At 36.3% G+C, this 134,948-nt stretch overlaps 8 protein-coding genes across 17 annotated transcripts in view; 3 read left to right on the forward strand and 5 right to left on the reverse strand.

Moving 5' to 3' along the window:
- Window positions 1–1,098: 1,098 nt before the first annotated feature.
- LOC107592068 (protein QNR-71-like) lies at window positions 1,099–9,315 on the reverse strand. Its single transcript, XM_016281428.1, has 11 exons — window positions 9,107–9,315; window positions 8,236–8,367; window positions 6,544–6,705; window positions 6,224–6,397; window positions 5,952–6,113; window positions 4,464–4,784; window positions 4,164–4,256; window positions 3,023–3,128; window positions 2,611–2,834; window positions 1,573–1,666; window positions 1,099–1,490 (listed from the first exon to the last, which is right to left on the reverse strand). Exons 1-11 carry the CDS (start codon window positions 9,171–9,173, stop codon window positions 1,343–1,345), a joined length of 1,683 nt encoding a protein of 560 aa, XP_016136914.1. The 5' UTR covers window positions 9,174–9,315; the 3' UTR covers window positions 1,099–1,342.
- A 2,071-nt stretch (window positions 9,316–11,386) lies between these two features.
- On the forward strand, window positions 11,387–18,087 carry oxnad1 (oxidoreductase NAD-binding domain containing 1). 2 transcript variants are annotated; one of them, XM_016281358.1, is made up of 8 exons: window positions 11,387–11,440; window positions 11,713–11,850; window positions 11,970–12,039; window positions 12,516–12,622; window positions 14,191–14,332; window positions 17,273–17,509; window positions 17,580–17,688; window positions 17,802–18,087. In XM_016281358.1, exons 2-8 carry the CDS (start codon window positions 11,747–11,749, stop codon window positions 17,957–17,959), a joined length of 927 nt encoding a protein of 308 aa, XP_016136844.1. In that variant the 5' UTR covers window positions 11,387–11,440; window positions 11,713–11,746; the 3' UTR covers window positions 17,960–18,087. The 2 variants fall into 2 exon arrangements, with proteins under 2 accessions (XP_016136844.1, XP_016136845.1); XM_016281359.1 differs by having other exon boundaries at window positions 11,976–12,039.
- A 992-nt stretch (window positions 18,088–19,079) lies between these two features.
- LOC107592099 (raftlin-like) lies at window positions 19,080–31,303 on the reverse strand. Its single transcript, XM_016281475.1, has 9 exons — window positions 31,162–31,303; window positions 25,276–25,459; window positions 24,494–24,605; window positions 23,285–23,852; window positions 22,105–22,308; window positions 21,692–21,801; window positions 21,409–21,512; window positions 20,646–20,721; window positions 19,080–20,496 (listed from the first exon to the last, which is right to left on the reverse strand). The coding sequence occupies exons 1-9, from the start codon at window positions 31,301–31,303 to the stop codon at window positions 20,122–20,124; spliced, it is 1,875 nt and encodes a 624-aa protein (XP_016136961.1). The 3' UTR covers window positions 19,080–20,121.
- An 8,978-nt stretch (window positions 31,304–40,281) lies between these two features.
- Window positions 40,282–47,174, reverse strand: LOC107592019 (deleted in azoospermia-like). 8 transcript variants are annotated; one of them, XM_016281368.1, is made up of 10 exons: window positions 47,062–47,174; window positions 46,373–46,489; window positions 43,939–44,030; window positions 43,405–43,456; window positions 43,224–43,290; window positions 42,854–42,993; window positions 42,635–42,715; window positions 42,468–42,518; window positions 40,840–40,915; window positions 40,282–40,766 (listed from the first exon to the last, which is right to left on the reverse strand). In XM_016281368.1, the coding sequence occupies exons 1-9, from the start codon at window positions 47,062–47,064 to the stop codon at window positions 40,871–40,873; spliced, it is 648 nt and encodes a 215-aa protein (XP_016136854.1). In that variant the 5' UTR covers window positions 47,065–47,174; the 3' UTR covers window positions 40,282–40,766; window positions 40,840–40,870. The 8 variants fall into 8 exon arrangements, with proteins under 8 accessions (XP_016136854.1, XP_016136856.1, XP_016136849.1 ...); XM_016281370.1 differs by lacking the exon at window positions 47,062–47,174 and adding an exon at window positions 46,882–47,043; XM_016281363.1 differs by lacking the exon at window positions 47,062–47,174 and adding an exon at window positions 46,625–46,851.
- A 2,432-nt stretch (window positions 47,175–49,606) lies between these two features.
- LOC107592018 (TBC1 domain family member 5-like) lies at window positions 49,607–60,885 on the reverse strand. Of its 2 annotated transcripts, none has more exons than XM_016281360.1 (18): window positions 60,764–60,885; window positions 56,355–56,425; window positions 56,139–56,241; window positions 54,759–54,804; window positions 54,526–54,634; window positions 54,291–54,380; window positions 54,141–54,215; window positions 53,971–54,038; window positions 52,530–52,632; window positions 52,280–52,368; window positions 52,086–52,136; window positions 51,893–51,962; window positions 51,591–51,763; window positions 51,211–51,353; window positions 50,789–50,895; window positions 50,414–50,499; window positions 49,927–50,216; window positions 49,607–49,731 (listed from the first exon to the last, which is right to left on the reverse strand). In XM_016281360.1, the coding sequence occupies exons 3-18, from the start codon at window positions 56,236–56,238 to the stop codon at window positions 49,613–49,615; spliced, it is 1,719 nt and encodes a 572-aa protein (XP_016136846.1). In that variant the 5' UTR covers window positions 56,239–56,241; window positions 56,355–56,425; window positions 60,764–60,885; the 3' UTR covers window positions 49,607–49,612. The 2 variants fall into 2 exon arrangements, with proteins under 2 accessions (XP_016136846.1, XP_016136847.1); XM_016281361.1 differs by having other exon boundaries at window positions 56,139–56,249.
- Window positions 60,886–63,560: 2,675 nt separating this feature from the next.
- On the reverse strand, window positions 63,561–73,975 carry LOC107592069 (DNA-binding protein SATB1-like). The gene is made up of 9 exons (XM_016281429.1): window positions 73,933–73,975; window positions 70,467–70,593; window positions 70,020–70,143; window positions 69,444–69,555; window positions 66,383–66,765; window positions 66,101–66,295; window positions 65,765–65,920; window positions 64,464–64,661; window positions 63,561–64,145 (listed from the first exon to the last, which is right to left on the reverse strand). Exons 1-9 carry the CDS (start codon window positions 73,973–73,975, stop codon window positions 63,591–63,593), a joined length of 1,893 nt encoding a protein of 630 aa, XP_016136915.1. The 3' UTR covers window positions 63,561–63,590.
- A 151-nt stretch (window positions 73,976–74,126) lies between these two features.
- LOC107592100 (potassium voltage-gated channel subfamily H member 8-like) lies at window positions 74,127–121,254 on the forward strand. Its single transcript, XM_016281476.1, has 18 exons — window positions 74,127–74,202; window positions 80,700–80,933; window positions 83,718–83,849; window positions 88,950–89,080; window positions 90,716–90,950; window positions 91,782–91,939; window positions 97,483–97,687; window positions 101,165–101,383; window positions 102,871–103,070; window positions 108,933–109,182; window positions 110,001–110,215; window positions 110,828–110,866; window positions 112,738–112,955; window positions 113,088–113,203; window positions 114,398–114,453; window positions 117,385–117,883; window positions 120,026–120,027; window positions 121,064–121,254. The coding sequence occupies exons 1-18, from the start codon at window positions 74,127–74,129 to the stop codon at window positions 121,157–121,159; spliced, it is 3,081 nt and encodes a 1,026-aa protein (XP_016136962.1). The 3' UTR covers window positions 121,160–121,254.
- A 10,422-nt stretch (window positions 121,255–131,676) lies between these two features.
- Window positions 131,677–134,948, forward strand: part of LOC107592022 (ras-related protein Rab-5A) — a 7,089-nt gene continuing 3,817 nt past the window's right edge. Inside the window, exon 1 of the mRNA XM_016281372.1 lies at window positions 131,677–131,839. The gene's annotated coding sequence lies outside the window, so the exon portion shown is untranslated. The remainder of the gene's footprint in view (window positions 131,840–134,948) is intronic.

Here is a 134,948-nt window from a genome sequence, read left to right on the forward strand (position 1 = left end):
CTCCCATCCCCAAATATTAGTTTCATTTCAGTTCAAATACAATAACACCTATCTTAAAAAATACTGCATCCTCACTGCTGTCTGTAGTTTGAAGAATCTTTAACATCCATTGAAACTTTCCATTGTTCAAAATATTCTTTGGTGGACAACAAAGATTCATTAGATTTTTTAAATGTTCTTCACACAAAAAAAAAAAGCGGTTTATGGCATCTCTGCAAAATAAAAATAGTGTGTGAAGATTGAGAAATATTTTAAATTGGCAGATGTTGTGTATCATTATAGCAAACAGTGGTTTAGAAATTTTATTAGAATATTTGTGTATATACAGCACTTACAGAAGTGAACAAGATTTGAAATCAGAATTTCCAAAAGTGCTGTCAAATGTTAATTTTTTTTTAATGCATAAGCATACTTATGTGATCACACATTTCCTGTTTAATTCATGCTTTATAAAAAGAAATGGTTAGTAAAGTGATTTCTTATGAAACTACAGCTTAATTACCATCAAACAGGTCTTTCTCAAAAATATTGTACCAATTTTAGTCTCCAGACATTCAAATATCTCCCTTAACTATGGTCAAAATAAAGTATAACTTCTCAGAACATTATAAAACATCCAACTTCTCTGTCAACTTTCTCATCCTGTCTGCAAATTAAGTATCTTGTCAAATCAATTGAGACAAAGTGTCACTCGAGTTTAATTCATGCTTTATAAAAAGAAATGGTTAGTAAAGTGATTTCTTATGAAACTACAGCTTAATTACCATCAAACAGGTCTTTCTCAAAAATATTGTACCAATTTTAGTCTCCAGACATTCAAATATCTCCCTTAACTATGGTCAAAATAAAGTATAACTTCTCTGAACATTATAAAACATCCAACTTCTCTGTCAACTTTCTCATCCTGTCTGCAAATTAAGTATCTTGTCAAATCAATTGAGACAAAGTGTCACTCGAAAAATGGGTAAAAGTAGTTATTTTCACCATTAAATCAAAAATATTTGAGTGATTTTGGTTTGGGAAAACCAAACTGTGATTTCTCATGCATTGGACTGTGATTGGTTGGTTAGTAGTAGTTTTAGTCATTTTAGGTGATGGAAACCCCTGTAGATCTGGCATGTCTGATCTCATTCATTTCAAATCTTTCATTAAAAATCTTTAAAGCTTGCATGTGATATAACTGAAATGCTATGATTACTTATTCTAGTCAAACTGATGCCAGTGTAATCTAATCTTGCTGAAAGCAAGCACCTATGAGATCTCTTGTTATTCTCATAGATAACCTACAGCCAAACTCGTGTATCAAATAAATAGCAACTTTGCTGCAACCACTCCGATCAGTCTATAGTGGCCTCTCTGTCAATAAACGGCTTCTCTCCTCGTCAGCAGGGAACAGAGCTGCTCTTAGTTTGCTTAAACTCCAGCTACCAGCATTTCTCTCAGTGTCATCCAACATAGAGCGTCTCACCGGACGATACACCTTATATCGCCTAAAAGGAAAAAAAAAAAAAAAAAAGATTAGGGTGCATACTGTTATGTTTTCAAGCTATCAGTTTGGTTAGTGGTACTCACTTGTAAACCATGATGGCAATGAATGCAAAGATGGAAATAAGCACAGCGCTGGAAGACAGAACCACCTCAGCTACATGGGAGGATTTAGGAGAGCCTAAGAAAAAGAGAAAAATTTAAATAATTATCAGCTAGTTATAATTTTTTATAATTATATGAATATTAAATGTTAGTCTGTACATTTATAAATTCATAAATCTTTGTCATATTTGTGGGGATCAAAAATTAGGCACTATTCTTTGCAAAGTGTTGTTGACTAATATTCATTTTTGTTTTAATTGAAATAAAATATTAGATGACAAATTCAAATGATAAATGTTGCCTTGGCAATTAACTGAAACTTTTAAAGTGAAATGCTAAAATGACAAACTGAAATGAAAACAAGCCTAAATAGATGTTTAAAAAAAAAAATCTAATAAAATGACAAGTTACAAAAAATTACAAGTTAAAATTAAAGCAAATTATAAAAATATAAGCCAATTCAAAATATTATAAAACAGACGGAAAAAAGCTTAACAATTAGATGAAAAACACTTAAAACTCAAAACATTTTAAAAATGACTAAAACTCAAATTAAAAAATCTAAATAGAAATGTTTAACAAACTAAAAAAATGACAATCACATAAAACTTACTAAAACAAACTAAAATTTTAACTAAAGAAAATTATAAATTAAATGCAATTTAAAATATTAATAAATACTATAATAAAATTAAAAATACTACAATAAAGCTAAAATAAAATAACTGATGAAAAACAAACTTAAGAGTTCAAAAACTATTCAAAATACTAAAACTGATAACAGAAATGTAAAAAAAGAAAAAGAAAGATTACAAAAGCACATAAAATGACTTAAACATACTAAAAATTACTACAATTAAAATGAAAGCAAATTATAAAAAATTAAATCTAATTTAAAACAAAAAATACTATAATAGTATCTAAATAAATACTAAATAGTATCTATATAATACTAAAATAACACTGCTGTGTAATGGCGCTTTAGAACAATATATATTGACTACAATTCTCAAAACTGACTTATGTTAGGGCTGTTGCCAATTGTAACTGAGGTGGTGGTGGCAAGAGCCAAGCCTCCAGGCAGACCCAACGTGATGTTAACACAGTAATTGCCCGGCGTTTGGAAAATGCGTGTCAAGCTGATCTTGCATCCTTCGCCGTAAGGAGCCACGTCCTCACACACGATATTCTTGACCTCCCGACAGGCGGAGTTGGCCACTATGGTGCAGGCCACTGAGGGAACACTGAGCAAAGGAGAGATGATGCTCAGTTAAATTTATTGTATGTGTGTGATCCAGCGGCCATCTGTTGTAAATGTGACTGAATGTTTTTATATGACGGTGACATGCTGTGAAAGGTCTCAGCTGCAGGGCTTCAAATGCTCACTGCACATCATTTGTACTGCATATATTTGTGTTTGTGTGAATCTTACCTGCCTGAGCAAGTCACCATGAAGTTTACAGATGTGTTGGTCACTTTGTCAGCTGACACCTTTAAAATCTGATTGGCTGGAAGGTTCTGCAGAGCTAGAGGAGGTTCTGTAGAAACAGACATAAAAATAGATATTATAATTTAATTACGGTACTTTTTGAAAAATGTAATAATTAAAAGCTTTTGTATACTGGAGTACAATACAAAGTACAAAGTGTTTTTTTAGTATAATTTATTAACTGTTACAGTTTTTGTTTATTTTTAAAATTATATTAAAATTATATTTATTTTTATATTTTAATTTTAGTAATTGTTTTGGCATTTTTATTATTTTATTAGTTCTTTGTTTTATTAAAAGATGCTTATATAGTTTGTTTTATTTATTTTAGTACTTAAAACAAAACTCGTTTTTTGTATTTAGTTTTATTTCAGTTCATTTTCAGTATTTAAGGTTTTTATTTTATATGGAATATAAACTTCATCTCACAATTCAAAAAACTTTTTTCCACAATTATGACTGTTTTGTGTTTGTTTTCATAAATGCAGAATTCTGGCTTTTTTTTCTTGTTATTCAAAGTTTACATCTCATAATTCTGAGTTTTCATAATTCTCAGAAGTGTGATTTTATCTCACAAGTTTTCTTTTTTTTGTTGTTTCCACCAGAGAATAAAACAAAAAAGGTCACTTTGTATCTCACAATTCCAACTTTTTTCTTGCAATCGTGAGTTTATCTTTCACACTTGTGATTTGTGAATTTTGAGTTAAAGGGGTCATATTGATGCTATTTTAAAGATCATTATTTTGTGTATTTAGTGTAACAGAATATGATGACATGCTTTAATGTTCAAAAAACACATTATTTTTCAAATACTGTACATTATTGTATGTCCTCTATGCCCGCCTCTCTCAAACGCGTCGTTTTCAACAAAGCCCGCTCCTTTGACAAGCGCAGTCTGCTCTGATTGGCCAGCTGACCCAGTGCATTGCGATTTGCCGAACACCACAAGCACGCGTCGGAAATGTAACGCCCCTTACCATAATCGCAGCTTCAGCTTTCAAAGTAAATATCAAGAGAGTTAATAATGTCGTTAGTTTTACCATCAGTTCAAGCCACCTTTAAGTGTTCTATTAGATATAATTATGATTTTTCTTGCTGTAAACACTACTCGTCTCACCCTTGGTAGTCTCCATTTTGCTAGTGAATGCGTGAGTGCCAGGCGGTAATGTAGGCATCGCTGCACACATGAAAGTGATTGAATTACTTTACAGAAAGACTGTTGGCTGGCCTTTAACATGACAGCAGTTTTAATAAGTTTGCTTTACTCCACGAGATAAATGGACACATTTTGTCCTGATGGATAATAATGTATATGATATGTCTGGCTTGGATAATAGGATATCTGTTGTCTGGGAGAGTAAAGTGCCTGTGTTTATGAGATTACCCGTGGTATGAGCTTGTGTAAAGTGCATTGGTGTTGGAGTCGATGGCGGGCAGGGCACACGGAACGATGCCTCCACGAGGAGCTTGACTGTAATATTTCCAAGAGTGTTGTACGCATGGGTTGCCACATTGCTGTGGGTGACCAACTGGTTGCCATCCCGAAAGTCCCAAATGAAGTCTACCGCATCAGCTGTCTTCAGATAGTTGCTTGGGTCGTGAATCTGGACGTTGAAAATCACATCTGACCCTCTGACAAAGACGTTTTTGTCAGTTATGCTGGCTGGATGCTTCTGGGAAATGTTCACGGAGAGTGGAATCTTATCTGGATGAATAAAAAACATGAAAAAAATTGATCAATAAATATGGAAGGGGTTTTTATGTATACATACATTATATATATATATATATATATCCAAAATAAAAGTTTTTGTTTGCATAATATATCTGTGTGTTCTGTGTATATTTATTATGTATATATAAATATAAATATATATATATAAATACACACACACACAGTATATATTTTGAAAATATTTACATGTATTTACGTCTATATTTATATTAATATAATTTATATTATAAATATATTTAATATATAAAGATAACATATTTTTCTGAAATATATGCATGCATAATAAATATACTCAGCACAAATACATATATTATGTAAACAAAACCTTTTATTTTGGATGCGATTAATCATTTGACACCACTAATATATACACACATTATCACCAGTCAAAAGTGTGGAATAATATGGATGATTTTTTTTTGTTTTTGTGAAAAAAAAGTCTCTAATGCTTACCAATTTATTTAATCAAAAATACAGTAATGACCGTAATGTTGTGAACTTATTACAATTTAAAATAAATTCTCTACTAGAATATATTAAAAAATTTAATATATTTGTGTCATGGCAAAACAGAATCTTCAGTTTATGTTTACATTTTTAAAAATGGTTCTCATTATATGTTGCTTTTATAGCAGCAGTTTTTGCTGCTTTATATTCTTTGTGGAAACTGTGATACTTTCTTTTCAAGATTCTTTGATGAATAGAAAGTTCAATAAACATAATTTATTTGAAATACAATTTAATTGTAGCATTATAAATGTCTTTACTGTCACTTTTAATAAATTTAATGCAATCCTTCCTGAATAAAAGTATTTCTTTCTTTTTTTAATCTCTTAAAATGATAGTGTATCATTCCAAAAAAACTGTTTTCCGCATTAATAAGAAGACATGTTTTTCATTTCAGCATATTAGAATGATTTCTGAAGGGTCATGTGACACTGCAGACTGGAGTAATAGCTGCTGAAAACTGAATTATATAATAAAATTATATATTGATTCACTGATATTGATATGTAAAATTTCATATATAAAATATATACATAAATAATAAAAATTTTGTGCATATAAAATATCATAGTATAGTTTTGATCCTGCACAATAAATATGATTAAAACAAGACAAAAGTAACTAGCAGACCTGTTATGAAGAATACGGTACTGTCCACAGAGAGTGGGCTGTACTTCCTGCGCTCACGTTTACGGTACATCATCACCTCCATCACACCAGCTCCAAACGTCATGTTAGTGGTGTTCAGGGTCAGATGGGAGGAGGAGCCATCACATGTCTCAAAATACTGGCCTGTGAGGGAAACCACAGGATGATGGTCCATTAGAGTGCTTACACTATATATGTAAAGTGAATTATTAAAACACTGATATGATTCAGATCAGTGAATGACTGACACTCACCCATGGTGTGCCACACATACACATAACCTCTACGTCTCCAGTCATTGCTCTGAGGAAAAGGCTTTCCATCAGGGAAAACATTGCACCTCTTCAGATCTGTACACTTTCCAAAGCCATAGTCATCCAACCAGGATGTCCAGTTAAACACGTATCCTGAAGGCACCTGTCCATTGGCTGAAAAATAAGTGAAGGTGTTAGGCACACAGATGAAAAAAAGCATTTTGTCCTTATTTGGGAATATAAATGCAACTTTTTAAAATACAGGTCATTTTTTTCCTTGCATTTGTACATTGTTTAGAGATTACAGGAGTATGAAGCACCTGAGGCCTCCATCATACCGTCGTCACAGTGCTCATCATACACCAAGTTGCCGCTGCTGTCCTCCTTCTGGCATGGTGGAAACTCCAGAGCTGCAGTGAACGAGATGCATGAGCCATTCATTGCTGGGCTGTCGCTCGTGAGGCGCACCCTCGGTGGTTTATCTGTGATGTTCATGAGAGAGCATCGAATGATTAGTGTGTATTAATATAATGGAGAAAATAAAATCAACCTCTCTTGCTAACACAAAACAGGGAACATTTAACAACGTAAGAAGGAACATAAGGTTTCAAACCGTTTATTTCATTTCCCCCCAAAATATTTGAAGCTCTGAAATATTTACACAAACTCAAATAGATAGATGAAAAGAGGGCTTACACAATTTTAATATTATGAAAGAAAAAAAAAGAAATATTCAAGCCTTTTCCCCCATAATTCCTCAAATCAAAATGTTTCAAACAAAACATGTTGTCTTTAAAATATTGTTTAAATTGGTAGTCTTTTTTTCCCTTCTGTGGCCTTAGTATGAATTTGAATCTTGTTGAACTTTTGTAATATCACTTCGGAGGAGGACGGAGGTGACATAATTTTGGTGGGAAAACAGAATCATAAATAACTCAGGGCTTGTCCAAATACCCACACTGCTGTCTTGGCCACTTGAGAGTGGTATTCAAGGCTAAGCTTGCATGAACAGTGTTCTGGAAATAAACTGAGGCTTTTTGCCGAGATCTTGTGAGAGTTTGTGGAAACCTTTCCTGTGTAATTTAAATATTATGAATAATTAGATATTACATATAATTTGGTAGTAAAACAAAGTGTTACACATTTTATTGATGCAAAGATGAGTATGTTTATTTTGTACAACATTTGCAACTGCTTTTTATCAATTAATTAGAAGCACCACTTTTACTTAATTGTGTCATCTCTGAACAGACATTTAGAAATGTATTTTAAAATGCAAAATATTGAAAATCAAAATAAAGCTCTGTGAACACTTGCATTTTTACAACACTAAGATAATGATAAGTTCTACACACAATTGTGGTCTTCATGCTCACTTGAACACTTGGACCAAATACAGGAAATACGTCATGAGACAAGTAAAGTGCAAAGATCTCAAGTGTGGATAGAACAAACAAAAAAACAAAAAAGCACTGAAAACATGTAATGCTCTGAAAGCATTGAACTTTATGTAATTTTCTTCCTTTTTTCTTTTTTCCCCTTCTTTTTCTCTGGCAGCTAATAATGTTAATTTGATCATGTGAATATGTAATACCTCATGTTCTTATGGCATTGAATTAATAAAGCATTAAAAAAAATATGAGTGCGACGCGTTCATTGGCCAATCAGTTTTTGAAAAAAAAAAAAAAGATCTCAAGTGTGGGTATTTGGACAAGCCCTAAGTATTTGCAATCTGATGAATTAATGTGTGGTATTAATTGGTTAGAGTTGCTCTAAAACGTTCCATTACGTTTGACAAAACTATCCAAATTGTTTTTGACCAATTATCTCGCTGTTGTGTAAATAATCACGCTAAAACATTTAATACATTATATTAATACCTTTTGAGAGCCCGAGTTTGCATGGTTCACACTTTTATAAAAAAATAATTTCCTATTAATCATTTAGTAATTTTGTGTAAGTTACGTAAATCAAACTTTACTGCATAGCAGGAATCTCTTACCAACTCTTACCATGTCTGCGATTCAGCTGCTGTTTGAGGGGGGGGTACAGAGATTCGTCCCAGGGGTTCGTGTCCGGTTCCCATCCAGGGATTGGGAATGAAATAGGGAGTTTGTGTTTGTGAGGGAACATGTCACCATAAGCTGCACGAATGACAGGGAACAACAAAACCTGTGAAAGCTGTCTGAAACTGAAATGCACATGAACTAAATGCACATGGATTAGTCATTTTAAATTTCGTAAAATATAACAGGTAAAGCTGGGCTTGTACTTTCTGCTGGGATAAGAAACAGGCATAACCCTAAAACAAATCAACCCACTCTGAGAAATATTCACTGCAGGAGCGAAAAATGTGACAACTACCCGCAGTTGTTCCCTACAAGAACTCATTAAACGTGCTTAATTTACGCACTTAAATATCTTATCTTATTTTGGATTATGCTTATTGATACTTCCCCCCCCCCCCGAGCTAAGATACTGAAAAAGAGTCTAAAATTATGGACTGTGGCATATTCTTACAATCTGGTGATGAACAAACGTATTTTCACAAGACTCTTGGCTACTCTCACTAACGCGGATTGCCTAATTAGTTTCATGAGACTGCAGCGCGCTTAATCCAACAGTGTTAAAACATTTCAAGTTAGCCTATGTGTATTGGTTTTATTAGCCTCTCGTCTATCTCGACTTTTTATGAATTTGGAAGTCTGTAACAATTTTTATAGCTTAGCTTACTCTATAAAATAGTTTATAAATGGCACGTTATTATCTTGATATAACAGTCGCTTGTGCAACAACGTCCAAATCTATTTTATTATTAAAAAAATAATAATTGCTGATTAAATATATTGCAATTATAATTATAAACATTCGGTTCCTACTTACTTTTTTTGCTGTTCGTTACAGGAACGAACAATGCCCAGGCCAGCACAAGCAACATTTCCAAATGCATCGTGACGATTTGTTGGATGAGAATGTAGATATAATTTATCCAAGGGCTTTTTTTCTTGTTTGTCCCCCTATGCCACTCCAGCTGCTAAATCTCATACCCCTCAACCCTCTTCTGCTCTCTCTCCCATCTCCCAGTCACCCGCACGAGCTCTAATTTAATACAGCAAGCATGTGACGTTCTGTAACAAGACTCATATGATTCTTAATTAGCATCTATGGGCGCGAGCGGGAAGGAGGGCTCGGAGTCTCATGTTGTGACTTCCCCCTTGTATTTCGAAACAGACCATTTCAAAATCATCTTATTTATCTCCGATTGTGGGCTTTTTATGTAATGTCTAAAACAAGTGGTAGCTATAGCCTACACTAGCCTATTTTTTTATATCTCATATGAGGTATCCTTGATCTGTCTCAGAATCCTTTTTGAGAAAAGTGAGTTTTTTGTTGATTATTAAATGTAGCTTTGAATTGTTCATTTCATGTATTTTTGAGAAACACGTACCATTGTCCTCAAAGTTTCTGACAATACACTTGAGTGTACAACTTCATCGTTATTGTTAAAAATGTAACGTTTCAATACATTTTCATGCTCGTATGTTTTTTTTAAATATGTTTTTGAGTTACAAACGTCACTTACTTTGATTTGTGGAGAAATGTGTTTGAGAAAAAAAAAGCTTTAAAAAAACTGATAAAACGACTTCACTGCTCCTAAACATTTATTATTTATTATTACTACCCCACAAAAAAAAGAGGTCTATTCAAGATATTGTCTGTTTTGCATTTGCATTCGAATACCTTATTAACACAAGGTGCACGGTAAAAAAGAGAAAAATATTATGGCTGCAGCATAAAACTAAAATGATCTATGCAGGTGAATAAACATCAAATATCAATTATTAATAATTAATCAGAATCTTAAAGAAGGTCTTTTGAAGTTTACTATTGCCTACATTACACTATAGGCTATTTATAAACAATAAATAGACTTTTTATTGTTTTATATTTATGACGCACACAATGTTAGTTGAAATTCGTATAACATGCTGCATATTTATAACCGCATAGCCTATATTCAAAGAAATGGGCATTTGCGTGAAAGCACTCTCAGTTGTGTATATAGGCTGCACTCAATTGTTTGTGCTGTCTTCAAATTAAAACTGCAAAGTTGTCATAAAAACTTGCCGTCTCATTGCAAAACGTTAAAAACTATTTAAAAATCCGGATGTCATAAGATGTTAAGCCGTCATATGCACAGATCCGCGCGCTTTCAGGTGACAAGTCATTGAGAAACAGCTAGCTGGAGGACAAACGGAGGAACGATTTGGGGAACATTTGTAAATTGATTCATTTTAAAAGAGTTCGCTAAAATACAGACATTTTAACATTAGAAAAAGAAATTAAGAGGGTATAGCTAACTGCAATATTGATTAGTCTAATCATAAACGAATGAAATCTCTCTATCAGCTCTGTTATCAGCTGCTGTGTTTACCCATAACGCAAACTGCCATCACATGCTTTGATGCGTCTCTCACGAGCTCCGTTTGAAAGTTCCTTACAGTTTTTAATGTAATCTGGCGTGACTTTCCATGACATTGCTGTGACAGCACAGCACTCCTGTCCACCAGAATCGAAAAACACAAAACACTTTAATAAAGAAAATAGCCTGTGTGTTAACTTCTATGCATGCTATTTCTAATTTTGTCCTCTGTTCAAGAACAGTCACATCGTGATGTTTCATTTAGCCACCAGGGGCTCCTCATTCTTCACATGGTTCAGGTGAAGTTCAGAAACGCTCATTTTGAGCAAAATAACCATCTGAGTAGTCTATGCCTAATCTTTATAAATTCGGCTCGTGCATTTTTTTAAACAAAAGCACGATTAAGAATTACGATAATGACTTGTTAGCAAATTGCCTTATTTCAGTCCAAAATGTGTTTGTATGCTGTTTACAAGCAAATTGCCTTATTTCAGTCAAAAGTAGGCTACTTTTATGCTGTTTACACACAGTAGTAGCCTAATATTTTAGTCATAAACATTCCCACCATTGTCTTGCTTGGGTAGCCTATATATTGATCATTTCATAGTTAGCACTGTATGCATCCTAAATAGATACAATAATACAATTGTATCAATGGAATTTTAATCTTTTTATATTATTTTTAAAAATGTTTTTCACTTGTTCCAAACTGAGGGAAGACCGCTGGGTGGCGCTACATAATCTGTTCACCCACCGAAAACAGACGAAGAAGAAACGTTACCGGAGTGACTGAGGTGAATTATTTTTACACACTTATTCTGCCTCGTGAGCTTATTAACTCTTTACTCTTTGTCCGCTTCATTTGTTTAGTATTGTTTATAATTAATTTTAAAGTCATACTGAACACAAAACGGATTATTTAGTTAATAACAGGGTTTAATTGTTTACTGCTCACGCGTGTGAATGTCACTTCACATCAGAAACTCTCATTTCAGATTTCAGTGTTGTTGGATATTATTATGTAATTTCAATAACTAATCTGCTTTCTGTCTCATATTATTATCAGGTGTTTGACAAGGGTCAGACCGTCATATCCGATCATGAGTGCCCCGTGTTTTGTGAGAACGGTGGCCAGAAGTTTCGCCGGTGGATCAGGACTGTTCAGACCAGCTGTTTGCTGCTCATGTAAAGACACAGTCACACGGTGAGTATCCAGAATCTGGAGCTCTTTCTAGAGGCTCTGGATGTAGTGGGTGTGTTTGAAAACCTAGTGAGCTGGCTACTAAGCAAAACTTTTGCTTAATTTAAACTTCTCTAAACTAGTTTCAGAAAAATGTCATCAAGGAGACAGACTGACCATCTAGAGAGAACTGCTAGCGTTCATAGACAAATGGTGAGTCGTCTTAGATTTCTGTATGAAACCCTTGACCTGTTGACCATAGATTCCTCTGTGACTGCTCATAAATGGTTAACAAATGGTGTAGCCAAGTAGGTGAAAGTTCAGCCAGTGTGTCATTTGATTTTTGTCATGAGGCTGAATTCAAGATGATGCTGTCTATCTAATTATTTATCTATCTATCTATCTATCTATCTATCTATCTATCTATCTATCTATCTATCTATCTATCTGTTCATGTATTAGTAGCAGTGTACTCTAGTGTTATTTCATTAACATCCTGTGCTGATTTTCTTGTCATGCTGTAGATTTTTTACACTTCAGTCAGTAAATGTGTGTACAGTGGTAAAAATGTATAATGGCTCCCATTTGTACATTCACATGGCATAATGCATTGCATTTAAAATGCTGAGAGGCTGAAATGTTATTGTAAATTCTCTACCAAGACATTATGTTGTTTTGTGTGTATCCAGGAGCTTTTCTCTGCACGTGTTAGTGACATTATGAATGAATCTGATACAGTAAAGAAACTGAGACTGGAGGTATCACATCCTGACTTCAGCGTCCGTGCTGGGCAGTGGTAAGAACTTTGTGAAATATGTATTGAAAGCATCTAATATTGATGATACTATACTAATACTAATATCTGATTATAATGGATTATACTGATATCCAGTATAATATGATGGGGCTCTGGGGGTTCACAAGACAATAAAAAGTTCCTAGGGAATACTGTTCGTAGATGTTACATTTTCACTTAATAATGCATCGATGCAAACTCCTCACCTTTAGGTGACAACTCAATTTTTTGAGATCAAAATAGGTCACTTATGAGATTTGCTTAGATCCAATGAGAAAGTGTTTTATGGGGGGGTCTTACAAGGGTACTTGTGATCTTACAAGGGTAAATGAAGAACTGGTGCCGGTTGCAGACTGGTCATATCTTTTTATATTCAGTTTTGAAAAGGTAGACTGGTCTTATTTGTATTGGAAAAGTAAGACTGATAACCACTTGGCAACTGCTAGTAAGTGTTGTATACTATTTTCTTTACTCTTTACTAAACTGTCTAAAAAGGGTAATATTTTATGTATTTGAGGTTTGCGATGTGGGAACAGGGAAGAGAGAGAGGGCAAACATTTTGCATTTTAGGTCTAATCAGCCAACATTGTCTTAAATAGCCTGTATAGCACTTCATCTTTTATATCATGGGATTTTGACCAAATATATTCAATCTTGATTTTTGTCAAATGTTGCAACAAGATGCATTTTTGTGTGTGTGAAAAATTACAGTTTATAAGGTAATAAAAATATTAAAAAAAATACCTTAAAGTAACTACAATTGAACATGTAAAACAACTATCTTTAAAAAAAAATTCCATGTGGAGCATGCCCCCGGATCTCACCTTTTTCCCCCCCTGACCTGTTTGCATCTCTGATAATGACTAATAGTTGGGAAGACATGCAGTTTGCAAAATGGACACGAGATGGCGCTTTCCTCTCAGACAAAATTCTCACTTCAGCGTGAGATCTGTTATCAGCAAACCATGCAAAATAATAAAAATGTATTCTTACATCTACCTCTCCTCACACTTTCTCTCTCACTTCTGCTCTCGTTCCCATTGTGCCTTATTGCATTTGTTGTGAATGTGTGTGAGTTTTGAGAGAGTCTGAGTGAGGTGAAAAAGTCAGGCGATGATTTATGCAGATGTATGCACAGAAACTCCTCCAAACCATATGATGTTGTGTTCCTGCTAAAGAACATGAGGAACATGAGTCAGGGAGAGCAGAGCGAGTGGGAGTGTGTGTGTGTTTATGTTTCCCGACATATGTGCTTATCACTTATTCATGCTCTGTGTACACATATGGTGACTCTCAAAGCGTATGTGTTGCTTTACTTTATTTTAATAAAGTATTATTGACATACGTAATACTGGACACATGGGTTTAGTTGTGCTGGCATGTTACTGTGTGGGAAGAATCTGCTTCTGTCGACGTTCTAAAAGTACTTTATGTAGTTGTGTTGTTAGATTTGAGTCATTAACATGTGGAGTCAATGCATAAGGTAAGCAGTTAAGTTCATATAATATATGCCAGCAGTGTTTCATATATTACATTATATAATATTTGAATCGCAACATTTTTCACAGGGTGGATTTCTTCATCCCAGGTGTGGATACAGTGGGCGGCTTCTCTATTTGCTCGAGTCCTGGTCTGCTGCAGAGAGAGGGAGTGATTGAACTGGCCGTCAAATACACATGCCATCCTCCAGCACACTGGATTCACACCAAGGTGAGTGAATGAATTAAAAAGTATATATATATATATATATATATATATATATATATATACTACAATTGAACATGTAAAACAACTATCTTTAAAAAAAAATTCCATGTGGAGCATGCCCCCGGATCTCACCTTTTTCCCCCCCTGACCTGTTTGCATCTCTGATAATGACTAATAGTTGGGAAGACATGCAGTTTGCAAAATGGACACGAGATGGCGCTTTCCTCTCAGACAAAATTCTCACTTCAGCGTGAGATCTGTTATCAGCAAACCATGCAAAATAATAAAAATGTATTCTTACATCTACCTCTCCTCACACTTTCTCTCTCACTTCTGCTCTCGTTCCCATTGTGCCTTATTGCATTTGTTGTGAATGTGTGTGAGTTTTGAGAGAGTCTGAGTGAGGTGAAAAAGTCAGGCGATGATTTATGCAGATGTATGCACAGAAACTCCTCCAAACCATATGATGTTGTGTTCCTGCTAAAGAACATGAGGAACATGAGTCAGGGAGAGCAGAGCGAGTGGGAGTGTGTGTGTGTTTATGTTTCCCGACATATGTGCTTATCACTTATTCATGCTCTGTGTACACATATGGTGACTCTCAAAGCGTATGTGTTGCTTTACTTTATTTTAATAAAGTATTATTGACATACGTAATACTGGACACATGGGTTTAGTTGTGCTGGCATGTTACTGTGTGGGAAGAATCTGCTTCTGTCGACGTTCTAAAAGTACTTTATGTAGTTGTGTTGTTAGATTTGAGTCATTAACATGTGGAGTCAATGCATAAGGTAAGCAGTTAAGTTCATATAATATATGCCAGCAGTGTTTCATATATTACATTATATAATATTTGAATCGCAACATTTTTCACAGGGTGGATTTCTTCATCCCAGGTGTGGATACAGTGGGCGGCTTCTCTATTTGCTCGAGTCCTGGTCTGCTGCAGAGAGAGGGAGTGATTGAACTGGCCGTCAAATACACATGCCATCCTCCAGCACACTGGATTCACACCAAGGTGAGTGAATGAATTAAAAAGTATATATATATATATATATATATATATATATATATATATATACACTACTATTCATTCACTCACCTTGGTGTGAATCCAGTGTGCTGGAGGATGGCATGTGTATTTGACGGCCAGTTCAATCACTCCCTCTCTCTGCAGCAGACCAGGACTCGAGCAAATAGAGAAGCCGCCCACTGTATCCACACCTGGGATGAAGAAATCCACCCTGTGAAAAATGTTGCGATTCAAATATTATATAATGTAATATATGAAACACTGCTGGCATATATTATATGAACTTAACTGCTTACCTTATGCATTGACTCCACATGTTAATGACTCAAATCTAACAACACAACTACATAAAGTACTTTTAGAACGTCGATATATATATATATATACACTACTATTCAAAGGTTTGGGGCTGGAAAGGATTTTTAATGTTTTTGAAAGAAGTCTCTTATGCTTATCAAGGTTGCATTTATTTGATCAAAATAAAGTCAAAACTGTAATATTGTGAAATGTTATTATAATTTTAAGTGTCTGTTTTCCATTTGAAATGTATTTTATTCCTGTAACGGCAAAGCTGAATTTTCAGCAACCATTACTGTGACATCAGTGTCACATGATGCTTCAGAAATAAGCTCATTTAGTGCTCAAGAAACATTTCTTAATATTATAAATGTTGCTGCGCTGATGCACTCCTTAATATCAGTGTGGAAACCATGAGACTTTTTTTTTAGGATTCCTTGACGAATAGAAAGTTCCGAAGAACAGCATTTATTTGATATAGAAATCTTTTGTATCATTATAAATGGTTACTAGGGCTGTGCGATATTGAAGAAAAATGCGATGTGATAACTCATTAAATAATGCGATAGTCGATATGCGATACGATAATGCTTAAAGTGCCACATGCTCAGATGAAACAGTTTTACTCAGCTGTTGCGGAGTCAATTCTGTGAACTTCCATAACTATCTTGTGTAATATATATATACTGTATATATATATATATGGTTATTTGTATGTATGTATGTATGCATGTATCAAGAGCTCCTGTAAAACCACAACAAATCCCTTGTGTTTGCGCACACTTAAGTGGTGAATAAAGCTCATTCTGATTCTAATATAACTAGCATACATGTTTCACTTTTTGTGAGAAGAAAGCACCCCTACAACAACTTCTGAAAGTGAACTGTAGTGTTTTACTCTAGCATTACATACAAATTTCATTTTAACATTAGTGTAATAATTTTAACATAAGTTTTGGAACTGAATAATGAAAAGGAAAAATACAACACTAAGTATTTATTCTATGAATTCAATATGCACTGATTCTTATTTAAGCTATAAAAGTTATTTAGGTAAGAGCAGTGAGTTATTTTCTCTTTGTGTTTTGTTCATGGCCCCATATATTGCAAGCCGTAGCGATATGCATACTGCGATATTTCGATATATTGCACAGCCCTAATTACTTTTCATAATTTTAGTGCGTCTTTGCTGACTAAAAGTATTCATTTCCCAAAAAAAACCTTAGAGACTCCAAACTATTAAGTGTAATGTGTAGTTAAGTTCAGTTTTTCATTCTATGTTTTTATTTTTAATGTTCCATTCCATGCTTTTATTGGAATGTTTAAGCAAATCGGTATATTTTTCATATTTTGAATATTCTGTTTCACTCATAAATATGTATCATTAAAAAAGTAAACTGTTTGCAAATCTTTGTTCTATTTTGACTTCGAGACATTGCTTATGCATGTGAAGTATGGAGAGTTTTTCATACAATTATTCTACTATGCAGAAGAAAACTTGTTTTATTTATAAACCTTTATTTTGAAGGTTTCTGTGTATACCCGAACTATAGGGATCTACATTACATATAAGCTGTTGTATGCCACTATTTTTTTAAATTGCTCTCTTTCAGTGCTCTGTGGACTCTCAGGTAGCTGTGAGGGTGGGAGGTAACTTCTACTTTGACCCTCAACCTTCTGACCCTGTAGTGGACTTGTTGCTGATAGCTGGTGGTGTTGGCATCAACCCTCTGTACTCCATCCTGCTGCATGCAGCTGATCTGCTCAGACAGACTCATGGTCACAGGTACACTCCAGGGCGCACACACCTGTGCTACAGCGCCAAGAACACCAAAGAGCTGCTCTTCAAGGTATGTCTATGTACCCTTGACTTGTGAGATTGAAGCTGCCAACTGACTTCTAAATATCTTCTGTCTTCAGAACACCATTATTGACATTTGTCACGAGCGACCAGATAAATTCTCATGCGATTTCCATGTTACCCAGCAGAGCTCTGACATAGAGCAGGAACTTCAGCCTTACACCATAAGTGAGTTCACATCTCCATTTATTTATTTGACCATCCATAACCTACAACCTTTTAATGAATTGAATTATTTTCAGACCTGATTTGTCACATGAGATATTCTTGTGTCTCTACAGATGGAAGGATATCAGAAAAGGAACTTCAGCGCTATGTAGATCCTGAGCACACATTGTGTTATCTCTGTGGCCCTCCTCCTATGATAGAGAAAGTGAGTTCAGACCTGAAGAGAGTCGGCCTGTCGGAGGACAAAATCCTTTTTGAGAAATGGTGGTAGCTCAGATATTCACAGCGATGGATGCATCTGCATCATCATAGAAACAGACTGTAATAGCAATGGACCAGTAATGCCTTTGAGATCAGTTGAAACGCACAACAAACACTGTGTCTGCGTTCTCCACATTTAAACAGACAATTATCCAGACTCTATGCCCTATTTTTGTTGTACCTCATTTTAAAGATACTCAACCAACTGACCGTAACCAGTGCTGGAATGCTCTACATTATAGTTCATTTGCTGGTTAATGGCATAGGCATCCTTCTTCAAGGGCATGATGAAAGATTGCACACTCAGATTGCACTGGGTTTTTAGAGATCTGTGTATAATTATGTATGTTGTTTGCATTTTAGAACACATTTATTCATTAAAAACATTTAGGGGCATAGAAATCAAAAGAGATGGTTCACCCCAAAATAAAAATTCTGTCATTAATTACTCAGCCTCATGTCGTTCCAAACCCGTAAGACCTTTGTTCATCTTCCAAACACAAATTAAGATTATTTGGATGAAATCCAAGAGCTTTCTGACCCTCCCATAGACGGTAAGGGAGCTACCACATTCAAGGCCCGAAACGAAGTAAGGACATTGTTAAAATCAGAAAACTCTCATATTTAATTTTAAAATATATTAATTTGTGTTCTGAAGATGAACGAAGGTCTTGCCGGTTTGGAACGACATGAGTACTTAATGACAGAATTTTCATTCTTTGGGTGAACTATCCCTTTAATTTCTACACCCATCTTTGCTCATCAATATAGTCCTAATTTGAGGAAAGGTGCTAAACATTGTCCCCTTTAAAGGGATGTTCCACTCAAAAATGAGAACTCTTATAACAAACTGAGATTTTTTTGAAAAATAATCCATCTCTGTGAGTCCATATGATGCAAGTGGTTTGAACCCTCAAAAGTTGATGCTACAAAAACCACACCAAGTGATCATGATGGTACTCATATGACCCCAGTGGATGAATCAATGTCTTCTGAAACAAAACGATAGGTGTGTGTGTGAGAAAAATACTAATATTTTAACTTTTTAAACTATAAAACAGTTTCTGGTCAACTGATGGTTCAATCCACTTGTATATTATGGACTCACTAAGATTTTTTTAAAAAAATCTATCTGTTTTTGTTCCACAGATGAAGGAAAGTTTTATACATAAAGCATGGCGTGAGGGTGAGAAACTGAGAATTTTCATTTTTAGGTGGAGTATCCCTTTAAGGCAATATGGCGGCCATATTTGTAGCATCCCATGGGCAGCTATTTCCAGCTTTGCAAGCATAGCCCCAATCTACCTAAATTATACTTAACAAAGAAAGACTCTTTGCTGAAACTCTTTCTATCATATTGTACAAATATGGAAATACAATGTGTCATATCTTGTGCATTAACATCAATCATGCAAAATCTATTTTTAGCCTGGTCCAGCCAAGTCATTGGCTTTTTTGACTGTAAGGCGGTATTACAACTGTCATTGTGAACTTTTTCAATCAAAAGCTCAAAAAATATAACTATCTCCCACGTCATGGGAAGGATGGTTCTTCAAAACTGGATTGATGAACAAGATCTTTACCTCTAATAGTGTAATAGTGAAAAACGACACTGAAAACCGCAAGCTGTTGCTGTAAATGAAGCCCATTATTGAGAGCTTTTATTTACACCATTAACTCTCACAGATGTTCACTATAACTGTTACTTTACAAATTTAGACATTAGTTACTGCCATCCTCACTGATATAAATAAATGAAATAACTGATGTAATACCTACTGATGAAATAAATTGAGCATCTTGTGGATTTTTTTGCATTTGAGCTAGTGCACGATATATTGCATATGCTAATACTGTATGTAATAAAATGAGTTAGCATCACAGATTCACACAGGTACAAGTCTCAACACATTGGTTGGCGTTTAGCATATTTAAAAGCTCCGAACAGATGTTTTCACATATTTGTTAGAATCTCTTGCCATTTGTTACAGCAATGCACCTTAAAAACCCAAATAATTAAGAGCGGCAAGATTCGAATACCTCTTTGCAATCTTACAGGACAATTACTCTGTCAGCAGATGTATATGCCCAGACACGGGCCTGACGAGAGTGTGTTCTGCCTGAATAAACATGAACATATTGTAATGTTTAAATATCCATAAATGAATACTGTCAGCACACTCCTGAGAATAAAGCCCTTTCTGTTACGACTGCTCGCACGTCCTTGTGTTTACCACACGTAATTGTGTGCTTTAATTCCTGATTGCCATTTGTAATTGCATCCTTTTTTGCTGGGCTGATGTTTGGGATGTCAATCCTCTGCGTGTGGAATTCCACCGTCCTTTCCGCTTGATCTCTCCTCTCTGGGCTTTCTGGCAAATTCTGCCCCTTTTCCTTCTGGATAATCTCACGTTGTCTCATCAGACTTGTGTTTTCTCTCTCCATTCGTTCCATTTCTCTCTCAATTGTTGCCAGTGGGGATATCTCCCTCTCTGGTGCCCTTTTATTATTTAAGTTCCTTTTGTTTTGACCTCTGAGGTGCAGTTTCTGGAAAACATGCACGCAAACTGTCAGACACTGAGCTGCTTTTGAGGATTTTAAAGTGAACTGACAACGCTATTACAATTTCACACAGTTCTGTAAGACAGCTCTAATCTAATTTTAGTAGAAATAAACTTTGTGCCATGTATACACACCGTCAAGTCTCTCCTCTTGCAAGGCAGCGTGGGTCTCTGGAGGAAGAGGATCTGTTTTGTGGCCAAACTTCCATCACTAAGACAAAAATAAATCAGAGGTATAAAATGTGTAAGAATGATTCTTTTTTCTTTTGATATGACTGAGAAGAGTTTTTTGCAGGTAATATTTATCCTATTATTAGCCCCTGAAGTGCAACAGTGAATGTAATGCTCTTGTTTAAAGGCATATTTCACCCAAAAATGAACATTTTCTGAAAATGTACTTGCGATGTAGATGAGTTTGTTTCTTTATTCACATTTGGAGGAATTTAGCCTTACTTCACTTGCTCACCAAGGGATCCAAACAGCTGATAAAAACCACATAATCCATGACTCAAATCCATCAGTTAACATCTTATGAAGTGAAAAGCTGTGTGTTTGTAAGAAACAAATCCATCGAGACATTTTTAACTTGAATCCCATGCTTCTGTCTAAAATAAGTGAGTATCTAATATTGCTGTCTCCAGTGAAATTGATGGACCGGAGTCATTTGGATTATTTGTGGATTATTGTGATGCTTTAATCAGATACTTGGACTCTCATTCTGACGGCACCCATTCACCACAGAGAATCCACTGGTGAGCAAGTGATGTAATGCTAAATTTCTCCAAATCTGTTCCGATGAAGAAACAAGCTCATCAACATCTTGGCTGGAGAGCACATTTTCAACATTTTTATTTTTGGCGAGCTATTCCTTTAAGGGTTTTTAGTATGGATTTGGAACCTTTTCATTTTGACGATGGGAGTGGGCAGAACACACATTAGTCTCCAGCCGTATGGAGCCAGAGACTGGAGCAGAGGGATGTAGTCTGTTTTCACCGCAACACCCTGCAAAACAGAAGAGTCATTTAAACAGCGTGTTGAAGCATTTCACTAATGTCCTGTTACCTTTAAATGTGCACATATGTCTACATTCATTTAAAGGCGGTTTGTTAGAAGAAAGGTGTAGAATTTCCACAGATAATAATGCAATGATTTGAATTTGGGATGTACCACTGCAGACTTACATCAATAACAGTCCATTGCTCAACTACAATGGCGTCATACACTGTGGTTGGCCCAGCATCACCTGAAGCACTTTGGAAGATAAAAACACTCTCCACGATGGAAGAAGATGCTGAAGATAGAGCAAGAAAACGATTGGAAAATGTTGATAAGAATGGTTGATAATTTGTTTGAGAGTTATCTGCTCAGCAGGTTAATAAAATATTTGAAAACTATTTTTCTATTTTTATTACATTTTTATTATATAATTGTATGCATTTGTATCATATTTGTTTGTTTATATATAATTTTATCCTTATTTTATTAAAACTCACTTAAGAATAAACGTAATGGATTAGTATAATATATGTTTTTACAATCAAAAACTTACTGATACCTCTCAGTCATTTGTAAAATGTCACAACATCTCCAGTACCTGCATCATCTTCAAGGTTAAAGTAGCCGTCAATGAGTTGCGCACCACTTCTGAAGTGCTGCGTCATGTGGTCCAGCCAATGGGAGTCAACCGAGCTAACAAGCCCCGCCTCCCTGTGTACCTGCAGTGGAACCCTCAGAGAAAACATCTTTGGCGATCCCGACAGAACTATGGCATGGTTGTACAGCGCGAACACCTGCACACCTACACATACAGAGACAAATATTTAGTAAGTGTTTTATGACTTATATGTTGCTGTTGCTACATGTTAATTCCAAAAGTCAGATAGGCTAATTATAAACCAACTCAGAGCGAAGCAATTTTACATTGCTAGGGATATTCACGTAGCATCACGATACTGATTTTATGCAACATCTGAAAAAGAACTTAATTTTGAGTAACTTTCATTTTAGACACAACATTGACAGTTACTTGGTCTATTTTGCTTCACAAAGGAAAATAATTCCAAACGAACAGCGCGTCTCCAGGAACAGACAGACACCAGTCGCGTTCCTGACTGAATCAGTGTGTTTGAAGGATTCGTTTGAGTAAATGATTCAATGACTCACTCAAAGAGGCAGTCACATGTTTCGTTCCTGAATGAATCAGTGTGTTTGAAGGAATCGTTTGAGTAAATGATTCAATGACTCACTCAAAGAGGCAGTCACATGTTTCGTTCCTGAATGAATCAGTGTGTTTGAAGGAATCGTTTGAGTAAATGATTCAATTACTCATTCAAAGAGGCAGTCATATGTTTCATTCCTGAATGAATCAGAGTGTTTGAACGAACAGGTTGAGTTAATGACTCATTTATAAAGACGTTTGGTTCCTGAGAGAATGATTTCCCGTAATGTATTTTGCCAATATTGATTTTCTGCTATGGTGTAAACTGTCTTTCCGGTAACATTTTAGTCTTCAGGTATTTTGAAGAAAACAATTATGAATTGTATCAACACAATGAAAGTGAACCGAACCAAATAATGACCAATACTGAGATTTGCATCACTAGTAATAAATAATTGTAATCAAATCAGATTATTTTCAGAGCAAATATTTACACACCTAGGATTTAAAAATTGCTTGTCTCGTTTGATACATTATTTATGATCTAGATATAATCTGATATAGTCTTTTTTTCCCCACCAACCCTTTCTCTGTATTCAACAGACTGCACACTTACGATTCAGCATCGGGGTGGTTCCGCTACACTTGCTGTGTTTGTCTTGGCTTTTGACCTGCTCTCTGTGCTCTCTTTTGTTGTTTTCTGCCAAATCACAGCCGGGCAAGTCCGGCTCCATTCTTGTGCTCTGGGTCTGATGTGGCTCTGGTGCACAAGAGCTTAATATAAACTCGTCGTTCTTCAAATCCCCAGCTTGCATACATTCCCCTTCAACATTTAAATACTGATAACCAGGACACTGATGGTTTTCAGCGAAAGGATTCTGATTATTCCAGCACTGGCTGCTCTCAGTGCTTTGTATTTGCAAGCCGTGGTTCATAAAGTCTTCATTGTCTGAATTAAAGTTTGTACGATTCTGGTTTCGTTGATCCCCATTGTCTCTATCCTGTTGGCTCTGCTCACTCACAGGGCTGAGGGTCGGAGGTTGGCTGCTGTGATGAACAGAACAGGGACTGGAGTGCAAGGAGGAAAGATCTTCTGGTTCCCAGTGACCAAGGAAATATGGACCTCCACCGGGCTGCGGCAAAAACCCCACAAACAGATCACCCTGATCAGCCAAATCCTGCACCTGCATCCCCAAGAACAACCAGGACCAATAGAAGAAGTGAAATATTCATCAATCTTGATACCACCTGTTCCAATCAAAGCTGACAATGAAAGTAAGTGGATTCCAATGTAATATGAATAATTTTACAGTGTTTTTAGAGGAGAAAGGTGGTGCGTTTTCCTGCAGATGCTTTTAAAATAAGCTCTGTGGAGCTGTGACAGGAAACGCTATTGAAAAACATTTTCCAATCATCATACTGTCACGCCACACACACGCACACGTCTAAATCATCAGTAAATGTCACATGGCTCAAACACTTCCACACACACACACACACACACACACACACACTCAGTCAAACAGTGCTTATCTCCAGATAAATGCAATTACTGAAAAGGCGAGGGGGTGACGACTAATGGAATGGCACATGAATGTGGGGTGTCAGTGTCTATGGAGCAGCCTGTCGGCTTATGTTTTCTGTTTTACAGTCGTATTGTAAGACCACGATAGATAGAGTTTGAAGTAAGTGGGTTTTCGGTGTCATCTTTAATGGAGTGATGACATTAAGTGTGCCACTAAAGTTTAGTAACTAAATGCCAAACAAATTGACCTGCTGCTCTCTGTTTGAATGAAAACAAATGCACTTTTAAAGAAGGTCTAACCTTTTTCACATAGCCCTGTATGACTTCTGGGTCAGGGTCCTGGTGACCGAGGTAACACACGTCTGTCATGAGATGAGGCTCAACCCAGTTCAGCAGGCCACTGTCAGAACCACTGTAACAAAAAACAAAACAAAGCCACATTTGAGCATCCAAAATTTACCTTAATGCACAATCTTGGTCTTATTTTAAATGATTCACATGCAAATCTTATTCCAGAAAATATTCTTAATAATTACACCTCCTTGGAAACTACTTTCCTCTTCCTGTCATGTGACTTGGATAATATCTGCTGCTGTGCAGTATATAGTATGTAAAAACTGTAATATTGTGAAATGTTAAAATTTAAATAGCTTTTTTCTGTTTTAATACATTTTAAAATGTAATTTATTCATGTGATGGAAAAGCTAAATTTTCAGCAGTCATTCCTCCAGTCTTCAGTGTCACATGATCCTACAGAATTCATCTAATATGCTGATTTGCTCAAGAAACCCTTCTTATTATTATCAATGTTGAAAACAGTTGTGCTGCTAAATATTGTTGTGAAAACTGTGATAAATTTTGTTTTCAGATTTCATCAATTCATTAATTGACCTGACAAACTAAAATGCAAAGTAATCCTTTTCATTTCTGACATGGTCACTGGACACCACTCACTGGTTAAATAATGCAACATAGTAATGTGTAATGCACAAAAATGTTACTGTTTGAAATGGTTACTGATGTGTACAGAACACGGTTTGTGTGCAATAATCAGTATGTAGTATTTGATTCCTAGTGTATACCTGTGTGTTTCTCTGATGAGCACAGCCCGGTGTAACTGCTTCTGAAGGTTAGCACTAGCAGGGCCGCAGGAGTGAACAAAGGGATGGACAGCAGCCAGTACAAACCCCTTCTGATACAACTCACACACCTGCACCGGAAGCTCTCTGACTGACGACAGACACAGCAATGAGGACACTGCCACCTCTGAAGAGACAGACAGAGAGAGAGAGTCAGAGAGGCACAGAGAGAGAAAATATATATAGAACATTTCAACTATCATCATTTGTCCGGACCAGTGTTGGGCTCATTACTCGAAAAATGTATTACTCGTTACTAGTTACTCCTTTTAAAAGTAATATTATAATATTACGTTACTTATTACTTTTTGGCAACAGTAATTAGTTACACTAGTTACATTACTTTTCTTTCACGCCCCACAGAAGTTGTAATTGCATATCTTCCTCCCCACAAAATTCTTCTAAAATGTTACTAACAATATATTTCTGCCTTATAATTTCACCAAAATGCACACTGGATCGCAGTCAGAAGTTATTACAAATGCTCAGTGGTGATTGATAGTGACGTTTAAGTGAAAGTGTTGTATTATTCTCATTAATTGTGTGGCTTGAAACTAAGTATAATTTTTCTGTTACCCATATCCGATTATATTTCATGATGTATTTTATCAAAAGAAATCACATGAAAATTTTTTGTTTTCTAATAGAATTTATATCGGGATCAGAGGGATGTGGGTGGGCAAGTCATGTAATGCCAGAGTAAATACCACAACTTAAAAATCGATGTTCAGATCATATTTTCTCCTGACAAAATCAATGTAAGGGCAATATTTCCATCCGTTGAATGTAAGGTTTTCCATATTCCAAGCTTCCCTGCTGCACTAGTGACTTCATGTGCCCACCTGTGCAATGAAAATTATGAAAATATATCTAGGAATTATTGAATTGTTGGATTTCAAATCAGAAGGGGTTGAGGCATCAATAGAAACTAAGTAACTAGCTGTTTTATGGATGGTAACTGTAATATTATTACAGAAATCTTATTAGTAATTAGTTGCACTACTAGTTACTAAATTTTTTTTAATATTATTACTGTAACCAGTTACTAACTTGTTACTGCCGAACACTGGTCCCGACACAGCTACTACTGCTCAAAAAGTGACAACTTACCTATTATAGTGTATATATTAAAACAATAACAATAATGAAACCAACAATTAAATATATATACAGTGGGTACGGAAAGTATTCAGACCCCCTTAAATTTTTCACTCTTTGTTATATCGCAGCCATTTGCTAAAATCATTTAAGTTAATTTTTTTTCCTCATTAATGTACACACAGCACCCCATATTGACAGAAAAACACAGACTTGTTGACATTTTTGCAGATTTATTAAAAAAGAAAAACTGAAATATCACATGGTCCTAAGTATTCAGACCCTTTGCTCAGGTCTCTCCAGAGATGCTCAATTGGGTTTAAGTCAGGGCTCTGGCTGGGCCATTCAAGTTCTATTCAAGGATTTCTGAAAAAAATGTATCAAGTTTTCCACAATAATATTAAACTGCACATCTGTTTTCAATAGTGAGAATAGAAAGAATTCTTAAATGCCATATCAGTATATTAGAACGATTTCTTAAGGATCACGTGACTGAAGCCTGGAATCATGATGCTGAATATTCAGCTTTGCAACACAGGAATAAATTACATTTGAAAATATATTAAAATTGAATACAGTTATTTTAAATTGTAATACTGTTTCACAATATTACTATTTTACTGTATTTTTAATTAAATAAATGCAGCCTTGGTGAGCACAAGTCAGTATGTATCACTATACCAAAACTGACGTAACTGATGACTAATGTAAGCACTTTCATACCACTGTATCAGCATGATTTAATATATACACCCCTACCACATACTCAACAAAATGAAGTAGAACTGGGGGGATGAATGATGTAAGAAAGAAATGAGACGAGATGTGTGAACCATTTCATTCACAGTCATCTCTACCAAATAAAGTGTTAATATGCTTGCTTTCTGACATGGTTTCTGACACACAAACTGAATCGCTGTAGAAATTGTTTGAAAGTATTTTGGTGAGACTGTTTCATAAGCTAATTGTTTCTGGAATCAATAATTAAACTTAATTTCCAGCACTCATTATTCAGAGCACTATTAAGGGCAGCAGCGAGCTGTAATCTGAGCACTGCTTGACTGCAATCATCTTTCAGAAGTGTGAGGAGCTTGTTTAAACAAAACTCTGACGGTCTGAACACGCTTTGACTCTGAGGGGGGTTTATTAGTGTTGCCACTGAATAAATAACTGCACAGTTCATAGCAAGATGAACGTATAGGTGAATTGAGTGCAAATGTGTGATTCAGTCTTCAGTGTCACATGATCCTTAGGAAATCATTCTAACATGCTAATTTAATTTGGACCAAAAATTGTATTATGTCACTCTCTCAAATATGAGATATAAGATCACATTTAAAAGCAAAATGAACAACATACAGAGTTAAATGTTCAGTATCCAGTATAACAGTACAAAGACATCTAACCCATGCATCTCTCATGACACACTTCCATTAAACTTCACCAAATAACAAAATCTGTTTGCAATCATCAGGTAGTGCTGAAACTGCGGAAGTGTCTTAGACTTTATGACGTCTATTAACTTACTCCAGTCTAGAGCAGGAACTATATTAACCAACGGATCACGCAAAAGGCCAGCGGCAAAGGACCCATGCAGTAACTATGCATGAGAGAATGAGAAAATATGTTTGTTTGTGTGAGACCAACAAACACAGAGAAGATTTCACTGCTCCTGAAAGACCAAGAATATGATAATCTGTCCCTATATTTACTACAGGGGAATTCCACCTTCATAAAGCAGAATTTACTCAGTCGGGGGTTAAACATTCGGGTAAACGGTCAATCTCAGCAACAAACTCCACCTCAAGAATGCAGCCCTCTAAACGAATATAACTCAGTCTCTGTGTAATGTACAAGCTCTAAAAATGAGTAGCAGAGACTTTGGCAAATCAATTAAACCCCACCTGCAGAGAAATGTGTTTTTATGCTAAAATATCAAGTGTCGTAGCACAATCACACTTTGGTTGCCTGGATCTAGCAGGATCTGTTCTGTCTAACAGGATTTGTACTTTATTTTTTTAAATCTATAATTGGACATAAGACAAAAATAATTATCAGCTTATCGACCAGAATTAATATCCATGCATCCTTTGAATTGGCCAATCAGCATCCATCTAGACCTAGAACTATCCATTTTTTAATAACACTTACTCATTTATTATTAAAACAAAGTTGTTCAGTGTGTTTTAAATGCCATAGTAATTCAATTTCTTTGAACCAATCTTCTAAATGATTCTTTGAACTGAACGTATTAGTAGCAAATCTATTAGATAGCCATCCCTTCTCCTGCTGTGCTGACCTATCAGAGCTGCTCTTTAAATATTGATATGACATAAATATTAAAGTAAGTGTTTATATGATTCATAAGTATAAGGGATTCTTGCTGCTTATGAGTGTGATGTTGGGTCCTTGGGAGTCTTATTTTATTTTGTAATAACCAGACAGAGAGTGGAATTGCATTATTTATAGACCAATTTAAATTAAAACAAGATTTTGGCTATAAATACAGTTGGGTGTCACTAGGACGACTGATTTTCTCTATTGCGCACACACAAACAGATAAATCCCAGATTTTAGTACTAAGCCCTCCCAGATCAGATAATCTTTAAAGGATGCCTAGAATTTTCGCTCTCTCTGTTTTTTCCCTCTGTTATTTCATTCATTAAGTCACTTATCGTTGCTGTCAATATTGATGCCCTGAAACAAACAAACATATTCGAACATCTCTGGCTCTCACTCGCACTGTTACAGCAGTTTGCAGTGAAACTCTTTTTTTGTCTCGGTGTCTCTGTAGGCATCAGTGAATTTTACATATAAATGACCTGCCTGCCTGTCTACCGATAAGCAGTTAAAACAGAAAGCCTGGAGTGTGTGTGTGTGTGCTTGTGTGTGTCCAGAACCTGAACGATTGCTGCTGTCCCAGTTCTCACATATTTCTATTTTTTATATAAATAAATATTTGATTCAGGTCTCACCTACACCCACACACACACACACACACTTTTGTGTTTGGATAATGTTGTAAGCATTAACTTTAAGTAGTAAATGCAATAGACTGATGTTCACAGAATAATGTTCATTGTTAGTTCATAATACAAAATGCATTAAAGTATCCAAGGTATAGAGAGACTTTCCATTGGCTTCTATTGTTATTATTCCATGTTATTTTCTATGCACTAACCACTAACATTTTTATTAAGACATTAGTATGTTTATTAGCATGTTTTCTTCTTGGAGAGTCAGACCACTGGACTGTGCCCGCAATGTAGGTAAATGGACCCCCCCCCCCCACACACACACAAAAATTAAACAACTAGTGATATGGTCATACTCTTGTAATTATGTTCATTAATGGCCCATATATTCATATGCTTTCAAGTCATTAAAATGAGCAGGTCTGTTCTTCCACTTCAATCTGTGTCTTATATTCTCTCATCCTGTCTCGTATCCTCTTTCTCTGAATTCTGCGGGATCCATTATTGCCTCTCTCGAAGCACACTAACAAAAGCGGCATTAGTATATTTAGAAACATAAGCCCTCAAAGAATATACACTGTTTGGTTGCTCTCTTGCTCTATTACTCTCTCTCTCTCTCATCTAATCTTACACTTTTTTTTCTTCCCAGTTTGAAGCTTTACACTTTATTACCTGAAGGTGGGTTTGTGCATTTGCGTATGAATATCATCAATATGGATGTTGCTTTGAATTCTGAAAAACAGGAATCATTTTTATGCTGTATGTCACTCTGTATATTAATCCTCTGATGCATGAATTATAAAGTCTTAAAGAACAAGAAAAAACTTTTTTTTTAAATAAATAAAAAATCAGAATAATTCCCAATCAGTGTTGCTTTAGTATTATTTATATATTATAGTATTTAACAATATATTTTAAAATTATATTTTTTATTTTCAAGTTTTGTATGTGCTTTTGTCATTTTTCTTGCTTTTTTAATTTTTCTGTTTACCTTTATTTTTATTTCAGTGTTAGTTTTGGTGATTTTAGTATTTCAACTTAAATGTTTATTTCAGTTAGTTGCCAGTGCAACATTTCTTATGGTTGTTTACATTTTTTCAGTTGACTTTTTCATGTAATATTTTATTTCAGCTTTATTTAAGGTAATAACAAAGATTTTTAATTGTTTTAGTTTTACAGTAGTTAACAATAACAACATTGTTCTGTATTTTTTTTTTTGGTTTATGGTCTGTTTTGAGTTATATATTGGTCTACTGCAATAATAAATAATGATATATATTCCAGAGGTACCACTTCCATAATGACATGTAAAGATGACAGTTATACAGAAATATGGGTAAAGCCCCATTCACAACAACAACGATAATTACACACCAATGGGTGATAATGTTTTTATTGTAAGTTTGCACTACAGTTTTGTTTCTGCCACAAATGTTCAAACTCGTTTAAATTGGATGGATTCTGATTGGCTGTCAATGTTTTTATTGCAAATTAGCTGGAAAAACAATTATCCTCAAAGTTATTCCAATGATATTGTTCCTCTTTATAAGCTGTTACGGTTGTGGTCAGGATGAATGATTATTAAAACTTTATAGTTATGATTATAGCTATTGTCCTTTGTGTGAATGTGCCTTAAGGGTCAAAGTTCATCACCCGTATGAAAATCTGGCCATATTAAATCCCAATTAAAAACAACAAGGACACCTACAAAGGGACTTTATATTATATAAAGTATGCAGGGAATGGGTATGCGTACCTTCTTTTCCTAACAGAAAGTCCAGGAAGTGGTATGTATAGGCCACTCCTGAGTGCGTCTCCACTTGCGCTCTTCTGAGGGTGGAGAAAATCTTCCCCGGAGCTTCATCTGAACCTCGAGGCTTCTGCAACTTACAGCCCATGTCTGCACACGTGGAGAAAAACAAAGAAAGAAAGAAAATGAGACAGATGAATATGGATAATTTGTCTGAAATATTCATGTATTCATAACTGCATTATTGATTTAACTGATTGCCTTGGCAGCAGTCCCTAATTGTCATGCTAATTAAGTCAGATTGACGTTGAAATAGGAAGTGAGCATGTGCGAAACTGGGGAGAGGGCATTTCGGCATGTCTTTAAACACCACCGCAAACATTCAGATACACGCACGTGTGCACACGCAAAGATTCGTCACACGGTAACATAACATGAAGGCTAATTTGAAAGCTAATCAACCTTCAAGCATCAACCTTTAACACAAACACACGTTCAACATGTCAAACACAATGCCCCCTTCAAAACTAACACACTGTCTCCCTGGTTACCAAAAGCAGCAATCAGATAACACTTCATATTTGATCTGTGTCTACACAACCAATCAAACAGTGGAATGTGTGGCCGATGAATTAGCGTGTGGCTAATGCTAATGAGTGTCACATCTATTGCACGCTAACTTGATGTGACAGCAAAGGCACACCACGTGGGCCCCGAGCTCCAGCGCTAACACACACCATCAGGAATGGGTGGTTAGCTGCCATCATTTCTGTGTCAGCGTCTGATGAGCCAGAACAGGTGAAACCGAGAGGAACCGGACAAGCCCAGTCACCGTGACAACAAGCATTAAGTGCGCAATGATGACATGATGGGGAATGAAGATGGGACAGGGGAGCGATGGATGGCTGGTTTTGTGGTTCGGGGATGGGGTGATCATTTTAGGGCTATGCCTGTATATGAGTAGATCAGGATAGACAATAAAAACCAGTACTGTGCTTTACCTTGGTACAGAATACCATGCAGGTCTGCTACTCGACCCAAGCGTCCCAAAATACTCTCTTTTTGGGGGGGGTTATGCATTTTTTTATAGATAGGACAGTAGAGAGAGACAACAGGAAAGGACTGGGAGGGAGCGGGTCTGGCAAAGATCCTCGAAACGGGAATCGAACTCAGGTCGCCGTGAGCGCAGTTGCGTTGTATGTCGACGCACTAACCACGAGGCTATTGGCGCCGACAGGTTCGGGTTTATTTTTAATGAATAGCTTTGGGTTTGGGTCGGGCTCGGGTTTGTAGCTATGCTGCTTTCACTGACGCATGTGCACACACACATCACTTGCAGATGGCGCAGCGCACACACAGAAACACTGTGGAGCACAGAAAACCTTTATTAATAAAATAGCTTTGATACACGCTACATTATATACCTCAGCAATGAGGGGGTAAAATCTCTGTTCTTAAGTAAATAAACTCATTGTTGATAAGCTTCATTGTTTGTAGACAGAGCCTTGATGAGCCTTTACATGTATTTGTTTACAGACTGTTGCATGCAGTTGTGAAATACAACACATTTCACATAGTTTGGCTATTCGGTGAAAAAACGACTTCGGGTTCAGGCTATAAATTTAACAATGGCAGTTGGGTCGGGTCAAACGATCTTGGGTACGGGCTGGGCTCAGGTTTCAGTTAGTACTGTATCATTATTGTTTTCAATGGTATGCACTAGTCGGTATTTCAAAAAGTATAAAGGCATTACCATTGTAGTAGTTTCCAAAGGACCATGGCTTTACTTACTATGGTATTATGTCCAAATACTACGATAATGGCAGTGAGATAGATGACTGAATGCTGTAAAATAATGCCACAACGATGTTTATTGGCTGCAAGAAAAAAAACATACAGCATGAATTAATGACTTGTATAAGCGGTTCTTGTAATGAATCACACAAAAAGACTTGGTTTGAATCAGTCTTAGGAATCATTCACAGCATGACCTATGAATCGGTAAAACAGCTACTGAATCAAAAACAATATGACTGAACCAAAAGGCTTTACTTTCATAAGTAAAAATGAAGCAAAAATGGAACATTTCGGGAAACTATTGAATGGAATGGAATAACATTATTTTGTGTGTGTGTTTCCAAGGCTGCATTTATTTGATCACAAATACAGTATAAACTGTAATATTGTGAAATATTATTGCGTTTCTATTTGAATAGATTTTAAAATGTAATTTATTCCTGTAATGGCTAAGCTGAATTTTCAGTAGTCATTACTCCAGTCTTCAGTGTCACATGATTATTACCATTACCATAAATGTTGAAAACAGTTGTGCTGCTTAATATTTGTGTAGAAAGTGTGATGTTATTTTTTCAGGATTCTTTGATGGATAGAAATGTCAAAAGAACAGCATTTTTAAAAATAGAAATCTGTTGTGACAGTATGAATGTCTTTATTCTTACTTTAGATCAATTTAATGTGTCCATGTGAAATAAATTATTATTTTTTTTTAAATAAATAAATACAAATCTTACAGGCCCCAAACTATTTAACGGTGTAACGTAGTGTATACTGTATATCAAATAATATTTATTAGACTATGCTACCAGGTTCCAGGCTGCAAAAAACAGCACTGACTCCAGGAAATCAATGGAAAACAGTAGGAGGTGGAAAACATAACCCGGCTTGTCTGCTCTGATGTAGAGCTTTATATCTACAGAGCATCTCTACATGGACACAGAAGTGGTTCTTCTTCATTTTAGGAGCTTTCTCACTTTGAATTTCCTTTGAAACATTGGAAATACTCCTGGTACAACACCATCACACATACAAAAACAATTATCTCTCCTTTGTTCTTTTAGAATGGGTTTTTTGATCAAACTATCGCCTGTGATAGTGGCTGGCTATCTGCTCAAATCACATACTTCTGTAATCTGTTTAATCTCTGTGCTATTTCTTTTATTCCACAAAATGGTGGACTACAGACTTCAAGTGAACAATTGAAATCATTGGAAACAATACGCTACTTTTAAGATGAGTTATTAAGAAGAAATGAAAGAGTAATTTATATTTAAACTGGGAATATACACAGGGAGGTGTTAACAATCATCTGTTACCTCAAGCATTATAGGTTTAAATTCCAAGTAGGAGTAAATCATAAGGATTTACTGAGACAATTTGCTTTTATTATGAATCCGACAGCTGGAATATAAATGACTAATTCACTGGAGATACACAGACCTTCACACCTGTGCTGAGTGAAGTTAATGCTGGCAGTCAAGCATCCGGTTCCACTCAGTTCCCTTCACTAGCCTGACAATCACATCATTACTGACGCTAATCGCTCGGCAGCAGACCGACAGATCATCAGTTTCCTCAAAGTTACTCAGACAACATTTGGGGAGCTATTAGAGCAGAAAAAAGAAGCCGCAGATTCTTAATCTCAGCTGAATTTGCAATATCATCAAGGGACCAGCAAACGCAGGCTTTGACAAACACAAATGCTGTTATGAGCGCATAAGCCTCATTGAGGGGATAGTTGCTCCCTCATTGAGCACAAAAATGACAGCTCAGCAATGTGTGCATCATACTTAGCCTTTGCCATTAGGGATGAATAGGTACCATTACTATGATCAGCCATATAGAATTGTTGTAATTTACTGGATATTGGATTTTTTTTGTGCATGTTCATTTTATTTTTACATTTAGATTATGTTTGTTGTCATCTAATGCACTAATAACTTAATAACAATGTTAAATAATCTTTAGCAAGTCTCAAAATAAATCCACTTGTATATGACTGATTACTTTTTTTTTCTTTCAAATTACTGTTTTTTAATAGTAAATGAAATACAAAATAAATAAATAAATAAAACAGAAATATCGGAAAGAGAAAAAAATATATGAAAATAAATCAACATTTCTACTACTAATATAAATAAATAAATAAAAATAAAGATACGATAAACAATATATTAGTGCTGTCCAACGATTAATCACGATTAAATGCATCCAAAATAAAAGTTTTTGTTTGCATAATATATGTGTGTGTCCTGTGTATATTTATTATGTATATATAAATACACACACATACAGTATATATTTTGAAAATATTTACGTCTATATTTATATTCATATAATTTATATTATAAATAAATATATTTAATATATAAACAGGAGACAAGAGATTGTCAATATGATGCAATAAAGAAATGCCTGATTTACTAATGTCTTGGTCTGACAAAGGATCTTAATACAATCATGTATTTGTGAACTATAAAGTATTACAAAATTGTGTAAAAACTAATTCTAAATTTTTACCTTTATCACATCATTTCTTATGTCAAAACAAAGTACCATACCATAGTTTAACTTGGTACATTGTTTGCTTTTTTATACATGTACCATGGTAGCAATATAGTATTCTTTAAATTCCATGTAAATAGCATATAGTATATAAATATGGTAATAATTCTTCAGTACCATGGTATATGTAGTGGGGTCCAAATTTTGGGACCACATTGAAAAACTGAGATTGCAAATATAAATATAAATATATATAATTTATATTTGCAAATATGCATACTGTATATGTATATAAAATATATTTAAATTATACATAAAATCAGATTTTCTGATGGCTGAATTGGTGATAAAAAATGTAAAAGTAAATACATTTGTAAAAATTTATATATATAATATATCAACACAACACACACACACACACACACACACACTCACTCACTCACAACTCTGTATAGCTATCTTTGTGAGGACATTCATTGACACAATGCAATCTCTAGCTCCTTACCCTAAAATAATCATATTTTCTGATTGATGACAGAATTTGAAAAAGTAAAAAAAAAAGGTTACAAAATTGTAAAAATGGATGGCAGAATTTGTGATAAAAAAAAATAGTAAAAAAGTAAATAAATTTGTAAAAATTTATATATAATATATATGATGGCAGAAAAAGTAAAAAAATTTGAAAAATATATATATATATTGTGAAATATTTTTACTAGTGGTCTCAGACTCATAGTAGGCTTACTATTGTGGTACCATGGAACAGTGATGATAATATGTTGTATTTTATTATCACTACCATGTTACCACCATAATACTTTTTTTTGTAAGAAACTGCAGCAAAATGTATTTGTTAAAACCGTTATCTGAAATTGTTTCTGTGAATGGGTGTGACAGTAAATTGGGGTCTCTGTAGGCATGCAACTGGCCAGTCCGGGCGTATGTATGTGCATGTGAGAAAGTTTGTGTGTGAGATGTTTGTAGGTCACTATCGCAAGAGCAGGTTGGCATGGCTGAATATGAAAGTTGATGATAGCACATTCCCCTCACATTTCACAGGTTCGTAATAATCTCTTACTTCACTCCTCTCACTTCCAATCTCTCACCCCGCAATATCTCTCTCTCTCAGAGTTTAACTGCTTAGCCTGTCACTCATATCAGCCTCGGAGCCCCACTGTGAGTGAGTGAGTGAGTGTGTATGTGTGTGTGAAATATTAACCGAAGGTCATCTTCTTCTGGCAGTCGTCTCACTTGATACCATCATGTGCGAATGAACAATATGTGCCTGTCCTGAACAGTTTTTTGCTTATAGTCAAGGTTGAAGCTGAATTCTCATATTTTTATATTCTTAATACACACAATACAAACACATATTTTTGTAGTGTAAATTCTCAATGAATGCACATATTGCATTAAGAAATATTAACATTGCTAAAGCACAATTTATCAAACTCCTGACTGTGTGTAGCACCTGCAGCTCTGCATCTGCAAAGGATCCCAGCATTAGGAAAGAGCCACAAAAGTTTAATTTTAGATCATTTCAGTCTGATTTTAACAGTTTGAGTGGCACAGTGAAGACTGTAAACATGGGCAGCAGCAAACTACTGTATATTTTAGCACATTTTTTTCTCATTTTGCATGCAAAGGCAGCATCTAAATTAAAGTCTTAAAGGAAAAGAAGTGAAAAAGTCCACACACACACAGAATTCCCTCTGTGGTCTATTAACAGTATAAAGTTAACCTCAAAAACTGTCCATTTAATTGTAAAGTCATAGGGAAAATGGTCTATTCTATTTGTTTTGTGTGCAAAAATGTGACTAACATTATAAGTAGACATAACGATTAAATAAAATATACATTAAAAAGTTTTTGATTCATTTCTTTAGGTTTTGTTTTAAAAAACACTACATATGAATGATACAAAACACCCTTTTTCATGCTTGCAAATAGAAGTGTTTTTTTATAGCTTGACTTACATGGAAGTGTGGCATTTTTTGATATTTATGCTGTTCTCTATTTGCACATGCATATTATACAAGCCCAAACTCGGTCTTTGAATTAGAAGTGAGCTTGAACTTTAAAGTGACTCATATCACATTCAATCGCAAACAAAAGCGTTTATTACAAGTATAATGAGAACATAGGAGGAAAGACGACGGTTAAAGGAAACAAGAGATGAATCAGGAGAAGAAAGCAGTGACTTGTGTGTAGAATCATTGAGTTGACATCGTGTTAGATTAGGGTTCAGTGACAGAAAGAAACTACAGAGTGAACATACCTGCTGTTGTTCTTTGATGATGTCTCTCTCGATTTGAGTCTCCTGTCGTTTCTTCCTCCCTTAATTATCTTTCGCTCCTCTCCGGTTTTCTTTAAGTTCCTCGCTTGTGTGTGTGAACTGGAGGCAGGTGAGTGGATGATGAGCTCAGTTCAGCTCCGCCGTGGCGACTCCTTCAGTCAATACAGCGCGCGTGCGAACGTCTCCTCCTCCTCCTCCTCCTCTTCCTCCTCCTCTCTCTCTCGTCTGAGACTGAAAGAGAACGATGCCCTCAGATGTTTCCAAATCGCTCTCATTTCGTCTCTAGTTTCATCAACATCGTACACTGCAAACTACAGCGAGTAGTTAATAATAAAAATCTAATAAATATCAGCATGTACCAAAACACAGAATTGTTTGACTAATGGCAGCATAATACACACCAAAACCAAAAATGCCATGTTGATTTGAAGGTTTAATGTTATACAATGATGGAAATCTATGGATATAATTACGTTTTTTTTCCATTCTGATTCTTTATTCATTAAATACAACCCTAAAATAAACTAAATAATTAAATTTAATAATTAATTTCATGTTTCTATTATTTTTCTTCTATGAATTCCATAATGATCCTGGGGGAAAAAAACAATAGTAGATTTCCACTGTACACAGATTATTGTTTAGACAATATAACAATGTTATGGAATACAGAGATAAAATGACAGAATTATTTTGGATCCAGAAATAAAATTTTTAATTCAGTTATTTTAAAGAGTGGGCTACTAAAATGATTACATGTCAAACAGTTGTCAGATTGAAGCATAGAGTAAACATGTGGTCGTTTGTTTCAAATGTTTCAATGTTAACACTTATGGCGTGATCTATGGTAAAGCACATTCACGCGTGTGAGAAGTGGTATTAAATTCATATTTAATGTGAATCAGCCATGACCAATTCATAAGTTTCATCCTTCAAGTTTCATTGAATTCCAATAACAATTAAAAAAAATGGAGCTCACAAACTAGTTATTAAATTTTAAAAAATGGATTAAACAATAAAAAGGCAACAAAAAAACAATAGTAGATTTCCACTGTACACATTATTGTTTAGACAATATAACAATGTTATGAAATACAGAGATAAAATGACAGAATTATTTTGGATCCAGAAATAAAATTTTTAATTCAGTTATTTTAAAGAGTGGGCTACTAAAATGATTACATGTCAAACAGTTGTCAGATTGAAGCATAGAGTAAACATGTGGTCGTTTGTTTCAAATGTTTCAATGTTAACACTTATGGCGTGATCTATGGTAAAGCACATTCACGCGTGTGAGAAGTGGTATTAAATTCATATTTAATGTGAATCAGCCATGACCAATTCATAAGTTTCATCCTTCAAGTTTCATTGAATTCCAATAACAATTAAAAAAAATGGAGCTCACAAACTAGTTATTAAATTTTAAAAAATGGATTAAACAATAAAAAGGCAACCTTAAAGCAAAAATAAGTTAATTCAACTTTCTTTTATTAATAACAAAAACAGCAAAACCGTACAATGCCAACATCAAAATCCAAAACATATACAAGGCAAACCCTGAGTACAGTGATTAGAAGCTCTCAAACTATGGTACAATACAGACCACAACTCCCATGAAGCCATGGGAAATGAGGAAATAAAACTGAGACATTTCAGTACAAGTCAGAGTTATTTTTTAATAGTATCTGATGAATAAGCTACAGCTAATAAATCAAAGCCCCCCTACAAGAAACGAACCTCTAAGAGCAGTGTTGTAACACTGGATAAAATGAGAGTGCTTTGTGTTCAGTACAACAGTACCCATAACTTTGCAAACCTATAAAACAAAACTCAATGAACTGGTGTGAGAAAGTGCTGGAAAAATAGAAAAAAAATGCAGCATGACTGTGTTCACAGTGATATCAATATTCCGTCATCGCTATAATTTCAAACAAGTCAAGCATCCTGTGACCTGCTGTGACTTACAGGGCTCAGTAAAATTTTATTGTCATTTTTGAATTAATGCAATGATCTTATTTACACCTCTTAGCTGCACCATCAACAATAATAAATAAAAAAAGCATTAATGAAGTAACGGAAGTACAGTGATAATGACCGATGAAAGCAGATTTAGCGTAAAAAAGGAGGGGGAAGCCACTGTACCCTGGTGCTCAATAACCAAACAGAGAAAATCCAAACATGTGCCCTGAATGTGAAAACCCCAAAATAAAACTAGTTTAACAGTGTGCAGCATGACTGTGTTCACAGTGATATCAATATTCCGTCAACGCTATAATTTCAAACAAGTCAAGCATCCTGTGACCTGCTGTGACTTACAGGGCTCAGTAAAATTTTATTGTCATTTTTGAATTAATGCAATGATCTTAATTTACACCTCTTAGCTGCACCATCAACAATAATAAATAAAAAAAGCATTAATGAAGTAACGGAAGTACAGTGATAATGACCGATGAAAGCAGATTTAGCGTAAAAAAGGAGGGGGAAGCCACTGTACCCTGGTGCTCAATAACCAAACAGAGAAAATCCAAACATGTGCCCTGAATGTGAAAACCCCAAAATAAAACTAGTTTAACAGTGAACACTCGCCAGCCTAAATAAAGTAATCAAATGAACATTGATTTAAAACACAGTCAGAACAGTTACCTAAATGCATACAGTGCATCACCAACAGTGAGTCAAACTTTAAAATAAGCAAACGTAAAATATAAATATGTATTTGTGAGCTTAAAAGTGTCTTTAAAGTTAGTTAGCCATGACAAAGAAAGAAAAACACAGACAATACAAATAAATGGGTGGAACAAGCCAAAGCGAAGAAAGCTCGTCAAATGTTTCAGTGTGTGGATGTGAGGAATTAGGTTACAGTATGATCGTATGATCATAAATGTCATTCCCTCAATATACACCTTCACATCACACCCAGGGTGACCCTATTTGCAAAGGTGTTTGAAAGTTTGGACAACGAAGTTCATTGCTTGATCTCCATCAAGTTGTTCTCCTCTGCTTCTATAGGATTCTACCCGAAGACAAAGGAACAAAGTGAGACTGTGAAAGTGACTGCATCTTCATTTTAGGTGCTCAAATCTTACCAAGAAAAGGAGTCTGTGCTAGTGCTGAAGGCTACAGAAGGGTTAGCAAAGTCTGGACTCCACAATCCACATAGTTCTGAAAGAGAATCACACATACACTCTTCTTATATTGATGAGCCTTTCAATTTGAGCACACTTTTTCCCTTCAGTTTGCAATTTTCATATTAAGCCAGCACTGCCATCTAAAGGCTTACCACAGCACAACAATCCAATGTAATATGGGTGCATTGCACTTCATTAACTATGATTAATAAAGACTGTATGGTTACGGTCTTGTGGCACATTGTGATTGACATGTATCATGACACAGATCATGTTCTGAGGTAGCTGCTCAGAGCTACCCTTCACACTTGTGGAAGTCATGAAAACAAACTATGATAGTGGATCTGGTTCACTACCTAGTGCCCTGACAGTTCACATCACTAATATCTCACGTTAGTCCTATTACTCACAAAGATACTCAAAAGGCTTTCACTACAACTTGCTAAAATACATTTGTTTTAACTTGAAATTGATAGAAATATTGCTATTGTATATTAAAATATGCTCAAAGTAATAATAAATATGAATAACAACAACAATTAAAACATTTAAGAAAAAACACAAATTAACTTTTCTGCCACAAATCATAAATATCAAAATCAAACAGAAAACACATAATTGGTAAAAAAAAATAAAAACTTCATAGGGCCATGATTGCGGAGTATTTTAGCAAATCTCTGACCTTAGGACCTTTAGCGCAGACTAAAATAAAGCCTGTGCTTATTGCTACACTGCACTGACATTATTAAAATGCTAGAGGCAGCTGTCTTGGACTAGCTTACACACACTCTTCTCAATTTAATTTAATGGGTAGGGCAAGAACACTGGGCTAACTAAAGTGGTTAACATCTTTGTTCAAATTACACTGCAAACAATTACAATATATTGGTGCATCTCCAAGGATAAAAGGACAGTAAGATTACTCAATGTTTTAAAAGAAATTTTATATTTGAACAAGGCAGCATTTTTTTATTAATAAATACATTTAAAACAGTTCTACTGTGCAATATTATTTTAGTTTAAAATAACTTTTATTTGAATATAAAACAATTTATTCCCATGATGGCAAAGCTGAATTTTTTAAGTCTTTACTACAGTCTTCGGTGTCACAAGATCCCTCAGAAATCATTCTAATAAGCCGATTTGGTGCTCAAGAAACATTTATTTCTATCAGTATTAAAAGCTTAATATTTGTGTGGAAACCATGATTCCTTGATAAATGGTTAAAAAGAATAGCATTTATTTGAAACTGAAATCTTTTGTAACATTAGAAATTCTTTACGGTCACTTTTGATCAATTTAGTTCAAAAGTCTTACTGGCTGCAAACTTTTGAATAGAATTTTTTTTTTTCTAGACATGGCATTTGGAGATGCAACTACAACAATCCAAGTTCAACCTATTACGCTCAGTTCCTTATTTACCAACCGAGAAAAAAGGGGAGTGGAGCTGACCTGATTGACAAGCCTCGTCCTCTGATTTTTTTTCTAGACATGGCATTTGGAGATGCAACTACAACAATCCAAGTTCAACCTATTACGCTCAGTTCCTTATTTACCAACCGAGAAAATAGGGGAGTGGAGCTGACCTGATTGACAAGCCTCGTCCTCTGCTCTCCACACCACTGTGGCAGGGGATACTAATACAGACACACACACAAACAAAAACTCCCACAATGGTCAAATTTATCTGACAGTTTTTAAAAAAAACCTAATACATCCAGAAAACAAAGTGTGCATGAATGTGTGACTGTACCTGGTATGCATATGTGGTCTGTGCATAGTTCATGGGCACCTGTGGGACAATAAATCCTGGAGGACTGGAGTACGTGTAAGGCTATGAAGAGACAGGCATGCAGGAAAAACCGATGAAAACACTGATATTCTACAATTTTTGGAATGTGCAAAATTTTAACTCCTTCACATGATGTTAATATGCAGTGTGTCAGGGTTTGTATGAACATTGTATAGTTACCTGCATGTATTGATTCCCTCCATTGAAGACAGGTGAGGGCGGGGCCAGGCCTGGGGGACAGCAGCTGCAGTACACATACGGGCTGGGGCTTATCCACTGTGATGGACCAATCATTGGAGATGACACGGAACCTGGAAATACGATTCCAACACATTTTAACTAATGAAATTGCATGACTTTTTACGTTGTTAAAATAACAAGTCATTTAAAAAGATCTGAGCATTTCCAAAAGTGCCCACTACAAATCCTTGAAATTAAAACAAATTAAAAGCACAACTGCCTCCAATAAGATCAAAAACTTGTTCAATATAGCAATTCCATGACTTCTGTACAAGACAGACCAAACAGACAGTGAAGTGCAAGGACTCACGAGAATTTCGCTCTTTCATGATGGCAGGTCCCAGTTTGAGTTTTTTCCCTTTAAAACTGATCGGCTGCTGTAGAAGAATTGAAGTAGTACAAGACGTTAAGATGCCCTCATAACATCAACACCAAGACAAAAAGAGAGAGAAGACTGTCACAGCACAGACAAGTAAAAATGACCTCCTTACATCAACGATAGTCTGGATATCAACGTCCTCGCTGAAATAAACAAAACCATACCTGTGAGAAAGAAGATGTACAACTAATCAGAGGCGGCAGGTAAAGACATTTTTTAAAGCGGTTTCCAAGAATTATCCTATAAAAGGATAGTTTACACCACAAATGACAAATCTGTAATCATTTACTCATCTACATGTTGTTTCAAAATTACTTTGGAATGGAATGACAGTAAATGACAAAAGAAGCATTTTCGGACACTTGATATATATATATATATATATACACACACACACAATAAAATACATACAACATGCTTTGAATAACCTATTAGAAAACAACTCTTAAACAACAGTTTAAGCTTGTTGGCTGGTCTTAGCTGGTATCCAAGCCTTGTCAGATGATTTAGCAGGCTGGTTTTTTAAGGATTTTAAACACTATGTAGTCAGGCTAACTACATCCAACTTAAACCAAGACCAGCATAGACTGATTTTAATTGATCATTTATTTTTTTCCCAGCAGGGCAAATTACAACTCTCACTCACCCTTTGCATATTCCTCCTCGATAAGTGATGATTTTCACTTCTTTTACAGACCCATACTTGGCAAAGAACTCTAGGATCTCGTTCTCATCCACCTGATGGAAAAAGTGCCAATTTGGAGAGTAGCTACACTATATGGACAAAAGTAATGGGACACCCCCTTCTAATGAACAGGTTTGACTACTTTAAGTCATTTTCATGAGTACAAATCTTAATGTTTAAGCATATAATGATCCTCATCACCAAACACCAATGACTTGTACATATGGGTACAGTCATTTTAGACACTTCCAAAACTGTTGCAACAGAGATGCATGTTCCAAAATGATGGAACATGCATGTTCCAAAATGCTGCTGCAAGAATCTTAACAAACACCAGAAAACGGGATCATATAACGGCTGTATTGATATCTCTTCACTGGTTACCTGTAAAATACAGAATACAATACAAGGTGTTAATGTTTGTCTATAAAGCATTACACGATCAGGCTCCTGAGTACATAATGGACATGTTAATTTCTTACCAGTCTCAACGCCATCTGCGCTCCTCTCAGAATATGCTCCTAACCGTCCCACGGTCTCAGTTGAGGCGTAGTGGAGACCACGCTTTTTCGGTTGCGGCTCCTACTCTCTGGAATGTGTTACCATTTTCTATCAAATCCTCGGGTAGCATGGACATTTTTAAAAAGGACTTGAAGACCTACTTATTTTATCAAGCTTTCGGCGTTTAATTAGGTCAGAGAATTGTGAGGGATTGGCTGCATGTTTTTCTTGATGTTATGTTGTTGTTATTTTATGTTTGCATGTATTTTAGTATTATTTTTTACTTATGGACAGCATTTTGGTCCATTTGAATGGTTTTGAAAGTGCTTTATAAATAAAAATTGAGTTGAGAGATGGAAATACAATTTTTATACATGAATTATGTTTTTTGTTGCCAGTTTTGAAAGTGCCTTTTTGTTCTAAAGAAGGGGGTGTCCCAATACTTTTGACTATATAGTATATGTACAAGTCATTGGTGTTTGGTGAGTTTTTAGCTCAAGGTCTGCATTTAAAGTCACACTAGAGGTGTTCAGCTGGGATCAGGACTTGGCTTTCTGCAGACCAGTTCTTCCACACTGACTGAATGATTTCTTTTTGAACCTTGCCTTATACACTTGCCATGTTAGAATAGAAAAGGGTCAGGTTCAAACTGTTGCTATAAAATTAGAAGCCCACAGTTCCCTAGAATATCATTATATGCTTAAACATCAAGATTTGTACTCATGGAAATGACTAAAGTAGTCAAACCTGTTAATTAGAAGGGGGTGACCCAATACTTTTGGCAATATAGTGTTGTAGGTAGAGTTTAGAATTGTACTGCAGCAGTTTGAACATGCAAGGCCACAAAAATGGTCAGCGACATTACCTTCATGTCAATCCCGCCGACGAACAGTGTGTTGGGCGTCATCTTGCCCTCAGGTAAAATATAACCATTAGACAACTTCAGAGAGGACGGAAAGCCCTGACGGTGCTTCTGGATATCCTGTATGTATTTCACAACATTTTCGGCTTTATATCAACACACATTATTAACAAGACAATGAACACGTAGCAAGTACAATATAGGCCCTCAAAAACCAACCAACAGCCACACATTTGAGGTTCAAAATACGATTACCTGTGAATATAACCCACATATGAGGCACAGGGGTAACTTAACGCCCTGATACATCTTAGATTTGAAGTAAGGCCACACGTTTTGTTACTTATTCCCTAAAAATACACCCCAAAGTCAGCCGAAATACTAAATGAAGACGTTTCAAATTGCTCAACACACTCAAGGCCGAAACCGGATCGATCTCCAACACGTGTTTGTTCATGTTTCTTCATTAAGCAATCTGGGCATTTACGCTAAAATGAGTTAATTGGACGAACATTTGTGCTATCCTGACAGATGTAAGTTAATCTAATGGCCGACGGTGGGATTTCCTCTGATGGCGAGTTTGCTGCGCGAACCTTTTTACAGCAATGAACTTGATATTAATAACAGCGAACTTTATAGATGGTGCCTGAGAGATTAAGTTATCACATACTATTACTACTTTTGTTACTTACCATATCTAAAACAATCAGGACTTGGCTTTCTGCAGACCAGTTCTTCCACACTGACTGAATGATTTCTTTTTGAACCTTGCCTTATACACTTGCCATGTTAGAATAGAAAAGGGTCAGGTTCAAACTGTTGCTATAAAATTAGAAGCCCACAGTTCCCTAGAATATCATTATATGCTTAAACATCAAGATTTGTACTCATGGAAATGACTAAAGTAGTCAAACCTGTTAATTAGAAGGGGGTGACCCAATACTTTTGGCAATATAGTGTTGTAGGTAGAGTTTAGAATTGTACTGCAGCAGTTTGAACATGCAAGGCCACAAAAATGGTCAGCGACATTACCTTCATGTCAATCCCGCCGACGAACAGTGTGTTGGGCGTCATCTTGCCCTCAGGTAAAATATAACCATTAGACAACTTCAGAGAGGACGGAAAGCCCTGACGGTGCTTCTGGATATCCTGTATGTATTTCACAACATTTTCGGCTTTATATCAACACACATTATTAACAAGACAATGAACACGTAGCAAGTACAATATAGGCCCTCAAAAACCAACCAACAGCCACACATTTGAGGTTCAAAATACGATTACCTGTGAATATAACCCACATATGAGGCACAGGGGTAACTTAACGCCCTGATACATCTTAGATTTGAAGTAAGGCCACACGTTTTGTTACTTATTCCCTAAAAATACACCCCAAAGTCAGCCGAAATACTAAATGAAGACGTTTCAAATTGCTCAACACACTCAAGGCCGAAACCGGATCGATCTCCAACACGTGTTTGTTCATGTTTCTTCATTAAGCAATCTGGGCATTTACGCTAAAATGAGTTAATTGGACGAACATTTGTGCTATCCTGACAGATGTAAGTTAATCTAATGGCCGACGGTGGGATTTCCTCTGATGGCGAGTTTGCTGCGCGAACCTTTTTACAGCAATGAACTTGATATTAATAACAGCGAACTTTATAGATGGTGCCTGAGAGATTAAGTTATCACATACTATTACTACTTTTGTTACTTACCATATCTAAAACAATTAAAATGCCAAAATAAGTTAATGAAGCGCGTGGCTCGTTGGGTCTGTGCCTCTGGCTGGAGGAGTTGCATTAAAGCGCCACACCCATTCTCAGCCTAATTGGAAAATAAATACCAAATAAGGCGAATTTTAAAGTTATTAATACTGTGAATAACATTCATGTTTTACTCGTGAATCGGTCAGAGCTCAAACATTATACATTGTAATTATTTCTAAAATAAGATGACAGATTTGGTAGAGTCTAGAAGTATCTATTTAACGTACCGCACGAAAGTTACACCAGGTACTCGATGACATTAAAAACATACTGCGAAATTTATGGGCCATCAATTTTTCTTAACTTTTTAAATGCAAAACAAATCAGATTAATTTAAATGAGGTAATGTAAAACAGTCTGAATTTGACGATCAATTGGATGAAATGCTAGTTAATTTAGTGTTAAGGAGACAATCTTGCTATAGCAATAACTGACCGCTAGATGTCGCGTTTGAAAATCACGAGCTACATATTTGGACTGAATTTTAGGTTATGTGCTTCAAAAACAACTCACCTACTGTCTACTGGTTGACTATTTAGGTAGTATGAGGAAAATGATCATCTCCACAGAAAAGGGAAATAATTGAGTAAAAATAACACCAGGGTATAAGGAAAGTGTAGTATGCACAAAGCTTTGGATTAGACAAGAGTAATGCTTTTTATTCATCCAGAGTTAATAGGATATCAGTATTAGAAACATCCCTCCTGTCATGTGAAAAATAATACACAGTTACCACGGGAACCAAGACAAAATGAGGCTACTGACACCAGAGAAATACTATAACATAAAAGTTTCACATATCATTGAATTAAAAATAATGACAAATATGAAAAAAAAAAAATCCATAATTTAACAAACGATTATGTTTTGGTCTATGAACTAAAATCTTAAAAAAAGAAAATACAGACAAAAATGAATAACTGTTCAGGCACTGGTTCATGGAAAATCAGTAAAGATGAGTGAGTGAATGAGAGCGACACAGTCCATATTAATACTAAAGCTCTCTACTTCTAGATTGAGCACCTGTCAATGTCCCGCATTTATCACACAACAATTAGTACTCCAAAAAAACTACAAAGACAGAGAGAGGGAGAACTGTAGCAAATATAGCTTTTATCTGAGGCAGAGTGTGTTAAATGTATTTCACAGGATATTGATTTAGGAGAAAACAAATATAGGTTTTCCACATAAACGTCAAGGTGATGTCCACAACTTTCAGCCGTAAGGGCATTTTCAAAGAAAATTACAGAATGGAGAATCTCATTTGAGTTGAGGCTGCTTTTTATGGCTTTGGCTACTACATTTAGGTAACGGAGGAAAGGATCCATGGTAAACATGGTATAGGGCCTTATATTTGGGGGAAAAAAAAAAAAAAAAGTTTGAATTAAGATGTACGTAAATACACAGCCAGAGGTCCAGGATTTAAGAAACAAGATGTGGTTTAGGGATTATATTCACAGAAAGTTCAGAGAATATTTACATTATCATCCAAAAGTCTGGGCTCAGTAAGATTTTTTTAAAGAAATTAATACTTTTAATGACTTTTACTTTTTTCAATGAGTATGGATTAATTTGATCAGAAAGTCTATTCATCAAAGAGAGCTGAATACAGTTGTAACACGATTTCCACAAAAATATTAATAGCACAACTGTTTTCAACACTGATAGTAATAATAATGGTTCTTGAGCACCAAATCAGAAAGATTTCTGAAGGACCATGTGACACTGAAGACTGGAGTAATGGCTGCTGAAAATTCAGCTTTGCCATTACAGAAATAAATGACATTTTCAAATATTTAAAATTCTAATACTATTTCACAATAGTACGGTTTTTACAGAATTTTTCAAACAAAGGCAGTCTTGGTGAACATAGACTTCTTTCAAAAACAAAAAAAATCCTACTGACCCCAAACTTTTAAACGGTAGTTAATTATTTTATTACATAATTAATTTAGAATAGCCTAATGTAATACAAATTCAGAATTTTTCTTTTTGGTTAAACTTACTGAAAAAAACCTGGTGACAAAAAGCAGCATAACTCATTATGAAATACACGATAAAGGCCCGTTCACACCAAGCACGATAACTATAAAGATATAGTTCTAAAAATCGTTCTCAATATTAAAGAATAGCATAGTTCACACCACAACTATAACGATAACGATACAGAGGAACGATATCGTTGTGATCACTTTCAAAACTATTTTTTTTCCAGCTGATGAACGATAAAACACTGACAGCCAATCAGAATCTATCCTGCTGTAACGAGCTCAAGAATTTAAAGCGGCAGACGCATGTGCGCTTAGAATAAACCGACCATATCGTTCGCTGGTGTGGACGCTAATATCGTTATCTTTATAGTTATCTTTATAGTTATCGTTCTTGGTGTGAACGGGGCTTTACACAAAGTTTATTTGAACACAGACACGCATGCATGGATTATACAGCAGACACGTCACAGTAAAAGCATAAAAAAAATACAGGATCAAATAAAATGCATTTATACAGCACACATGCACGCTCTGGTGCTGATGATGTTGTCATGGTAGCAGTTACCTGGGGTATCAGAGTGAATCTGGGCAGGGAGAGATATCTGGGAGGCTCCACCAGAACCTACATCTAACAGACAGCAGAGTAAGGCTACAGCACACACCTATTCTGTCACATGTACCTGTGCTTGAGCACATGCATGTACACATTCACATCATAATCCATGCACACTGAAGTATTAATAACTTCAGGAGGTATACGGGTAAAATTAACACAATCCATAAGCGTACAGGGTCGAAAAGGTGTGCGTATGCGAGTGCTCACCTTTGCTGAGGTGCACCGGCAGACTTTCAGACTTCAGCAACCGGTGCTGATGGTGCGTTTGCGGGAACGGCTGCGATTTCATCTGCGTGTTTGAGGGGGCGGTGCATGATGGAGGCTCGGCCAATGGGCGTGGCACAGGAGCTTGAGGGGGAGGAGCTGAAATCACCTCATTGTTAATTGGCGAGATGCCGCTGGAGCCGCCTCCCATTGGTGCGATGAGCTTCCGGCCGAAATTAAGAAGAGAACTGGATACTTTATTAATGTTGAGAGGTGCTGCTTTAGTGCTGGCCCTGGAGAAAAATAAAAAAATATTATATTATAAATGTACAGCGCATATATGTTTAATACATTTTTAATAATTATATTATTAATCCTTAGATTAATGCTTAATTTCTACTTTAAACAAGAGTGGCATCAAATGTGTGTGTATATATATATATATATATATATATATATATAAAAGGTAATGCACAAAAATACAAGATACCGAGTCTTGTTGACCAAGTCGGCCCCACGGGTTTTGTAGTAATCAAGGTTTTGCTGGAACTGGTAGTTTACCGGTCTTGGATTATTCTAAAGTTATATAAAAAGACAAATGACAAAAATAGCAAATAGTAAGTACATAATCAATTCCAGAATAACTAATAATAATAATAATAATAATAATCTTATATATAGATTATAACAATTATATTATTATGACTCCAATTACATTACTAAATACTACATTTAATAAATATTCTTATATTATAATTATAAATATACATTTTTAAAAATACATTTCATAAAATAAATTATATTTGTATTTTTAGTATATTTACTTTTTTAATAATATTAAAAGTGAAAATGTGCATGACAGTACCTTAGGGTCTCTGAGAAAGAGTGCTTTCAGCAGCAGAGAGTGGATGTCTCCGATAGGAGGATAGTGCATCAGGAGCCCGAGACACGTCTGGAAGTTACTAGCGATCACTATGATATGAAAAACACAGGAACGATAGATACTGCATATTCAAATAAACTGATAAAGTTCTTTTAGAGCTCTTTGTAAAGGTACATGTTCAGTGCCAGCAGGCATAAGCCAACTAATCTGCATACCATTACTTGCTGTGTTTGGATTGGTTATGTAGGTGTGATTTGACTAGACACACTATTGACATACTGTTTGTGGGTTTATATTGCTTGATATATATAGAGCTACAAGGTGAACACTCAAAGTGCATTTACCCCTTAAGAAGTCTATATCTTGTGTTGTGAATGAAGCATAGATGAGAGAATTGAACTCACATGCATCTCTGATGTACAGAAGCATAGCGACAAACACGTAATCCACCAGGTCCAAAGTGATGCTGTCTGTGAAAAGAGCATCCCAGACCACCAACAGATCCTGCAGGGGAAACTCCCGACCAAACAGCAGTCGAACCCAGCGACTGCCCACAAACACAAAGAGAATTCATGAATGATGGGGGGAAAAGTGACAAATAAAAAACAAAAACACAAAAAAAACACTTATGTTTTAACATATCTTTAATCCTACATGGTTGGTTTATATTCAACACGTAGAAATGACAAGAAAATATGCTTAAATAATAATATATATTTAAAAATATACCATAATATTATATTAAATTAGTATAAAAATAGTAATATAGTTCATTCATACTCACATGCCATAAATCTGGGGAGCTATTTCTAGCCTGTTGAGGTGCATGTACAGCTCAATGTCATGCTTCTTTACTAGCTGGTCCTGAATTCGGTTGACTTTGGTCACAATGGCCACAGAAGGGCCCGAGTCCTGTGGTCTCGCAAAGGGGATGCTGGTTAACATCTCTTCTTTGCCCTGAAAGATTTAAACATAAGTAATCTTGACAAGATTGAAGTTTGAATTTGACACTAACAAAATATCAATGCAGTAGATATATCAAGATACATAACAATATCAAGTTTTACATAAAATCCTTCCTGGTACCTTTCTGACCTCCCGTTCAAAACTGCTGAACCAGGGTTCTGCTGTCTCCATGAGCAGTGAAAACATGGCACTAAGGGAGAATTGACGAACAAAAAGACAGACTGAGCAAAGTGTGTTTAGCAACTATATGCATTTAAATAGAGACACGACGATTTGGTTTAAGATTTGTTATGATAACGTGACAATTACTCACTAAGCGTCATGCTCATGGAATTTAGGATCCAGAAGGACTTTCATCTCTTCACTGCAAATGATAAAAGACATAAAAATATAAAGAAAAACGGAAAATTCCATTAATAATGATTCAAAACACTACACAGAACAAATATAAACTTTAATTTGAGCAAGTCTTCAGACGGTCTTGTCTGTGTGGTAAATAGGTCAGACCTGGGATTGGCCGTCTCACTGGCATGTTGAAACGCCTGGTGATCACAGTGGAGAACAAACACTATAGGAGCCAGTAACTCATGCATGCCCTGTAGAAAGATTGAGAGGGAGGGATGAAGAGGCAAAAAAACAAGGATAATGTAGAGAGATGAATGCTTTTGGGAAATTATTATTAGATACATCTGAGCCAGTCTGACAGGTTATGTTGTGGTGTGGCAGTATTTGTCACAATCATTAAGTGTTTATAAACCTGCTTATAGAGTAGCCGTTCGTTCTCTCGTGCATAGCAGAAGAGAATATCAGTCAGCTTTGTCCTGACATCCTCTTCCTGGAAGTACAGCATCTCTGGAAACCTGCAGCCAATCAAGGAGTAACAGACGTATAATATAATATAATAATATTATATAATATAATACAACAGTATCCAAATTAAATTCTATTATGTATGAAAAAAACAAAAAACAAATAAAAAGATATACTACCATTCAAAAGTTTGGGGTCAGTAAGATGTTTTATTATTTTTTAAATAAATTAACCCTTTTATTCAGCAAAGACACATTCAATTTATTAAAAGTGATAGTAAGGACATCGACATTGTTGCAAAAAAAAAAAAAATCTATTTAAAATAAATGCTGTTCTTTTGTACTTTCTATTCATCAAAGAATCCTGAAAAGATGTATCACAGTTTCTGCAAAAATATTAAGGAGCACAGCTGTTTTCAACATTGATTAGAGTTTCTTGAGCACCGAATCAGCATATTAGACTGATTTCTTAAGGATCATGTGAAACCGAAGACTGAATGGATGGTAGTGTATAGGGCTGTCAAAATTACTGAAAAACTAAATTTGAATTTTCCACTTAAATATTATCAAAATTCGAATTATATTCGAATTTAAAAGGAATAATTTCAGTTAGGGGGAAAAAAGCTTTTGGCTTCTCTCCTGAGGCCACAAGAGGGCGCATCGAGCAAAATATTATGCACATTTCTTCAAAGCGTAATAAAATAACAGGACCATCTTTGGAAAAAAATTGCATAATGTTTAATTAAAATAATGTTTATAAATCATATATAATTAATAAAGTTGCTTAAACAACTGGAAAAAAAACAGCACCATGCATTTATGTATAGTTTAATACAAAGGACCGAAAACCAATCACAAAGAGTAGGCTACTTTCTTCATTTAAAATCATGAGATACAGTGGCATGGGGGAAAACCGCCATAAAGTCTTGAGACATGTTTTTTAAAAGTTGAACTTACATTAATTTTACATGGCTTTCTAAACATGCTGCTCTCTTGTGCGAGACGCGAGTGCAACACTGATAGATGCCCCACTAGAAAATGTGATAAATTCTGTGTGAACAGTTTGGTTTCGGTGTAAACAACATATTCGCCACACTAATGCTCTCGTTTTCCGCTATATATTGAATGAACAACATAGCAGCGCCGAATCTAGTGGGTTCAACTGGATAGGCTAACAAAAGCATTAAAATGCAATGACACTTACATTGTCATCGCATTTCGTGCGGCCCTGATAAGGCTGCCTGACGGCTGACGCAGACCTTTAATTCAAATGCAACATTTTTGGATTCGAATGTGGATTTTTTTTTTTTAAATTCGACGAATATTCGAAATTCAAATTTTTTTTGACAGCCCTAGTTGTGTATCTGTACAGGTAGTTCACACACTTACGTTCGTAAAACATCTTGTTTGATCATGCCCCTGAGCTCCTTATCCTGAAAGAACTTATTCCATAGACTCTAAAGAGAGACACAGAGGAAAAAAAAGAAAAGATGTCAATCAAACAGTAATAGACGGATCCAGCCATTCTTATGGTTTTACTGCATTGGCTGTTCTCTCACCCCCTCATCCTGTGACAGTGGGTTGTTCACCACCAGGTCATGCTGGCCAGCAGCTTTGCGAGGGTTTGTAATATGCTGCAGTTCAAAACAAACGATCATGATTTAGTGTCACAACCTACTGAAGACACATAAATGTGTGCACGCACATACCGTCTCTTTGATCTTCTCATACTGTGCTCTGTGCTCCTTAGTTCGACTGATCCATTGAGTCTTATCTTCTGACAGGACGTCCAGATAAAGCTGGAACCAACGAAAACAAAGCTCATAATTTTTTCTGCCCCGTTTGGCACAGAAATCACACACTTAATCTTTCATCCCCAATAACAACAAGAAGACGGTTTTCATGCAGTAAACCTGTCATCTGCCACTGTCAGGTAGCCATTACCTTCCAGCATACGCTGCGGAATCGGCTGCTCCGTAATCGTCCGTTAATACCAGCCTGCCTGGTCCGCGCCAGATAGTTACTGTTCTGGAACAAATCATCCCACTCCTTCCTGTAAAGAGCATGTCAAACAGAAAGTTAGAGGATAGAGATACACCTTCATCACAGCAGTGGGTTTCATATGAGAACCAGAGTAGATTTCTGATGCTTTGTTACATTAGGGACAAATGAATGACCTGTATGATTGAAACGTGGACTCAACAGCACTATCCAATGATCCTCCTGAAATTAAAGAAACAAAATTACGAAAACAGTTCAGAGTCTTAAGACATCATAGTTTGTGACCTAAACATGGAAACGACTGAATTCGGAATAAATATTTTTTAGATAACAAGTTCATCTTTTTCATAGTGCAGTTTAGCACTAGGCACTATATTGTGTATTAATAATACAATCATAGTAATTTTTCTAACAATGTGAAATTACAAATCAAATACAAAATGCCTCCTTGTCTTGTTACTTTTAATGACGGCAGAGATGTTTCAATAGTGTTACTGATTTAAACATACCATAAACATTAGATTTCACAAGAATTCTGAATCAGTTCAAGCAGTCCATGCAAGTGAATCAATTCAAAACTCAAGTTTCTGGCATTTTTCATACTTTCAAATATTTTAGTAAAAATAAACATAATATGTATATATGTAAATATACACTATTGTTTAAAAGCTTGGGTTCAGTAAGATGTTTGTTTAGAGAAATTCATATTTTCATTCAGCAAGGATGCATTATATTGATCAAAAGTGACAGTAAAGACATTTACAGTATAATGTGACGACAGGGTGTCTATTTAAAATTTTAAATGCGGTTCTTTTCAATTTTCTATTCATCAAAGAATCCCAAAGAGCACCAAATCAGTAAATTAGAATGATTTCTGAAGGATCATTTGAAATAGAATTTGAAAACATATTAAAATGAAAAACGGCCGTTTTAAATTGTAGTAATATTTTACAGTATAACTGTTTTTATCTGTAATTTTGATCAAATAAATGCAGCCTTGCTGAGCATAAGATACTTTTTTCAAAAACGTACCCTACTCTTTTGAACAGTAGTGTAAGTAAAATAAGTCTGGTAATTACTGTGTATTTATATTATATTAGTTCACAAATGATTAATTAAATATTCCTGACTTCATTTAGAGAAAACATGCCTTGATCATTTTCAGCTAGATTACCATGTTTTAGTACTCTCTTTAAAAATGAATGCCAGGTGAAAGTGAAGAAAATACAACAGAATATAACAGAAGAATAATGATTCACAATCAAGTACAGGTTAACAGTGAGTGCTAACTTTGATTCTGTGTGAACGACATTAGTTTCTACTGGCAGAAGAGCTTTTAGGAAAATAGAACTAAATTACTTACAAGTCTAGTTTTTTTTGCATAATTTTGATCATGAGAGCTTTTTTTTGTTCTAACAATATACTGTATATGAGTTAATAGCAATAGTCAAAATACAATCACAGTACTTAGCAAAATAATGCAATACAAAATATGCAGTCCTATTCTTCACATTGTTAGGTCTCAAATTTGAATGTAGATCTATTAGTGATCTTACGGTCTCTGTTCCTGTTGTAGTAGTTCTGTAGAGGGTCGTAACCCGTCTCCTGCTCATCCTGCTGCAGCGGGTGTTGTGTTTCGAAGTTTGGGTGCTGCATGTCCTGCAAAACCAAAGGAAGAGCTAAAGACTGTGATATCAACATTCACCACTGAAGCCACGATCAACACTACAGTACAAAACGGGAACTACATCAGGTATTGTGTGGATACTCACTGTTAGACTCGCCTGGTTCTCCTCATAGGCCTGATCACAGTGGAGACCACAGTCCAGCACTAACCATTAATCTGACAAACAGCAGAGCAAAACAAATTAATAAACCGACAGAGCCTAAACTGACAATACTAATGGCTTACTTATAGTTGACTTTGCATATTAAACCATTGGATAGCATGAAGTATTTAAAGGGACAGTCCACCCAAAAATTCTGTCATCATTTACTCCCCCTCATATCAATCCAAACTGCATGAATTTTTTTCTTCTATGGAACATAAATAATGTATTTTGAAGAATGTTTATAACCAAACTGTTTCAGGTTCTATTGATTTCTATAGTATGGACAAAAATATAACGGAAATCAATGGCAACAGAAACGGTTTGCTTACCAACATTTCTCAAAATATCTTCATTTATGTTCCACAGAAGAAAGAAATGCATACAGGTTTGGAAACACGTGAGGATGAACAAATGATGACAGAATTTTCCTTTTTGGGTGAGCTATCCCTTTAACATTGAAAACGAACAAATGTAGAATAGTACAATGGAAAAAAAGTAGAAATAGCAAGATGTCTTCATCATCAACTTTTCTGAACTGGTTAGGACAAAACCCAAATCAATATACGCCAGAGACACAGCAGCTTGTATCATGTCTGGTTAGTATACACTGAACAGATTGTGTTTGTTTGGATTCATTACATTGTTTCATTTTAGTCAAAACCATTTGGAATTAAATCCAAGTTTAGCTGCTAGTTCTGGCACAGAATGTAAATGTATTTCACAGCCAAACTGTGAATTTCTAAATTCATGACAGCAACATGAATGAAGAGTGCCAGCAACTCAGTTCTTTAAATAATGTTTAATTGGACTGTGTATACAACTGTACCATCACCTCAGGATCATTATACCAGCAACGCTTGTATTCATTTACCAGAATAACCAGCCGTGCTAACATTTGACCGATGTGCAGTGAATTAAAACACAGTCTTGACTCAAACAAAGAGGCAAACAAATGGCGCTCATTTGATCTGTTGTATATGTGGTATAATTGTTCTTCAGCACTGAGGGCGCGTGAGCAAACACACTGGTGGTGCCAAGCGCTGTTTGAAAGTGACTCCCAGACATTTAAAAACCAAAAATATCCCAGCTCCAACAATCCAGAGCCAGACAGCGCTGATGTGACAGTATTAGGCTCTAAAAAGAGGAAAAACAGGCTTGTCTGGATTTCTTTCTTCTATTTTTAAACCTAAATCCATTCTGTTGTTTTTAACGAGGTTGCATTTGGTTCTGAACACACACAACCTCCAGCAAACGTCCTTTATCAATTATGCAGATGAACTAATAAACACTGATCTAACATCTCAGTACACCAAAAGACAGCCTGTGCAACTCATGCATTATATATAACTGTGTTATATTAGATGATATATGAAGAAAAGCTGCCAAGGAAATTGCCGTTGTGGGGGTGGGATGGTACAAAGAAACAAAATCAAATAAAGTTATTATTTAATTATATAAATTACATAAACAATTAAATAATATAAAAACAACTGTATTATTATTATTAATCAAAATAAAATATAGGCTAATAAAGTAATAACAATTGCATAAATATAAATACATAATATAAAAATAACTATTATTATTATCATTAAATAATCAAATAAAATCAAATAAAAAGTAACAATTATATAACATAATATAAAATAACTATATAATTATTATTATTAATAGTAATAATAGCATCCCTCTCCACTGATTCAAACGTTTGTTTTCTAAATAAAATAAAAATGTTAATAAATCATAAGTGGCAGATTTCAAATGGCATAAGCTAACAGATAGCTTTCTCCGTGTATTATAGACCTCCTCGGCCCAGCTCAATTAGATTTATGCATTAGCTGTGGTACAGTGGGAAATCCCAGGATCCTCTGCAGTGAAGTACAGTGCTGGAAATTAGCATAAAGCCTCAGGGACCACTAGAGGTATGATTAAGTCAAGCCAGACACATGGATAATAATTAAAATATGCTAAACACAACAATAATAATGAACTGGACCTGCAAGATACCTCAGCAGCCTCACACAAAGGAATTCAACTAAGACATTCACCAAAAAGATTATTAAGTAAAACGAGTAAAAATAGAAATAAAAATACAGTAGCTCTCTGTAATTAGATGTTGGGTTGGTGTGGCATAAAAATATTGCCTTAATGTTCAGTTTGTTTCTAACATTGCAACTACAGCATTTACTGGCACAGCTGCAGGCTAAAGGCAGCGCTGATGCAATCACTCCACAAATGAATCTTTGCATATTTCATTAGATATTCACATATGCGCACGCACGCACACACACAACATGCATAAATATTTATCACTGCATGTGTGTCTGTATGTGGTTATATACATGCATAGTCAAGGAGAAAAGCTCGATTAGAATTAGGGCTGAATATATTTTTGTATATAATTTTGATTTAGCTAAGATAAACATGGCATTGTCTCCATTTTAATACATTAGGATTGAAAAAGACTAAGACTACATGCAATCCTTAAATACTGTGTGTGTATTTGAGATAAAGTAATGAGGAACCGAAAAAACACTACTGTGAGAAACCTGTGCTAAACCAAATTAAGAAACGAAACAAACACAACTCACTACAGGAACTGTAACTAGGAAAAAAAGTAATTTGCATACATAGAAACGCTAAAGGGAAGTTACTGTAGACTAGTAAATACAAAATTATTTTGAACAGTATTTTGTGAATTTTAGGATCACAAAATAATCCACCAAACGTTTAAGGAGTTCCATCAGACAAAACCCAGCTCATTACATCAAAACGCCCGTGGGTGCAGCACACACCAATAAGGAGGGTCACAGAAGCAAACCAGGCTTAAACCTGTTTAAACACACTCGCATGCCTTCACTTCATCAGCCCTTTACAGAACAGAGCTCCTGCACCAATCACATGACAGTAGCTTGTAGGAATTCTACGAGGAACTGGGTGAACTCAAAAACCCTACGTTATCATTAGTGCAGAATATGCTTGGTCATAATATTAGGGCAGAACTAAATTAAGAAAAGAATGTGAACATGTTCTGGTTCTGTAATATGCATGTATTCACAAACAATGATAACCTGAAACCTTTCAAATATTACAGGACTAAGAGTTCAAATTTATTCAAACAATAATTAACCAAATGCTGTGAGCTAATTGTAATCTGACATGGTTTGTATGCATTAGATATTGCAGCATGACAGGTGTTTAACTCAAACGTCACCAAGTGTGTGTGCGAGTGTGTGTGTGTGTGCGTGCAAGTGTGAAAACAGTCAGCAAGCTGGTCTTGTGATGCCATGGTAAGTCTTTTTCTGTTGTTCAGACTATGTGGCCTCAGGTCCAAAGAGAATCATATACGCCTCCTAAGATCATGCTGTCCTACTTCACAACTACATTATAATGTTACATAAAACTTATTAAGCAAAAATATGAAAGGAAAAAAAGAGGAATCATGAAATATCAAATCCTCAATAGATTCTCAGAAAGGGCATCACTAAAATTCCCATTTTAGTTACTTGTTAAATTACATAACTTTTATTTAAAAATAATAATAATTATAAATATATTTCATTCAGTTTATATAAAATGTCAATTATCAGCATCTGATTTGCCCAATATTTAAAATGGATCATATCAAAGCTTAATATCAGGAGTTTGAAAATACTTTTATCTATGTTCTCTATTATAAGTTACAAATGTTTGGTGCATTAGATTTGTTTGAACAGACATTACAGTATAGATATAGATTTATAATAAAAGCCATCATATTGGTTACAAGTCACTGCATAATAATCATCGCCTATCAGCAAAGCTGTAACCATTTTTTTAAGAACTGGAGACCAAACAAAAATTTAAGAACCAACCATTGAAAACCAATATCAGGCACACATTATTCTGAATTTTAGGGGGAATGTCTCATACTCTATGCATATTATTCTACAGCTTTCAGATATGAGAACCAAGATGTAAGAATCCCTAACTAGAAGTGAAAATAAAAATGGGACAATGATCTCATAATGTGGAAAGACATCAACTGCATAACCAAATTAAATAGTTTGAAACTTACAGGCATCCGAACAGCCCAAATATCAAAGGCAGATTTCAAAGTGATAGATATCATTTCTCATATGCATGTCCCTGACGCCTACTGTTTGTGTAAAAGCGGTCAATAAAGTTGGATTTATTGATGGAGATGTTGAGTCTAAAGGCCTTACGGGGCTGGCAGCTCCACACTTCCGATATGAATCATTGCACAACACTTCACACTCTTCACGTCGCTGCATTCATTTTTGACAAGCACTCCGACTATCGCGAACGGCAGTTTCAATGCAGTAAGGGGAAATGAGTTGATATTTTACCTGCAATGCTTCACGCGGGTCTGCCCACTCTGCCCCGTGCCGTCTGCATGTAAACACTCCAGCGCGAGTCAGGCGGATGTGCCGCAGAACAGCTGATCAGACACGTGACTCCGGAGACGGGAAGCCTGAGCGCGACTTCTAATATCACAGGCTTGAAACGCGCGCGCTATTTTATCCTCGTTTGTCTCGAAAGTCAGAAATAATAACTAATCTAATATAAGAGCTGAGGGTGGATTACGGAGAAGTATTTCTTTATATGACCCAAAAGTCACCATTTGACACCATATACCACATTTAAAAGTGAATTTCGAGACCTGGCAAAGCACTTGTCCTACTTTACAAGCCATTAGTTTTTCAAATAGCAGATTAATGAAGCAGAGATGTTTGCTACAAATCTTCGTAACATAAATGTACCATTTCATTTTATTATCTCGTAATCACAAATTGACAGTCTGTACTCCTAAAAGCAACTTTCCTCAGATAATAACTCATATGTGACCATGGACCACAAAACCAGTCATAAGGGTCTTTTTTTTTAAATTTATTTTTAAAAAATGCTGAATGAATAAGCTTACCATTGGCGTATGGGTTGTTAGGATAGGACAATATTTGGCCAAGATACAACTATTTGAAAATCTGGAATCTGCGGGTGCAAAAAAAAAAAAAGTGAGAAAATCGCCTTTAAATGAGGTTCTTAGCAATGCATATGATATTACTAATTACAATTTTAGTTTTTATATATTTACGGTAGGAAATGTACAAAATATCTTCATGGAACATCAACATGATCTTTAGTTAATACCCTAATGACTTTTGAAAACATTTATGATATTGGACTATCAAAGTCAGTGGGATTTTGAGATATTTTCCCACATTTTAGGTAGACTGTGTTAGTATCTAGTAAAACAAAGTGACTCCTGCATTTAATACGTGTGAGAAATGAAAAATATGGTTATTATGTCGTACTGCAAGATTTTCTGACTGACATGAGCTGAAATTCAGGTGAATGCTTGATTTGTCAATATTAATATGAAATATTTGACATTTCTTTTGTATCTGACAGTGTTGACCCCATATACAGTGATATATATGTGGAGAAAATGGAAGTACGATAATAATGTCTGAATAATAATAATAATAACACTAAACAAACTCAACTTAAGATGGTAAGAAAAATGTGACCATGGACCACAAAACCAGTCATAAGGGTACATTTTTCAAAATTTGTTAGGATAGGACAATATTTGGCAGAGATCCAACTATTTGAAAATCTGGAATCTGAGGGTTCAAAAAAATCGAAATATCGAGAAAATCGCCTTTAAAGCTGTCCAAAAGTCCTTAGCAATGCATATTACTAATCAAAAATTGCGCTTTGATATATTTACGGTAGGAAATGTACAAAATATCTTCATGGAAGATCTTTACTTAATATCCTAATGATTTTTGGCATAAAAGAAAAATCGATGGTTTGGACCCATAGAATGTATTTTTGGCTATTTCTACAAATATACTCGTGCTACTTATGACTGGTTTTGTGGTCCAGGTTCACATATTGACAGGATTGTCAATCCTGACACTAACTAGCAGAGAAATAACGTTCTATAATCAAGAATGCCTTCACAGTTAACAAACATATAAAGCCCATTTTCTAGTTCTCGAATAAAATGGATTTAAATATAATGAACAATAACAAACGGTACAGATTTATTGTAATTCATTAGAGAGAGAGAACTATTCACTGTAATTTTGTTCTATTGACAATAATACAGTAATGTGCTGTTTGCTTCTAACATATAATATATCACGGTTTCAGGGTCTCTGGCAACAGTTCTTGTAAAAGACAACACTGTCTGGCTGAAAATGCCACCATTAACACTGATTGACGTTGCCCGCCACCTGCAAAGATTCAATTGTGGATTTGAGCAGAAAACGAGAGATAAACAATAAATAATACTACTATAAAATTGCAAATCACATTAATTTAGGGGTGTAAATATTTGCTCTAACAACAATTTAAATTAGTGATTCTTCTTTAAATGCTGTGATACATTATGATAATGGTGGCTTAATTAGGTTTGAATATTATAATCGCTCCATTTAATTTTCATAGTCAGACATGAGCGTTTTTACACCCATAATATTAATAAAAAAAAATTGAGAAATTAGAACATTGATTTTTAATGAATTCTTTCCGTGGCATTTTCATTAGTGAAATTTTCAAGTCCATCCAAAGTATGAGGTATCAGTAAAACACCTTGTGCATGAAGGCACAACCGTAAATATATACGCTACATGGTATTGTCAAATCACCCAGTATTCATTGCTGTTTGTTTGTTAATTTAATACACTACGATTCAAAAGTTTGAGGTTGGTATGAGTAAAAAAAAAAAAAATGTTTTTGAAGTCTCTTATGCTCATTCAGGTTGTATTTATTTAATCAAATATACAGTATAAACAGTAATGTGAAATATTATTACAATTTAAAATAACTTTTCTATTTTAAATATTTTGAAATGTAATTAATCCTTCAGATACTTCAAGAAATCATTCTAGTCTGCTGATTTGCTCCTCAAATAAAAAAAAAATTGTATTATCAATGTTGAAAACAGTAATGCTGCTTAATATTTTTGTGGAAACCGTGACACGTTATTTTTCAGTATTCTAAAATGAATAGAAAGTTCAAAAGAACTGTTTATTTCAAATAGAAGCCTTTTGTCATATTATAAATGTCTCTTTTGATCAGTTTAATGCATCCTTGCTGAATTGAAGTATTAAGTTCATTCAAACAAAATAGCCCCAAACTTTTGAATGGTAGTGTATGCCGTTTTTAGGAGTTTATGAATTGGCAGTAGGCGGGACTATCATCACGCTCCTCCTTACATGGAACCTCCTCTTCTTTTTTAATAGTAATGATAAAGCGAGTTTGTGTAGATGCATTTTGCTCCACCACACCATCTTGTTTCCCTGTCATCATGTTTGCATTTGTCTCCTCATCGTTTTCCATTGTATCCCTGCATTCCTCCTCTGCCTCCATGTAATCGTCTTCCCTTTCCTCAATCTCTCTTTCTCCTCTGTTGTCCTGCTCTTCCTGTCTAAGCCAGTTGTGACCATTGAAAAAGCTGAGAACAGCCTCTTTGGCTACTCCTAGTTGAGCAGATAGTGTATGAATGGCCTCTTGATCTGGATGTAGTCCCACTTCCTGAATGAAACTCTGCAGGATTGCATGGGCTTCTGGTGGTAAAGACCTGCCTCCAATATTTGGGCCCATGTGAGTGTCTTTGAGACGTCCAGAGATGAGATGCTGCTGGAGGAAGTGTTGATGATGCTGAGGTGGAATTTTATGCAGTTGTTGGTGCTGATTCAGAGGCACCATATGCATGACCTTTGGGGGGAAAAAATCAATAAAACCATTAAAAAATAAATTATCAGCATAACAATTTGAAAATCTTACATTTTGAACAAAGGAATTCACATGGTTAATGCCATAATATGTGAGTTATAATAAATGGTTTTAAAATTGGATATGGTTAATAAATAATTATGAGATCTAACACATCAAAACATGTTTGATTTTATATATTAGGGCCCATATTAGCAAAATAAATGTAAACAATAATTTACAGTCAGTAATCGGATATACATAATGTATTGTAATTGTTAACTAAAATTATAATTACAGAAGTTTGTGTGAGAAACTCACTTGTAGTTGTTCTGTCAGTGGTCTTGTGTGCTTTTCTGAGTAGAAAGTCTGCCCGGTATTGCTCTCTTGGTCATATATAACATCTCGCTCTGATTGGCTGAGATTTAGGAACTGGCGAATCAGAGACAGATTTTCCCACAGTGTACGATTCTGAGGCGATGGCTCCTCCTTCCAGCGCAGGAGCTCACACAGCCAGCCCTAAAACACAGACACAAATACAGCAGGTTTCAAACATCTGAGACAATGTTGTAAATTTGTTTCAAAATCTAATTTAAACCTAGACGTTAATGTAATGTTTTAGGATTTTTTCGCCCATTTGAAAATGTTCTAATTTAAAATGAATATGAAATATTTTATTTATGCTTTCCATGACATAAATATTTAAATATGTAATAAATATTTATATGTAGGAGATAAATATTTAATTTTCAACAAATATTTAAAATTCTGCAGTATTTCTAGGTCACCAGTCAAATAAGCAAAATTGTGACCTTAACCATGTGAATTCCTTTCTTCAAAATGTAAGATTTTCAAATTGTTATGCTGATAATTTAATTTGTAATGGATAAAATGCAAAATAAATAAATAAATGCATTAAAAAAGCCACAATTCCACTAGTGTTTTAGACATTTTGACCCTACATATTGTCTCATAAAACTGGGAGTGGATTAATACTAATCATACTACAGTACTTAATACTAATCATATTACAGTCAGTGCATTCAAGGTATAGGCTATAAATTGGATATACATTTATTGTATTTCAATATGCATTAAATGTGTATACCTTGAATGCACTGTTAGTGTTTTTAGACGACTGTCTACCAAATATTAAAATAGAAAACAGTTATTTTAAAGTGTAATAATATTTCACAATATTACTGTTTTTGCAGGATTTTTGATCAAAGAAAAGCAGCCTTCTTTTAATAACATTAGATTTCTATTTAAATAAATTTATTTCTTCTAGTAATTTAGACTTTCGGACCCTACTGTACATATCTTCTCATAAAACTGGGAGTGGATTAATACTAATTATTTTCATAATCACTATATTACAGTATATGAATTGTAGGTACAGTATATACTGCACATATCCTTGCATTCCCTGCTTTCATATAAATATTTATTATATGTTTAATCATGTATGAAATGTATATACCTCAAATGCAATGAAAGCTGCTTTGGATAAAATCTGTAAATGTACTGTCTTGTAAGGTGTACCTCTTTCCCCTTTTTTATTAGAGATTTCTTGTGCAATCTGTACCAATGTATTCCTTTTGTACACATGCACACACACGTACCTGACTCTTGGCTGCAGACACTTTTGCAAACAAGGCCTGCGACACTTTTGCTCGTCTCATTTCCTGCTGTATGTCATCATAGATGCCGTAGTTTATTCCAGAATCATCGCATTCCACTTTGACTACAGTGTCATTGGAAACAGGTGAAAGTTTTGCCTGTTTTGAGAGATATTTTTCATGACAACACTTAATTAACAAATGGCACTTTAATATTACCTGTATTGAGAGACACTATGGTTAACTATGAGTTTACTTGTCTAAAATAAGATGCATGTGCTATCCATAGAGATTATAGCACATGCTAATTTGCATCTCAGGTTCTAAGTGTCAGTAAACCTGAATGGGCAGAGGTGAGCTTGTATTGGTGTTGTAGGTAGAGTTGAGGTTACGCTCTCTTTCCTCCAGATAAATTGAGTCTCTCTGGCTCTGTGGCAGTTGCAGGAAGTTCTGCATGGCCCTAAGGTTTACTAAAAGAGACTGAGACGCACACCGTGGGTCTTCTTCCTTGCGCAAGATCTCCGATAGCAGGCCCTGTTGCAAGTAATATCACGGACAGACACATTAATATGTATACAGATACATAATATTTGAGAGATATGCACATTTCTATCATGTTACCTGAGTCCTGTTAATGGCCACTCGTGCAAACACGGCTTGGGAAATCCCCGCCCTCTTTAGTTCCTCACGCACCCAATGGTAAATTTCAGGTGACACGTCGGTGACAGGTGAGGGACATTGAGCTACTGTGGGTGGGGACACATTGCATTTGGGAGGAGTCCTTAGTGGTGCAGGATGAGGCCTGTGTGAGTGCGTGTGAGCGTGTGTGAGGAGCTGAGACATGGCGTGCTGCTGTGACAAGAGCTGAGCCATCACCAGACCAGGCATTCCAGCCTGCATCTGGACAACGCCACGTGACTCCGCCCCACTGTCTTCCATTGGTTGCTGGTACATGGTGGGCTGGCTGGAGGATGATGTTTGGCTGCAATGTCTGCTCATGTCACCTGAAGGGAGATAAAAACCTTTAGTAGCTCCATATTCATATGAAATCACTGGAGTCTATTTAAAATTTACAGCCAAAATCATCTTATTTTCAGTATATGCTGTGACAGCACTTCATATATGTGACCCTGGACCACTTAAGTCGCTGGGGTATATTTGTAGCAATAGCCAAAAATACATTGTATGGGTCAAAATGATAGATTTTTCTTTTATGCCAAAAATAATTAGGATATTAAGTAAAGATCATGCTCCATGAAGATATTTTGTACATTTCCTACCGTAAATATATCGAAACTTCAGTTTTGATTGGTAATATGCATTGCTAAGGACTTTATTAGGACAACTTTAAAGGCAATTTTCTCAATATTTAGATTTTTTTGCACCCTCAGATTCCAGATATTCAAATAGTTGTATCTCGACCAAATATTGTCCTAAGCTTATTTATTCAGATGATGTATAAATCGCAATTTCGAAAAATTGACACTTAAGACTGGTTTTGTGGTCCAGGGTCACATATACCGTTATTTTACTTTACTACAGTTTTAGTATTTAAAATCTATATTTTTACATACACTACCATTCAAAAAATTTGGAGTCAGTAAGATTTTTTAAATTTAAAATAAATGCTTTCTATTTATCAAAGAATCATGCAAAAATGCAGCACAGTTTTCACAAAAATATTAAGCAGCACAACTGTTTTTAACATTACTAATAAGAAGAAAATGTTTCTTGAGCACCAAATCAGCATATTAGAATGATTTCTGAATGATAATGTTACACTAAAACCTGGAGTAATGGCTGCTGAAAATTCAGCTTTGCCATCACAAGAATAAATACAAATTTTAAATGTATTAAAATGGAAAACAGTTATTTTAAATTGTAATATTTCACAATATTACTGTTTTTCTGTATTTTTGATTTTAAAAATTCAGTCTTTGGTGAGCATTATAGACTTCCTTCAAAAAGACTGCAAACTTTGATTGTAGCGTAGTCTTAATCTTTTTGCTTTTTATTAAAATAGGTTAATAAATGATGTATCATGAAATAACAATGAACAATTTTAAAGCATAACCTATCATTTATTAAAGGAGTCATATGATGTTGCTAAAAAAGAACATTATTTGGTGTATTTGGTGTAATGAAATGTTTATGCGGTTTAAGGTTCAAAAAACACATTATTTTCCACATACTGTACATTATTGTTTCTCCTCTATGCCCTGCCTTTCTGAAACGCATCGATTTTTACAAAGCTCATTGGTCTGAAAAGCGAGGTGTGCTGTGATTGGCCAGCTATCCAGTGCGTTGTGATTGGCCGAATACCTCAAGCGTGTGACGGAATTGTTACGCCCCTCACCATACTGTGATGCCTTGTCTGGCTGGAGCGACAAGACAAAAACATTAAAACCCATTACAAACGAGGCATTTGTTGCATCCAGTGGGGACATAATTACAGATTATAATGACTTATACTGTCTTTTTACGCATTGCATCGCGCCGCGTAAACATAAAACCATGTCTGCATTTATGATCGGAGAAATGACAAACAACAAGTGCTACTCTACACTGCTCAAAACTCGCGTTTGAATCGTCAGTGGCAAATTCTTTAAATATGAAAACGTACTTACAGTCTGTGAGTCAGAACAGCCGGCATTGTAGTCTACTCTACCAGGATCAGTAAACAGTCCTCCATAAAATGTGCTGCACACATCTGAATATTTGGGTTGAACTTTTCTGGAACAGTGTTGTAAATACAACTTACTCCTGCTCCAGGTGTGTGTTCACGGTGTGTGTGTGTTCACTGATGTGTGTGTGCATTTTGGATGCAAACAAAGTAGTTTCGCTTTCACAACGAAACACACAGCGTCACACACGGCGGGCTAGAGTGAGTGGTGGTGGGCGAGCTTGCGGCAACCACATGTGACGACCCCGGGCTGAACTCGGCTTCGTCCACGGTGAAAGCCGATCCAACGATCCACAGCGCGAAGTTGATGTATTTCCTCAGCGACCATAACAGATCAGCTCCAGGCATGACGAAGCGGATATCATCCTCTTTTGGAAGACCAAACAAAGTAGTTTTGCTTTCACAACGAAACACACAGCGTCTTCACGACATGGCGGCGGCGGCATTAAAAGTAATACAGCGAGAATAAAAGTTACGCCTTCTTTCTTTGCGTGAACATTTGGGCGGTGTTATGCAAATCTTCCCACACAGTGACGTAGACATGTGAGGGCGTGTTAGAACGAGCCATTTTAGGTAGGCGTGGTTGACTCTTAACTTTTATAAAGAATATCTCTTTGGATTTGAGACTTTAGTCTTTGCAACTTTACAGATCTTCTTTATGCACCAAGAGCTTGTAACACTCCAAAGAGAAAGGAAAAATTTAAATCGCATCATCATATGACCCCCTTTAATGTACTTATATACTATTATATTTTTAATTCATGTTTGTTCATAATACATTTATTGTTAGTTAATACCACTTGAAATGTTAAAAAATTTATATTTAGAAATTTTAAATCTTAAATTAATAAATGCTGTAAATGATTGTTCTTTGTTTGTTCATGGATTAAGCTTTAATGTAAAGTGTTACCAAAAACACAAGATGACTACATAAAGAAAGCTATAAATGTTTGAATATAACAGCTATTCTTGGAGAACATACAGTGGACTGCTACTCACCCATCATAGATTTTGCCCTCTTGTAGTGTTTGTACCACTGGCCAAACTCCTGACATCTCGCAGCAGAGATGCTGGCATAGTAAGTGCCGTTCACTACTGATGAAATCATGCTCTTTCAAAAAAACAAAACAAAAACATACAAGTTAATGTGTTTGTGATTTACACAAATATATGATTTTGCCTCTCATTTCCTTTTTATGTGACCTTAACAGGAATTCGGTAATTAACAGACAGAGCATACTAAATTAAGTTTAGAGGAGTGCCTTGGAACCGACTAAATGTATCCAGAAAGGATGTGCTAAAGGTTTTTGTCTCCTTGCTAAATAGATTTAATAGCTGGTTCTCAACCTAGGGATGGATCTTAATAGTAGGCTGTATTCTTCAATGGAGAGCATTTCTTCGATCATAGTTCTGCTCTTTAACCATGAGATATGAGACAATTAACCCTATTTTATTCTATAGCTACATGCAATTAAGTTATGGTTGATAAAAAGTATGTTTAAGTTAGTATAAGGTTACATGGATAGTGCCTTGCAAAAATAGTACATTTACAGTGTTTTTTTTGTGAACATGTACCTGAGATAGTGGACACTCTTTAGCCAGTGTGCTCTGATTCATTTCTTTTAGCAGCTCCTTCAGGGCATTTCTGACGGTAGAATGAGTCCATTGCTCAGCAGGCAAGTCCTCTAATTTAGAAACACTAAGAGAGTGAGAGAACGTGCGTGAGTCAGTGAGAAAAATGATGTACTGCAATAATTAATTACACTATTAGACATTATCCACAAATAATTATTATTTCACAAATAGCTATATTATTAAGTGTTTATCCTCAAAACTTTAATAACTATAATAACTTTTAATAATTTTAAAATTAGTTTTAATACTAAATTACCTGTGAAAAATTATCCTTATTCATGAATCAGAACAGCTTTAATTTTCAGTGTAGTGTAGTTCACCATTCTGATAAGCCTGTTTGCTGAAACCCAGAGACAGATGTGATGCAAGTGTGTGTGCCAGTTGTACCTGTGTAGCTTTATTCTTAAGGTGATGACATGGTAAAGATCTTGAAGCATGTCTCCTACTGTTGCATCAGAGGTGTCTGTCACAGTTGACAGGGGCACAGGGTTCCAATGGCCAACTTGAACCTGACCTAAAGTAGAAATTCATATTTATTACAATATGACCACTCTATATGATCCTTATATAGTTCCTGCCCCCTTAACTCCTTTTTTTGACTGTATTTTGGAGTTGTTGCTTTTACTTTGCTACTTATTTTTCTCTTCTGGCAACCTTAATAGTTTTCTGATCTTGAGCAAGTTTACATTCTCTTGTGTCCCATCAGCTTTCTGCACTTCCTTTTCTATTTCTCGTTAAGTGTCTTGTACCTCCATCTTGTTTTTCACTAATTAATTGTTGATTCAAATAGGCAAAATATGTATCATATTTGTAACCATTAGCATTAAAAATGAAAAAAAAAAATCCATATATGAGAGATATATGTTACGTTAAAAAAAATACATTAAGTACAGCTTAACTTAACATTCGACTATCTAAACATTTTTGCAATGTTTTTGTTTTTTCATTTATTGTGTAATTTAATTGTCTAGACTTCAATGTTTAAATAGAAATTTAAAATGAATCAAAGTACAGTTAAATTTGATATCAATTAGGTATAATTACTGGAAATAGTTTGTATTATTTGTGTGCTGCAGTTCAAAGGTTTGGGGTCAGTATGTTTTTTTTTCCTTCAGAAAATATGTGCTAAATTGATCAAAAATTACATGTTAAAAAGATTTCTATTTTTTCCTATGCTGGTTTTTAAAACTTTCTATCCATCAGAGAATCCTGGAAAATGTCCACAAAAATATTAAGTAGTAACTGTTTTCAACATTGATGATAATAAGAAATGTTTCTTGAGCACCAAATCAGCATATTAAAAAGCATCTTTGCCATCACAGGAGTACATTACATTTAAAATATATTAAAATAGAAAATGGTTATTTAAAATTATATTAATATTTCACAGTATTACTATTTAATCAGTATAGCCTTGGTGAGCATATGGGACTTTTTACATTTTTGAACATGGTTTACAGTAAGTGTGATGCATATACAAAAAGATAAGATGCAGGCTATATGATGGTGCGGACTGGAACTAAAAGAAACAGCCCCATAAATTGTATTAAGTAAATGCAACCTTGGTGAGCATAAGTGTCTTCTTTCAAAAACAAACAAAAAAATCTGGTATTTTTCTTGGGGTGTACTTAACATTTCTCTATAACCTTTTATAGTTTAAAAACATGTAATAGAGGCTTGCCAATGTGTGTATAAATGCTGTAAGTACTGGTGGGAGGCAATACAATGATTGTTTCAGTTGACAAAAAAAAAAAATTTAATCAGCCTCATCAAGTGATCTCTGTGATTAACGCTTGTTTGCACCTGTACACATGACAGTCACTGTATGTGGCAATCATTCTTTTCCGTAAGCTTAATTATAATGAACAGAGCTTCATTTGTGTCTTTATTTGCATGAGCTTGCATATTTATTTACAACCAAATGAAACGTATTCAGTACATATGATTATAATACAAAATCATTATTTTCATCATATAAAAGCATTCTGCAGCAGAATGATTACAGTTTTCACTACTGTGATAAGCATACATCAGTACACAAGAAATAGAGACAGACACATGATTGGATTATATTATTTATGTCAATTTGTCAAGTCAGCTCTCCAGTGACTCATCATATCTCAACGATTACCCCACAGCAACAACAGCAGTAATGATGAGAATATTACCATAATAATATAAGAAAATTATTAATTAATGCTCTGTTATGTAATATTACTGTACAACAAATTGCTACTTATTTGAATCATGTTTTTAACACTGCCAGAGCACTTTGTGGCAATTTGTATTGTGGCTGTAGAAGGTGAAAGTGTGGTATTGTGAGTATAAACAGTAGAGGGCGACATAGCCTGCTGCGTGTAATATTTTTTACAAAAGAATACTTTAGTACTTTTGACTCTTGCCAAGCAGACATCGTCTCATTTCTCTTTGGTCTACTTTTTGTCCTGCTGTTTTCATTTTAGTACTATTCTATTTACAGTAATCCACCATTTAATATTATCCAAGTATAGTTCAAATGGGCAGCACCAATGGAAATTGCAAAGAAAATAAATCCCACTCCTTTGTTCAAATGGGCCCCACATTGATAATATATTTTCTTTTTAACAAACAGGCTAATAATGTTGTTCTCAAAATACATTAGCAGCCCTACAATTTTTCTCAAATCTATTCCTGAAGGCCTCCCAACCTACACATTTTGGATGTTTCTCTAATCAAACACACCTGATTAAACTCATGCAGGTTTGTAGCAGGTTATAACGTTCTCAGACGTATTACATCAGCCATGCCATTACCTTTTGATTAATTTAATATCTACACTGTGACTTACAATTACCAACAGTACATTTGGATCTTCTGCTTATTTGATGTACTGGTTTTTGCATAGTAAATAGTAGGTAAGTATGCATATGTAAATGCAGGATGTGTCAGATATCCAGTTTTAAGGGGCTTCCAGGACCTGCTTAGACCTTAAATGCTTTCTCTGTATGCAAACAGCTGAAACCAGCTGTGTTAACGTGAGATGAAACCGACACACTGCATGGTGCTCAACACTGACTGAACTAGGCCGTACTGTGAGAATGATTAATTACCTTTATGATAACAATGCACAACAGTGGGTAAGCTACCTTCTAAACTTTAAACCAAAAAGCCTACTGTACCATATTTGATATGCATATTTCTAAGGCCTCGTTAGTAATATGTGACCCTGGACCACAAAACCAGTCATAATAGCACAGGTATATTTGTAGCAATAGCCAACAATACATTGTATGGGACAAAATGATCGATTTTTTTTAATGCCAAAAAACATTAGGATATTAAGTAAAGATCATGTTCCATGAAGATATTTTGTAAATTTCCTACCGTAAATATATCAAAACTTAATTTTTGAATAAGCATTGCTAAGGACTTAATTTGGACAACTTTAAAGGCGATTTTCTCAATATTTAGATTTTTCTGCACCCTCAGATTCCAGATTTTCAAATAGTTGTATCTCGGCCTAATATTGTCCTATCCTAACAAACCATACATCAATGGAAAGCTGATGTATAAATCTCAATTTTAAAAAAATGGACCCTTATGACTGGTTTTGTGGTCCAGGGTCACATATAATGAACATGTATTGGGCTGAAGCAACTTAAAAATAATATGTATGAAAAATCATGTTAAAATTTGAGGATCAAATATGATTCATCATGCTTTTAAGGACTGTTTATTGTTTATATGTTGATTCAGCTCTCAATGATCACTATTGCAAGAGTGAAGAGCATAAAATATTGTTATCTTTAGGTTTACCTCCAACCTCGCGCGCCACTTGTATAGAATGCTCGCGCGCCATTTACCTGACGCGCACCTGCGGGCGTCACTCCCAGTGACACGGGCGCGCGCATCCCCATCCAGCCTGCTCGCGCGCCGGTGAGGGAACGGGGTCCTCCGTTCCTCAGTCAGCTGAAAGCTCAGTTTCACCGGAGTGCTTAAACTGTCTCTACCTTTGTCTCTGACAACGCCGCGTCACTTTGATGGGGAATTCCATATCAGGGCGGGAAAATGCCTGTTATGAAGGGATTGCTCGCGCCACAGAACACATTTTTGGATACTATAGCGACGCGTTTTGACGGCACACGTGAGTTACCGCGATGGCATTTTCCCCTATTTGTGTGCAAAAACTAGTTTGGTGTTTCTAATGAGACTGTTTTTCCTTAAGCAGGACAGACAGTAATAAGTTTGGTCGTCTGAGTAGAGTAGACAAATGTTTGTCACAGCAAGTGCACTGTGAAATTGACAGTATATTTACTATGACAACACATTAAAAGCACGATTCATTAAATAATATTAGGGTTAGAAATGAGCATGTAATAGTGAAATAGCTTCTTAAATGTGAATAATACAAAATGAGTAAATGCAAATAAATCATGAAAAAAAACTTGAGATAAATAGGAATAAAAACACCATGCTTATAACTAGTACTAAATAACACTTTAAAAGCTTCTCTGTTTGTTTTATATGTTTACATGGTTTTTGTTCAGTGTTCAAGTTCAGTATTGTGTGCATAATTGCGTATTTTTTTTTGCTTGTTTTCTGTGAGAAATGTGCATTTTATGGTGTGCAAAGTACTTGTCCTAAGTAGAGGAACAAACTCATCCTGGCCTCTCTCTCTCTCTCTCTCTCTCTCTCTATATATATATGCTAAAGATTTTTTCTGAATTTGGATAATGTGCAAAGTACTTGTCCTAAGTAGAGGAAAAAAACTCACCCTGGCCTCTGCATATATATATGTGTGTATATATATATATATATATATATATATATGTTTGTTTGTTCACTGGAACAGATTTGGAGAAATTTATCATTACATCACTTGCTCAGCAATGGATTCTTTGAAGTAAATGGGTGCCGTCGGAATGAGAGTCCAAACAGCTGATAAAACATGAAAATATGGATTATTGTGATGTTTTTTTATCAGCTGTTTGGGCTCTCATTCTGGCAAGTAATCTACAACACTCCAGTCCATCAGGTCTTGTGAAGTAAAAAGCTGAATGTTTGGAATAAACAAATCCATCATGGCATTTTAACTTTAAACTGTCGTTCTGGCCAAAATATCCATAATCCACAACTAGAGTCATGTGGATTGATGTTTTTATCAGCTGTTTGGATTCTGACGGTACCCATTCACTGCAGAGGGTCCACTGGTGAGCAAGTGATTATGTAATGCTAAATGTCTCCAAATCTGTTTGGATGAAGACAAACTCATCTACATCTTGAATGGCCTGAGGGTGAACTATTCCTTTACCTTTCATTGTATGGACAAACAAATTTTTTTGTTGCTCAAAAAAAGAAAGTCATGCATGTTTGGAATGACACAAGGGTGAATAAATGATGACAGAATTTTCTTCTTTTTTTGATTAAACTATCCCTTTAATAATTGGGTTCAGATTTTTTTAAAATCGCTAACCTTACGTATGATAAATAGAAAAGTGATGCTTTCCTTAGCGAGCACCACTAATTACACCCTTTACTTTATAATCTTGTGCAACATCCAAGTTACATAAAAAAACCTGCTGATTTGTTATTGTCAAGAGAAGCTATACATGTATTAAACTCCCCTCTGAAGCATCCTAATGTGTGTGCTTGCTGTTATGCGTTAATATTCCATCAAGACGAAAGACTTCAAAATACTCTTTTCACACAGGTACCTGTCAGGACAGCATATGGTGGGTAATTACAGTAAAGCAGTGTGTGTGCCAGTTGCGTGTGTTTGCAGTTGTGTGTTACCCAAAGAAAAGGAGAGAGTGTGGTTAACTGTGAAAGAGCAATTTAGAGTAATTTTGGATGAGTCCTTTTAAAAGAACACTTCAAGTAGATGCTTCCGTTGCTAAAATTACGAAGCGCAGGGTTAGACACCCAAGTCAGGTAATGGAGATATTTCAAGCGGTGCACTCTTGCATGTGATGCATAATCACACTACCAGCGAACTCAACACATATCAGGCTCAAAATAAGGAAATTGGCATGTCTGCTGCACCTCTTCCAGTTTGGAACAGATCTATAGGTCTGAAAGACGGTAAAATTGAGGCTCTAGACTGGGAGAACAATGCGTGTCTGTTGTTTGAACTTGGGATAGAGATGTCAGTGTGCTGTTCTTCTGTTGTTCACTGAACTTCACACAGAGCTGAAACTGAGCTCATCAGTCATCATTAGGGAAGAGAGAGAGGGACTGGATGCCTAAGAGGGAAAGCAAAAAAAGATGGACGGGCTAAAGAAAGCATGCAGGGAAATGAAGCAGCAGAACATGGTCTAAAGAGAACGAAGAAAGAAGAACCTTTGCGTATTACATGTTGACATTATTGGATGGTGGAAACAGGACACTGTGAGGATGCACTCTGCAATTTCAGAAGGGTTATCCACACGGATCAGACCAGAATACAGATAGAACTCTTGCTTACTGTTCCAAAGTCTCCGAGAATGGAATTCTGGAATCGTGCCAGTCTAGACTTTCAGACCTTGCCATCTTCCTTTGTCTTATTAACATTCAGAGAATACATTTGTGTGCTCTGGCACGAAGCATGAATTGAAACTAAATTTGAAGGACCCTGCTGAGACTGTTACAAAAGATTATGTAACCACAACAGATTAGTGAAATAAAAAGGTTGAAATGATTATATGTGATGGAGCCATTTTAGACTCTTCCTATTGCTGCTTTGCTTATTGCTGAAAGGATTTTAGCACCATATGCAGATGGTTTTAAATGAGTGCGCTTAGTATCTTGTCAGCTCCATGCCAGTAGAGCTCATTAGCCTGGAGTATTTAAAACGGTAGTTTTTACTGAGATTCAGGAGTCTATTATACATAAAAACATACTTAGGTCATATCAGTGAAGAATTTAAATGTTTTCTCCTTTATCTGTGCTCAAACCTGTTCTCAGATGTCAGTGCAAGACATTATACATGATGCATTAATGCATTCTTTCAAGGAAATAAGATTCAGAACAAAAAGACAGTCAAGATCTCAAGCCAGCAAAATCAAGGCTGAGCTAAAAACACACTTAATCATAAGCTCTCTATACCTTAAAAGTTTGAAGGATGTGTCCTACACTTAGAATACTAGTGTACAGCTTATTGTGTACAGTATACTGTACGCCATCTGTTGTTTTTTACAAATAGTATGTGAAGCAGTATGAAAACAATGCATAGTTGTCATCACATTTAATTCAGAGAGATATGTCTAGTTATGACTTTGGAAAATGAAAATGGTAATTTTGTACTTATTTTCTTTTAAATTGAAGTTCTATAAGTGATTTTTTGATTGTACTAAAGCACACAATTACCAAAATTGCACACAATCTCTGAAAAACAATGCTACAGCCAGTTATTCTACTTTGAAATGTCTAATTTAAATTGACTTTCATTGTACAGACAAAACCCACTGAAATCTTCATTTATTTTTGTCGTTTTGACACAGTGTTTGACGACAGACAGGTTTGGAATGATGTGAGGTTGAGTAAATAATGACATAATTTCCATTTTTAGGGTGGAATGTCCCTTTAAGTCATCATTTTTGCTATTCTGTTTTGTGCCAGTAGTGACGCAGAAATTACAGCTTCAACTATTGATGTTAACGATGTTTTGATTGTTTCAAAAAAAGTATTGAGTCCACGAAAGGTCAGGTTTAGCACATTGCATCGTAGGGTACAATATTTCATGCAGTGTGATACTGCACATTGAGACATAGTAGAATTGCATGCTGAAAAAACATATTATTTACTGCAGGAAAAATTAAAGTATTATAGTAACAGTGTTCAGATCGTGTTTCTCATAGACTAGAGTATTCGTCATTCATGTAAAGCTCACATCCAGTGTCCGTTCTAACCATGCTCGGTCCACCTTGAGTCTCTATTTAATGCAAAAAGAGGCTTCAAATGCAAGACTGCATTGCAATAGAAGGTTCCAGCATCTGTCTTGCCATTCCCTCCCTCAAACATCTCTCCCTCTATCTCAACCAGTTGTTCTCATCATTCCTCTTTTCCTTGCATTCTTCCTCCCCTCACTAATCATACTGCCTCTTTAAATAGCTCTCAGGTGTTCCTGTTTGGGACATAGACTCACAAGAGGGGGACAGAGGGAGGAAGTGTGTGTGTGTTTTATACAACAATCTGGGGCAGACAAGAAATGTGGACATTCCCCCTCTCTCTCCTGCCTCACCCCTTTGTTCCCCCTCCATCTTTCTACATGTTTTTCAGAGTAGATATGCAGTTTCTTGGATAAACACACACACACACACACACACACACACACCCTGTTTTTACAGTCTGGATTCAATCTGTCCAATTAAACATAAACTGACAGAGTAAACCACATGAGGTCTGGTATGGAAATGAGAGACGATATTTTATTTTTTATTTTTTTTGCTTGTACACGCTGTCTGTGATGGTGCACACATGAAAACATGTCTGAGGATAGGATAAGGATGCATTTTGCACAGCAAACATATACACTGTATGCATATATTTAGATTAAAAACAAATATGCTTAGAAATAGACAAACACTCAGCTCCAGTTTTGAATGAACAAGTAGGTATTTTCAGCTGTTGTCATATTGCTGGCCGAAAGGTTATGACCTGGGAGTGAGTAGATGGACAGTAAGATTTCTCTTCTGGGATGTGCTGTCATCTTTAGACTGCAGAACAAGTATGGTTAGTAGAGCCACTTTGGCATGCATCAATGCCAGTCATTGTGAAAATATTCTTAGCAACTGTTTTCAGTCATTATTTTTGTATGTTATTGCTCTGTTGATTCTGTCACAGTGCTTAATCAAAGCCACATCAGATGGGCGAACACATAATAGGCTATGCAGGATATCAGAAGGAAATTCCTCTGTTTTGAGCCAGGGTTATTATAGTTAACTAAAATTTAAATCATAGAAAAAAAAACATTTTTGTTGCCTAAAATAATATAAATATTAACTGAAAAATTTTTTTTGAGCTAGTTGCCAAGGTGACATTTATTATTTTCAGTGTAACTTGATGTACTAAAATAACTAAAGCTAGTCATACAGATTTGGAACAACATGTGGGTGAGTTAATGATGACAGAATTTTCATTTTTGTGTGGAGTAAATGTCTTTAAAGGGAATGTGCCCTTTAAGAAAATCCCATTAATTTAGTGCTTGATTGTTACCATTTTTGGTCAATGACTGTTTGGTGCCGATAAAGAACCTTTCACAGTTCATTCTGCTGTCTAAATGGTGCTTGTCAGCCAAACAGCACTTATGAATTGTTACTCTCTTTTCTTTACTTCTCTGTATTCTTTCACCTTTTCTCATTCTGTCTCTCTCAGCAGCTTTCTTTTCCCTGCCATTTATATTTTCTTTTTTTGCTATTATTTCTCTCTCATCGTCCCTCTTCTCATATCTCTCTGGGTCTGACCCCCCAACACGTACGATATTATAAATGAGTGCCTAACTTTACTTTTGCTTATGCGAGCAGAACAAGTCTCAGTAAAGTTGTTCAGTCCCAAATGTCTGTCTCCTCGCCACGTGAACGCTTCTCATAAATGCCAGTGTTTAATAATGCTTGTGCGTGTTAGTCTGGGGATTCAGGGATGAGGCTCGCGAAGGCTGTCCTTCGAGAAACGTTTACAAGGCAGCGTTGTTGTATTCATTTATAATGCATGGATGCTATTAATCTGTTTTGACACAATGACACAAGTCGGAATACCAAAAAATTATCCAGGCAGGAAATTGGTTATGTAATGAAATCATAACAAAGCCTTTCACATGAAGCGCAGCTGAAGCTTTCTGTCAAAGACATGTCATGCAAGGTCATGTGACTTACAATGCTTTTGAGACATATGATCCAGTGAAGTCATAAAACATAACTGATTTAACCAATTAAATTAGGTAAAAGAAAAGCATGTTCAAGCATTAAAACTAAACCAAACCAAACTAACTTATACTAACAGTTTACTTAACTCAATTGCTCAATTGTAAATTACAAAAACTGTACACTTTTTAAAAATTTCAAAAAATGTTTTATCAAAGAATCCTGAAATAATAAGCAAAACAACTGTTTTCAACATTGATAATAATTCTTTGAGTACTAAATCAATGTATTAGATTCCTGATTTTACACACACACACAGATATGAACTGTATATATTCAACATAAAAGTGCCTGTGCTGCTGTATTTTAGATTATTTGTAGTCTACAAAGCACTTTTTTGGGTATGGAAATTGATGGATGGATTCATTACAGCATTCTTGTATATTCAGCATCAATTTCAAGCATTCAGTTGTTTGTGCTCTGATGATTCAACCAAGCTGCATCAACTTCAGCTTTCTTGAAAAGGTTTAGACTTCACAAGTTTTGTTTCAAGAGATTTAAAGGTACTGTAAAAGAGTGTAACTGAACAGATAACAGACAACTGTGGTTTAGTGAACATAACAGGGCATCTTTGCACTTGATTTGTCCCTATGCTGTAACAAGAAATTTATGCCAACATGGCCTGTAGTAAAACAGCAAACTAAAATCCTATGGGAGCATCTGGTTAAAATTTAATAAGGAATAACCAGTAACAATAAACATTAGTAAGCTACATTTATTTTGCTTGATGTTATGTTCCTAACAGACAGCAACTTCATCCTGGCCAATGCACAAGTGTCCAAAGGCTTCCCGATCGTGTACTGCTCGGATGGATTCTGTGAGCTTACTGGATTTGCCCGAACTGAGGTCATGCAGCAGAGCTGCGCATGCAAGTTTCTGTATGGGCCGGAGACCAGCGAGCACATCATTCTTCACGTGGATTCTGCGCTTGAGGAACGTAGCGAGCTCAAGGAGGAGATAATGTTCTACAAAAAGAATGGTGAGAAGAAAAAAGTCCTTGGTGATGTTGCTGCAAAGCTTGTTGTACATGTAAAAACACATGTAATGCATTTTGACAAATGCTAGATGTGTCAGGTTGAGTTTCATTTGCATTGATCTTGGGAATTTTGCTATCACTGTAAAACTATTAGCAGCAGTTCCACCGTTAAAAGGAGACCAGTAATAATACATGGAAAGTTGTGTGATCCATCACTAGTAATAGCACATGGAGATATTGCAGCACACCTTAACAAAGTGAAATCTCTAGCCAGTGTTAGAAGCAGATGGTTTTATTAGAGTTGGTTGGCCAAAAGCACCAGAGAGACTCTAAAGTCGGATTACAAACTAAAGTCCAGCAGGTGTGCAAGTTTATTTGTGGAATTTACGACGACATTGAAATGGATGTCATACACCCAGGGCCGGATTTACCTCTTTTCGTGACATAGGCAAAACTAATTTTTGGGCCCCCCTTCCCTATTAATATAATAGGCCTAATATTACCACCCAAGCAAACAAAAATATTTCTTAATCAGTGGAAACCGTTACAGTGTTTTCTATCGCAGTAAGCGCTTGCGTTCAGTCAATAAAAATTGAATGTAGGTTCTTAATTTGTTTGAGAATTCAAACAAATTGCATTTCATTCCATTAATAGCCGCGGCGACGTGGTCACATAACCACTTTGGGAGTGCATTATTTCTCTAATAATTTTAACGGTCTGGAGTCACAATCACACATCAATTGTTCAGATGATTTGTTTCAAGACATTTTACATGTTTCCATCCTGAAATCTCGTGGGTGTTGAACTAGCTAATTTTTTACGCACCTCATCCCAAACCTTCCGTTGCAAATTCCAAAACGTCATTTTAGAGCTAATAACAGAGGCTTGAGCCATTGATATGCAGGCTGACGCAGTTATTAATGCAGTCTAACGCAGTTATTATAGAGTGAGAGTGAAAGAGAGAGGGAGAGATTAAGTGCGTGTGAATACTTGCATCTGTGCGTCTCTCAGAAGTATTCAGCAGCGGCGTCTACTAATAGCGAATCTTTAAGTTGAACTGCTTCAAGAACCTCGCTACTGAGAAATGTCTTGGAGCTTTTCAGCTGCAAAACTCTTTTATTGATAAATTCGCGGGGCAGTGCTGATGACAATGCGTGTCTATGTGTGTGCGTGTGTGAGAGAGAACGGGAGAAAGAAAGCGTGATTTCCGTACATAAAAAAGGTTGAAGACATGGAAATAGTTTGTAATTTTTACCCTATTGTTTGTTATATTTATTTGCTCAATGTCTTCTGGGGTTTTGGTTCTTTAACTGTTGTAGATATCCCATAGTATAACAAATATTATTTATCCCTTCATTGTGTTTGGGCCCTCCCTAGACGATAGGGAGGAATGCCTAGAATGCCTATGCGTAAATCCGGCCCTGCATACACCACACTTTCAACCCTTCAAATGCAAATTTTAAGAATAATTTTCCTTAATATGTTATATCTCACTCCCTTCCACACTTTATTTTTCTCTGAAATGGTAAATTTTGAGATTTGAGATAAGTCAAAATTAATGTTCTTTTCCTTTTGCTGGATTAGTAACTAAAAAGTACCATAGTACTATTTTTGAGTGGGTACCATAGTGGTACAATGGTGTCCAATGAAGTACTGTACATTTAAGTAATATGTACACACAATGGTTTATAAATATGGTATTCATTATGGTACCACTGACTGCAGTACATGTCTGTGTATTATATTATATTCACGTACATCTTCAAACGAAGCTGTGGTGTTTTAGCACTTTGTTGTACCGCTTTCCTCTTGTTCATTATAATACATTGCAATATGTATTACATTATATTATATTTTATTATATTACATTACATTATATTTGACAAATATTTGTACTTCGTTTGCTAAGGTCTTACATCTTCAAACGATGGTGTGGCGTTTTAACACCTCCCTGTACCTTTTCCTCGTGCTCATTCTCCTCTCCCCCTTTGTTCTATATTGAATGGAACATCTCCAGCACACTTGTTCTAGAGAGCGTTATTATTTCATCCCCTTTTTCTTCTCCATAATGGTGAGGCTTTTTCGTGAGGAAATGAGAGATTTGACAAAGACTACTCCAGCTGTGAGCAATCAGACGGAATTCCCCTAGAGGCTTCCAGTAACAGCTACTGGTGGAGAGAGAAACACACACACACACACACAGACGCACACATAGCTAAACACACATATAAATGCCCTGTCGCACACTAACACCCACACCGCTCAATACTCACAGACAAACAAGCATTCACGCACACACCTACATGGGAATTGGATACCATAATGGTGCTGCTCTTTTTGGATGTACTGGTCTCTTTTGTTTCAGGTTTTTTAACACTTTAAATAGACTGGAAGTAATGTTTTGCCAAGTAAGCTAAAAATGTGCTTCCCGTGTTAACAACTAAATAAACTAGTTTTATTCAGTGCAGAAATTCTATTTAAAGCCAGTGTGAATTGCAACCCATTTTACTTCTATAATGCAACATATTTAAGGACACAGTGTATCCAACTAAAAAAGGGCAGGGAAGTGGATCAGGATTTGATGCATATTTGCTAAAACAGTGCTTAAGTAGATATTGGTTGACATTGTCAAATAGCCGGAGTGGCCTTAGTGACATCCGGGTCAAGTCAGGTAGCAGTAGCTCTTCAGTGTGACTTTGCTCATTGTCATGTTTTACAGTGTGAATGTCTCTTACTGTCTGTATATGTATATGTTTATGTATTTTGCCTCTCTCAATTCCACTGCAGGTAGTGTGTTCTGGTGTCTGCTGGATATTGTGTCTATCAAGAATGAGAAGGGAGATGTGGTCCTCTTCCTTGCCTCTTTTAAAGACGTCACTGATACCAAAGCCAAATCTATACTTGAGGAGAAGAAAGAAGGTTTGTACATGATGAATGAGTTTATGTGTGTGAGCATTAATTTCTGGATGCCAAGATATTCGTGACTTTTTTTTTCTCTGAAATAATATTCATGGATGTTTCTTCCACTACATCCAACTTAATGTACTAGGGGTCGATTTTTATTAAATGATTTTAACTTTTTTTTTTACCATGACTTTTTTTTTAATGCCTTATATAGGTTTTGTTGTTGTTTTTTATATCATTTTATTGTTCCCAGACATGTCCTAAAAACTAAAAACTTAAAAGAAAACCAAAACTAAAAAAAAAAAAGACTAAAGACTTAAAGACTAAATTTTAAAATATGAAATCAAAATATGAATGATCAAAATTAATTTACTGTTTACCATGGAAACAGCAGTGTACCCGTGTAATCATGAACCATATGATGTGCAGAACAATAAGGTAAATATTTTTTATTATGCTTCAATTTCAGTTAAGCTGTATTTTTGATCAAATTATGCAAAAAAATTGATAATTTCTACTACAGAATGCTGTTAAATACAACCCACAATTTAAGTTGTGGAGAAAATGGCTTTCAAAAATGACAGTTCATGTATATAGATGGCTGAAGATTGTTGCTAGACAAATTAAACTAGTGAGAGTAAAAAAATGTGTTTTAATGGATTTTATTTCACAGTCCACAGGGCCAAATGTGTCAGTCGTGTAAGAAAAACCCTCATATGATCCCATTTTGTGCTCATCTCGTTAAGGTGAGGCGGGATAAAAAACTGTCTGTTTATTGTGTGACTGAGAATCCAGATCAGATATTGGCCTCAAGCACCAAAGGGAATCCCAGTGCAACTGTGTCTGTCCTCCTCTTTTTTTTTCTTTTCACACTTTTGCCTTTTGTTCCTTTCTCTCTCTCCCTCCTTCTCTGTTTCACGTGACCTGTGCTGCTAGTAAATTGGCAGTACATTTATTAGGATCTATAATAAGTGTTATGCCGCTGGTCTCCCTGCTGACTGCAGCCTTTTATGGATGAGTTTCTGTCGCCCCTCTCCTCCTCAGGCCCTGCAGGCTGAAGTGATCTCTATCCCTCTCTAATAACCAGCTTCCCAGCTTTCTCTCTCACTTCCTAGCCCTTCACCTCTCTTTCTCGATCCATGTTTCTCTCTGTCTGTCTATCACTCCATCCCTTCAGTCCTTTTCCTACTCCTGCTTTGGTTTCCCTTGGTACCTTGTTCGGCAGGGTTGCAATGAGTGACATTTTTCCCCTGTTGCCCTCGGCAATCGAGACTGGCAGCCTGGCTGTCTGCTTGTTTCCTCAGCTGGCTGATTTAAAAATGCTACATACTACACATTCGTACACACACACATACATTACTGGTCAATATCCACAGAGACTCCACACATTTCATATGTTTTTGTCTCTGTCTCTAACAGTGTAACCATTGCACTACAGTACTCCTGCTGGCACTTTTTGTCTTTCATTTTTATTTTTGCTACCAACAATTACTAACACAGTCAAAACAAATTCTGTATGTTGATTATGCAGTGAATTTGCTTTCGCCAGCCTAGGGAGGCGAAATAGTGTAGTGATGGGTACTCACATCACCAATGACGTTATGATATTTGGATCACATGTCACTTAAGGTGTGGTTATGAGTACATCCCATGAGAAAGATTGGTGGGATCTCTAACTTGTAGAACCTCTTTCTGTATCATCAACACAAGGAAGACACAAGTGTAATAAAATTGATTTTGTTAACAAAAGATAGACAAGAGTAATCAACAACTTCTAAATGAATACCATAAACAAAAAAGGAATAAAATGCATAAGATGCATAAAATGCAAGTGATTATGTTGGGTGTTGCTATGTCAGAGCTACATTATCTGGAAGATAGACTGTTGACTGTTGCTACTCTGAAACAAATAAGGTGAACAACCTTATTATGCATCAAACAAATCTGTGAGAGATTATTTGTTATCAACTGCAATCAGCTATATAACATCTAATGCAAATTAGAATAATCATATACTGATAATACACAACAATGCCAAGGTCTCTGGAAGAGGTTGTATAAGTGATAGTTACGTTCTCTGTGGTTGAGTGAGCAGTCCTGTGACAGTGACTTCATCCACTGGTTGTGCTAGTAACAATGCAGTGGGGAAAGGAGCAGGAATCCGATTCAACAGTCTTGAGCATGAAGCACTGTAGGATGCTGATCTCATGGAGCACCAAAGGGTCCTAAAATCTGGAACACACAGATGTGGCCCTGAAGGCCCTTGCCTGGAACACGCAAGCAAAAGTACCTTAAAGGGAAGGTTTGCTCGCCGGAGCTTAACCTTGTTGCAAATGTCTTCTCTTTTGCCTCTCTGGGCTAGAGACTCAGAACTTGGTCAATCCACTTTGTCTCTCTAGGATGGAGACTCAGGATGTGCTGCATCTGTTGTTGTCTCGCTAGGCGAAGGCTCTAAATGTAGAATATCTCTCTTCGCACAGGCTGGAGGCTCAGAATGTGGTCGTATCTGTTGATGCCTCACAAGTAGTGGGCCGCAGGCTCCGAACCGGTATCTGTTACAGTCTCTCTGGATGAAAGACTCAGAATGGAGGTTGATCTGTTATTGTCTCACTGCGGGGCTCAGACTCAGAACTTCGGTTTTTCTGTTAGTGTCTTTCCCTTTCGGGAATCAGACTCAGAACTTGTTGATCTGTTAGTGTCCCTTCCTTTGCAGGGCTCAGACTCAGAATTTGGTCTGTTGGTGTCCTTTCCGTGACAGGACTCAGACTCATAACTTGTTGATCTGTTAATGTCCTGTTAACTTCCATCGCAGGACTCAGAATCAGAACGGAGGTATCGGTTGCCGTCCCCTGTAGTGGGCCGCAGGCTCCGAACGGTTGTGTCGTTTTTCTGTTAGTGTCTTTCCCTTTCGGGAATCAGACTCAGAACTTGTTGATCTGTTAGTGTCCCTTCCTTTGCAGGGCTCAGACTCAGAATTTGGTCTGTTGGTGTCCTTTCCGTGACAGGACTCAGACTCATAACTTGTTGATCTGTTAATGTCCCTTCCATCGCAAGACTCAGAATCAGAACGGAGGTATCGGTTGCCGTCCCCTGTAGTGGGCCGCAGGCTCCGAACGGTTGTGTCTGTTGCTGCCTTCCCTGAAACAGGCCGGAGACTCAGAACAAGGAGTGTCTTTTGGGAATGTACCTTTATCCCTTTCCGATGAGGAGAAGATTGCAATCTGGCACTTCTCCATTTTCGTCCTGTGATTGGCTATTTCCATCGGAGTGGGGGGACACAGTGTGGCCCACCCTTCTTGCCTCCTGTTGAACTTATTTGCATAGTCCAAACACACATTTAAAAAAGTGTCACTAAAGCTTTACCAATGCATTATTTACTTACCAAACCACAACCAGAATATATTTGGCAATGTTACAAACACATTAAGTCCAAACATGATGGAAGAAGATTGAACTGTCACGCATGCATTCATTTGTCCATTAACAGCTGAGTTTGTGTAAGATGTTGCACTACACGTCGCTGTCACTGAGAATACTTATTTCTCTGAATAAGTATAAGATGTGTTGTAGTTTGCATCAGTTTAAGGTTTGAGAACATAGTTATGAATGTATTTGGATGGACCTCTGTGATCTCTCTTTGTTTCACCCACTGCTGCTGTGTACAGAGGTCCTAAGGAATTTTTATGGCAGTCACAGGCCAAAACTTGATGTTTTATAGGAATCAGTCTGTTGGTGGGTGAAGGGCAGAAACTGCGTTTTGACCAATGAGAAGTCCTGTCCTTCCCAGGCTTTGTATCAAAGGTCTTCTTCTTGCCCTCTAAGAGGTGTCTGGCTGTTGTCCTGGCATCTTTATCTGATGGACAGTTTGCTTATGTTAGTCCACCAAGGTCCAATCAAAATGTAGCAAACCTTTATCCACTATTGTGGTCAGAGAGGGGCCCCACCATAAACTGGGCCCTGGAATGTGCTGTCCACTACAATTAGAAAAGAAAATGCATGCAAAATATAAACATTTATTAATTCTTATTTCCTCCAAAGTGTTTTTAGTGGAGATTGAAGTATTGTTCATTGAGCTCTCCATACTTTTAGCTACTTTATTTTCAGCAATTTGGCAGCAAAAGTTTCAGGTTTTCTGTTTGAAGGTTGGGTTGTTCAGGTTATAGTAATCCATAGTGGTTTTTGTTTTGTTTTAATATGTTTTGTTATTTTCAGCAGCAAAGTTTTAGATTTTCAGATTAGGTTTGGCTTCTTAAAACAATCTATGCTAAAACACTTCTGTACTTTGGAAATGCATCAACACAGGAAAGAAACCTGCATTTGTTAAACCATTTCATGTGGAATTACATCTCCAGTCTAGGATGTCCTCTTATCTAACTGGTTTAGTTCAAGACCTCAAAGACTAAATCAAATGAACCTACTGCAGTATTTAGCAGTCACTTTATCAGCTGAAACAGATGTGTTCAACATGGGAATGAGAACATTCTGGCAGCAGAGCCCCAACTAGCGGAAAGCACTGGTGTAAAGCAGGTCACCAGCAGAAAGGAAGTTATTCTTGTGTCACATCAGCTTTTGTGTAACAGCAGTATGGAGGGCAATAGAAGAAAAACAGGCCACTTTGAATAAAACCGCCCTCAATGCATGGAACTATTGATGAAAAGGCTTTTTCTTCGCAAAGCAACAAAAACCACTCTCTGAATTATACACTTTCATCCAAACCAATGCAATTATTTTTCTGTGTACATAACATTTTTGGAGCAGGAATTCAAGATGTTAGGGGATGATGGCTTAGAAGTTTTCATAGTTACTTGGCCATGTATCTTGCTTGTTATTTCAAGTATCGTACCAATACCAGCTCTAGTCAATATAATGCTGCAAAGCTTGAGTTATTCCGGTGTTTTTTTATTTAATTCATTTTGCTTATTTTATTTTAAAATAAGTAAAAAGAAATGCAAAAACATGATCTACAACAACCTCAGTACCACAGGAATTAGCTTACTGTGTCCTCTGGTGTTGGTGTCTTTATGAATTAATGGAATTTATTTTGTTTTTGTTTCTTGATGGATTGTATCCAACATTGCCCTTGACTTTCATAACAACAGTCCAACCTTTCCTCAGAGTGCCGCCGCGAGAAGGTCAAGGGCGGGTCTCCGTTTGGCTCCACGCGGCTGCGATCTAGCACAGTTCTCTACCATATATCAGGACACCTGCATAACCGTCAAAAACAAAGTAAAATCAAACTTAACAAGGTGAGACCATTCAAATACTAAGGGAAGAGAAAAGGGCAGAAACTGCGTTTTGACCAATGAGAAGTCCTGTCCTTCCCAGGCTTTGTATCAAAGGTCTTCTTCTTGCCCTCTAAGAGGTGTCTGGCTGTTGTCCTGGCATCTTTATCTGATGGACAGTTTGCTTATGTTAGTCCACCAAGGTCCAATCAAAATGTAGCAAACCTTTATCCACTATTGTGGTCAGAGAGGGGCCCCACCATAAACTGGGCCCTGGAATGTGCTGTCCACTACAATTAGAAAAGAAAATGCATGCAAAATATAAACATTTATTAATTCTTATTTCCTCCAAAGTGTTTTTAGTGGAGATTGAAGTATTGTTCATTGAGCTCTCCATACTTTTAGCTACTTTATTTTCAGCAATTTGGCAGCAAAAGTTTCAGGTTTTCTGTTTGAAGGTTGGGTTGTTCAGGTTATAGTAATCCATAGTGGTTTTTGTTTTGTTTTAATATGTTTTGTTATTTTCAGCAGCAAAGTTTTAGATTTTCAGATTAGGTTTGGCTTCTTAAAACAATCTATGCTAAAACACTTCTGTACTTTGGAAATGCATCAACACAGGAAAGAAACCTGCATTTGTTAAACCATTTCATGTGGAATTACATCTCCAGTCTAGGATGTCCTCTTATCTAACTGGTTTAGTTCAAGACCTCAAAGACTAAATCAAATGAACCTACTGCAGTATTTAGCAGTCACTTTATCAGCTGAAACAGATGTGTTCAACATGGGAATGAGAACATTCTGGCAGCAGAGCCCCAACTAGCGGAAAGCACTGGTGTAAAGCAGGTCACCAGCAGAAAGGAAGTTATTCTTGTGTCACATCAGCTTTTGTGTAACAGCAGTATGGAGGGCAATAGAAGAAAAACAGGCCACTTTGAATAAAACCGCCCTCAATGCATGGAACTATTGATGAAAAGGCTTTTTCTTCGCAAAGCAACAAAAACCACTCTCTGAATTATACACTTTCATCCAAACCAATGCAATTATTTTTCTGTGTACATAACATTTTTGGAGCAGGAATTCAAGATGTTAGGGGATGATGGCTTAGAAGTTTTCATAGTTACTTGGCCATGTATCTTGCTTGTTATTTCAAGTATCGTACCAATACCAGCTCTAGTCAATATAATGCTGCAAAGCTTGAGTTATTCCGGTGTTTTTTTATTTAATTCATTTTGCTTATTTTATTTTAAAATAAGTAAAAAGAAATGCAAAAACATGATCTACAACAACCTCAGTACCACAGGAATTAGCTTACTGTGTCCTCTGGTGTTGGTGTCTTTATGAATTAATGGAATTTATTTTGTTTTTGTTTCTTGATGGATTGTATCCAACATTGCCCTTGACTTTCATAACAACAGTCCAACCTTTCCTCAGAGTGCCGCCGCGAGAAGGTCAAGGGCGGGTCTCCGTTTGGCTCCACGCGGCTGCGATCTAGCACAGTTCTCTACCATATATCAGGACACCTGCATAACCGTCAAAAACAAAGTAAAATCAAACTTAACAAGGTGAGACCATTCAAATACTAAGGGAAGAGAAAAATACAGAAACTGAAAGACAAAACAGAACCAGTGACTTTACCAGAATTGTTCTCGCTCTTTCTAGAATGTTTTTGGTGATCCACCCGCTCTTCCTGAATATAAAGTCGCTGATGCCAAGAAGTCCAAATTCATTCTTCTCCACTTCAGCACCTTCAAGGCAGGCTGGGATTGGCTGATCCTTCTGGCTACATTCTATGTCGCTGTGACGGTGCCGTATAACGTTTGTTTTATTGGTGATCAGGACTTGACACGTAGCACCACTGTCACTGACATTGCCGTCGAGATTCTTTTCATCATTGGTAAGAGAATCCAATTTTGATCTTTGACATTATATTTAATCGGTCAATTACGTAGTATGTTTCTCACTGTGAGCCTGATTATGATTTATGACATTATCTTTGTTCTATCACATGTATGTCTTTACACATGATTATAATCAGGTCTTTAAATTGATTTCAGGCTCTTTGACATCTTCCATTAACCCTCTGTGGTACAGCGCTGCCACAGGGCAACATATCATTCTCCTTTAGTTTCCTGCTATTTAGAAAAAAATTTAATTGCATTGCAGGAATTAAAAGGGCAATTTTTACAGAAACAAATAATATTCTTTAAGACGTTTGACATTTGAGTTTCTCTCCATGACTGATCCTGAACTCTTTCAAGAAACACATGCTGTGCTCCTCAAATTGTGCTTTTATTTATATTGTCTGCATCTTTGATTTTTGATCTTAAATAGATGTTTCTGTTGACAGATCGTTCACAATTTAAGAGTAAAGGATGTTGATCCCATGTGATTTAAAAATGAATGAAGCATATGTTACTGATTTCAGTTTAGACATAGCAGGATGACCTATAATGTATTTTAACACTGTTCCTGAACTCTGGTTTGGCTTTGTGACCCTGATAATGCCTCTATTTAGAACGCCCGGTGTTCAGATTTGGTGACAGCGCATGAATTTTTCATTTTCCAAATGTTAGTCTGCGATAACAGCTCACTCGAAATATATAGCTAGGAGAAAAGCATTTTTGCTGTTATAAATGCTTCAGCGGACACACTGTCATTCATTGAGATTATGCTGATGGAGTACTTTGTAAAGACGCTGACTCTACTCTGTTTGTTGCTTCACCAGATATCGTGTTCAGTTTCCGCACAACGTACGTGAGTAAGTCGGGGCAGGTGATCTTCGATGCGCGGCTGATCTGCATCCATTACATGACCACCTGGTTCATCATCGACCTGGTTGCCGCTCTGCCCTTTGATCTCCTTTACGCTTTCAAAGTCAGCGTGGTGAGTAAAATTAAAAAATATGTAATGAATGTATCAGGAAAAAAAATCTGTGTGAAGTTCTGGGAACATGTTTTCACAGCTTTCAAATGCATTTTGAATTTATTACATTTGCATGATTTTGCAGAAAAAGCAGATCCACACAGAATCTGTGACTGCAGAATATATATATATATATATAATTAATGTTTTTAAGATTACTTTTGTTGCCATCTAACACTTACTTAAAGTTTATCTAAATTAAAAATAGTAAAAATTAGCAAGAACAATTAAATATATAAAATGTCAGCCAATATATACCCATATATACACTTACTTGAAGTTTATCTAAATTAAAAATAGTAAAAATGAGCACAAACAATTAAATATATAAAACATCAGCCAATATACAGTGGTGGCCAAAATTATTAGAACACTAGTATTTTCACCAGCTAAAAATTGTTTTAAGTCAGATATTTCTATCTTTTGCTGTAGTGTGTCAATAGGAAATATCAGTTTACATGTCCAAACATCAATTTTGCCATTAATTGTAATAATCCAGTGAGATTTTTGTTTGCACAAGTCTGAAAACAGCCAGTGCTCCACACAGAGATCTGATCTCATCATCATCCAGTCTGTCTGGAATGACGTGAAGAAACAGAACAAATTAAGAAGAACTGTGGCAACGTCTCCAAGATGCTTCAAGAAACCTACCTGCAAAGCTACAGTACTGTTAAAAGTTTTAGGCACTTGTGTAAAAATGCTGTAAAATGAGGATGCTGTCAAAAATAATGTCATGATGAATAGATTTTTTTATCAATTAACTTCTATTAACTAAATTAAATCAACATTTGGTGTGACCATCCATTGCGTTTAAAGCAGCTTTTTCCCTAGGTGCACTTGCGCATTGTTTTTCAGGTAGCATTGCAGGTAGGTCTCTTGAAGCATCCTGGAGACGTTGTCACAGTTCTTCTTAGTTTGTTCTGTTTCTTCATGTCATTCCATCTAGACAGACTGGATGATGAAGAGATCAGATCTCTGTGTGGAGCACTGGCTGTTGTCAGACTCCTTGTGCAAACAAAAATCTCACTGGATAATTACAATTAATTGCAAAATTAATGTTTGGAAATGTAGCAAAAGAAAGAAATAACTGACTTGAAACAATTTTTAGCTGGTGAAAATACTAGTCTTCTAATAATTTTGGCCACCACTGTATACCCAGTGTCAGGTTTTTTTTTTTTTTGCATATTTTTGCAACATTATAATGTTTTATTTGTTATATGGAATTATGATGTATTTGCAACCAAGTTTTTTTCAAAGGTACAATTTGCTGAATGATCAGTTTTGGTAATCTGATCTGTAAACTTCATGTCATGTTATGGTTATGTTTTTTTTTTATAGATTATTGTGGTTTTAAAACATTGGTACTGTAAAGTAGCCTAACTTCTACCTAAATGCAATGCTGTGAAAGCATCTTGCTAGATGCACTTGCTAGAAAGAGTGAATCTGTAACACAAACAGTAGGTCATGGTTTTCTATAGGCTTAGATCTCTGCCACAATTCTGCGCGTGATAGATCATATGAAAGATCATATTTTGTGCGTACAAAGGTGCATTTTGCACGCGCACGATCTGAGTTTTGTGGAGAAAATGTTCGTTTTACAAAGAAAAAAGTATTTAGAGCGCACGAAAATCAATTTTGCATTTAAAAAGGCAGGCATCAAGGGATCAAGCTAGTGAAACATTGCACGCGCAAAAGAGAAGGTCTGCACAAATCCAAAAACGTATTTTAAATGCAAAATTGATTTTCGTGCGCTCAAAATACTTTTTCAAAACATTTTCTCCACAAAACTCAGTTCGCGTGCGTGCAAAGCGCACTTTTGCGCGCTCAAAATATGATCTTTCGTGCGCAGAATTGTGGCAGAGATGCAATCCCATAGTTTTCAGGAATGCATGAACTGATAAAATGTATGCCTTGAATGCAATGCAAGATGAAAGTGTCTGCCAAATATGTAAATGTATAATAATAAATTACTTTCAGTGCATTTTACCATGTTGAAATCCATTTATTGTAGAAGAGCTTCCTCTGATTAACAGCAGAAAATGCAAAAAACCTGGGCCTGCTTGGACAGACATACCTAGTCTCTGACTTTCTGACATTTATTTTTTAGCCCCTCCAGCACTGTATTTAGCTCAGTGATTTGTTTTGCACTTCCTTCCTTAATTGTAAAACTAAATATTGAGCAGCAGCTGGGTGACCCTGAGTGGGTGGACCGTGAAGTCCTTTTGATGACATCATGGATGTAGAACTTTTAATGAGTGATCCTGGGTTCAGGTACAAATAAAGATGTATAACAGGCTCTAAAATTGGCTGACACTGCCTCTGACGACTCCTCTACAAAAGCAAGGGTCACGGGCACCTGGTTTTAATTCACATTAAAAGACAGTCAGCTTTTCTGGCCAATCCAGACTGGCGGAATCGATCAGTGCCACTTGGACACACACACACTTACAGTGATGACACATGCAGTAATGAAACCCTGCATCCCTCTGTACGGCAACACACAATGAAAGAGCGGTTGAAATCCACTGAGGCTTATTAAGAGGAAGAGTGAAATGCAGTGGACTCTACTTGAGTGTTTCTGTAATACAGACCTTGTTGTCTCTGAGATGTTCCCTTAAATCTGCTCCAATTACAGATTGCACCTCTGCTCCTCTGGTATCCCTTCACAACTGCCCTTCAGCTGCACTACACACACACACACACACACACACACACACACATAGAAACATCAAAAGTGAAGAATGATGTTTCTTTTATTTTACTCTCCTCTGTTTTCCTCTCGATTTCCTTTTCGTGTTTGATTCCTGTTGCTTTCCCCTGTCCTTTCCTCTTTGATTTTTTTTCCTGACAAATTTCCATTCCTTTTCATTTCCTCTTCCAATTTTCTTTTTCTTTCCTCTCATTTCCTCTTTCTATTTCCTTTACCTATCATACCCAATTTCCAATCTTTTACTTTTAATTTTTGTTTACACTCATTTCTTCTTCTTTATTTTTGCATATAATGGCCAATTTCCTTTCTTTTCCTTGCTTATTTTTTTCCTAGCCAATTTCCATTCCTTTTCCTTCCTCGTTCTATTTTTTTTCTTCCCTCTCCTTTCTTCTTTCGATTTCCTTTTTCTATCATGGCTAATTCCTTTCCTTTTAATTTTCCTTTCCTCTTCTATCCTCTTTTTTCCCTTTCCCTTTCCTTTCCCACATCCATTCCCTTACTTTTCCTCTTTTTTTTTTTACTTTTCCTTTCCTGGCCATTTGCCACTGAGTTTCCTTTTCCTCTTATTTACTTTTCCTTGCCAATTTCTATTCATTTACTTTTCTTTTCCTGTCATTTTCTTCTCTTTCACTTTCCCTGTCCTCGTCCAATTCCATTTCGGTTGTTTTCCTTTCTTTTTATTCTTTCCTCTCTTTATCCTTTCCTCCCCTTTCCTATCTTTTTTATTCCTTTCAATTCTGTTCCTTTTACTCTCTGTCATTACCCTTTCCCTCTTCAGCCGCCTACACATTGTGAGCAGTATGAGTGTATTAGCTGGTAATACACATTGACACATTAGCACATAAAGCTCAATATATGAACCCCTGCTGTGGCCTTACCCTATCCACCTCCATTTTCACCCTCCTTATCTAATTTTCAACCAGCTGTTAAGTTCAGCCTTTTTGTTTCTCCAGTGACATTAATGTTCATTGGGTTTGCTTCTGAGACCATGATCTCCTGATGTTTATTAATATTTGATTGTCAAGTGAAAGATTGTGGCCATTACAACGTGGATTATTATTTAATGCTGCAGGGACGTGAAAGGCTTGGTTCTCATAGGGTTTGTCTGTCTGATTATAATAAGAGAGGCTGTGATGAATATTGCTGACTAGTTACTGCCTGAAGGTCTAGACAAACTGATCTAATAGCAGTGTGTGCGCATCTGTTACTGACCTGGTAGTGTGCATGTGTGAAAGTTCGTGTTCCGGTTAATACAAAGTGTTATTTTTATGTATGTAGTCATAATGAGTCTACAGTTATGGAATATATATGGGCTATTTAAAACTCTCTCACTTGCTCATTTACTTTAAACCTGCTTTAATACATAAAACATTTTCATAAAAGGAATTTATTCCTTCACCCTGCTGAATATATAGAATAACATGTCTGCAGGGTCTACATTAACTTTCTGAATATATATTTTGGTTTTACACTTTTTATGTTACTGTGAATTTACTGATAAATTAATAAGAAATACTGATGAACTGCATGCACTTACAGTACTGCATAAATTGAGTTCCTAGTACTTACATGTCACTATTATTGATGATGTATTGATTATTATTAGTAAGGTAATGTAATGTAAACATGGGCACGGACAAATAAAATGTTTAATATATTTAGCTAATCATGAAATTCTATTTTACATTATCTTTAGAAAAATGTTTTGTCCATATAAAATTCGGATATTTTTTCTTGCTTTGTGACAAATTCGGTTGTATTTCAGAGCCATTAGCTTTGTGCAGCACTCACCAAAATGTGAAGATGTGATTTTGCTCCCCATATTTTCATTTTGGTGTCACTGCAATGAGTCCTAGGAGAAAATAAACCTCTGATGGTAAATTTTGTATTGATGTAAACGTTGTTAAAATTATGCACGTTTTGACACATGTAAGCATTTTATATATATTTGAATTGTTTGCATAATTTACATTATCAGCAGTCAGACTATTGTTTTTAGAATTTAAATTAAACCATGGAATGTTTTGGCTGGTATCTCAGTTTTATTTATGTCTGTTTTAAACCCTGAATGATACATTTTACTGTTCTTTGCCAGTTTGACAGTGATGGAGAACACAGTCCTCCAGACCTCCAGAAAAGAGGAAGATAATGATTGTTATACTGAAAAACACATGTACTTAGGCATTCTGCTTTGTTCTCTGTTGTTTGTATGTTTTTATTATTCATATCCATCAGCTGCAGTCAATTTCTTTGTGGTTTATTATCTTGTTTATTAGTGGGCGGTTTATTTCCTTTCACCTGAGAAAATGTGGTTCTGCATGACTGAGACGGAGAGAAGAAGAGAGAAAAGATGTTTTATACCACCATAATTGGCCCAAATGTTTCTCAGTCTAATGATGATCTCTTAAATATTTGAATCCCAGTTGTTTCAGAGCTTGTACCTGCATGCTACACCATTATTCAAGAAATCCGTGACCTCTAAACATCTGCTAAGAAATGTTTTTGTTTGTTTTATTGTACATTTTCCCTCTGTATTCACTTGCTAAAAGTACAATTATATGAATATGGTTTTGACTTGATGGTTCTACTGTACAGTACCATAGCAGTACTTTAGCAAAGATTTATTGATGGAATCTAAGGACTTCCATCCTGTTGTGATAATTAGGTTTTAACTGATTTGGATTTACTGCACTCATTTAACATGACAGGCATGTGCCCTTCACAAACCTCAAATGCACTTGCATACAGAGCAAATCCTCGACCGTTAATGTGTTTCCCCTTTCCCCTCTGCCAGGTGTCAGTGGTCCATCTGCTAAAGACCGTACGCCTGCTGAGGCTCCTGCGTCTGCTGCAGAAGATGGACCGCTACTCCCAGCACAGTACGGTGGTGCTGACCCTGCTCATGTCCATGTTTGCACTGCTGGCTCACTGGATGGCCTGCATCTGGTACATCATTGGCAAGAAGGAGGTGGAGAGCAACGCAGACACCTGGGATATTGGTGAGACGAGCACACAAAATTGACTCATTGACTCACAGACAGAATGTGAGATAAAACCTAGGCTTGTAGAAAAACATGCTTCTACCTGCATTTTAGCAAAACCTCCTATATATACAATTCCCTGCAGTTTCCAGCTGAAATGAACACTAGTAGCAGTAAAACACCAACATAGGCTCCTTGTGCAGTACTGTTTTAACACTTTTACCATGGAACATGTTTTATAAACAAAAGCACATTTTATTTTTGCATGACACAACAGGTGCAATATGTACAGTATGTCTTTTCTGACATAGAAAACTTGCTCGGTAGCTCACCTGATACAGCACTGCACTTGCGCTCAGGTATGTGTCCTGTGAAACACTAGTCACAATGTTAAATAAAAGAGCACAGAGACTTGCAGAAGCAAGCTAAAATGGCGTTGATGATTCAGCCAATGTGCTTTTAACTTACATTTTGTGTTGTTAATATTGTCGGTTAGGTTTAAGGTAGGTTTTATTGTCGGTGTTATGTTATTTTTAATCACGATAGAGCAATAACCTTTTAGCACTACTCACAGAACATTTCCGAAGTGTACAACATCTAGCATTTCCAGATTTATTCAAAAACATTCATGTGTTTGATCTAAAACATAACATACTTTTAGCATCACTCACTGTACATTTTAATTTGAAAGCATCGCAAAACGTGCAGTAAGCAACGTAATAATATTTTACAGAAATGTCGCCACAGGAAAGTTTTTTCAGTTTCCATTATCACGCCCTGTTTCAAACTATAGCCAAGAAATGGCTTCATTTACCCTCAAGTCCGAACCTGTATGACTTTATTTCTTCTGTGGAACACAAAAGAAGATAATTTGAAGAATGTTTCAACTGTTTTTGTCCATACAATAGAAGTCTTGTTCAGGTTATTTTGGACCCTATTGACTCTTATTGTATGGCCAAAAAAACACTGAAACATTTTTAAAAATCTTCTTTGTTTTTGTTTTTGGTTTACACAGAAGAAAGAAAGTCAACCAGGTTTGGAATGACATGAAAATGAACGACATTCATTTTGAGATGAACTATCCCTTTAATTTTTTAATTATTAAACTGAAGCAGTATTGAACAGTGTTTTAATTGATTCTGTGAAAGTCTGGGTCTCTTAACTGTAATCAAAGTGGTATTGAATCTGATTGAAATACTTCATTTCGGCTTTGAATGGATTTGTTAAAGTTGAATTATGGACATCATATGAATTGATTTAATCTGATGTGTTCGGAATGAGACGGAGAGAGAGAGCGATGAAGACATCAAGCGATAATGGAAGGCAGAATTTATAGAAGAAAAGCGATAAGCCTGACACTGTTAGATGGTGTTATGGACAGTGATAGTGGAGGAGAAGGAAGATGGGATGAATGCACCAGGGACAGCAAGCAGCCAAGTGAGTGAAAGAGTGAGCGAATGGCAAACAAAGCAGTCACCCAGACGTCGTGCCGCGGGCCTCTCTCTCCATCTTGACTGCAGGAGGGGCTGTAATTAGGCCCAGTGTGCTGCTCTATGGTCCGTAATGACGGATTGCTGTGAAAGTACCAGCGTTCCCACGGCCCGGTCCCCGATCAGTATTGATGGAAAGCTGCTGCTTCCCCTCGGCATCCGACTACTGACCCCCGGCCTGCTCTGATGGGCAGTTACTATAGCAACACTGAGCTGGAATCTCCTCTCTGGTACCCTGTTTTAGATAGTGTAGAATGTGGCAACTGATGGATCCCTCCTTATCAGCAAACACAAAGATTGTTTCATGAAGAAAGTGATGTGTTTGATGAACTGCTTTCCAAACAATTGCTGTTAGTGAAGAACTGTTTTCATGAAACTTTGTCCTTGCAAAAATTTACAAATTTGGCAGTACCGTGTTACATCAATGATTTGGACTGAAATACTATGGTGAAGAATGAATGTTATTCATAGTGTTTACATAGTTTACATAGTACTTTTTTGTTAATGCAGTGCTGTGAACAACTGTTGTTTCGGTATGGAAACTTGGGTCAGAATGGTATAAATTCTGTCATCATTTACTCACCCTCATGTTGTTCTAAATTCATATGATTTTCTTTCTTAGGTGGAATATAACAGATAACAGATAATGTAACAAAGGGAATTACTTTCCAAATTCACAAAAAAGACAAACTACTGTTCAAAAGTCTCTCGTGCTCACCAAGGCTGCATGTAATATTTATTTACCAAAAACATGGTAAATAAAAATAATATAGATAACTATTATTAGTATTTAAAATGACTGTTTTCTATATTAATATATTTTAAAGTGTAAATTATTCCTATGATAACAAAGCTACATTTTCAGCAGCCATTACTTTAGTATTCAGTGTCACATTATCTTTTAGAAATTATTCTAATATGTCGATTTGGTGCTCCAGATACATTACCTATTATTTTCAATGCTAGAAACAGTTGTGCTGCTCAATATTTTTCTATAAACTGTGACATTTTTTGAGAATTCCTCGATGAATATAAAGTTCAAAAGAACAGCATTTATATGAAACAGAAATCTTTGGTAACATTATAAATGTCTTCACAGTCACTTCTGATCAATTTAATGCATCATTTAATGCATTTTTTAGTCATATAAAAAAGTCTTACTGACCCTAAACTTTTTAACAAACTTGCATGTAAAATTTTATATTACATTTTTGTTTAAAATATAAAATTATTGAAATGTGATTAATTTGAACACGCCCAAAACCTTAACCAATAAACATAACCAATAACCAAAACATAACCAAATTTGCAGAAAGGTTGTATTTAAAGGGGTCATATGATGCGATTTCAAGTTTTCCTTTCTGGGGGAGAATATTATATATTTAATATATAATAAATATAATTTTTTATCTAAGGAATTGTATACTAAGCTTTGGCAATATTGTATCATTTACAGTCATGCCAATAAAGCAATTTTGAATTGAATTGAATTGAATTGAACGAGGGGGGGGGCGGGGACAAAACAAAAGGGAACCCCCTTAGAGGACCTACAATAATGTACAGTATTTGAAAAATAATGTGTTTTTTGAACATTAAAGCATGTCAACATATTCTGTTACACCAAATACACAAAATAATGATCTTTAAAAAAGCATCATATGACCCCTTTAAAAAAAAAAAGTTTCTCTATGATCCTGTTGCAGAGGTTAACAGCTCACTGGAGGGCCACTTAACAGCCCTGAAACAGGTCATTGTATTCAAAGGAGTAGTGTGAACACATTGTAAAAAAGCTATTTTTGTGTTCCACAAAAGAAAGAGAGTCTTACGGTTGAGTAAATAATGACAGAAATGTCTTTTTTAGATGAACAATTCCTTTAACCGTTGTGTCACTGCAGTGCATTCTAATTTTCCACCATATGGACACATATGAAACTGATACATAAACAGATTTCAGTGTGAGATTTTAATTAGAGCTCTCATTTTCTTCTTTGTCTTGCTCTCTTAGGTTGGCTGCATGAGCTCGGGAAGCGGTTGGAGTCTCCATACGAGGAGGTGAGCACGAGAGCGGTCAACAGAACGCTGAGCAGTGGACCGTCTTTGCGGAGTATCTACATCGCAGCGCTGTACTTCACCCTCAGCAGCCTGACCAGCGTGGGCTTCGGAAATGTCTCTGCCAACACAGACGCAGAGAAGATCTTCTCCATCTGCACCATGCTCATTGGAGGTGTGTGTGTGTGTGTGTGTTTGCTGAACGGTTGAAGTTTAGGAGATATTTTTAGAGGTAGAACAAATTCGGATTATCATTAGGATCCAAAAACTGGAGGCTGTATGTGTCTGCTGCTTATTTAGAAAACAAAAACAAGGCTGAATCCCTTTTAGTTTGTACAAGAAAAAAAAAAAAAAAGTATGATTTAGACATTTGTAGAAAATACATGTGTATACAGTATATACTCAAAAACTTCACATAATAGATACATACATACACTTTTTTTAGATAGTGAATTGATGGGTTTTTGTTGGCCAAAATCATCACAATTAAAAGAACTAAAGACTTAAACTACTTCAGTCTGTGTGCATTGAATTTATTTAATACACGAGTTTCACAATTTGAGTTGAATTGCTGAAATAAATGAACTTTTCCACGACATTCTAATTTATTGAGATGCACCTGTATATATATTATGTTTTTGTGTTTAACCCCTTTTAGTCCTGTGTTTTTTCCTGCATTGTGTAATTTATAGATTGTATCCTCCCAAAAATGCTCAGTACGTATATATTTTTTGTATTTTTATTTATTTATTTAGGTTTATTTTGCTATTATGGGGGTCTTTTTTGGGTGCTTACAGAACGTTTTTAGGACCATTTAAAAAAGATATAATTTTAAAATTACTTAACAGTACCAGTATATGGAGATTTTCTTTATTCAAATTCTCTGTTCAAATTTAGATTTTCATTATGATCCAAAAACTACAATTGAAGTTGAATCCCTGTTAGTTTGTAAAAGACAATACTGGAAAATACATACATATGTATGTATATATATATATATATATATATATATATATATATATATATATATATATATATAGTCTAAAAAGTAATAATCAATATCTATGTAACCGCATATGTTTATGTATGTTTGTCTGTCATTAAATGGGATGATATGAGGTCACACCATCTGTTCGTATTTAGAATCCATGGCCTTTATTTTGTGAAATGTCACCCTTCGCCATGGGGCAGTCCTGCTCCCTTCCCAAACATGCAATAATACCCAATTACACACTCCAACACGTATGTACACATTCAATCACCACCTGTGTATTACCAGAGATCTTACAGAGAACAAGTGCCTCTAAAATAAATACACAGGTTGGATTGTTACAGAAACAGAAAGGATCCATAATGAGATTTGTCAGTTATGATTGATGACTCTTTTCTTACTTACACTTATCACTTACAGCTCTCCATAACAAAAATAATTTTTAAAAACTTTTTTTGTAAGCATTTTCTTTTAAATCAAACTAAATTTAATATTTTTTATGCTATTTATCAGGGACAATAGACATTTTTTAAAAGCTGCATGTAAAAAAGTCCTGTTGATGATTTTGAAATGACGTTAATTTTCAACTTTCAAGAGAACTTCCATGACTTGTTAGGTCATTCAGGCTTAATGTACATTTATGCATGTGTGTGTCATTGTGTCTTTGGCAGCGCTGATGCACGCTCTGGTCTTTGGCAACGTGACGGCCATCATCCAACGCATGTACTCGCGCTGGTCCTCTTACCACACACGCACTAAAGACCTGAAGGACTTCATCCGTGTGCACCACCTGCCCCAGAGCCTCAAACAGCGCATGCTGGAGTACTTCCAGACCACCTGGTCTGTCAACAACGGTATCGACTCCAATGAGGTAAACCCCACGCTTCAGAGAGTATTACACAGCACAGCTGAATCATTTGACGTTGCGGAATTCCTTACAGCTGGACTGGTGAAGATTATGTGCCAACTTTACAAGCATACGGTGTGCTTCCCCACTGCACTCCGATGTTTCATATAGTGTTACATATTGGTGCAGAATAAGTGAGTTACATTAAACCTTTAAAGTCACCTCTAAAATCAACTCGCAGAGAGTTTAGCATGGTAATGTACATGACATTTACATTTACATTTAATCGTTTAGCAGACGCTTTTATCCAGAGCGACTTACAAATGAGAACAATAGAAGCAATCAGACCAACGAGAGAACAACAACAGTATACAAGTGCCATGACAAGTCTCAGTTAGTCTAGCACAGTACTCGTAGCTAGGGTGTTGTTGTTGTTTTGTTTGTTTTATAATAATAAAACAGAACAGAATAGAATAGGTAAGTGAGTCCTTAGTTGGTCAGGTGCTGGCGAAAAAGATGTGTCTTTAGATGTTTTTTTAAAAATGGCTAAAGACAGCTGTTCGAATTGAGATCGGGAGGTCATTCCACTAGCTGGGCACAGTCCAGGAAAAGGTCAGTGAGAGTGATTTTGAGCCTCTTTGGGATGGCCCCACAAGGTGCCGTTCACTTGCTGAACGCAAGCTTCTGGAGGGCGCATAAGTTTGAACTAGCGAGTTTAGGTATATTGGTGCAGCGCCAGTGGTTGTCTTGTAGGCAAGCATCAGTACCTTGAATTTGATGCAAGCGGCTACTGGTATACAAGACACCCTGAAGGACCTACCTGAGAGGTAGGACTTGAACCACAGGAGTGCGGATCCTGAGATGCCCATCTTTCTGAGGGTGGACAGGAGAATCTGGTGGTTCCTGTGTCAAAGCAGACAGATCCAGCAAGATGAGTACTGAGGATTTAGAAGCTGCTTTTGCTAGTCTCAGGGCTTAAGTGACCGAGAGCAGGGCAGTCTCAGTTGAGTGGCCACTTTTGAAGCCAGATTGGTTGCTGTCCAGGAGGTTGTTCTGTGCAAGAAACATAGAAAGTTAGTTGAACACAACTCGCTCAAGTGTCTTTGCAATGAATGGAAGATGGGATTCTGGTCTGTAGTTTTCTAAAAGTGCTGGATTTAGAGAGGGGTTTTTAAGCAGTGGGCTTACCCGAGCCTGCTTAAATGCTGTGGGAAATGTACCAGTGTGAAGAGAGATGTTGATAATGTGAGTAAGCGAAGGTATGACTGAAGAAGAAATGGCCTGAAGGAGGTGAGTGGGGATAGGATCAAGTGGACAAGTAGTAGGATGATTGGAAAGGATAAGTTTGGAAACATCCATCTCTGAGAGTGGAGAGAAGGAGGAGAGAGGGTGTGTATTAGTCGTTATGAAGTTATCATCAGTTTGTGGTGTGGGGAATTGGTCACTGAAAATTGCAAAGTCATCAGCTGTAAGAGTTGATGAAGGAGGAGGGGGAGGGGGACAGAGAAGAGAAGATACATTTTTGAAAAGTGTGCGAGAGTCAGAACAGTTGTTAATTTTGTTGTGGTAGTATGTTGTTTTAGCAGTGAAAACATTTGCAGACTGATACACACTAAGGTCGGTAGAGTTTTTTGATTTGTGCCATTTCCTCTCTGCAGCAGAGTTTAGAGCGATGTTCACAGAGAACATCGGACAGCCAGGGGCAGAGGGGGTAATGTGTGCTGGTCTGGATGAAAGGGGACAAAAGTTGTCTAAGCAAGACATTAGAGTGGAGCAAAGAGTGTCAGTAGAACTGTTTGTCTAGTGCTGAAAACTGAGAGGGTGAAGGAAGTGAAGATGAAACCATAGAGGATAGGTGAGAGGGAGAGAGTGAACGTAGGTTACGTCGAAAGGTGACCTGCAGAGTTAGAAGTGATGAGGAAGTGGTCTGAGGTGTGCAGTGGAATAACCAAGGGGTGTGGGAATAAGTGAAATTAGTGGAGAGGGCTGCAGGAGTGGCAGTGTCCTCAGGTTTGATCCAAGTCTCAGTTAGGGCCATGAGGTTGAGACCGGAATGAGTAGCTATAGAATAAATAAATTTGGCTTTGTTAACAGCAGACTGGCAGTTCCAGAGACCAATTGGAATAGAGAGTAAAGTAGTAGACAGGTCGTAGATTATTAGGATTGGCCTGCCTCCAACATGCTTTCCGAGTGCAACGTGCGTGCTTTCCGAGTGTTAGTAGTAATAGTAGAGATTTGAAAGCACATAGTGAGTACAATTGTCCTAAACAAGTATATGAGAACAAGCTGTACAAAAAGTAAAGAAAGGGGAGAAAAGCAATACTCAAGTGCCTTGTTGGTGGAGTTGCGCAGGTAGAGTCGTTGGTCTTTACACTCGTCGGTCTTCACACAAGGAGGCCTTCACACGAGGGCTGCCGCGGTGAACTAACCAATTTTATACTTGCCTGACTTGTTATTGAAGTCAGCTGGCCACATCTTACTATTTAGCAAACCGAAACTGGAAAGTCCCGCGATACGCACGAGAACAAACACAACTTGAGCAGGTATTTACCACGGTAAAACACAGTGTTTCCTAGCAACGACAACCGCGCTGAAATCTAATGAGAACACAAGACAAAACACTTACAAACTGCTGTCCTCTTCTGCTGCTCGACTGCTTCTTCATGACAATGTTAATGTGTTTGGTCTTGGTGGAATAGATCTGCTATGCTGCTGCGGCAGAGCAAGTACCAAGACTTGTTACTGCCAATACATCCACAGACATGCTCAGGGCTTAAAGTTCTGAGCCGGATCTCCGGGGTGCAGCGTTTGACTGTGGAAAAAAATAATCCTACATTAAAAAAAAGTTGATATCACTCTCGAGTCCATGAGTTTGCCTACCAATGGTATGAGAGGAGCACAGCTTTCACTCTCAACCAAACTAACATTACTAGCCAATCAGAATTTTTTGCTCTTATAAACACGAGACGCGCATAATAGTATACAACTGCAGAGTCGCAGCCCTGATGAATGGAGAAGTGCGACACGTTGAAAAAGCTGCGAGGCGCAATGTTCAAAGATGTCCATCAAGCGCATATTTACATAGAAAAACGAATTAAAAAGCAGCGAAGTTTTGTAAACAGCTCAGAATAATCACGTCATCTTCATAAGAAAGATTTTTTTTTTAAGGACAACTTTACCGGGATTTTTTAAAAGGTCCTGTTAACTTACCGGTAATTTACCAGTAAAGACTGTATGTGTGAAAGGGGCTAAACTCTTCCTCTGTATATGCTGTGAATTTTAATTACTTAACGTTCATTTGGGAAAACTGCATTTTCTCAATAGATTTGTAAATCATTTATAAACCTTTTCCAACACAGGAGAATACAACATATTTCTAAATATGCCATTTATTGTAAATTGAGATTTCAAAATAAAAGTTTCTGAGTTTGCATGTGGCCAAATATTAATATTGAATGGATTTAAACATCCTTTAATCACGCTGTAAAGTACGTCACCAGGCCCGTTGGCGCTCTCTGCAGATATTTGTTATAATACATAATGTACTATTTTGTCATTTGAAAAGTTCTTAAAAATAGTATTAAAATATTGTCTTGTTCTAGTGAATCAAGTATCTGTATTTTGTCTCATCTCGTGAGCTAAGTGTATTGTCACACCCCTAGTGTCGATAAGCAGTGATATAGCTCATAATTTTCCAAGTGTATGATATAGATTTCATTCTTCAGGTCAACCATATATTCATGAAAAAAAACAGTTTGAATAAGGAAAGCAATAACTTTGCCATAGTAGCCTTTCAGATGTTGAAGTTGCCACAGTCGTTGCATGCTTTGCATGTGCTGCCCCATCCCCTCCCCTCGCCCCGCCCCCCGGAAAAAAGTTCAGGCTCAGGAGTTTTTTTTGCTTTAACCCCTGTGGATATCGTCCTCATTTTTATTTTCTGATACAATTATATAAACATCCTTAAATCAAGATACATTTACTTGAGCTCCATTCCAAATGTAAAATAAAGTCTTGGAAAGCTGCCCCATCCCCTCCCCCCGCCCCGCTCTGCCCCCGGAAAAAGGTTCAGGCTTAGGATTTTTTTTTGCTTTAACCCCTGCATGCTGCTGTGAGCATGTAGGAAATATAAAATAACCCCCATATATAACAAACATGAAATTGCCCCATAGCAGATCTATACAGGTGGAGCTGGGGAAGGTGGAGAGTTTCTGAAGCACGCTGCAACTGCTACAGTCAGCAATGGCCAAGTGTTTGAATGTTGAGCAGCAAGTTCATTGGCTGCTGATGTGAGAAGAAACCAATCAGCTGCACCATGTGAATAATGATGTGATTATATCAGACTGAGTTCGGCCTGCGCCATCTAGAGTTTCATGAAAAAAAATACAGATCAGCCGATAAATCAGATCTTCACTCGTGTAGTGAGAAGTGAATAGCTTAAAAGTTAGATTGAAGTAAAGTATAAATAAATAATATGAGTACAATAATAAATTTGTTAATTATTATTGGTATTATTAATATTTTTATTGGCTATTCTAAAATGTTATCGTAATTTATTGTAATTTTATTTTAATTTGACATATTATTGTATTTTATAATATAAATTGTATTATTCATTTTGAAGTGATTTAATTGTTAGTGTCTAATGATTATTTAGTATTATTACATCAAAGCAGAAATAAACAAGTAAAATTTGTTAATTTAAAAATTCCAGTTTGACCCTTGAAAACCAATATCGCCCGATCTCTGATAACCATATTCACATAACATTGTATTTACATAAAAAACATCATTGTATCATCACATTATGGTACAGTAAGTGATGTACTATAATGAAGTAACATTCTGAAGCCAAGAGCAAAGCAACAGTCAAGGCAAGTATAATTGAGATAGACAGTTGGACACTTGAGGAGGGAACGACTGCGTGTGCTCCGTCCTTGAGCCTGGGACTTTATTCCGGAGTCAGGAGAGGGAGTGGGAATAAAATGAGATGGAATCTAAACACCTTGCTAAATCACAGATTTATGAATAATAGATGGTGAGGCTGATGGCCGGAGAGCAGAAGACAGAGAGCGAGAGAAAGAGAGAGGGATGTGTGTGCCATGAGTGAAGGGGAGAGTGACAGATGCCATTCAGTCAGGCTGAAGGATGGTTGCATATATGGATGGATGAGCAGAGCAGATGAAGGGTGGCGGAGGGCAGGAATGAGGCATGGCCGGAATACTTCCAGTTTTTGTTTTAAGGGTGAAAACTCATAAAGCGGCATGCTTAATGATTTTAATACCAGTTTAATGAATGTAATGTGCTGTTACATAAGTTCACACAGAAAACACAAGATTTCTCTTCCTTATAGTGTAAATAAATGTTAATTCCAGCCTTCCTTTTTTTTTTCCTTTCATATTTTTATTCTTGATTTTTTTTCCCTTCTCTTATTTTTTGCTTGTTCTTTTTCTTCTGTTGCCTTTTTCTGTCTATTCTTTCACTTTTACTTGTCTCTTTTCTGTTGCTTCTTTTTCTGCTTTCATTTTCTATCACTTTTCTTTTACTTTTGCTTTTCTATTTTTATTGATTTTTTACATTTCTTATTTAACATTCAAATTTTTCTTTGTCGTTTTGCTTTTTCTCTGCGTTTTTTCTTTTTTCTTCTCATTTTAATTTTCCTTTTGCTTTTTCTTTTAATTTTTTTCTGTCATTTTCCTTTTTTCATGTTTTCTCCCATTTTTCTCATTTTCACTGGTCCTCTTCTCTTTTTTCTGTTTTTTCCCTTTACTTTTCCCTTTCTTTTTCTTTATTCTCTATTCCCATTTTTATTCCTATTCTTGTTCTATTCCCTTTCTCTTTTTCCATATCCCTTTTTCTTTTTCTCTTCTTCCTGTCCACTCTCTCCAGCTCTTGAAAGACTTTCCAGATGAGCTGCGTTCGGACATCGCGATGCATCTGAATAAAGAGATCCTAGAGCTGTCCGTCTTCTCCTCTCTGAGCCGTGGATGTCTCCGCTCTCTCTCCCTGCACATAAAGACTTCGTTTTGTGCGCCGGGCGAGTACCTTCTTCGTCAGGGAGATGCTTTACAGGCTCTTTTCTTTGTCTGCTCCGGCTCCATGGAGGTGCTGAAGGACAGCATGGTGCTAGCCATCCTCGGTCAGTTTACACAAACCCACACACAACTAAACAGTTTTATCTCAGAAAAGCTCAATGTAATTTTAGTGCGCTGAGGAAGTAGAATGAAGGGAAAAATTACTGCTTCTCATTAAGTGAAGACTTCAGGGCCCATGTGTTCCTACAGTTGCCAACAAAAGCTGCTCTCTGTGATTGGTCACTCTCTCTGTGAGGCTTCACACACACAGCAGGCTCATAGGACAGTGGACCAAATGTGCGAAAAAATATAATCCCCATCATCCTGTTAGGTCCTGCCTGTGTGTGTGTGTGTTTGTGTTAATATCACCTTATGAGTTCTGACAGGAAAAAACACACACTATCTTTCTCATCTTTCCCTCACACGCTCTCTCCACCCTGCTGACAGAGGAAGGTCTCTCTGACATTGAGTTCTCAAGACGGTTCACTTGTGTTAGTTTTTGTGTGTTTACATGCTTTCTTAAACAGTATCTTTTGTGCCTCTAATAGAGCTGTTTGAAGTCCCACAGTGTTAAAATGCTAAACAAATTAGCATTTTCGGGCCACGGCTCCCTTGGGAGATTCTAATGGGTTTTAAGAATAGGGGTTTCTATGAATAAAATAAGGTCTGTGGTTAACATTACTTGGAAACCTTCTCATGTTTTCAGTATGCTTTATACATACTGTACTCCTAAGGGAACCCATGGCAGATTAGCTTTCCAGTTTAGCTTACATATTGACACACTGACTAAACACGCTTGCAGTTTCCTAGTGATAACTGACAAGATATTGATGTGTTTTTGCCTCTTCCTCTTTGTTTGTGTGCTCCTGTGTGACGTGTACAGGTAAAAGCGACCTGATTGGTGCAAACATGTCGGTTGGTGACCGTGTGATAAAGACAAATGCTGATGTGAAGGCGCTGACGTACTGCGACCTGCAGTGCATTAATCTGAGGGGTCTGTATGAGGTGCTCGACCTGTATCCTGAATACTCCCACCGTTTTGTGCAGGACATAACACACGACCTCACCTACAACCTGAGAGAGGGACAAGAGAGCCATGTAAGACATCACATGACTATTGTGATGCTGAAATTTCTCGTTCATTTATTATGCTGGAACCCTTAATGCATTTCGGTAAAAGCCTGACCTGATCCTAACCTGCTTCAGTTATTTGATTTCATGGACACAAGATTGATATTGTTTTTGGGATCCACCAAAATATAACATATTATTTAACCCCACACGCAAAGTGATACACAGACAGAAAGACAAATAACTTTCTATTTTAATATATTGTAAAATTTAATTTATTCCTGTGTTGGCAGAGCTGAATTTTCAGCAGCCATTACTACCTTTAGAAATCATTATAATATGCCTTTTTGTTTGCTCAAGAAACATATCTTACTATAAAAGTTTTAAAAATTGCACTACGTAATATTTTGTGGAAACTTTACTTTTTCTGTATTTTCTAATGAATAGAAAGTTCAAAAGAACATCTTTTATTTAAAATAGAAATCTTTTGAAACATTATATATGTCTTTACTCTGTGTTTTAAACAATTGAATATATTCTTGCTGAATAAAATTATTAATTTCTTTTAAAAAACAAACCAACCCCAAACTTTTGAACAGTAGTGTATGCTTACATATTGTCATATATCTCACCTTCCAGGTCATATCCAGGATGTCCAGTAAGTCCATGGACACACAGGTGCGTCTTCTCCTCAGCTGTCATTCATTCCGCACTTATCCACTAACAGTGCTGTGTTGACTATAATAGCTTGGGGCTCATTTCCCTAACAATGATCTACCTCCCGCCTCATTTGCCTAATGAGGGAAGCTAAGAACACTACAGCTCTGAAACAGCAGGGAGAGAGAACAAAAAATTGATGATGATGGTGGTGATGATCATCTTCCCCATTCCCTGTCCTTCCATGCCTGAAGCAGTAATCAGGGAGGGAGCGGCGCTAGAGGAAGGGGAACAGTGCGTTTATAGGCGAGGGAGGGGTAAAAGGAGGAGTGGGTGGTTATTGAAGTGCCGGATGACTGACTGCTTTGGGAAACTGCCGCTCTTTCAATTACAGTGTGAGGGAGCCTCAATTATTCAACAGGGAAAATGACCAAATTAGTGTATGAAAAGTGTAATTAATCAGATATATATAGAAGAAGAGAGGGAGAGCGAGATTAAAAGAGAGAGAGATGGGGAATACCCCTCACGTTTATTCCGTCTCTTTGCTGTGTTTTACCTCTTGACTTCTCTGCCACCTTTCAGTGGACTGACATTTAAAGTGTTCTATAAATGGAGATTGTTATTTCCAGCCAACATCGTTGCAGAGTTTCACTGTATAATTGGCAATGCGTGTGAGAGCTGTGAGGTGTAAAGCACAGTGAAACCCATTACACTGACTATTATTGAATGGGAAAAAGTCGAGCCTTTAGGGTTCGTTCTGCCATGATCGCTCTCACTCGTACGGCTAGGGGTCAAAGATTATTATTTTATCAAAGCTGCCAGGCCAGTTGTTTTAAATGTCTTATAGGTCAAGTCTTCTTAAGGTCATTGCTAGCGAGGTCAAAGATCAAGTGGTACTACCATTACACAAGTTTTATCTAAGGACATTCACTTTGCTGTGTTTTTGCTGTTTCATAGCTTTTGTCTAATTGGTCCTTGAGGGAAAGTGTGTAGGTTGTTTTTAAGAGTGTTTTCGTGTGTGTGTGTGTGTGTGTGTTTGTATGCCCCAATGGTACCCACATTGAAGTCCATACTGAAAACATACTTGTGCATTCTCTATCTATCTATCTATCTATCTATCTATCTATCTATCTATCTATCTATCTATCTATCTATCTATCTATCTATCTATCTATCTATCTATCTATCTATCTAATCATTCATTAATTTATTCATTTATTTACTATTTATAAATCTTTCAGATTCAACTTTATCTATGACTTTTTTAATCATTTGTGTTAGCAGTAAATCAATATAAATTTGAGATGTGTACAATATTTAATATTAATATTGATAATATGTCCAAAATTATTTTTCTCTTATATGCCATTACAGTGATATAAATTTTCCAGTTTATGTAAAGGCTTTTTAAAAATTTCTTTAATTAAATCAATTTGCTGTCAACCCAAATAGTCACGTCCCTATTATTTATTTGTCTTTCTCTCCATAAAAAAAAAAATCAGCAAAAAACATTTTGCATTATTTAACATTGTTTATTAAATGTGTTCCATCTAAATAAACCATGTCTTTTGAGAGTGAGCATTTAGGTAATTATTTACTGTTTCAATGGATAAGGAGAAGATGGCAAGTAAAATGTGGGACCAACATAAAATTATCTAAATGCCACATAAAAGCCCCTTAATGACTGCTTAGAAATACATTTTCTGAGGAGCAGGCAAGCACTGTCACATTAACTAGATGTTCTTGTTTTGTCACATTATCTAGATCTACTTTTGTTTCATTGTTAATAATAAAAAAGTCAGTCTTTTTCTAGTTGAGTCATCCAAGGTTTGTCATCCAACTTTCATCTGGCCTCACACGACCTCAGCGCTATCTCTTCTGTCCAATCGCAGATGGAGGGGAGGGGAAATGGAGACGTGATTCAGTGCTATCCACCAATAGCTGAGCATCAAGACGAGGGAGATGATGATGATGAAGATGATCAGATAGAGTATCTCAGTGGTGGAACCAAACAGAAAACGCACATGAAAAATGATCACCAAACCAACAAAAAGCTCCACATTCAGCATACCACTGTCACAAATCCTGACCTCGCAAATCTCAGCCCAAGGTGTGTGCACGCCCACACATGCATGCATTTAAAAAACATTCAAAGATACAGTATTTGAATAGACATTTGCTCACTGGTGCATGAAGGACTTTGTGAGAGCTATAAAGTGGATTTCTGTTTGTGTGTGTTCAGGGTTGTGGACGGCACAGAGGACAGTGATGGTACAGAAAATTCACACACATTCATATTTTCCTCTGGCCATCAGCACACCATCAGTGGTGCAACTAATACCACTGCCACCACAGCAGGTGAGTGAGTGTGTGTGTGTGTGTGCATATGTGCGTGTTGACAGGGGATGGATGAGTTGATGAATATTGGCATCTTTTGTCTTTCTGCCAATATTCCAGGACTGACGCACAATAAACAATCACTCCATTTCCAGTATTTATTAATGATGATCTTTTGTTTATCCAATTAAAGGAATAGTTCACCCCCAAAAATGAAAATTTATTAGATTAGGAGAAATTTATCATGGCATCACTTGCTCACTAATGGATCCCCTGCAGTAAATGGGTGCCATCCAGACAGCTGATAAAAACATCACAGTAATCCACAAGTAATCCATACAACACCAGCCCATCAATGAACGTCTTGTAAAATGAAAAGCTGTGTGTTTGTAAGAAACAAATACATCATTGGTGACGTTTCAAGTTTAAACGGTCTCTTCTGGCCAAAATTCCAGCCCATAATCCATAATAACACCTCCTCCAGTGAAAAAGTCCATCCCTATTGTCTTCTCACATCAAAATCCACCAACATATTAGTTTTGGACTGTTTTCACTTGTAAATGGTTCTTGATCTGTGAATATTTCTCTCCTGATTCAGGCGAGATTACTTTTTTACTCGTATTTTAGCTGGAAGCAATGGTTTGAAGTTAAAAATGTTTTAATGAGGAATTTGTTTTTACAAACACATATTTTCACTTCACATCGGAGTCGTGTGGATTACTTGTGGATGTATTGTTTTTATCAGCTGTTTGGACTCTTGGACTTTTTTTAGCCACAGCTTGTGTTGTTTTATATCTGTATGATTTTTCTGTAAAACACAAATGTCTAAGCTGTTCCTTCCCTCCTATTTACAGATATTACAGATCTTATTTACAGTCAGTGTAAATGAAAAAATGAAGACTGCTTTTCTTGAATTTTGGTCTTTTCCACACACAAAGATGTTCAGAAGACTGTCCTTTATCTGTTTTGGACCTTGTCATTTTAAATCACAGTTTATTTTCATACAAAAAAGGCAGTGTAGAAATTTTGCTAAATACCTCCTTTTTGTTTCTTGGAAGAAAGAAAATCATACTGGTCTTGAAAGACATGAGTGTGAGTGGTGACAGAATTTTCATTTTTGTGGTGAACTCTTCCTTGAAGTCTTTGTAATGAGTTTTCACTGGAAGTTCTGTCAGTGTTAGGCAGTTGGACATAATTGTTTTTTTCTCTGTGCAGAATTAGCAGCTAAATCAGAGGACACCAAAGGACAGCTACACCACCTTAACCAAGAGGTAAATGATTTTCTGTTTAATCTCTGTCAGTCTTATATAATTTTTTGCTGTGTAATTTAATGGTAGGTCTGCACTTACAGTTTATCTGGAAAGTGTGGGTTTTATGAGTGATAACTCTGCAGTAAATGTGAATACTGACAGATCGAACCCAGTGCAGCTCAGGTGAGCTCCTGGTGCCAGGTACGCTCAAGCCATATGGCGGGCTGCTGCGAGAGAGGAGAAGGGGATGTTATTCAAACACTAGAGGACATAAAACTCATTAGAAGAGGAAAGTGGGACTGGCCCCATGATGTTGGAAGAGAACATTCCAACATTCCAACATTCCACAACGCCCTTGAACCCACCGCATGGTTTCCCACGAATTGCACATATACATGATTCTGTGTAATTCATTATAAACTCAAAGACGGTTTGTAAAGATGTTTATTTGAGGAAAATTACTGTTGGGCAGCAGGGTTGTTGCTTCAATTTAAGGCTGATACCACATATTCAGTATAAAGGCTGTGGTATATATATGTATATACGTATATATATATATATATATTTAAATTAATATATATTACAGTTTTTATAAACAGTTTTTTATAAATACATTTTAAAGCATCCAAAATTGAACTTATTCATGGAATATTTTTGAGCAGTTGCACAAATTAATCATTGAATCTGTTTTGTGTACTGTTTCACGAACAGTTCTATATAGAATTGATAAACATAAATCTATTTTAAATCAAAATGAATCACCTAACTACACAACTTCTACTACTGTAAAAGTTTTTGGTTTTTTTTCATCATTGAAGGGCTTTGTCAGGCCATCTCAGGTCAGGCCCTACTGGTCACTCACATAAATGTGCAATGTTTAAGTGAATACATTACATTTTTAATATTAATTGAATATTATCATTAAAATTAACTGAACATTAATGTTTAATAAAAAAAAATCCATCAGGACTTAGAAGTCTTACTGTAAGTCTGTCTTGAAGATTTAGATGTATTTTTCCATGTTTTCCCCAATGTAATATATTCTCAAAATCCTAAATTAACTATTTAATTACCGCTGCAGTTTTTATCACATTATTATTGAGTCCAGATCGGACAATGACAGAGAACTGTAGTTCAGCTGAGTATTGGCATGGGTATATAAATCCATGTGACAAAGTCTTGATTGTCAGCCCACGGCTTTGACATGAGGCTTTTGACAGGTATTGTCATGAGAGAGATGCCCTGCTGCTGAGCCTCTTCCTCATTTTTTCCTCTATCTCTGTCTCTGTCTCTTGTATCTCACTATATATTTTTGACAGCCGGCCTCTCAGCAGGATTTTGTTATAATCCATGCTTGATTTGGTCTACCAAGAGGATGAGTGCTCTCTTCCTGTTGTCCCTTCCTGTTTGAAGCTGTTGTCTTGTACCTCCCTGCCACTGATGGCATTTATGGATCATTACCCAATTACCCTCATTATTTGGTATTATCACTTGTTGGCACGATTCTGAGGGTGACAGCCAAATCGGTGTCCATCTGAATCTGGATCATCTGTGCTGTGTTCTGGACAGTCACGAACATTATTACTCTGAGCTTATTAGGGGATGTGTATAGAGCACAAACAGTGCAAGAAGATACACAGGACAAGTAATTATGAGAATCCAAATTGAATTTAGTGAGCTGTGGTTACCTCATAATAACTGTAAGTGTTAGTGCACTTCTAGAAAAATCAGTTGGAGTTATTGTAATGCTGGTGGCTTTATGAATGGAAATGGCTTTTCTGGTGCAAGACCTAATCAACTTTTTGAAACAGTTTTATTCGGAGTAACCCGAAAATGCATTTGTTTTAGCATAGTTATGAGCTTGTTGAACATAAACACATTTTTAAAAAGTCCGTGCTATTGAAATATTTGAGTCAACTTTTTATATATATACATTTGAATTTATTTATTTATTTGTTTGTTATTGTATTTAATATAAATTTATTTGTTCAGGTTGTATACTTTTCACCCAGATTCAATAGCAAAAAAAAAGGAAAAGAAAAGAAAATATTCACATAGACCCTGTGTGAAGTAATCAGGATCTACACCGGGGACTTTAATTAATGATCTTTCTTAAGAGAGAGCCCAAAAATAACTAAATATCAATAAGTCAACAACGAACAATGATGTCCCATGGGACCTAAATAAATAATGCCACAGTTTCACCTGAAAACTGCTGGCTGTAGCAGACAATGACAGATGGGGGGACGCAGAGGGACAACCCATGCCCTCAGAAGATCATACTGTTCTGTTGCTGTGGGGCACTGCAACTTTTTAACTGGAACTTAACCCTTAGGGCAAGTTATTTATTTTTCATTGGCTCAAGTTACCCTACATTTTTTTTAATTGGATGAGTGAAACATTTTTTTCAGTGTGTTTTTATATTTTTATAAACATTACTTGCAAACACCTGTTAATGTATCAAAATAATTGTCATAACATTGCATTGTGTTATGTTATATTGTAAAGAGAAATTAAATTCATTCAAATGACATTTTTTTAACAAATAAAAAAAATAATGATTTCAAAAAAATTACAAAAATATATATTTTTTTTGTAACGGACGAAAAATGTTAAATCATTTGAAATCCCCAAAAATGACATTGATACTAACAATCACAATAGCATCAGTCAGTGATTCTCTATTGTGAAGAAAGAGTATAACAGTAATATACTGTATTTATAATCCACCACTACTGCTCAGCATTCTTCTATTAATGAAACACTGACTGTTTCATTAATCACGTGCTGAAAAACATTAATCATACCATGTGCGCTACCCTAAATACCCACTATAAATACTGTTGCTTTTGTATATTATACTCATGAACTAATGAATCTGTTTAATATACTTGTGGTTGATCCTAATGCCTGTAATGGTCAAATGTGACACCTGTTTATTATGTCTTACAGGTGAACTCTCTCGGACGGGAGGTGGCAGAGCTGGGACGAGTCATGCGGAGTCTTGCCTTTCTCATGGAATCCATGATGGCCTCTCCTCAAACACCAGGTGTCTGTACATCCACGTTTACCTCGGGATATCCATCACCTCCCGTCCCCTTCCCGAGCCAGGGTTCTTCTTGGACCAGCCCTCGTTTTTCTTCACCGATGCACCCTGGAATACGTCCAGGAGGACTTGTATCCCATCTGCTCAGACCACAAGACCTGCAGCTGGTCTGCCCCACCACATCTCCCGGTTCCTTTCCCATCACACTTTCCTCATCCCCCCATACAGACAGATTCATAGAGCCGTTATTGACCCTTTCTCCACACAGTGCAGTCGCTCGGATCCGCTCGCAGAGCCTGGAGACGCCTCATCTGCAGAATCACCAACACATCTCACACACCCCTGGAACTTTACCCAGAGCTGGACAGTCATCGCTGGGAGAAGGGGAGGATCTCAGGTCCCTGGGTTTGTAGCAGTCAACCGTTAAAATGGACAAGTTCCACTGGAATCTGCGTGTTAACCTGGACTCAGGACTGGACTGATAAGATAAGTGGTACACGCACTGCCAAAGCCATGGAGCAATGGTTCCTTCGAAGATATACATGTTTACCATCTCACTTTTTAAGATAATCTCTCTAACGGCATGTCTTTCAATGCTAGATACTAAAGGGATATCTCTAATCAGGAAAACTAGTTGGAGTTCCAACAGCAGAAAGTTTAATTTCTGATTGTGATTCACATTTCATATTGACTGCATTCATTATACATCCAAATACTGTTCATATTAAGCCAGTTGCATACAGCCACTTTAAGACTGTGTCTTAACTAGTCTGACCGACTAGAATTTAATCATTCATATTAGAGCAATTTACCTTTTGATGTAACTGACTTAAAAAAAAGATCCATCAAAGTTTTACTTAACTTGTAATTTATTCTAATCATTGATGCCTAAAGTCCTTCGCAAATGTTCTGTGCAATGAAAAGTTACACTTTATCAACAGCATTTGGAACATGCTACCAGTTATTAGCCAAAAATAACTGTTCCTTTGACACCGTTCCTCAGGTTCTAAATTGCAGTTATATTAATGCAATTCCAATGGCCTTCTTTGGAATAGACACTAAAGTGTATACAGTTTTTTCTGAAAATGTGTCCAGTAATTGCTATAATGTCACTATTCTCATAGCACCGGTTATAAGGAGGAAACTTCACTTGCATACGAGAATTATGTTGGTAACATAATCAGATGTTATCTGACCTAGAACAGTATTCCTGTTTAAATATTATTCCTGTCTCGTTTTCATCTTGGAAAACAAACTTTTTTAAACTTGGAACATTTCTTCACATACTGTACTTCTAAGAATTTTATGGAAACACCATGACTGAAAAGATAGGAATAAATTTCACTGTTTGAGTAGAGTCTGGAGAGACTCCCAATATTCAGTGAGCCAAATGATTTATATTCACTCTTTAATCAGATGCTTTTTCTAATCAAGCTTTGCAGTGCTTGATAACTGACTTCATCCTCTAATTTAGTCAGATTAGCCCTGTATGGTGTAAAAATGCATTGTATCTGCTATGTTTAACAAACTTAACTAGTTGATGGGTTGTCTAAACCAGTGGTTCCCAACCCTGGTCCTGGAGGCACCCCAGCACTGCATGTTTTGCATGTCTCCTTAATCAAACACACCTGATTCAGATCATCAGCTCATTAGTAGAGACTCCAAGTAAAATTTAAATGAAAATATAAATATAAAAGCTGATTCATAACAACATTACTAAAACTTAAAATGAAAATATAAGCAAATGAAAGCTAAATTCTTCATATTTAAATAAAAATGACAAAAGCACATAACAACATTATTAAACTTAAAATAAAAAAATATAAATTAAATTAAATTAATTAAAGCTGAATTCTAACTATGAAATAGAACCTTATACAAATAACAAAAATTCCATAACAAACTGACTAAAACTTAAACTAAAATAAAAAATGTAATAAAAGCCCATTCAATATAATAATAAATACTATAATAATATATAAATCATACTAAAATAGCACTTGCACTGTGGCATCACATTGGTTAGTGATTTGCTGCTAATGTGACCAGAAATTGAAATGACTTCAAGTGGCTTCACATCACTTGCAGTGTGAACGTCTCGTAAACTCCTTCATTATCAACTTCACCAAGACGAGATTGATTAATTGTTTGCTTTACATTAAAACTAAACCACAAATGCTGGCTTTAAAGCATCGTTCTAAAGTTTTTCAGGATATCCCTTTAGTTTCTTTCTATTTGTTGTTTTTAATTGCATGACTTCTGAAGAGGGTGGAGAGTATACCCTTGCAGTAGGTTGTAGAGATGCCTTGTAGGGTTGTGCAGTAGACACCATAGAAGCATGAAGGTCATCTTGACACACACTGTCTCTCCTCTGTTTTCTACTCCGCTTGGCCCTCTGGGCAGGAGGGGGGAACAGCAGGGACGAGTCTTACACAATGTGCGGACGCTGTATGCGAGTGCATGTACTTGAGTATGCGTGCCAGTGTGTTCGGGGGGGAAACGGGGTTATAATAGTGTAGCCAAGCACTAAAGGGGTATTTGTGGCAGAGGTTTCTGAAGGAATGGGATCTGGGCATGAGGGATGGGGGTGGGGTGCTCAAACATTGGAGTTTATTATTAGTAGAAGTTGAATTGACATGGGGAAGGGGGTTTCTGTTTGCTTGCTCTTTAGGACTGGTCTTGGGGGATTGGTTGCCGGTGGCAAAGTGGCCCCTGCTGTCAATCGTCTCTCTCTGGCGCAGATGTGGTCTGTCTGCTTTGCCTCTTTCTATCTTCTCTCTTTCTCTGCTCACTTTCCTCCCATTTCACAGTCTTGATCTGGGAGCGTTTTAAAGTCATGAAAATGTATTTGAGTTTAGGTTAAGTTTTTCCCAGTTATGTTAGTTTTTATTTTTATTTCAGTTAACTTTGTGTTCATTTAGTTTTGTTTTAGTATTCTGTTAATAACTAAAATACCAATTGGTATTGGTTCTCAAGCTTCACTTAACCAACATGATGGACACATTTAAACAGCAGAGGATATGAAATTTGCGAAGAAAAAGCAAAAGAAGAAAAAAGAGAAGAGCAGCATTTCAAAACTTTCTTCATAATGTGGAATCTTGTGAGAGTAAGTAGATGATGCCATAATTTTTATTTTGTGCTGAACTGTCCCTTTTAGCTGTTCAACTCTTATTCTATATGCACTCTGTATGTTTCATTTTGTCTGTTTTATCCTATTATAGGAAACTGCATGTCAGACTTTATATTTCCTAGTCACTGTAAAGGGTGACTGATATAGCCAATACCGTATTTATTCTACTTGACATTTCAGGTATAATAACATGACATTTTCAGACTTTTTATATTATCTATAATCTAAACTGGCCCCCAAAAGTCTTCATCACTGCTTTGAGTCAGCTTGATATTTCCTCCCACAATTCAGGACAGACTGTGTCTTCTTGCCCCTTCCTGCAGAACTCCTCCTCTCCATCCCTCTGCAAGTCTCGGGACGGCGATATGCCAAGCTTGAGCATAGGGGTTTACATTTTTATATTTCTATGAATGTATCACAACTAAAGGTGTATTTTTGTACCTCTAAAAACAAAGGAAAGCTTCTGGATTCGTGAAAAGACTGCTGGGAACGGATGCAATATGTTTGGCTACTGGAGGAATTGTGGGAATCATATTCCAACGCAACAATGAATCTCGATGCAGCTCTCTCACTGTCTCGATGGCTTTGTGAAACTCTCCTCTCTCCAATACTACTGGGAATGTAATCACGTTATTTAAATTCTTTTTGTTTTGATATTATTAGAGGAAAAATCTGTAATGCAAATAAATGACTACAGCTATTGGATTAACGCAGATGTATTGTGCATGTTTGCAACTGTTGTTCTGCCACAGATGTATATCATTGGAGAGGCTGATGCCAAGCTAAAATCACCGCACACTGGGAGAAGGGGAGGATGTAATGTTTAACATGTCAATGTTAACACAAGCTAATATATATACTAACATTTTCTTTCATTTAAATTAAGTATCATTAATATGAAAGTCTAGATCATAATATGGAATACGTATAAAGAAAGGTCTTACTTTATATTATTAACATATATTACTAAAATTAAAATGTTTAGCAGCTGGTCAGTCTTCTTCTAGATACATTAATTTTTGATTCAGTCATCATTAGCAGTGTTTTTGCCTGTTGATTGTGTTAGCCTACATGAAATTGAAATTGCTTGATGTTTAGTTTTTCAGTCCTGTATTGACTTGTTTCCTATTGAAACAAGAAGTTTACGTGGGACAAGAGATTTCTATTTAAATAGTTACATCAAAGCCATAAATCATGATTTGCAACAAGGTGTGGTCAAATTAGCTACATTTTGCAGGCAAAAGGGTCCATTGTCAATAGTGTAGCGATGTATTAAGGAAATTTTTAAAATAATAATAATTATCTGCATAAATTTGAAGAACAACCTTAAATGTGACTGCGCCTTTATTTTACTGTGGGGGAGGGGCACTGTCATTCTAAAGAGCATGTGATTGAACAAAAAACTGTGCAGTGCAGGATGAGTCATCAATATTTTTGTGTCGTTTCCCCAGCCAGAAGCTGGCTTTAAAACAATCTTTAACAACCTAGAGATCGAGATTTAAAGACATCAAACATGGCAAAACTACTCCGTCTCCTCTACTGTATGTACTCTGCCGAGTATTGAACATTTATGTTTTGAGCGTGTTTGTAGGCTATGTTTGCGTGTGTGCACTTGTCACGTGCCCTTGTCTGATTTCTCACTCTGCCGGCGTGTGACAGATGTCTTGAATGTAAGCGTCAGGGAACGCAGGCTCGCGCGCATGCCAGACGCCACCAGTGTGTGCTTTTTTGTCGCCACCGCCGCGGTTCATCTGAGGAGAATACCACGTGTTGACAGGTCTCCATGGAACAGCTGTAAACTGAAACAAATGGAGAAGAGATGAGGTAAGGTAGGTCAGAAAGATGGAAAGAGATGAAGCGGGAGTGAGACGGAGAAAATAACAGCGGGAAAATAGGAAGCCGGGTGATAAATGCGTGATGCAAGATACAAGAAAGAGGAGACTGATGAAAGTAAACGACAGGAGTTTGAGGCGATTATTGCAGGAATGTTGGGAATTTTGAACATATACAGCTTTTTTTTTCTTCTTTCTTTTCTTTTTTGTTTTATTAAGCAAGGCCACATTGAAGTGATCAAAAGCGACAGTAAACACAGTTATGGTACAAAACCTTTCTATTTCAAAGAAATTTAGTTCTTTTAGACTTCATGTTTATCAAAGAATACTAAAAAATACAGCTATCATAGTTTCCACCACAAAATGATTAGGCTGCTACGGTTTTCAACATTGATAAGAAATACAAATGTTTCTTGAGCACCAAATCAGCCATATGTCTGGACCACGTGACACTGAGAGCTGGAGTAATGGCTAATAGGCTACTCAGCTTTGCCATCACGGGAATAAATAATATTTTAAAATGTTGTTTTGATATTTTACAGTTATTTTGATATTTCACAATATCACGGGTTTACTGTTTTTTTATTATAAAAAAAACAAAAGGTATTGTACACTTAAAGTTGACGACATTAAAATTTACTTCATTTACATAATTTAGTTGACTTAATTTAGTTTCTTAAGACATGTTTCTGGTCTGATTGTGCACGATTCATCAAAAAAAAAGTTTGCTTTACAAACCTCTTGCCTGCTTTTTAAAATCGAATCAATGTATGATAACTGAAAGTCCTTTCCTTCATTTTGTCTCGTTTCATTCGAAAATACATAATTTATTTAAGTGGATAGTGTTGTGAACAAAGTTTCATGCTCCTTAACAATGTCCTGAGGTTGATATAAAAGAGATGTTTCTTTTTATCAGAACACTCCCGAGCTTCATCCATATTTAATTATACTGTAAAACACGGCTTCTTTTTCCTGCAGGTACGACACACTTCACGCGTTGAGCTGAGCTGAGCTGAGCAATCTACTCACAGTCTGTACCTGAGCCACAGACAAAAAAAATGACCAACCGTGGACAGGATGAGTGTTTAGAGATGGAGGGGCTGGGGGTGACAATGCAGGGATGGAGACGGTAGTGAAAATAAACGGAAAAAGCTGAGCCATAAAGATATTTATAGTTCGATAAGAGAACAGGATACTGCTATGCAGAGAGTGTAGGTGGAACTTTTGATTGCCTTCATAGTGTTTCTCCGCAAGCTACTGATTTTCTGAGTGTGCGTGTCTATGTGCGTTCTGATGCGAACAATAACGCTATTCACTATTTTCTGATAGCCCTGACCCAAATACACTGGCTATTCATCACTTCGCCCATCCATTAATATGTACAATACAGCTCTTCCATTCAAATGAGCACACGCACTCACAGAAAAGGACCAGGGTAGTTTGAACGCAGCCGTCTCAGTCGGGCGCATTTAGAAATGTGCTCATCAATGTATTTGGAACAAGGTCAAAACTCTTAATATCATGAAACGTGACCGTTAAGATGACAAAACGGTGTCAAAGCTGGGTCATGTCAATATTTTTCATAACTGCAACAGTAATTTCACTGCTAAGAACTATAATAAGAAGTTAAGAACTATAATTCAAGTCAAGTCCGTTCTGATCATGTTGTTGTTCCAAATCTGATACTAGAATGTCTTCTAACTGACTGCAAAGTGTCTAGTTTTAATATTACATAGCCCCTAAAGGGACATGGTGATGGTTAAAAAAAATCAGAGAAGAAAAATTGTCAAAGCATTTGCGTTCCCCAAAGAAACTTTGCGTTCCCTTGCATAACTTTGTGGATGGAAAAACTATTTCAGATATTTTGCAAGTGAACGAGAAGTTGCTGAATAGAACACAATCATTTTTCACAGTATTTTTTATAGTATTTTTGCGAGAGAGCATCCATTTTTTCCGTCATCGCGCCCCTTTGGGGCTCCATAGAATATGCACTCAAATTAATTAGATATAACGGTAAAGGCAGAGGGCGCCAAAGATTATTTTACTGAATACCAACAATTTCAATATGCTCCTCACTCAAAGCTTTTTTTGAGTGCACCATGTCAAATAAACTTTTCCGGTGCTTATTTTGTCCTTTTTTTGGAGTTTTTGCCAGTCCCAGGTCATAGGAGGATTTCATTGTACACTGTAAAAAAAAATCCATAAAATTTACGGTAAAAAACCGGCAGCTGTGGTTGTCGGAATTTTACCGTAAAGAATACGGTAGCAACGTTTTAGGTTTTAACTTAAATTTACAGTTAAATACCGTATTTTCATTAACTGATATATTGTTAATATACCAACCTATTGAAGTACTGAAATCTGTTTTGCACCTTTGTAATACACTGATAACCACCAAATGCAGGTGGTGTTGAGAAAGTCACATGATGAACCAAAGCCCATCACAAGCAGCTTTTAGATAATAACATTTATAGAAGGTGCAGTGTCATTCACACAAACACCAAACACCATCATGGTAACACACATGAAACTGAAATAATGCAATAAACATTCATTGTACATGTAACACACAACCCTAATATACAAAACTGATAAGAAAAAACTAAGAAGAAACATAGTTATTTCAACAAAAAAACATCAAATTTGAAATGTAATGCAGGGAATTCTGGGAATGTCAATTTACGGTTATTCACTGTAAATTATACTGTCTTTTTCACTTCCAAAAACGATATACTACCGTAAAATTAATGCCCAATACATGTAATGTCCAATACAGTTTTTCACCGTATATAGTAGGGGAATTTACCGTTAACCATTTAACAGGTTTTTACTGTAGCATTTTTACAGTCTTTTACCGTTAAATTCATGGTCATTTTTTACAGTGTATTATTTACACCTGGTATTAAGATGCATTTTTTTGCATTTTGTGTTACAAGTCGTAGCTCTCAGAAAACTCCCAGTTCACAAGTTGTAATTACAAGTTCTACGAGGACGTGAATGCTTTTTACAAGTTGAAATCTCGTAATTATGGGAATTCCGATATGGCTTGAACGCACCTTTACTGTACTGCTAGTGTTGTTAGCAAACATGGTGCACCTGGTTTCACTGGATGTCCTGCCACGAGGATCCATCGTTTCGTTTTCGTGTTATCAGAAAATAAATAATACTTCTGATTCGGCCTGTCAAACTTTAAATCCCATCTGATAAGCGCACACCCTTGTATGTCTTGCAATGATTACTTATTAGGTCAGTAGGCGGAGAGTAGGCGGTCTTTTGTGGCTGCTCGAACTCATTCGACCACATCAGCGTCTACACCACGAAAGCAATCTGGTCGAATGCGTTTTCGACGACCTCTGGAAGTGGTTGAAAGTGGACAAGCTTAAAACGGTTCACACCCCGTTTACACCTGTATTTAGCATTGTCCACTTGTGATCCGATTGACCAAAATGCATCTTAATACCAAGTGTAAACAGGGCCTTGGTTGTGTCTAGTCAAGTCAAGTCACCTTTATTTATATAGCGCTTTTAACAATACAGATTGTGTCAAAGCAACTGAACAGCATTAATTAGGAAAATAGTGTGTCAATAATGCAAAATGACAATAGTAAACACTAATTTTTCAGTTAAAGACATTTACCACACGACTAATAATGCGCACTAACAAAGTAAGCAGGGTTAGTTTTAATTTTATGTGGGTTTTAAAGGGGTCATATGATGCTGCTAAAAAGCTATTATTTTGTGTATTTGGTGTAATGAAATGTGTTTATGCGGTTTAAGGTAAAAAAACATTATTATATATTCATATATTTACATAAATATATGCATAAAATACCTATAAATATAAATATTTTGACCATGTTCTTTTATATACACTACATGCACACACACACACACGATGTATATCCTCCTGAGAACCATAAAAATAAGTTTTGTGAATTGTGTGAGGTTTTTTGTGTGTAATTACAGTGGTTGGAGCATAAGAAACAAATGGAGAAAAAAACATTTTCTATGTCCTTTGTAGAGGATGCCAGGACTAAGTTATTCAAAATAAATAAATAAATAGACTTGAAAAGGCATGTATAGGCAAAACCAATGTTTTATTGTTTTTCACTCACCAATCAGTTTTTAGGTTTCAGGCTATTTTCAACCAAACTTTGTACAAAGATGATTCTCAACTGTGTGATGAAAGATATAACAGAATGATTTGATATACTATTTTACTTTATGCAATATGTGCATAAAAGGTCCATAAATTGGTAGTCTCATTCTATACAATGTATACATGTATTGCATCTAATTTGCATATTAATGTGTTCTTGGGGCAAATCATAATGAAAAAATAAGTGTTATAATGTAAGTAGTATTAACTTGGCAACCTTTTCATAAGAATATCTCATATTCTGTAGGAATACTGATCTATAATAATTTCCTTCCCTATTGACCTGTTGTGTCATGCCATTTGTCCTGGTGTCCTCTACAGAAGACATGATTTCGTAACAAAAAGTCATGATTTGAAATCCCATAACAGTTGTCACACAATGTATAATATACAATGTGTATAACAATGCAGTGCATAGTGACATTAAAAAAGTCAGTTTTTCTGACAAAATGTGAACCTTGAAGGATTATTTAAATACAAAAGAAATAAAAGATTTAATGTTTCATAAATTCTCTTTTCACTTCCATTGTAAATACCTCAAGGGATGAGTCAAAAATGTTCTGTGGTGATCAGCATTGTGATCATAAATATTAATAAATAATAAATGTTATGTGTTTGTGTGAGTTATATCGTAGTTATCTTTATATCGTTATAGTTTTCGTGTGAATGGGTCTTTTCTGAAACCTGGAATTTTCCTTTATCATTCAGATATTATTACATTTGGGGTTTCACATTATTGGAATTTGTTTGGAGATGTTTTATTTGGTGTGTGTAGTGTACATAAAATAGAAAACCCAGAAGTAAGGAATCAACAAGAGCCTTCTGGTGCGGCCGTCAGAGCTGTTTAGAGAGAAGTACAATGATGTGATGACGGAGAGAGAGGCTATGAAAATAAACTTGTCTCTGGTCTCCTGACCATTGTTCTGGGCAAGCTGAAAACACTGTTATAGTGGCTTCGATTTGATTTATTCGCAAAACACAAGTCACTTTCAAAATTGTCATGTGGCTCATTTGTAATGTGATTTAAAGCTGGCTAAGCATTTTTGTTTGTGCAGCTTTTTGTCATACTGTGCACTCCTAAAAATAAATGTGCCAAAATGTTTTTTTTTTCAGTGATTCCATAAGAACCATTTTGGGTTCCTCAAAAAAACTTTCAGTGAATGGGCTGTAAAATAAGAGTCCAAACAGCTGATAAAAGCATCACAATAGTACAAAAATTATCCATATATCTCCAGCCCATCAAATAACATCTTGTGAAGTGAAAGCTATGTGTTTGAGAAAGACAAATCCAACATTAATTCGTAATTGGCCAAAATACCAGAAAACCCATACACTCTAAAAAATGCTGGGTTAAATATAACCCAGCTCTGGGTTAAAAAGGGACAAACCCAGCTATTGGGTTGTTTTGACCCAGCGGTTGGGTTGTTTTCCACTCCTAAAAATAAATGTGCCAAAATGTTTTTTTTTTCAGTGATTCCATAAGAACCATTTTGGGTTCCTCAAAAAAACTTTCAGTGAATGGGCTGTAAAATAAGAGTCCAAACAGCTGATAAAAGCATCACAATAGTACACAAATTATCCATATATCTCCAGCCCATCAAATAACATCTTGTGAAGTGAAAGCTATGTGTTTGAGAAAGACAAATCCAACATTAATTCGTAATTGGCCAAAATACCAGAAAACCCATACACTCTAAAAAATGCTGGGTTAAATATAACCCAGCTCTGGGTTAAAAAGGGACAAACCCAGCTATTGGGTTGTTTTGACCCAGCGGTTGGGTTGTTTTGAACCCAACCGCTGGGCCAAAACAACCCAATAGCTGGGTTTGTCTCTGGAAAGTCCATCCCCTGTTGTCCTGTCACATAAAAACCCAAAAACATATTAGTTTTGCACTATTTTTGCTTGTAAACAGTGTTTGATTTGTGCATATTTCTCAATTCAGATGAAACAACGTATGCAATATTATGGATGAAGGACTCGGTCCATGGAAGGAAAGGTTTGAAGTTAAAACAGCTTAATGGTGGATGGTTTATTACAAACATGCAGCTTTTTACTTCATAATATAATAATTGATGGACTGGAGTTGTGTGGATTATTGTGATGTTTTTACTGACGGCACACATTCACTGCAGAGGATACATTGGTGAGCAAGTGATGTAATGCAATACATTTCTCCAAAACTGTTCCAATGAAGAAACAAACTAATCATTTTTTTGTTTTTTTAATCATCTCTTAACCATAGATGCCAATAAAGAACCTTTATTTTCTGTATCTGCCACAGAAGAACATCAGAGAAAATACTCTTGAAAGTCTGAAGTGCTTTGTGTGTGAATGAAAGCAAAAAAAAAAAGGAAGAGAGAGAATGAAATGGCCTGCATGACCATGTGTCTCATTTGTTCGGTGGTCTCGGGCATGTAATTCCTTCATGCTGAATTTTAATAGGATAATGTACTTCACGTCTCACACAGTGCCACGCTTACAGGTCTTATGAACTACCTGTCAGAGGAATACATGAATATATAACACCATGAAGCATGATGAAAAACATCATCTGCACAAATCCTCAAGAATGAACTCCTATTTTCACACCTATTTTTATACTCAAATGGAATTGGCTAGTACAGTACAATACATACTTGTTCTAAAAGCGAAAGGTTACTAAAAATTAGCATGTCATCATTTTTCTGAGATACGGAAGCAGCTGTGTTGTATCTGAATTATCCTTATTGTGTACACATGAATATTCAATATGATAAAGAATTGCTTAAATTCTGATGAGCAAAAACCCTGTTCAATAACTTTTATATTTATTAAATGTAAAATAATTGTATTATTTAATTTACCTATTAAATAATTTCAAACACCTCAAAGAATCACAAACAATTTTGCTTTATTTATTTTTCATTTATTATTGATTTATTGTTTATTGTTGAAGGCTTGGATATATAGTGTATTTTTTATATAACTGGATTTTCTGATACATATGTAGTTTTATCTGAATGATCTGTGCCCTCGAGCAAAATACGAAAAGATTTTTTCGGTCTCGTTGATGGAATAACTCCAGACAATGCTATGAGCTCATATTTGATATTGCATTGCATTATATTCAAAGGAGGTCTATATTCTTTTGAGACCAATTATTGCAGCTTACTCCAGGCCCCACAGGGGCCGCAATTACAATAGCAGACTCTTGTAATTGTTACACAGTGGGTCACAAAGGCAACTGGTGAGATCTGAACATTGACCTTTTTCTTCCAGGAAAGGAAATGTAACAGAAAAGAAATAGATTTGCTAGTGTTTGACAAACTACTGCAAAATCAGCATAACCATTTTTGTGCTATCTGGTCTGTATATTGTGTAGAGCAGCTGGACATGCAGTCGTCATCATGCACACATTTGTTTTAAATGGCTTTAAAAAAAAAACGTAGCATATAAAGCCATAATAGAACGTTGCAAATGCTACAATAAAATACATTTAAAGTTAGTATAAGATGACAGGATTGACAGAGAAACAAGTATTTCTATGGAATCTACAAAAAGCAAAGTCTAAATCATTTTGAGTGGCTGCATGAAATCCTTGAATTGATGAATTGATAACAGCAAATTCAGCATTTTTAGTGCTCATTGATGAATTATCTGATGAATTGCCTCCATTACGGCGAGGGAACCCGCTTAGATCATTCAGCACCTACTTTATATGACACTTGTTCTGCCCATGATCCATTGGCAACTGTCCCCTGTTTGACATATGGAACCAATTTCATTGTAGTCTGATTCATCTTCATTTTTGTCCCAAAGCATTCCAGGCTATTATTTATGGTACATACAGTACTATGTCAGGGGTCGTTGCCTTTTTAAAGGGCAATTAAAGTTTACTCTGCAAGGGGGGCAGTCGTGGCCTAATGGTTAGAGAGTTGGACTCGTAACCCAAAGGTTGCAAGTTTGAGTCTCAGATCCAGCAGGGATTGTGGGTGGGGGGAGTGAATGTACAGCACTCTCTCCCACCTTCAATACCACGACTGAGGTGCCCTTGAGCGAGGTGCCCTTGAGCAAGGCACCGAATCCCCAACTGCTCCCCGGGCGCCGCAGCATAAATGGCTGCCCACTGCTCCGGGTGTGTGTTCACGGTGTGTGTGTGTGTTCACTGCTGTGTGTGTGTGCACTTAGGATGGGTTAAATGCAGAGCACTAATTCCGAGTATGGGTCACCATACTTGGCCACAGGTCACTTCACTTCAAGCCATTTCCTGACTGTTTAATGACAGATAATCCTGTCATCTCCACCAAAACATTCGTTCCAGCAATCAGAGCAAAATATCAGCGATGTTTCGACCCAGCTGATATTTTATTTAGGTTATGCCTCTGCTCAAAACTGCACAAATTGGGCTTGAATTAGACAGATTTTTATATCACTTTTAGAAAGTTTGCATGATATAGCCTACAGAATGGCTAGATTGGTTTGTTATTTGTGTAAAAATAAGATGTTTTCGAGTTCTAGGATAGGCCTTTTAGAGGTACTTTAAAATGAAAGGAATAGTGGTTTATCAAGACGATGAACAATGTTTTTGGCCATAGCATCTGAAATGAATGACAGGTATAATGTAACTTATCCTCCAGACATTTTAAAAGCAGAATCTTTGTCTAAAACAGTATCCTTGCGCCCTCTGTTGAAAGACATTGCAACTGCATGTGAGAATGTATGTTTTTGTCTGATAGATAGATAGATGATAGATAGATAGATAGATAGATAGATAGATAGATAGATAGATGATAGATAGATAGATAGATAGATAGATAGATAGATAGATAGATAGATAGATAATGTAAAGTTAGATTTGCCTTAATATAAATATATATATATATATTAAATAGTACAAGACAGACTGATAGATACAGGGAAGTTACTATAAATATCATAGCTCTATAATAGCAAATAGCGTAAAACAAGCTGATAGCTAGGTGTCTGAGAAACCAGACTCAAATATCCACCGAGGATGTTTTACACGGAGGAAGCACGTCATTGCAGGGCGGAAGTGTCATCTGACGTGGCATGAGGGGCGGAAACGCTTGTTTGTGTTTTGGTTCTAAAGGGGAAGTTGCGAGAGAGAAAAGAAAGGAGGAGACTTGATCGGGGTTGGTAAAATTCCCACTAACCGACCCCAATAATAAGGAAAACCTCTCAAAAATTTGAGCACCCCGTCGTCGGAAATCAGTTCACGCAACCTGTCGGCTGACATTCAGGTAAAAAGACACCGAATACCTCCGTTGAATGTGCCGTTTTCTGGTTTGGCGTATCCCTCAAGCTAGTTAGCCACTTTAGCTTGCTAAATTTCGTCAAAAATGTTACAGGCCCCTTGTCCTTATCCAACCTACGTAAGTCATCAAACATGATCTCTTCAGCCTAATAAATACATTATCCATGCTCTTGTTCCTTAGAAGCATGAATAACTTATGTGTTTATAAGTGGTATGCTTAGCTGAGGCTTATGTCGGAATGCAGTTTGGGTGCAAACAGGGTGGGAATGCTGGAGTTAAAGTGAAGTTGTTTATCTGCATCTTATCAGCTTATTATATTGTCCTTATTATCTGATTCTCAGAGCTATATGGCCGATCGCTGTGGTTTAACAGACTTGGCATCTGACCTGATGTGGGCTGTCTTTGCGAGGAACAAGACAGCTTGTTCCTTGGCTTGAGGCTCAGGGGTGTGTTGAAAAATAGAGGAATTGTTTAAGTTGGGTGAGCTTAAGTCTAACCAATGTCCACTTGCTCTTCTTTAGAGTTATGAAGTGCTGTGATGTTGATAGTACAGGTTTATTTTGGGTATATGATTCATGGACAGGATGACTGTGTGTCAACCTTCAACAGAAATCACAGGTTTGGTTTTGTTAGGCCTGTCATTAAAATGAGACCACAATCTGACCAGCAGCAGTTGATTAAAACCTCTTACAGGTGATGAGACTTTTGCAATGTCATGACTTGTTTCATAAGCTGTGCTTTTTTGTTTCACTTTGGAGTTTTGTATGTAAGCCACTCTGAGAGAGTGTGAATAGACAAATGTGGTTGTTATATCAGCTGCTATACATACCAAATGGATGAATGCAGCAGATTTGGCATGGTTTGCATCTTAAACCAGACACACCAGGCTTGCTTCTTAAGGAGTTGGTTTATGTCCTGTTATGTAGATAGAGATCCTGTTGTTGATTTGATGCGAGTGTCAAAGCAGGTCTTGGTTTCTCTTATAGAATGATCAGCTTATGATGATGCACCGCCACAGCAGCCACACGAGCATCAGGGGTCTGTTTTTATCTTCTCCTACTTCACAACAGCAGTAACCGTGCAGTTTTGACAGGGAACGTGTCTTCCTGCTGTTTTAAGCCTTGAGGTCACTGCCACAGTAAATGTCTATCAGATAGCTTTATTACTGTCCTTTGTGTTGATGGCTGCATCTCTGGTATTGTATCTCAGGTATATGTAGTCATTCCGAAGGCTGAGGTACTTAATTGGGAAGTGACATGTTTCCCCAGCTGTTGAATTGTTGCATTGGGCTAAATGAGCTTGCTTGTTTTGACTGCTTACTCAGGACATTCTGTGCTAGAACGGGTTACCATGGCTACAGACATTTATTTCTGCAAGGATTTTCAGCAATGTTCAATTATGTGCAATGAAACAATTGTTTTCTGGGTTTTTTATGCATGATTACAGTCTGTAATGTCATGGAAAACTTCAGTATATTATATCACTTATTTGAATATATTTTAAGATGTAATTCATTCCTGTTATTGTAATGCTGAATTTTTGTCACTCGTCATTACTCCAGTTTTCAGTGTCACATGATCTTTCAGAAAGTATTTTAATATGTTAATATGTCGCATTTCTTCTTATTGTTAATGTTTAAAGCAGTTGTGCTGCTTAATATTTTGTGGAAACCGTGATACATTTTGTTTAAAAACTATTGTTCTTACCTGTGGTCTTAATAAACTACTATTGTTTTATTTTAAATGACCTCCTATTCATAATAATTCATAACTATTTAGTTAGTTAGTTAGTTTGTGCTGGGCGGTATGACCAAAAATGTATATCACGTGAAATGCCCTATTTTACTGTCATGATGAGTGAATATTGTCAAAAAATACCACACTAAATAGTGACTAAACATGACCCCTTTTAATGCATGTTAACCAGGAGTCACTCTCATTTATAATCGCGGCATCGTCTGATAAAATCAACATGCATCTACACTAAAGAGCGGTTATGCGGTTGTTTTGGTTATATTACTTTTTTGTTTCATGCAGCACACTGCCTGAGTAACAAACTAAAAAAAACAACAAACAAAAAAGTGCATGTGATATTAACAGACGAACTACGCTCATATTTATAATTCCAAACAATCAGTACGCGACAGGTGCTAGGAAACGCTGTTTTGTACTCATTTATTGACGAGTCGGCTGCGGTGCGACCAACTGAATGCGCTGCTTCTCTGCCGCTCACTGCACAGAACAGATGCCGAGAGAGGTGACACTTCTCCGGGAAAGTCAGACCTCGCGTTCGCAGGACAGCACTGGCGAAATCTTCCAACTGAACCATAGCTAAGGTTTATCCAAAAAAAGGTCAGGGTATATTCTGGCAAACTGTTTACCAATCACGCTAGGTTTGTCATAGGGCTGCACGATAAATCGCATGCGATATTTAACGCGCATCTTGTCAGTAAAGCCGTTCTGTAATCAGCGGTAAATCTCCATCACGTGCGGGCTTTCACGTGGAGAAGCATTTACTACACAGAGCCGTTGTTCCGTGGTTTTGCGCAGCTTGTCAGTGAACAACGGCTCTGTGTAGTAAATGCTTCTCCACGTGAAAGCCCGCACGTGATGGAGATTTACCGCTGATTACAGAACCGGCTTTACTAACAAGATGTGCGTTAAATATCGCATGCGATTTATCGTGCAGCCCTAGTTTGTCAGTATGAATATTCTATGGAAAAAGCCGCTAAAAGGGTCTGAAAGTTGCTAAATCTAGTGCTAAAGTCGCGCTTGTGTGTGTGTGAGACGCAGGAGCTGATGGCAGGGGGCGGTAGATATTTGTGGCGGTCAATGTGGATATTGTGGATGAGTTCTTCTGTCATCACGTTCTCTTAGTTCTACAGCTTCAGTTTCTGAACTTTCACGCTTAGTAACACATACAGCTGTGCCCTCACTACAGTGCAACAGTGAAAAGGGACCCCTTTCGGTAACACTTTACTTGAAGGGGTGTGCATAAGACTGACATGACACCTTCATAATCATGACATGACACATGTCATGAATATGAAGGAGGTTTTACGCATGGTTATGACAACTGTCATTAAGTGTCATTCG

The sequence above is a fragment of the Sinocyclocheilus grahami genome, unplaced genomic scaffold (assembly GCF_001515645.1).
Source record: "Sinocyclocheilus grahami isolate Dianchi unplaced genomic scaffold, SAMN03320097.WGS_v1.1 scaffold149.1, whole genome shotgun sequence".
Taxonomy (NCBI): Eukaryota; Metazoa; Chordata; class Actinopteri; order Cypriniformes; family Cyprinidae; genus Sinocyclocheilus; species Sinocyclocheilus grahami.

Excerpts from the sequence above, each read along its gene's own strand:
- LOC107592068 (XM_016281428.1), bottom strand. The coding sequence starts at position 9,173 with ATGCATTTGGAAATGTTGCTTGTGCTGGCCTGGGCATTGTTCGTTCCT. Across the intron at positions 8,368-9,106 it reads TGTAACGAACAGCAAAAAAA|CTTATGGTGACATGTTCCCT; the intron begins GTAAGTAGGAAC and ends TCATTCGTGCAG. Across the intron at positions 1,491-1,572 it reads ATTGCCATCATGGTTTACAA|GCGATATAAGGTGTATCGTC; the intron begins GTGAGTACCACT and ends TTTTCCTTTTAG.
- oxnad1 (XM_016281358.1), top strand. The coding sequence starts at position 11,747 with ATGAGTGCCCCGTGTTTTGTGAGAACGGTGGCCAGAAGTTTCGCCGGT. Across the intron at positions 11,851-11,969 it reads TGTAAAGACACAGTCACACG|TTTCAGAAAAATGTCATCAA; the intron begins GTGAGTATCCAG and ends TCTCTAAACTAG. Across the intron at positions 14,333-17,272 it reads CACACTGGATTCACACCAAG|TGCTCTGTGGACTCTCAGGT; the intron begins GTGAGTGAATGA and ends GCTCTCTTTCAG.
- LOC107592099 (XM_016281475.1), bottom strand. The coding sequence starts at position 31,303 with ATGGGCTGTAAGTTGCAGAAGCCTCGAGGTTCAGATGAAGCTCCGGGG. Across the intron at positions 25,460-31,161 it reads CTTTCTGTTAGGAAAAGAAG|AGGTGGCAGTGTCCTCATTG; the intron begins GTACGCATACCC and ends CTGTCTCTTCAG. Across the intron at positions 21,802-22,104 it reads TAACCTTGAAGATGATGCAG|CATCTTCTTCCATCGTGGAG; the intron begins GTACTGGAGATG and ends CTCTATCTTCAG.
- LOC107592019 (XM_016281363.1), bottom strand. The coding sequence starts at position 46,678 with ATGTATCAGGGCGTTAAGTTACCCCTGTGCCTCATATGTGGGTTATAT. Across the intron at positions 43,457-43,938 it reads CGAGGAGGAATATGCAAAGG|GTATGGTTTTGTTTATTTCA; the intron begins GTGAGTGAGAGT and ends TCTTTCTCACAG. Across the intron at positions 42,716-42,853 it reads GAGGGAATCAATACATGCAG|CCTTACACGTACTCCAGTCC; the intron begins GTAACTATACAA and ends GTCTCTTCATAG.
- LOC107592018 (XM_016281360.1), bottom strand. The coding sequence starts at position 56,238 with ATGCAGCACCCAAACTTCGAAACACAACACCCGCTGCAGCAGGATGAG. Across the intron at positions 51,963-52,085 it reads TTCCATGAGCATGACGCTTA|TGCCATGTTTTCACTGCTCA; the intron begins GTGAGTAATTGT and ends ATTCTCCCTTAG. Across the intron at positions 50,217-50,413 it reads GACTTGGTCAACAAGACTCG|GGCCAGCACTAAAGCAGCAC; the intron begins GTATCTTGTATT and ends ATTTTTCTCCAG.
- LOC107592069 (XM_016281429.1), bottom strand. The coding sequence starts at position 73,975 with ATGGGGATGCGCGCGCCCGTGTCACTGGGAGTGACGCCCGCAG. Across the intron at positions 69,556-70,019 it reads AAGAGTGTCCACTATCTCAG|AGCATGATTTCATCAGTAGT; the intron begins GTACATGTTCAC and ends TTTTTTTGAAAG. Across the intron at positions 64,146-64,463 it reads CACTGACAGAACAACTACAA|GTCATGCATATGGTGCCTCT; the intron begins GTGAGTTTCTCA and ends TTCCCCCCAAAG.
- LOC107592100 (XM_016281476.1), top strand. The coding sequence starts at position 74,127 with ATGCCTGTTATGAAGGGATTGCTCGCGCCACAGAACACATTTTTGGAT. Across the intron at positions 83,850-88,949 it reads ACTTGAGGAGAAGAAAGAAG|AGTGCCGCCGCGAGAAGGTC; the intron begins GTTTGTACATGA and ends ACCTTTCCTCAG. Across the intron at positions 90,951-91,781 it reads CGAGATTCTTTTCATCATTG|ATATCGTGTTCAGTTTCCGC; the intron begins GTAAGAGAATCC and ends TTGCTTCACCAG.